General features: G+C 38.5%; 1 protein-coding gene across 1 annotated transcript; it reads right to left on the bottom strand.

Moving 5' to 3' along the window:
• Positions 1-7,787: 7,787 nt before the first annotated feature.
• On the bottom strand, positions 7,788-110,128 carry LOC139727122 (acetyl-CoA carboxylase-like). Its single transcript, XM_071638103.1, has 51 exons — positions 110,047-110,128; positions 86,261-86,602; positions 81,864-81,974; positions 74,143-74,305; positions 73,004-73,142; positions 72,326-72,517; positions 71,173-71,381; positions 69,812-69,975; positions 69,037-69,193; positions 68,453-68,626; positions 67,778-67,869; positions 66,400-66,469; positions 64,738-64,901; positions 64,049-64,203; positions 62,077-62,176; positions 61,281-61,508; positions 60,428-60,622; positions 59,300-59,390; positions 58,477-58,623; positions 57,470-57,658; positions 56,531-56,631; positions 55,784-55,997; positions 54,570-54,797; positions 53,533-53,622; positions 52,185-52,303; positions 49,407-49,481; positions 42,110-42,244; positions 40,778-40,973; positions 40,334-40,432; positions 39,251-39,388; positions 29,427-29,594; positions 28,965-29,125; positions 28,170-28,281; positions 27,125-27,283; positions 26,479-26,544; positions 26,085-26,159; positions 25,470-25,601; positions 22,763-22,900; positions 22,160-22,280; positions 21,447-21,544; positions 20,367-20,621; positions 19,450-19,570; positions 18,678-18,774; positions 17,853-17,949; positions 17,384-17,519; positions 16,772-16,949; positions 15,925-16,070; positions 14,514-14,635; positions 12,295-12,465; positions 11,175-11,314; positions 7,788-10,324 (listed from the first exon to the last, which is right to left on the bottom strand). Exons 2-51 carry the CDS (start codon positions 86,500-86,502, stop codon positions 10,201-10,203), a joined length of 7,194 nt encoding a protein of 2,397 aa, XP_071494204.1. The 5' UTR covers positions 86,503-86,602; positions 110,047-110,128; the 3' UTR covers positions 7,788-10,200.
• Between the last annotated feature and the right edge of the window lie 4,628 nt (positions 110,129-114,756).

Genomic DNA, 114,756 nt, shown 5'->3' on the forward strand with positions numbered 1-114,756 from the left:
GACTCTATAATATGATTCATTCCAATTTCCTTTGAGCTCATATACATGTAGTAGCTCCAATATCTGGTCATTGAGTTTTAATGGTTGAATTCTTGCATGAGCATTTAAAGTATGGTGCATACTTATAGAATATGTGACCTGACAAGTTGTCAGTTTATGTTAAATGTATAATAATGGAAGGATACCCTAAACTAGAAAGCAATCTTAAAATCAGTCAAACAAGTAAGTCAGTTGAGAAGTTTCATTAAAATTGGAATTATGACCAAACAAAAGTTATGGATGATGTTAGGAGCAACCATATATGTTTGTAAATCATAGGAGATCCCATATACCTTTACATAAATTTTCACTTTACTGTATTGTAATGGCATAGAATGAATAAGAACAAGTGGTATTCTCAGCATCAAATGATTGCAGTCTTGTAATAGCCTGCCAACAACAACTTGCATGTACTGTATTAAGAGCAGAAAGTTTTTGGATGCAAACCAGTTTTTGTGCTTGGCCAGGTGAGATGAGTTTTGTGTCATTTCAATTTTGTGGACCATCACAAACAGCTCATAGCTGTGACTTGGACAGCACAAAAAGGTAACTGGTCCGCATTACGACAGCATATTCACTCCCACTGTAGGACTAGTGAATGTGACGAAAACTACAAATAACACAACAGTTATACACTGTACCACTATAATATGCCTACCTTGGATTCCAAATTACACATTAACAAGCAGCAAATTTGCACGCACAGTCTTATTTTTGTGCTAGTCTCATCCTGCGTGTAATGTACAAAAATGTCAAACACTGAGAAAATTTCCACTCTTACAGTATTTTGAACAAGGGGTTGTATCATGTAGTTGCTAGAACTAATTGACCAAAGTCATGATTTTGATGCCTTTTATTTTCTTTCATTTAATTTTGGAAGAGTTTTGAGGTGATGACATTCATGATTTTACTCCGTACACAGTACATTCAAACAAAACATGAAGACAATCATACGAAACTGCTCCTAAGTTTCAAAATTTCTGTAGGAGACATTGAATTCTCATTCTTGCTCTGCGTATTAAAGACTGTGAAAAAGGGAACATTGTATTCCTCTGTGTATAAACATTGTATGTACCTTTTTAACTTTGAACTGTCTTAGATAATGATCTCGTGGTATTTTATGTACATGTTATATACAATATGTGCCAGCAATTTGTGCATTTTAGTTTGGTAAAGATGGATTGAATTCTTATGAATAAATGTTGTTGTGTGTATTTATCATTATGGTATTGCATAAAGTAATTTATATCAACATTACATGTCATAGTGCTATTCGAATAAAAGCCAGGGTGCACTTTCAGTGAAGAAGAAGCAAAGTGACTATATTTCACAAGAATCTATCTCTTGACTTTGTTATGCATACATGTACACTAGTTATAATTAATGTGTTGTGCAATTTTACATTCATTCTAAATATTGCAGAGTGGCAAGAATTCAACACAATCATATCATTATATGCTCAGTGAAGTTTGATACAAAATAGATGTTGCTATTCTTTGAGGTTACAAGTACAATGCTTGTCTCTTACTCCCCCCCCCCCATTTTTTTAAATGTAAAAACATATTTGAGACAATCTACAATTGTCTCAGTTTTGATTTTGCAAATGTTTCAAACACCTTTTTGTTGATACAAAAACTGTTATTTTTGCATATTGTCTTTCATGTCATTGGTGGGGGTGACAATACCTTGTATCTCAAATTTTGGTGAAAACCACTTTTTTGGTTTAATTGTCAGATAATCAGTTAAGTGATGTCCTGTCCAAATCCTATTTGTCTTACCCCAAAAATAAAGCCAACATGGCATGCAAAGAAAAGGCAATTCCATTTGTTAACATTTCCTTTGGCTGCAATGTTTTTTCACTCTCCTGAATTGAATATTTGACATTTTTGAGACACAAGGTATAGCGATAGGATTTTTTTTAATACACCAAGGTGAAATTTTATTAGTAAATCGTCCTACACTGTATTTCCAAAATCTGTTTAAAAACTTTAATGTAGCTGAATTACAAATCATTAATTGACATCAAAAAAGCGACATGAGAATCACTCTCGCATTGAGTAGAAAATATTCTTGATCGTCTTGGATATTATATTATACAATTTAACTGAAGATTTGTCAATATATTACATTAATTGTGGAGCAGTACATGTTGAGTAAACGAGAACTGCTGGAACCTACTGCCAAGTACAGATAGAGGACAGGAAGTAGAAAGCTTATTTACTTGCCTTTTATGCAGGCCTTCAAAATTGATGAATGATGTGTAAAGAGAATAGTGGCAAGGTTGTTGGAAATCCAACATCGGATCCAGACTGACTGACTGACTGGAAGGGAGATTATGTTTGAGAAGAAATAAAGCATACCTAGGGGTATCATCTGTCAGAACACTTTACTTGGTTTTTCCCATGAAGCACAGATGATTGATACTTGGAGGCTGTGGGGGCTAAAGTTGGGAAAAGACACTGTGAGAGGAATCTGGGTGATTTTTTTATTCATTTTATATTTTTGAAGTTATTCATGACATGTACTGTATAACCCCTTGTGGGCAACTCCAAACCTGTGCTTGTGCAGAATTTGAAAACTTGCATGTTGACATTCTGGTTTAATCTGTCAAACATGCATTTTTTAAAGATGCTTGATACAGTATGCACATTGCCAAACAAGCAGGAATTGTGGCTTCAAAATAGGTGATTTAACCCTAAAAAGACTGGGCTATTTTAAAGGGAAGGTAAACCCAAAGAGCAATGTGGATTGAGTGAAAGCAGCAACATTAGTAGAACACATCAGTGAAAGTTTGAGGAAAATCGGTCAATCGATGCAAAAGTTATGACTTTTTAAAGTTTTGGTGATGGAACCGCTGGATGAGGAGACTACTAGAGGAAATGATGTATGAGTGGACAACGATACAAAGAAAATATAAAGGAAATTCAACATAAAATCACTTTTCTAGAATTATGAAAGAGCAGTGGACCAACCGCTTTCAGAAAGCAGGGGGAATAATTGCTACCCTTAACATATGTCAATATCAAGTTGATGAAATTTGTAATTTTCATGAAAAATGGATTTTTGTAGTATTTTCTTTATATTTCCTTGGTATTGTTGTCTACTCATACGTCATAACCTCTAGTAGTCTCCTCATCCAGCGGTTCCAACACCAAAACTTTAAAAATTCATAACTTTTGCATCGATTGTCCGATTTTCTTCAAACTTTCACTGATGTGTTCTACTAATGTTGCTGCTTTCATTCAATCCACATTGTTCTTGGGGTTTATCTTCCCTTTAATGCCTCGTAGGACGGGGGGGGGGGGGGCTCATTGGGCCCCCCTAAGATCTTGGCCGTTGACCGCATGAACGCAAGGAAAATTGGCACACGCGTCACCCACACAGTAATCTACAAAACTGAATATGTCATTATTTCACAAATATTCAAATTTGTTCTTAATAAATTAATTATGCTAATTCATGCATGAATTAAAAAAAAATGGCAGTAAATCTGTAATTATGGGTCCAAAACTGCTAATTTTTGGTTTAGGTACTTTGTGTAGGATTCTTATTGAATGTACATAAAAAAAAACGGCGGTATCAAAATTTTTTCTTATGTATTTTATTGTTTTTAAAATTTCTTATGTATTTCTTGTTTTTTGACTTTTTGTTTTTTATTGTTTTTATGGAAATCATCGGCGACACTATTTCAATCACAAAGAACATGAAATTAATTGATTTTGATCAGTAAAAGTAAAAATAATTATACATTTATGAATTTTGGTCAGAAACAGAATTTGCATTGGATTTGTACATGAAATCATGTTTTTGAGCAATTTCGGGTCTGACATGCACTTACAAAATATTGCGTAACTTCAGAACCACGTACCCGGGCATCACGAATTTGGTCTCAAAAGTTGCGCAAGACTTAAAAGAAAAAAGTCATAAAACGTCGCGGCGCAAGATTTTTACGTTCCAGATTTATCGCAAAAAAGTGTTGAGGGGGGCCCAAAAAGCCCCCCCCCCCCAGTCTTTTTAGGGTTAAGCGAGCAATGTGCTGTAATTCATGAATTTTTAATAAGTTCTACATTCAGTCTCCATGATTATATTCAAATGTGCTAGTGGTATGTGTATGTATGTCATTAATCAGTTGATTAATCAATTACTGTATTTTTTTTTCAATGAACACAGAAAAGTGAGGACATTCATCATTACCACCGGTATGTGTTTTCTGTTTGTTTCTTAGCAAAGTCTATCAACGTATTGACAAACTTGTCAATTTTGTCTATCGTAAGTAAACATTGGTACATGTACTAAAATCAAGTGGATATTATGTGCATGTGTGTCACATATATTCTAGCCACATGTATATACTTATTTATGCATGATGAACTATTGTACACTCTTGTTTACATATATTTTAATCTAACTGTGTACTACATGCCAAATCTCTTGCAAGGTGAAATTCAGGTGTTTTTGCATTCTTACATTTCAAAAGTTATTCACAGATGTCTATATTCATAACTGAGTGAATTTTGTACCATATAGTGTGAAATATAACTTTGTACTGAGAGGGGCACGCAAAATGATGTACCATTGTAGTAATGCAAGCACTTTGCTATTAAACACTGGACACTAAAACTAGCTTGTGCCAGGGTCTGTTACGTACATCAGTAGCTGGAGTGCCTTTTCCTTCTCTAAATAGCAAAGAGCACACACTCATATATACACACACACACACACACACACACACACACACACACACACTTGTACTATTCCTCCTTCACAGAAGTTTCATCATTTAAGCAGTATTGCGGTTTGTACTTTCCACTCTATTCATTCATTTAGGATCATCATTTTCACCTCGGTTGGGGTTTTGATTTGTACAGAAATCTGTAATAAGTGAACGTTCAAGAAGTTGCAAATACTTTGTCAAAAACTATAATCCTCAACTTTGCTGTTGGTGCCATGCTGCTGCCACATGAATCGCAACTGATATGTGCGCTCCATTAATCTGGGCCTTGACGCGATGATCTTGAATATATCACACAATCTCAAGGGGTAATAGGATATTATACTTTGATTTCAAACAAGAGTAATCCAAGGTAGAAATTAACATTTGTGTGTAACAAACACTGAAATACAGTACCATGAAAATTACATTCTAGCAACTTGAGTGCAAAGAATGTCTAGACTAAAAGAAATTGCCAAACATTTTGGTGGTTACTTGTTAAAATTTGCTGTCCAAGTAGTTAGTGTTCAAATTGATTAATTAGATACTCGGTCAAACAACAGTTAATGGAAATACATGTAATGTCAAATAGGAAAAAAATATTTTATCAAGATGCAATCCATATCTATAGAATATGACCACGCAAGTAAACTGCTGTGGCTTATGGTTGATACCAACACTGTTCATGTTGTCTGTGGGGAAATTTGGTGCATTTGTGCTATTGTTAACCACTGTGAGGCATCTTGTGATCTATCAATTGTCAACCGCAATACCATACTAGCTTCGAAACTTCCATTTTCATGCAGTGTTAGAAATGTTAGCAGGTACACTTGTATTTTAAAGCCAAATACAAATCCTGCTGTGGCACTGAAAAACTAGAAGTGTGTACATTGTCAGAGGCCTCTGTATTCATGAACTACAGATGTATGTACTGCTGTAAATGCACAATTTATGTCGCAGGATAAAAAGTGGGAGGAATAAAAAGATATCTTATATGGTATACTGTGTTCGTGGTGGAGTGAGGCATGCACTGTCTTTTGTTGTTATAAGTCCTTTCAGTATGTAATCTATATGATGCTTGGATTTAAGCTGTTCATTTTTGTTTTTCCACTGAAAATTTAATGCATGAAAATATGTAGTGAAGAGGTGCATTTTGTGGAATTATAATGTGTTACAACTGATAGTGATGGCTCTGGGAAATTACTAAAAATCAATTGGATGATAGTGTTCAGCAAAAAAAAAAAAAAATGCAGAAGCTAGAGGGTTGTTAATAGAATACATCATCCTTCTAAAAATAATATATCTTGACAAGACTCATCTTGTAATAAATGTCCGACAAGTATTTTACATGTGTTCTGTGTCATCTGTTGTCGAGTGTTAATTGACCTTGTTCTGCCAGGAAAATTACTACCTGTATCTGTCACTTCTCTACTAATGTATCCAAAGTTTTTGCATACAGCTGTCTAGTGTACTTCCTCGACACATTGGTTATTTCAACAACTAGTGAGTGTCAAGGTTTCTGTAAACCTTGCCTTGGATGGAAACGCTTGTTACAGATGATATCTGTCCATATTTCTGTTTACTCATTAACATTCTTGAACATACATGTATGCACTACACATGGGTTTTAAAAAAAAGTTACAATACAAAATAACACAAACCAGAGAACTAGATTCTGACACGTACCACTGCCAATTTATTAGATGTAAAAAAATGCCAGGTCAATTTACTTGCAATGTCTGTCAATAATGCACATGAAGTGAAGCTCTGTGATAATAAGTGCATCTATTTGATGATTGTAGTCTTTGTTAGTAGTTTTTACTTACTCCTTTACTTCCCGTCATTGGCACTTACACACTATTAAAACATCAGTTCACATCACATTCTGACAGCGCAAAAGTTAAACTGGCCGGCTTTCTCGCTAGCGCAAGGCTGTTTTACGTAGATTGCATAATGTGCAAAACATACATGTAGTAAGGCTATTCAGGGAATATTACACACAGAGAATATGAGGTGCATAGTGCTACTTGAGTGATAACATAAAATAAGAGTTCAATCGACACGAGAAAGAATTAACCCATTCTAGACCTTGGATTTCAGACCACTGATGAGATGCTACCAGATTTCTGACTTTTAGTCCTCGCAGTGAATCTATTACAACAAGCTGTGCTCAAAGAGGACGAGTAACATTTGGGCATCGATATGTGCTGCAGTTGAGTTTCTGTTTTCCAATAAAAGGCTAAGTGAATCAAATATGGGTATGTGTTCTATGAATACCGCCCTCCCATCATTTGGTCTGAATCACAATAGGTGGCCTGGGTCTTGAATGGATTGAACACATTCAAATGAAATAAAAATGTAAACAATAAAAGTGACGAGATTCCTTCGACAAATGTGAAGGTTTAGACATTCACACTCACAAAAAGCCGTCACTCCGTACTTGGTGATTTGTTCAAAAGAGTACATAAGATCACTCCACCGAAGTTGGAATTCCACTGCGGTTTTTTCCCCACATATTTTATTCATAACTGGGTCATTTAAGGCAGATTTTTTTTTCTCTCTCCCTCAAATTAAAGTCTGTCACACTACATATGTTCTAGGAACTCGAGAACGAGAAGCCATCATTACCAGCATCCACTGTCATCTGTATCTTGTACAAAGACTGGTCACTGCTACTTGCTATCAAAATCTCACAGGTGCAACAATTTTAGTAAGCAACAACCTCTGCTATCTGTTGTGGAGCTTTAGCACCTTCATAAGGATCGTCATAATGAAAGGTCACTACCACTGCAGAGATGTCAGACTGTTGTGTCTGTAGATTTTGCTACGTGTGTGATCTTGTGGACAGACCCCTTTAATCCTGACTCTCTCTACCCTCCTATACCAGTGCACTGCCTTTTAATGCCCTTGTCGTCCATATGAATAAACCTGGGCCCTGCTGCACAAAAGTTGAGATCAAAATCCAGTAAAGGCCAGAAAATCAAACTAGGTCTCTGAATACTCAATTCTGATTGGCTGACACCTAGATTATGTTTGATTTTCTGACTTATGATTGATTTCATCTTCAGATGCAACAGGGCCCAGCAGCGGCTCCTGGTTCCCCCATCTTTATACCGGGAGTAGCACTCTTATCATCACGAGTGTGACGTTTCCGCCCTCACATCTTTGTTGCTCATGTAGTCTTCAAAGAAATACAAACACAAAGAGATATATCAATTACAAACTTTTTTCTCTCAGCTGATCAGAAAACTTGCACTTTACACCAGCTTTTATGCCAGTAAATGCTGATATGACTTTAAAAATAACATTGTCAAAAAAAAAAAAAAACAGAAAAAAGAAAAACCAAAAGGTTCTTGCTGGGTAAAAACAAAATGACTGGCTCCTTCAAAAAATCACAATTTTCACTTGGCAGTACCTCCCTATCGTCACAATGAATATAGAATTCCCTTTTACCTACGCATTAACTATCAGTACAGTGAATAGATAATAGCATTGCACATATCAGCACACCTTTGTGCACAAGACAATTCATTTTAAATTCTTTCTCCAAGGACTTATAGTCTGCAAAATATATATATCAATATGGAAATACAGACACTTATATCATAAATCTAGAATCCTCTGAAAACAATTAACTCCTTGGTCCACTATCCTCTAGCAGGTATTCATTCTGCAATTGATCTCATACACTAATCTAATGTCATTGCATATGTACAAAAAAGAACAACACACACTGAGAAATGAATTGACTTCCGACACCAGAAAACATGTTAGTACATGACAAATTGACGTTTCATCTTCAAAAAGAAGAAAAACGGACAAACTACCAGAAGATACATGTACATGCTTTTTAACTGAGTAGTGTTATTTAGGAACATTACAACATACATACACAGCGAGTTAAATAGACTCCAAAATCACCACAAGATTACAATCAAATTCGCTTCAATACTTCACTCGCTTGTTCTCTAGGGTAACAGGAATATAATCATGGCACATTTGATTTACTGGTAGGTAATTCTACATTAGTACAGTGCTGCAGTGCATGGATAAAATTCATATAGACTTTTTCCTTTGTGATTGTTTTTCTTTTTTTCAAAGCCCTGAGTACGAAGTACTCTCCCTAAGTACTGACAGTGTCATCCACATATTTGAGCAATACTTCACGTTATTAATGCAACAGCCATTCATCTATTTTTGCTCCATCTTTTGCCGTAAGAGTATTGCAAACAAAAAGATTGGCAGAATTCTCGCGGCTGTTCTGGAATTGAATGCAAACACAGTGATATGAAATGCACACCGTTCTTCCACATGATCACCTTATAGTAACACAAAAATTGTTTCTTCTTTCTTTCTTCTTTCGTGTACATTTATCATAGACACCAAAGTTGTCTACGAGATATTTTGGACTCGCATCCACAAAGTGAAAAAAAAACAACAACAAAATTCCCTCACATCACCCTGTGTCCAGTCATCTAGTACATAATACCTTCAATTATTATGTCAGCTTTTAAAGCAAGAAAGAGACTAAAATCTAGTTACATTAGCACATGAAAAAAATACAATGCTTTAGTTGTCCAAATTATGGACAATGCGATAAAGACAAATGCAACATTACAGGCTTGTGCATAGCTTTGCCTTGCATTCGAATATGAGAGAGTGATAATAGATGCATCGCGAAATCGACCATTTGCATACCGTGTTAAACTGCCAATGAGAGTTCTGCCTTCTACCTACACCACACACACAACACATTCACACAACATCCCTCATGCATGGAGCAAATTGCACCTGTCAAAGTCTCATCTCCTTCGTCACTTCTGAGTTTTGCAAAATACAAGAAGATGAAAATGAGTTGGAAGAGCATTCGGCTGTTTGGTTCTTCATCGCGTGACTACACGGTTCAACTACATGGTAGCACTCTTTGAGCCACTTATTATATTCTACTGGATAAAACTACATGATAGTACTCTTGGAATTGGTTCATGTACTGCACACATTGTGCTGTTGCATTATTTTTTTTTGTGTGTGTGAATTTTGCATGTTGCCCGATAGTCATGAAACAACACCACACCAAATCATTGCCTCCTCTAACACAATTGCGATACATATTATCGCAGAGGTTGGAAATCGCTAACTTTGCTTCTTGGGGACTTGAAGATACCTAATTTTTCACTCCATCACCATTTGTTTTCTATTTTGATCTATTGATCTGATCAACCTGCAAAAGAGTATCACAGGTCCCAATTCATGAAATATTATATGTGCAAAATATATGGCATACACAGTATCTCATAGAATGTTTTGATGCCTTTTGTTTGTTCCTTTGGTTGGTTGGTGAAATACTTGATGCGTGTTTCGATGTTTCAAGGTTGCTCACAAGCCGGTCTTTCAGCTATGGGGTGGGGCCAAACAGATTGCTCCGTGTTGTATAATAGGTGGATGGCATCTCATGTAGACTTGTGCTCGATGGTGGACAGTATCCTGGAGGCTTCGGTGCGCTGGCTGGGGGTGAGCTGCTGGCTGATGTGGATGATGGAGTCCAGGGCCACCTCTGGGTGCTTGGATGCCAGGCTGTAGGGGGGCAAGTAGGAGGGTGTGGTCAAGGCATAGTAGGTGGATGGGATGGGGGAGGGGGGTGGTGTAGAAATGGTGTCAGACACAAATTCATGCATTTACTCATGCATGTTTTCCTTGGCAAGGAGAGTTCATTTCACAATAAAATTACTTACTTTTTGCTATTAACAATTGTTCTGATTGAATGCAGTTACAGTTGTAGAGAAGAATGTTGGGTTGCATTGCATCTTCTTTTTGTCATCGTCAATATGTTCACTGTCATTCTTATCATTATCACAACTAAAATAATACTAGTTTTTATGTATATTTGTATTTATCTAATTTTTTTTTTTTTCTTGGCACAAAACGCTCACTGTCTGTGCAGGCCATGTTGGTCATGAGATTACGTTGCATCTACAATCATTTGTCAATGACTAATTTCAATCAAATCCCGGTTACTATGTGCCCTATTACTCTTCCTCAATATCAGTATTTGTTTTGTAACCATCTATCTAAGTTTCTTTTCATGCATTCATACTTTTTAATTTACAATGCAATTCTTTGTGCATTTCAGTCTTTTGACTGCGAGACATGAATACCTCCATAAAATACCATTCATCCATCTATCTATCTATCTATCTATCTATCTATCTATCTATCTATCTATCTATCTCTCTCTCTCTCTCTCTCTCTCTCTCTCTCTCTCTCTCTGTATGTATGTATGTATGTATGTATGTATGTATGTATGTATGTATGTATGTATGTATGTATGTATCTATCTATCTATCTATATACTTGTATATATCTTATTAGCAAGATCGGCGCATTTGGTCGATTTTATCGACAGGAGCGACTGATTATCTCTCACCTGCGGATGACCTGGATGATGCTATCCCTCTTCACAGCCTTGATGTTCTCAGCCAGGAAGGAGGTCTGAGTCTCCGCCTCCTTCTTCTCCTGCTCCACCAACCAGCTGGTCACTGCTTTGTTGTCTTCCCACAGATAGGACTACAGGCAGATACAGAAACAAGAGGAAAGTAAGCCACAGGCAGTGAAATAATCAAACCATCTGTCTATCTAAGTATCAATCCATCCATCCATCCATTCTTCTGTCCATTCATGCATCCATCAATTCATTCATGCATACATCTATCCATTCATCCTTCCATATATCCATCCATCCATCTATCCATCCGATCCATTCATGCATCTATCCATTCATCCATCTATTCATTCATTCATCCATTCGTCCATCCATCCATCTATTCATTGATCAATCCACTTTCTAATATCCATCATCTATTCATCCGATCATCTACCAATCCATCTATCCATCTATTCATCCTATCCATTCATGCTTCCATACATTCATTCTCCATCCTTCCATACATCCATTCATTCATTCTTTCATTCACCCATCCATCAATCACTTGAGCAATGACTCTGCTAACGTACTTGTGAGTGAGCTAAAAGAAGAAACTCATAAGAATGATGTACACAAAAAATGGAATTCCCAAAACTTCACTTTCAGACAAACAGTTTATCAATAATTCACTCACTTCATCAATCCATTATTCAGTCATTTCTGTAGGAATCAGTCAACATAAATGTGACTAACTGGACACTGTGCACCAAACAGGGACATTCCCAAACTCCAGTTTCATTTGCATCATACAACACTTCTCATGCAAATAAAGTGACTCTCTCCCGACCACGCCCATTTCTGAACAAATATGAAGCACAAATAGTTTTAGACAAAAAATGTATTCAGAATGACAATATTGAATTTTACTCTAATGAACGCAACATCGCTTAATCACACCACAACCAACTGCAATTACAATGCATGCCATGCAAAGTGGTTCAATAATTTACAACACATTGTTTGCTATACTTGAATAAGTATCTATACTGAGAACCATTTTACGCATATTGGCTTAACCACAGCACACTGCCATTCGTCTCAAAAGATATTTTTGTCTACTCACGTTGACCGTGCCCTGGTCCTCCACGAACCACCTGCGCAGCATGGAGCAGATCTCTCCGTGCGACAGCTTCTCGTTGCTGGCATAGATCCGCTTGATGACTGCGTCTTCCAGCAGCAGCCGCCTGAGCCTCCAGTAGAAGAACTGGCGCGACTTCTTCCACTGGAGAATCTCCTGCAAAACATCAAACAAACATGAATTATCAGATTAGATGTTTGACAAGAATTGATGAAACAGATTTCATACCATGGGAAGATGTCCCTCCTGAAACATAAGGTGAGAAAAAAAAAATACACAAACAGTATTGTCGGGTAAAGGTTGCCTTCGCTAGGTCCGTGCACACACAAAAATTACTACCGCTAACATTACTTGTTTTAAGTAAGGTCCATACTTCTCAAATCAGGAACCTTATTTTGCTATCAAAATGACAGAATATGTTCAGTATTTCACTCGACATACTTGTTAATTTACTTGATATAAATGTTTTTGCAATTTCTTTTGACAGGATTTTTGATTATCTTTTTTTTTTTTCTGGCAAATTCAAACATACGATTGAATTCAAACTTGAAGCCCATGATTTGAGGCCGAAGGTAATCAATAGATGGGATTTAATGGATACTGGAGGGGCTTGCAGAAGAGGACTGCTGTATGAAATATGGAATAATTTGTCATATGGATATGTTCAGGCACATCATACAAAGCATTAACAACATGAATATAAATACTTCCCCCCCCCAAAAAAAAAACAACAACAAACAAACATCAACAACAACACATTAGTAGCATTTCAACAGTCCGCAACATTGAGAACAAGCAAAGTTCATCTTATAGACCTGAGTTGAAAAAAAAGAAGGAACTAGAGAGGGGCCGTCAAAGGCGGCAGACCCACGCCTGAAGTACAAAGTCGGGGTAAACATAATGTGCATTCGGTCATCTACCAGAATTCGGTCACTTAATTGCCAGTGTGCTTTATCACCAGCCAGTGAGTTCTACCAAAGATCGTACACTGAGGTGTACGATCTTTGGTTCTACAGTCACATCACACGCAAAGTCACATCATTTCACATACGGTAACACTCATTCACAATAGGAAAGTCCTTTAGTCTCCTCCAAAAATCCATCGAATATCCCAAATTCCACCGTCAAAAGTGCAGAATCGGAACTTTTCCAAGCGCACGCGAATTAAGTCCAGTTTTAAGAGTATTGTCTACGCGACGGGTCGCCGAAAAAGCGCTAAAAATCGAGAAATACGCCGTTTTCTTGCGGGATATTTTGATTATAGCAAGCCGAGAGTGTGATGATATCAAAGGTTGTATGAGTGTACGATCTTTGATGGTATCCACAAAAGCGCAAAAGAAAAACAAAATTTACGTACCCCCCAGGCAATTACCCCTATGATGAGTGTCTATGGGAATTATTCAATGCAAGGGTTGAATGCAATGTCTACTGCACCAGCATTCGGTCACTAACGAGCGCCGCAACGTCCCCGATGCAATTTTGCACCAACAGTGTAGAGCGCGATGCATTGTCAGCGGCCTTGCACACGCATTGACATTGAGCGCGTATATCGTGCAGTGTGACTGCGACCGAGCAAATGCTCCTCCAACGAAAAAAACAATCAATGTTAATTTGAAAAACCATCAAAATACGGGCCAGTTTGTGACGACGGAGAACGAACTTTCATAAATCTAGAAGGACATAGTCCCTCAAATAGGCCTAAACGTAAATTTCGGAATTCTTACGAACGTTTGAGCAGCGAAGTCTGATCGTTTGGGAGTTTATGTGTTCCTATGGTAGCGGAAAATCGCAAAGTGAGAAACGGGAAATTTTCGGAGTGGTCACTATATCATGGGGTCAAAACTTCAAGGTCACACAGAATTTGCAAGGGTCAACCGATTATCACCAAAATCTAATCGATTCTTTCCTGCCATTATCCAAACATCCCCTGAACATTTCGTGCAAATCCTTTTACCCGTTCTCTTGTTATCTTGTACACAAACAAACAAACAAACAAACAAACAAACAAACAAACAAACAAACAAACAAACAAACAAAAAAACAAACAAACAAACAAACAAACAAACATACGGAACCCTTTACATAACCCCCTGCCGATTTTCATCGGCGTGGGTAATTACTTGAAAAAGTCCATTCTGATGATACTGATTTTGAGAGCATGCTTCATGAGACACCGTGTTCAATAGTACGCTCTATATACTCACAGAGATGACTCCCTTCTCCATCATGCGACCTGCCCTGTCGTGAAGGTCAGCAAAGGTCACGGCCACGGTGTGATAGATTGGTAGTAGAAGCTCCTCCCGCTCTGACAGCTGTTTGTTGAGAGCTGGTGAGATTGTCATGGAAATGCAAAAAATTTCAAATGAGAGGTACATGGCTGCTGTAGTATATCACTTTCACACAATTGTGGGTGTTCATATTCATGGAAAACTATTTCAAGATTTGAATGATAGATGAATTACTAGTATGCACACCCAAACTTTAGTAAGCACACACATCCTCTGTTTACCTACAACTCCCACCTGACCATATACGGGATTTGGAGCATAATGTTGTTAAAACACTCATAGTATCCTGAGATCATACTGCCTTTTAATGCATCAAAGTGGCATGATACAATATGAACATATGTAAGAAGGAAACCACTGTCCTCAATGAAGGGGGGGGGGGGGGGGTGAAACTACCACAGCACATGTCACCGTCCTCTAACTCACTTATACACACACACACACAAATCTCTCCTCCCCTTGAAACAAGAAATATACCCCCTCCCCCAAAGAAAAAAACCCTCCTTGTTCTGCTACACACAATATGCTTTAGTACAAAATATAATTACAAGAACCTTCATGGTTATATACTTATCTAATAGACAAGCTTGTTAGTTGGTTAATAAGCCATTAAAAATTATGTCCATTTATTGTCACTTTGCAATTTTCCGACATGACTGCAAAATACTTGGGGATGCTACAAGCATCATCTTCTTGTCATTCAGAATGCAATTGCCTCTTTGAAGGAAAATGCCTCTCTGGCACAAAAGGGCATCAAGGGGTAATACCAGGGCACCCTTGACAAGCAATCTGCCCCATATTCACCACGTGATCTCAATCTAACCCTTCACTATTGTTTAATCTTATCAGGAGCTCTTGCAGTGCAGAAGAATATATGTACATAGGTTCTGTGCTTTAAGTTGCTATCATCACCATCACCACCATAATCTCCATCATCACCATCACCAGCATCATCACTATCATCACCACCATCATCTCCATCATCACCATCATCATCTCCATCATCACCATCACCAGCATCATCTCCATCATCACCATCATCATCATCCCCATCATCCCCATCATTACCATCATCCCCATCATTACCATCATCACCATCATCAACACCATCACCTCCACCATCACCACTATCACCACCACCATCATCATCATCACCATCATCCCCATCATCACCATCATCACCATCATCATCGTCATCCCCATCATCACCATCATCACCATCATCAACACCATCACCCCCACCATGGCACCATCACCACTATCACCACCATCATCATCATCATCATCATCCTCATCATCATCATCATCATCTTCATCTTATCCATACCTGTCTTCTCCTCCTGAGAGAGTTTGGGGTGGGCCATCTTCTCCATGATGGACACACAGACAGGGTCGATGCGCCTCATCAGCTTCACCTGGTCCTTCCGCCGGAACTTGATCTCCACTGTACCCTCTGGCTCCAGGACGCCACCTCTGTTACGAGAATACAAGTTTCAAAGTTGAACGTTTGAAACAGTTCATAACTCTCAGGGTAGGAAACTGGAGTGCACAGTGTGCTCATGGATGAGCATTAAGTACTCCCTTTTATACACAGTCTTTGATCACAGCCAAAATCACTTTCCACTTCCTAGACCCTATTTTTGGTAAACATCCCATATCTTTCCAACAATGTAGTATATGCTGATATTTTAACATACAGTGTACAGATAATTTTGTGAATGGCAAGTGAATGGACATTTTCATGAGTTCTTACTTTTGCACTTCATAATGGTCTTGTACGATATCAAAATAATTGTCTAAAAAAATAACACAAACATTCAGAAGAAAGTGCGACCTCTCAAACAAACCCTTTTGTTAAAAACTTTGCTAGGAATTATCAAATCTAGTACTAGTAATCCACGAAGCTGAGCAGGGGGCTCAAAATAGCATGACAGCGGGGCTCTACTACCAGTAGTCACTCAATATTGTAAAGCTAGTGCGTTGGACTGACACAATGTGTGCGGTTCATATTTTTGTTTCTATTTTCTCAATACTTGTGTGGGTTGCTTAATCATAAACTTGTGAAAATAAAACTAATCCCAAAATTTCAGTGAATACAGAATACAGTACCCCAGGGGGCCCAACCTATGGTACACACACAAAGACAATGTGGCAAAGTGATTGATCAGGCTCACCTGCTGTCCTGGTCCGCATACATCTCCATGTAGCGGGGGTTAATGGTGGGATCAATGACCACCCAGGATCCACCCCTCAGTTCAGCACAGGGAGGGATGTAGACCATGACCGGCTGCTTGTACTCACACAGACCGTCCACGATGTAGGAGCCGTACTTCAGCACCTGTTCATACATGTCTGGGGAGCAACAACAAAAACAAAAACAAAACAAACAAACAATTATTCATCTGTGCGGCACTGTACAAAATATTTTTTTCTTTCAAGATAGAACTTATAAAAACTGATGCAAGTACCAGTCCTGCCAATCATGAAAGCATGTTATAGTACAGTTGCTATCTCTTCTCTTCATAGACATATATACCAGAAGATATTTTCACGTTCCACTAGCATTCACCATTAAGAAGGAAGATATGGAGAAGGGGGCTTGGGTGTGGTGGTACCTGTTATTAACCCACTTCTTCTGAGAACCCAATTTGTCTGGTGAAACTAGATTTAAAAAACTTGCTGCCTACAGGTCAAGGAAAATTATGGACCGGTTAAAACCTAGTATGACAAAAAAGAGTAACATTTTACAAGCATATGGTGAAAATTTGAGGAAAGAGAGTTTGCACCTTTCATCCCTCCGGAGAAGCCCCTCCAGTTGGCAAAGACGATGAGGGGTAACCCTTCTCGATTAAAGTCCTTGATAGCCTGTGCCGTCTTGAAAGCGGAGTCAGGGAACCACACCATGCCGGCCTGAGCGATGGACTGCAGTGTCAGGGGAAAGGGGGAAAAATGACAAGATGCAATGGGCGTGTGGAATAATTTGAGAGTGTTGCAAACAAACGAACAAGGGCAAGGCACATCATAAACTTTATAGCAATGTCAACATCATAAGCAATGTCAACATCATCAACAATGTTGAATGACTGAGTGAAATGCTGGTACCAGGTATCTGGACAAGATCACGCAGAGAAGGCACACAATAGAATGACAAGATATCACCTGCCACCTTCATTATATGCACTTACTAAATAGACAGCTGTTTTTTGTTTTTCTTCTTCTTCTTTTGCCACAGTCACAACATTTTTCGTAACTCACCTTAGCTTCGGAGTCTGGGTTGCCAGGATCAGCTGGAATCTCAATGTTTACTGTCCTGGTTTCCACGGCGATCACACCAACAGGGATGCCACCCAATCTATCAAAGATGATGACGAAAATGCTTTAGTATTGACATTTAACACAGTTCTTGCAAATTGTTACTTGACTTTGGGAAAAACAACACAGGAACACAGATCCTACCTCACATTAGAGATGCAATCATTCCTACCCTATCTGATATCATATCACTAATTCCAAGTATAAAGAAGAGTTCCCTATTTGAACATGGTCATTGAATCCAACTTAATTTGAGAACCAACGGATCAGAGTGTTTATCTCACTCTCAATTTATACATCGCTCACTTCACTGTTATTGTATGCCAGACTAAATTCTCAGACATCGGAAACAGTCTTCAACCTTTTCTGTGCTTTATTCACCGACTGGCAGGGAAGTCAGGTGGTTTTTACTTCATCTTGTCACAACATGAAAGGATAATCCAAATTTTGGGGAGCCTCCTGTAGAACAAAGTAGACTTTGCAGCTCTGGAAATGTAAGAGACAAATTGCTAACAAACTGAGCTCATCTAAACCCCATAATATCCTTATTGTGTCACTATGGCCTTCCTGTTAGACTGCGACATTGTTATGCCTGAGTGCATTGGTTATCTCACACTTAAGGGGTAGAGTTGTTTGTTTTGTTTGTTTTTTCTCTGTTTTTTTTTTGGGGGGGGTGGGGGAAGGGGGGATCAGTTACAAAATTACGATGTTACATTGTATATGTGCAGCAAAGTGCTTGGGAACGACAAGGGGTTAACAGTGACTTACTTGGCTCGGCCAGCGATGACAGTTTGGGCCCATGGTCTCATGATCTCCATGAAGGAATCCTTGTCGAAGAAGCCGGACTGCCACTCACTAGCCTTATCTGAAAACGAGGAAAGATGGGTGGAGCAGGTGTTACATTGTTGAAAAGTTTTTGGCATTACTCTCATTCTGCCAGTACCCTGACTCCAATGTATCAGATGTGGTGTGTCATCTGTTACACTTCACACACACACACACACACACACACACACACACACACACACACACACATACACACACACACACACACACACACACACACACACACACACACACACACACACACACACACACACACACACACACACACACACACACACATACACACAAATCTTTTTGGAAAACGTTTTGACAGTAACCTGAATCTGGCTAAACCTTGATGTCAACTCAGTGAAACCGTTCTAAGAAATCAAATGCAATAGTTTGCATGTTATACAGTGTACCTACAATGTATGGCAATTCTATACAGCAACAGGAACTTTCGAAAAGTTGCGACCAAATCAAACCATAATGTATGTATACCAAATGGCTCAACTGAAAGGTTCTTTTACTATACATGTGCCTTTTTTGTTCAATTGTAATTTTGACATAAAAATTGAATTTTAAGGGTTTTATTATTACTTGTGATTTCTGTGTCATTCCAGTATATAGTTAGTTACTGCCAACCACAATATAGTCTCTCACTTCCCCCACCCTCCCCCATCCCCACCCTCCCCCATCCCCAGGGTGAACTCACCAGGGTGGGGTCTGCCAGCCAGCATATGGCGAGGGTCGTAGGGCGTCTTCGAAGGCACAAAGTCAATCTCCCTCTCTACGGGATCCACGCTGGGAACGATGGGTACAAGGCAGTCCCGGGCCTGGGAGGAATAGAACGAGGGGAAAAAAGAATGGCAACTGTGTGTTATGCAGAGTCAGATCACCATTGATGGGTAAGCTGTGGTGTGAATTTAGTCTTTGGCGTAGAAGAAACGAAAATTATGTTAAGGATTTATGGGTACAGACTACTCAAAAACTCTTATCAGCGAAGGATGAATCCAACTTCAGAGCACTGCAACTTATGGCAGCCATAACTGGGGGGTTTCCAAAGAAGAGCAAAAGCACTTTCAATGGGTTATGCAATAAGCCATGTGCGTTGCTATGTCAGTGCATAAATTATCTTTGGTTAGGCATACTTGAAGCCCCCAGTTAGAAATTACCATTAAAAAAAAAGACAGCACCCAAACCGAATTGGTCTATAGAGTACGGTCTAGACTACGGTCAACTGTCTATGTTGATCCCCCCCCCCTCCAAACTGATATATCTGCTTTTATGTTTGTGTTTGTCTGTTGTAAAATTATTTTAAGTTGGACTTTTTTTCTCCTGTATTGTTCCAATGTTCGACTGTGTATGTATCGTTCCTGTATTTTTTGTAAATGCTTGTTATCAGGATGTGGAAAATAAATGAATGAATGAATGAATGAATGAGTACCAAACTGATGATGTCACAGTATTTTTGTTATAGCACTGGTTGGAACCAGGTGCGAACATGGCTAGCAACAATGGTATTCACAGATATTTGGGCCAGGTGGGTGAGGTTGTTTAGAACTAGTTTCCATGGTGATGAATGGCTATGGTGTCAGACTTTGATACTCTATACCGGTATCTCAATCCCACCTTTGGCATGTATGACAGCCACTGGAGGAGCGTGCCCACGCCGCGGAAGTCGTCCAGGGCTACGTCGTGGGTGACGCCGTTGTTGTGCATGATCTGGATGCCGCCCAGCTGGCTGTTGGAGGTGTAGACCTCGCGGCCCAGCACCTTGTTCAGCGCCGCCGCTCCCGTCAGGATGATGTGTGAGTTCTCGATCTGGACGATGCGCTGGCCGAGACGTACGACGTAGGATCCGATGCCGATGGCGCGGCACGTCACCTGTTCCACGACACAAATGAGGAAGACCACTTTCGAATCATCTTCAAATATGATTTACTGAAGCTGTTTTTAAAATGGTTACCATGGCAACGCTTGTCTGCATTGAAGTCACATAGAAATAAATTGTATCTAGCACATCTATACCTTGAGAATATGATATATACTATAACGTTTTTCAAATTACGCGAAAACTGTGGAAGTTGCAGCGCCAAGTGGCTTTGCAACAGGTCAACTTACCAAATGCCCAACTGATCTATCAGCTGAAACCATTCACTGCACTAGACTAATGAGTATTTCTAGCTGATGATGATAGTACAGCATGCAGATGCACAAGTAAGTATAATGTGAATTGTGCCATACAAATGTTAGTCTCCTGACAACCTGCCAATCATGCCTTGCACAAAATAAATGTAGATACTGAGCAGCTGGTCACATGCTAAGTAGATGTCAAATTCATAACACTTTTTTTTTTTTTTAATCCCAGGCAATTTGGTTCAATTTCTTGAAGGAAAACAGAAAATTAAGTAATTGATTATTCATGTATGTGACTGTTGATACTTTGACAAACAAGAAGATCTTCTATATAGTGTTAATTATCCCTAACATGAACCCAATGCACATGCAAATTAATGAATTGCACTGATACAAAATACAAGTTAACAACCTTAAAAAAATGATATAAAGATACAACTTGACTGGTTTCCATTCAAATCAAGAGTGTGTGAGGCACAGAATCAAACCCCACACAGAGCACTCAACTGCAGGATAGCGGAAGCTCTGGGGTAATGCATAAATTGCTACTCCAGTTACTACTACCGTTCTTACCATGTTGAGAGTGATGACCTGCTCGTAGGCCCTGGAAGACCCACCGGCTATCATGCCACTCCCCCTCAAGTTCTCCACGCCCAGACCTTCGTCCTTACCTGTCAATCACATGCAAATTGACACAGTCATTAGCATATTCGGGTCAAAGGTGAGCTTTCGATGTTCCAGTCAGCTTGAATATCAATGCTGACTTTGGAAATGTGTGTGCTACAACGTGTATCTTCACATTCATGTTCGGGTAGCAATACACTTTGGGTTGTGATACAAGGTCTAACAAGATATTGAGCAAGTGCAGCCAGTTGCATTTTTTCTTTTTCAAAATGCTACTGATGTACACTGCATCAATATTGGAGCACACAGAAATCACACTATCGATCTCAACTGATTCATATAGGACAGCTAAAAAACAACTTGAGAGTAGGTTAGTTTTGCAAGCAAGATACACTTGTGACATGAAATTTTCATGAATTAGTGCCAACAGCCTTTTTCGCGGCATGAAATTTCATGAATTGCCACTGGCATTCAATGAATAGAGTGTAGACAAGAACTTTAGCAAGCATTTTGATTTTTGCAAATCTTGGCTCTCTCAAACTTTGCAGAACTAAAATGCATGCAAACATTCCTCCTTTTTACAGCATACGAAATCTGAAAATTACATGAATTGACACTCTAAAAAAATCTCAACACCATCACTCCCATATCCCGTGACTCACCGATGATGTCCGTTATCTTGTACCGTGACTCGCCATCATCTGTGATGTGCTCTGCCCGGATGGAGTTGAGAGGCGTCAGCTTCTTGTAGTCGTTAGGCGTCAGGTACAGGTACTTGAAGCCCTGTCCCCAAGAAAAAATATATATATATCATTGACAACATCAAAAATAAATCAACTAATGTCTTGAGGATTTGCATCAATGGGATGGATAATTGGTGATCTGCACGATATAAGTCTAATTCCTGAATCAACAATTGTATGACTCATATTGTGTGAGACAAGACCGTGGAATTTATGTGTCTCTGGGCAAGACATCCTTTGATATACCGCTTCCGCTTCAGTCTTCATCATTCGCACTTAGGATTTTCAGAATGACTCGAAATCACATCTTTCGATACCAGAAGCCTGGCTTCATGAAGAGACAAATTGCAAGTTCCAGGACAGCACTGTTGTTACAGCAGATCAGTGTGAAAGAGACTGTGATAGGCTGCATAGCTCTTTGAAGGTTACAGAAGAATACACGGAAGAAGAAGATCACAAAAAAAAGATGAATGATAATAACAATGAAGAGTACAAAGAAGAAGAAGAAGAAGAATTTCTCACCTTCTCTGGCTCCTTGCCATCATCCCAGGCAACCTTGAAGAGGTACTTGACCTCTTCTGCCAGCCCGATTCTTGCTCCACTGTTGGCGGCAATGTATATTCGAGGGATACCCTTCTCTACTGCCAGGTCCGACGCTTTCTGTGTATTGAAATCAACCAATGAGGCATTTGCAGAATTATTCTGTGGTCTCCAATTTTTTTTTTCATAATAGAATAGTTGATTTATATCATTGAATCAGAAAACTCCTTTTCATAAAGTCAATTTTGATCTTTTTAAAGAAAAAAAAAAGTATTTTCATACTACTGTGAGACAGCAAAGCCTATTTCCTTCTTTCCAGTGTATGTTTGTTATGTACATGTATCTCAGTTTGGCAAGGTTTTCAGACAGTCCCACATCTCATTAACCTGTATTCTATTTCTGTCCCACCACTCTCATTCCTTTCCCATCCATGTTATTCCTTCCCCATTCATGTTTACAGTTATCACCCTTGCTTGTTGTCACATCTGATCCTTTTGTTTTTCATTCCATGTCTGCAGTTCTCACCCCAGCTTGTATCCACCGTCATCCGGTGTGTTTTCATTGGTTGTCTTCATGAATAGGGTTCTTTCACTTTAGTTGGTCCCTACCATTCCTGTTATTCCCATTGGTCCTCTTAGTTCATTTAAATATGTAAATATGTAAATACAGTTTATGCAGATCATGTTCATGATGTTGAGTTTTGCTGAGTGCAGGTCAGCCTGATAATAAAGCAGTGTGCTCCTCAGGACTTGAAGCGTGCAGGCCTCATGTTTACAGTCTGTGTCCCTAACCCTGTAGCTATCTTACACTACTAAAGAGTATGATGGAAATCATCGTACGATGGAAATCATAAGAATTAGTGCAGTATGGATTGGTGATGCACAAACATGGTTGTCTCTTTCATATCACGATATGAAATTAGGTATATAAGTCTTTTGCATTTCTATGAATACCTACATTCAGTCTATTTACTGTAAACGTGGAAATTTTCGCGGTACATTAATTTTCGCGGATTTCGCGCTACGCTCGGCTAGCGCGAATTCAAAAACGCGCGAATATATCTTCACAATTTTCTACGCACATTTTGAACGGGATGAATTGTGTGCGCTTCATCGATGATACTGCTACGTAGTACATCTTATGTACAGGCATGTTTACGCTACTAGTATGGTTGGGTGTCCATAATACCGGACACCTAACGTTTTTCTATCAACAGAAACGTGAAAAATCTCACAATTGGCCTGAAATTTTACTCACGTGTGGAGAAAATACTCCGGATTCACAAGCGCGCACTGAAAATGCGATCTGAGGTACGCGCTCTTAGATGGCGGCTTCGAACGCGTGGGGTGTCATTTTTTCCGCACTCAGTTGCCCTGCTCATTTCCACCGACCACCCTGACAATACGTATAAAGGGCACTTACATGCGTTTTTTCGACAGGCCGCTGTTTTTTTCTAGCCGTCATTTTTTTCCCAATAATATTTGAATATATTTTGAATCCTTCGATATTACTTTTGAAGGACTGTTTGATGAATTTGAATTGATTTTCATAAGGAAACTTTTCATCGTAATTGAAATAAATTAGATGAGTCGGTTTGTTTTTTCACATTCATTTCTCGTTTCTGCATCAACTCGTACGGTCGTAGCGGGCGACAAAATGTTTATGTCATGTGTATGTGTAACGTGTGTGCTCGATCGTACAAGCGGCGGTGACAATTTTGCGGTCAAAATCGTCAAATTTATTACGGAAGGATACTCTACATCTAACAACGAGTCAGCAAAGGTAGGCCTAGTTATAATATATGTAGTTACACGATAAACCTTATTCGATTTTGCTAAATTTCGGTAATTTAGAGGGAATACTTAGTTGTTTTCGCCACATTTTACTCGGTAGCGTAGCCAAGTGAATAATCGAACACCGTTGCGCGTAGTCCCATGCGTACATTTTCTTCCTGTACGCGCAATGCCATTATAATGCGCGGTCGGTCGTTATGGACCCGGTCGGTGGGTTGAACACCTACCATACTGTGCGAAGAGACGATACCCACGCTAGATTGCTGTGTACTGTAGCATGCATGTGTGCACCGCACGCATCGATGCTACAGCTACAGTCCCGCGTGACTACGGTACTAGAGTCACAGCTGTACCAGGGAGGTGGAAGCACCTCCCTGGCTGTACTACGTATTTGAGTGCTTGTACTCGCAGTCGAGCCGCTCGCTACGTCGCTTGTCGTACGCTGGCATAGCAAGCTATGTAACAGAGGCTTTGGATGAAAGCAGTGAATGTGTACTACAGTAAAGTAACCTGCTGCGGAGCGCGAATTTAAGAACCCGCGAATACGTTTTCGAGCCGCTCAGCGCGAAAAATTAATCGCGCGAAAATATTGACGTTTACAGTATCTAGTTTAAGAACAGCCGACATACATGGTACTCAATGGTCAAAACAGAAGGGTAATATCTGTGCACACAAATCTCTGTTACCTACAAGTGTCTGCTGAAAGCCATGTGACATTCAATTTCCCTACTGTTCTCTTGGGTAGGGACAGATTTTGACCCCCCCCCCCCCAAAAAAAAAAAAAAAAAAAATCAAACAGACAGGCAGACAAACTGACCAACACACAAAGATATCCCATACAAACAAACAAACAAACAAACAGTGAAGCATCAAAAGTCTGTCCACGCCACACCAACCTGGAAGAGACAGTCCTCCTCTGTGCCAAAGGAGCCGATCTTGAAGGTGATGTCGTTGGCGATGACGATGGCGTCCCGCCCCTCGGGGTACTCGGGAGTGTTGAAGGTGAACTTCCAAGCCACCATACCAACCTATAGAGGGAGACATACACAGAGCAAGAGAGAGAGACGGACAGGGAGAGAGAGAGAGAGAGAGAGAGAAAGAGACGGAGACACAGACAGACAGCCAAACAGATAACTTTAGATACGAATGTCCAAATTCAAAAAGCACAAAGACATATTTCACTTACACCACACACTCAACATGGCGACACTATGGTGCACATTACATTTGCCATCATATGCTGTCATCACAGCGTAAAATCTCTGACTTCCACAACTTGTGTGTAAAACACATTGAGAATATATTGATGATCATATTGCATCATTTAAATCACAATCACTATCACTATCATTAATCAGAATTCTTACTTGCTATGCACATGATAGCCTGACTATTCAAAATGCACGAGAACGTCACCCTACAATTTCCCTTTACCATGCTGCCCAATGAGCAGCTCTGAAAGCAGCACACAGTCACTTGCACCACGTCTTATTTATGTCCATCCAACTCACCGTGTTCTCTCCCGGCATGCGATTCATGTCCTGGATGTCATTGTTCACGTCCAGCACCAACTCGGTACCCGTCATCTGATGAAGAGACAATAATAAACAAGGCTCCCCTCCATTATCTGCACACAATAGAGTGTGGTAACAAACACAATGCCATTGCTAGATATTTTTTCAGCTTTTGAACGTTATACAACTGACATTAAGCCAACACTTTCAAAGAATCTAAACTTATAGATATCCGTTTTGCACCACTGCATGACAAATCGTATTGAAGACAAAACAAATACTCCTAGTCTGATGACTGGTTTTTAAAAAAAAAAAAGGACATCAATTAAGTCGCAAAGGAGATTACAATGAGCCTAGTTTAGAGAGAGAAAGATGGCGGTGTTGGTCTTACCAATTCCTCCGGGATCTTGGCGTCTGGATGGGCCTTCTTGTGTTTGTCCCACATCAGGGCGATGTTCTACGCAAGGAAAATAGAATGAGGATGCATACATTGTATCATTTAGAACTACATGAAATTTGCAGAGTAAATTACCACAATCATCATGTCCTTCCCCACTTATAATAACACTTCAGACTTTTTGTTTGTTTGTTCTTTCTATGTAGTGTTTGTTTGTTTTTTCTATGTCTATGCTTGTTTTTGTACATGCTGACAAATAAATTGCACTCTCCATGACCAAGCATCCACAAGCATCTTGGGCCAGGTCACGTACATCACCTGAACAGGTGGACAGGGCAACAATAATCATCTTTAATAGTAAGATATGATAATGACCACAATGCTATATTCATCATAAATTCCATAAATATCTCTCACATCATTTACATTCATATCGATATTGATTATTATTACTGTCACCTGCTTTCCTCCTCCTCCTCTTCCTCTCCCACATAATCATCACTGTTACCATCGCCATCATTTTGGTGTTTGTATCATTTTTAATTCTTACAGCCAAACTTTTCCAGCTAAGGCAAGTTCTGCTCACACCGTTCATCAACTGTACATGTACATTCAAAGACAATACCATGACTGTTTTTACCTGTCTGAACATCTCAGGGAAGTCATAGACATAGGTGGTGCCGAGAGTCTGGGCCTGGTATCTCTTCAGCTGCAGGTGGTCCTTGGTCATGTAGGGCGAGTTGATGAGGCGGCCGTGGAGGACTCCCTCCTTGCGCGGGCCGTACGACACAAACTTGACCTGCAGAGGGCACCATTCACAAATCATCATGAGTGCCATATAGGGTATATAAAGTCTGACCAATCGCAATTATAGGCGACATGTCGTTACTCAGCACAACCAAGTATCAAAAAGCTTTTTATATCAAAGACAGTGGTCATTTGCAAGTTTCTTTTTTTGTGTGTGTCAGTTAATAGAACATAACTATCACAATTTCTGTCTAAGATCAGGAAATGGTATATGTTTAAAACATGTATCAATGCAACATTTAGGTAGGATAACGCTTTGTATCACTTTTTTCCAAATTTTACGAACCAAAGCAAGGGTGATACTATGTTTGTTTGTTTTCAAAGAGAAAATGCTAGAATTTAGTAAATCAAATTGAATTGAATGAAACCATTGACAGGTACTAGAGTCTCTTCATTGGTTCTAGTGTACTGTAAAAGTGGGTATTCTTCAAGCAAGTAATATTTCATGCTCGGCTGGATAAGATGAATTTCATGCATTTCTAATTCCACAGAACAAAACTATAAAACAGTACTACAATTACATACAACAAACAAAAAATTTGTGTGCTTTGATTTTCTTGGTAGTTTGATGTTCCCCAAAATGCATAAATATTTCCACATCCCTAAGATTTCCACTTGTACAGCATTCAGTGAGAATGACTCTAATTTCTTGAATACCAATAAGAGGAGGAAACCTTCCAAATGTTTCACTTTTGTGTCATTTTTTGAAAACATGCACATATTCATTTGAAGCAACCTGTCACCTTCACCATTAGTATTCCCTTGCCGCATGGTTTGATTCAAGATACGACGTGCCCTATACATTGTACAAGGTCGTGCTACTAAAACTTCACCCAAATCTAAGGGGAGAGGATGAGCTAGGAGCCAGTAAAACTGACCAGGCCACTGGCTGGGTCTGTCTCCTCCCTGTACGTGCTGATGTCCAGTCTGTAGCCAGACTCGTTGGTCACAAAGATCCTCAGCGGGATGGGCTCGCTGTGTGAGCTCAGCCTGAAGTGAATTAAGAGTGCAGAGGGAGATTGAGTCAAACTACATACACAATCTGATGAGATACTACTAGGACATTGTACAAAATGCTGTAATAATGCAAGGCCAACAGAGAAAAAGATAAAGTGTAAGTATTACTAGCATAAAAGAATTAAATCATTTTCTAGTCATTAAGATTCTGCTGAATGTAAAGGCCATGACTTGCCATACCTTTAACTTATCTACAGTGTATTCTGCATAAGCATATTGCTATGAAAGATCAAATCCCTACATGGTGCAGTTGATTGTTTACTCACACACACATCTATTGTTATCAATGACTACACATAAATAACCCAATTTACTGTCATATCAACATTTTCTGCGTATTTTTAAACAGTTGCCCATGACAAACCTGGAAACTGGTCAGTGACCTTTTGGACATAACATTAGCTGATGTATACCAATACGGAAATGTATCCAACAGGCGTAGGTGACTTCAAAAACTCACTACATCATCCTTAAAGGAAGGTAATACTGTAACATTTACTAAACCATAGCACCAACAAATATGCTATGAAGCCGTGATTAATTCTTCTTCTTGGCATGTTGCATAGAGGCTTTCGTACTACAACACATTTCTTATCTATTCCCATATCATACACTTGTTCCTCCTCGCAGGAGGTCAGGGTGAGGAGGAAACTCACTTGACGTTGAGCTTCAGCTCTGCCTGCAGGATTCGCAGCTTCCAGAGGCGGGAACCATAGCGACTGACCATGCTGCGCAGACTGTCCTCCACTTTCACTGGATCCATGTACACAGTGGGCACAAAATTCAGGAAGATGTGGTTGCAGTCTGTACGCTTGGACTGAAGAAAAAAAAAGGAACAATAGGTAGGGGAAACAAAACAAAACGAGACAAAATGAAGCAATAGACTTGCTACTAACTTAAACATTCAAAATGAGCTATGCTTCACTTTAGGCTGACTCAGTAGTCAAGAAGAGGAAAAAGGCAATGATGGCAAAGGAGGAGGAAGAAAAAGAAGATGATGGCTATGATGAAGAAGAAAACAAGAAGAAGAGCAAGAAAATTAAGATGATGATGTAATAGTTGGCAAGTATCAAGCTCATTTTGCATGAATGGAAGAAAGAGTATCAAAAGTAGCTCACGTTTGGATGGGAGAATGCCAACTCCAGCTCATCCATAGCCTCCAGGATCATGCGCTCCCCTTCGTTCTGCAGGTACTCAAAGGAGGCCTCCTTGGTGACCAGGTCTGAGTGGCGGATGATGGCCCGCAGGAAGAACCGGTAGTCGGTCACCTCCTGACCCTTCTCCACCTGCTCAAAATAAAACATTATAGAGGATCACTCAGTTCTGCCATTATCATAATCACTGTCCAATGTCTATCATCATAATCATTATCATCATTGTCATAATGAAACATTCAAGGATGGGCTGGCATCATCATTATAATTGTCAATGTCCACTTATCGTCATCAACTTTGTTTGCAGCATTGTCGTTAAAATGCAATCCTGTGCGCTGAGATATAGACTGGATGCTATTCAAGCAAAGGCACCCTGGCTAGTCATTGATAAAGAATGCACCCACAGATTCAGAATGCACAAAAAATGCTGAACAAGAGCAATAAATCAGTGAAAATTTATGCAACATTCACAATTCACAAAGAAACTTTGATCAGTCAAATTTCAGGAGTTCACTCATTATCGGCATTGAAGGACAACTCATTGCTGAACTCCTTCATTATTTTCCATTATACTTGATCCATATTGAAAAAAAAAAAGGGGAAAGAGCACCCCAAAACAAAAATTTTTCACTTGCAAGTTTGATTTCATCAATTTCCATAAAAGGGAATCCATCTTCTTTAAAGCATCTTCACTTCAAAAAATGATACAGATGACAACTATCAACATGAAAATGATCAATTTCAATATACAGTATTATATGTTCATTGTCACAATTAATCTCATCTAGCACATACACAAATTTAATGTGTCTGAAATGTTGTCATAACAACAGACATGCTGTAAATACAGATTCTCATTCTATTCATAATTGTGAATTTAGACAAAAGGCCCGAGAGTAGAAAGGAGCGGACACTGATAGATTCAGGGGACATTTGTTGCAAAGAGTTGAAATAACTGGACGTCACATAAAAACATTCGCAACACAGACTTAACAGGCGGTATGTTTCTCCTCAAAGATCACTCACAAATCTGTGAATAAATCATGTTAAATTCCAAGCATTTTTTTTGCTTTTGTCACCAAGATTCTCTTACTAACAAGAATTTGGACAAATCTTGATCCCCTTCCCCGAGACAAAAATAAAAGAAAAAATTAGAAAGAAATTTCAAAGGGAAAAAAATTTCAGTGGAATTGGAAATGATCTGACATCTGTCTTTGCACACAGTCTAGCAGAACATCTATTTGTGCTTCATTATCAGAGAAGTTATTGGGGATCGGCAAAGGGAGATTCATGCAGTGCGCTTCAAGTATTCTATGTTTCAACGTGCCCGGCATTTGAAATCTAACGACAGCAAGTACACAACATCGCCAGCATTCTCCTAATCACAAAACAAACTTATGCCATGAGATAAACGTTGCCATATTTGGCTTCTAAACCAACTCCACGTTCCCTATATATGCATGCCACCTGGGCACGGCAAAATGTACGGGGTGGTAACTGCCCAATTTTTTTTTTCTTCAGGTAATTTTGGTGGCATAACATGAACAAACAGTAGCTGTTGTAGATAGAGGGAAAGAGAGATACCAAGATGCAAGAATTACAGAGTGCTATGACACATCAGTAGAGAAAACACACATGTTAGTAATCATTTCCCAACACCATTATCATTTGTCAAAGTTTGCATATATACATATAATAGAGAATAAAATGTCATGTTCAAATAATTGCAGATTGTGTTAATATATATATGACAGACTCCCATTCAATATATAAGTATATGTATGTATGTTCGACAGGGGTAGAGTAAATACCACGCCAGATATGAGTGACACAATGGAAGGATATAATAGAGAAAATTACTGCTGCTGTGAGGCATTCTTGTGGCGAAAGTTGAGAAGAGATCCCTGCACATAGAGGTTAGTACGCTGTTACAATGCTCGTGAATTTCATTGCATTCACTGCTATGAACAGAAAATGTCTTTGACTACCAACAGACCCAGCTCGAGAAATTACTCGCATGAAAATTTCAACTTTTCCAGTATTGCACATCTGCACTGGGACAATGCAATTCAACATTTTTTGAATAGTAAACTGCACAGTGTAAAAAGGAGACTATATGTACATACTAAGTACATGAATGACAATATCACTGCTACAAGAACAAAATGGTAATGCCTGGTATAGTAGCTGTGTGATAAAAATTCTAACATGTATACATTATCGTATCACCAACAAACCCATGCTTATTCAAATTCATGAAATTCTTCAGTCAAGATTTTTTTTTTTCATTGCAACTGATTGACAAACTGCCCTACATCGACGGAGAAAAAAAAAATGCTTATCTGACCAATCTTTCTACCTACAAACGTATGCATCCAGTATCTTGTAATGTAAACATGTTTATAAAGGATATTCATTCCAAGGAATTCACTTCAAAATATCAACTCAGTCGTAACGCAAGATGGTATTGCATGAAGTGCTTATGATACTGCGCACAATTCTATATGGATGGGAAACGGGAGACGTTAATCGGATTTCTTCGCTAGCTACACAGCAAAATGACGAAGACAGAAACAGGTGAACGACAGAGGTGTTTAGATTGAGGAGTGCTACAAGGATAGTGAAAAGGGATAAGAAAAAAACAACAAATTCAAGTCCTGTTCACATTCCCCATTGTCTGTGGATTTCCTTCTAAAATCAACTTTTGCAAGTCATTGCCAATTTGAATGTTTATGCCTGTCAGAAAACAAGAACTTTGGCCATTTAAAGGACAATTCCACCTTCATATACATGTGGATTGAGTGAATGCAGCAATGTTATTGGAACACGTCAGTGAAAGTTTGGGGAAAATCGGACAATCGTTCAGAAGTTGTGATTTTTAAAATTATCTGCACAGTCACTGCTGAATGAGAAGACTACTAGAGTGTATGATGTCACATGCGTACAACGATATAACGAAAATATAAAGAGAATTTCACAAAATTTTACTTTTTGAAAAAAGTGCTCATTTCCTTAACTCGTCATTGACGTATGTTAACCCTAACTAGGCCGGGGGGGGGGCCTCCGAGGCCCCCCCCCCTCGACGTTCCGCGCGATGTATCGCAATCGCAAAAAGCTATCGCCGCGAAGTTTCATGACTTTTTTCTTTCGAGTCTCGCGCATCTTTTGACACCAAATTTGCGACGCCCGGGCGCGCGGTTCCGAAGTTACGCATAAATATGTACATGCATGTCAGACCCAAAATTGCTCAAAAACGTGAATTCGTGTACAATTTCAATGCAAACTGTGCTTGCAGGCAAATTTCATAAAAGCATGATTATTTTGGCGTTTTATTGATTAAAATCAATGAATAACATATTTTCTTGTTTGGAGCGATGTCGCGAACAAATTTCATCGAAAAAACAATGAAAAATTTCATCGAAAAAACAATGAAAAACATAAAGTCGAAAAACAAAGAAATACATAAGAAATTCAAAAAACAATAAAATACTTAAGAATTTTTTCTGATATCACAATTTTTTTTCATTACATTAGCTAAGGACACTAAAAAGAATATTTACACAAAAAATTTGCCTGTTTTGAGCTTTATTTTGTGATTTATACCAAATAGTCTGATTTCATGCATCATTATGCATAAATTAGCATAATTTAGCATAAATGATAATTTTTTGAAATTTTAACTTCATGGTATTTTAGATTACATCATAGGCAATGTGTGTGCCAATTTTCGTCGCGATCGCGCGGTCGACGGCCGAGATCTGGAGGCTCTATCAACTACCTAAATAGCCCGGCCTAGTTAGGGTTAAGGGTATTATTCCCCTTGCCTTCTGAAAGAGGGAAGTCAAGTGTTCTTTTATTACGCGAGAAAAGTGAAAATATCTTGAATTGTCCTTATATTTTCTTTATATCGTTGTACTCATGTGACATCACAAGCTGTAGTAGTCTTCTCATCCAGCAGTGACTATTAAAGCAGAAACTTCAAAAATTCATAACTTTTAAACGGATTGTCTGATTTTCCTCAAACTCTTGCTGAAGTGTTCTATTAATATTGCTGCATTCACTCAATCCACATGTCTATGAAGGTGAACTTGTCCTTTAAGTGTGTATACGAATCACTCAGCATTAGATCGTCGCTTGCCCGGAAGAAGGGAACGAGCGCGCGAATACGCGTAAAAAATAGATTTCGAGAAAATCGCAATTTAAAGTTTCAATTGACTATATCTTTGATATTTGAATATCAATACTGCTGAAAATTCACAAGTGAACAGATAATATTCCAATTTGGTACTAGCTAAAGTGGCTATAATGAATAATCTACAAATCTTATGATATTGCTTATGATCTTACCTCATGCAGGTCTTTTCTCGAAATCTATTTTTACGCGTATTCGCGCGCTCGTTCCCTTCTTCCGGGCAAGCGACGAGATATTCCTTTATCACACACTTCCTTGGCACATTATTCTGGGTAAACTTCATTTTTAGCTCAAATAATTTTTGTGCAATTTTTCAGAAATGCAAAATTAAAAATAAAATAAAAATAACTCAGATACAAGTGGATCTGGAGTGTCAATCAAATGATTTCGGGTTTGCAGTCTGTATATTTCACGCTTACTTGTGATAATTTGGGGAATATACAATGGAAATGAACAAACCTGGAATTGAAACGCAAAACAATAATCATTCCACTGGGCAGAACATGATGTATCATTTGGGTATTAAAAAAAACAACGGGAAGGAATTTGTTTCAACTCTAAAATGACTTTTGAAAATTTTGCATTGTCATTCAAAGCTTAATAAGCTATTCATTTGACTATTCCACAGCAGCATGTCACTGTAATTGAGAATTTTGATCATGAACTACATCAACTTTGATGTGAACAGAACTTGCACACAGCGTTCTCTCGAGGATTCAGTTAACAGTACTGGCAGTGTGTCGCTAAATCTAAGGTTCAGCAAATGGTTAACATTGGTTAGGAGAATGAATTCGAGGGTGTCCAAACTTTACATGCAAATCAGTGGGGATTTGATCAGCGCTGCCAGCATGGTAGTCGCGATCTATAGGTGAGTAGACCAACTGCAAAACAAGAAATCGTCGTACGGTTCACATTAGAAAACTGGTTATCACAAACTTTGATATACATAATACATTAATGCAACTCTATATACTCTAGCTCATCAGTTTAACACTGACCAGAGTCGCAGAAAGGAGAACCACAAGCATTCTTCAACGAGCTGCCATCGTGCATATCATACAAAAAGACCCCTCTAAAAAGTGAGCCTGTCACCTTATTTGCCCATCCTTCCAATTGCCCGGATAATTCGTCTTTGGAGGACACGTGGTGCGCCTGCATTATCATACAAACGATCCACATTAAAAGGAACTATGTAATGTAAAATGTATGTTGACTTGTAATGATTCATGATAGCCTCAACATCACTTCTGTGGCCAAATGAATCTCTGAATACACGCTATACAATTTATAATACTGTACTTCTACTATTATTTTTCTTCAGATTACACGGATACGCCAGCAAAAAAAATTCTAAATCAAGACTCTGCCTGTGACATCACTGTCAATCATTGCTATTAAAAGTACTATAAATATGATTTCAAAAGACATTTAAATGCACCTTCCCCTGGAATGAGCGTAACTTGCACGTTTCCATGTTACTAATATGGTTAACAAAAGACACAGTAAGGAAACATACAAGTTATGCTCGGTTTAGGGAAAGGTGCATTCCAACATGTTTTGTTAATCACATCAGTACTTTACCAGTGATTGACAGATGATGTCTCAAGCTGAATTTAAGTTTAGAAGGTATTTTGTGGGTGTATCCAAGTAATCTGAAGAAAACTATAGTAGGAGTATTATTATAAAATATATGGCACATAATTAGATATTCTTCTGGGCACAAAGACCAAGGTATTATGAATTAAAACCAGTCAACATGCATTTGCACTGCATAGTCCCTTAAACCACAGTTTCATAGGGTTATAAAAACTGCTCAAGGCCAGCTTACATCCTGAAGTTGTTTGGGTACTGGTATTTCATAGGGTCTTGCCTGCCTTGTAAAGTCCAACAGAAGGCCTGGGGTAAGACCTCCCAACCTTCCTGACTGAAAATAGGGTGATTTGGCTCAAAAGTAGGAAAGAAAGAGCAGTTCCCATAAGAGTGTGTAGTAAAATTATCCAGAAAAATAGGAAATTCTTGTTAAAACAACAGCTAGGAATGGTCAAAATTCAGATTCTTTCCTCCAAATTCAGTATGGTTGGGAGGTCTGCTGGGGTTATCCACAGGCAGGGTTGATAGCTTGACTTGGTCAGAAGTGAACCGGCACTGCGATCCATTTACTGCAGTGCCGCATGAAGCAGTGAACCAGGCTACATTTCATGAGCCAGGGGCAATACCTACTGTCAATCCCGCAGTTGACCAGTGACCGCCAGAGAGTGGCGTGGGAAGTTTGTAGGTGAGGAGGTACAAATGCAATACCACTCATTGTTCACGGTCACTTTAATATATATATAAAATAAAATCAGATAAGAATCATACAAATTCAATCCTTGCTTTCATGACAGGAAATCAAACCAGAAAACTTTTGCAGACTTTACATCAACTTTAGAATTTGTTGTGATGAAATTGTAAGAGTCACTGTCATGAGGTTAAGGGGTTGCAGTTCATTTACTACTTCAAAAAAGAAAAACCCACATGATTTTCATTATTTGGGATGGGTACAAACTCATGAAAAGACTCATGAGTGATGGTATTGTCATCTTATCAAATTTGCATTTGCAACACATATTTCTATTTGACAAAAATATTCAGAATTTCATGATAACAAAACTCTATCTTGATTTGAAAGAAAATCTACCTTTCCTCATATTTGATTTTTCCTCAGCTTTGCACATTGAGGTCTGACATTTCTCTTATTGGAAAGAAAGGGTTTACATCTATTGACACAAACTGGGCACTCTGTTATCTCAGAAGCAAGGGTGCATCCATCATACTTTAAATCTACTTTCTAATACTTATTACCAGCAATGCCACATGAAATAAATGAACATACCGTGTACATGACAAATTATAGTAGGGGAAAAGAAGCCCAAGAAAAACTAACACCACCAAATACATTTCCAGCACAGTACAACATGTCCAGTAAAGTTCAAATCAATTGTGTCATCATGATGAAAAACAAAGAAATCCCAAGACTTAGTTGGACAGTGGTATGATCAACAGCTTTATCATGGCATCTATAGTGTATAACAATACAAATGCAGTATATGTCTGCAAAGCATGGGTACAATTCGTTTTCCAAAGGTTTAGGTCTCCCTCACCACACTGTTGATGTAAAATCACTCAACCATCTCCAAACACCAAACACTGATCCACATATACCAGTATGTACATGTATCAGTCTTTACTATCAGAACTGATTTTATACAGGTGCCCAAGTTCAACATCGGAAAGTGAGCCCCGTAATTATGTGCGAAAAAAAAAAATGCCTTCAAAGATTCCTTCAAAATAAAGAAGATAAAAGAAAGGCCCCTGAAGGTACATCATTTTACAGCTGTGGGACTGACATTCACAATGACAATGGTGGTGATAGATTTGTGTAGTTTGGCCGAGACAAGCCATTCACCTGTCTCAGGGCTGACAACTGCGCCATGACGCAAAAGCATTTGATCGCTAATTTCAGTTGCAGTGACATGGCGTCCGAACAAGTGACAACTGTCCTGAACAAAAAAAAAAATGATAATACCACTACTCATCGTGAGCCAAACTGTGCTTCCAATACAATGACATCGTCTTTGCAAGGGTTTGGAACAACATCTCTTTGGCTACTAGCAACCACAAACCCGTAGCTAATGCACATTTTTGAGTACTCATATATGTAGACAGTCCTCAAATGGAAGAAAAGGGCATCTGAACAACCACACTGGGGATACATACAAAATTTGTATGTGGTGTTTTTGTCGTAACATGTTATTGTTTTTGGGGGGGGGGTTTGGTGGGGGGGGAGGGGGCATATGAGCAAAATATCCCAACAAAATGTCAAGCATCAGCGACGGAAAGGAAGTCAGCCTCAATAAATGCTAAACACAATGTTGGAAAGAAATCTATACCTTGACCCTTTTTTTTTATTTCTATCTGATCTTTTCCCTTACCATCCTTTCTACTCTGATCCCATCTCTTTTCATCCCTACCTTTCTATCCGAACCGTCTCACTTCAACCAACCAAAACCAATCCATCCGATCCTGAAAATGTAACTTCCATTTCCACTAATTTATCCTTTGCAATCCTTAAGCTGTCCTTCCCCAGACGGTCCAATCTTATCTAATCCCGAACTACATGTATCAAGTGCTATCATAATCTGGATTATCCCTTCTTATACTGCTATTCTTTCCAGGATGTTCCAGTCCAATCTAATCCTACTCACAAAATCTTATCATATCCCTCAAGGACCGATCCAGGAATTCCGTAAAGGGGAGGTGTCTTTGCAAAATAAAAGGGGGGGGGGGGGGGCGCATGCACATCCCCATTTTTTTTCTTTTAATTTCTTTTGTTTTAACCAAAACTAAAGAGGGGGTGTGCGCCCGGTGCGCCCCCCCTCTGGATCCGGCACTCTCCCTTACTATTCCTTCCTATCTAAACTATCCGATCCCACACAATCTTGTCTTTCCCTACCTGATCTAGTTTGATCCTATGCTACGTCATCCTATCCACTCCTATGTGATCCTATGTTACGCTATCCACTCTATATCTACCTAATCAATCTGATCCTATTCCACTCTATTTTATGCATTCCTATCTGATCCTATTTCAGACTATCCACTCAATATCTACCTAACCCAATCTGATCTAATGCCACCCCATCCTATCCACTCCTATCTGATCCTATGTTACGCTATCCACTCTATATCTACCTAATCAATCTGATCCTATTCCACTCTATTTTATGCATTCCTATCTGATCCTATTTCAGACTATCCACTCTATATCTACCTAATCCAGTCTGATCCTATCTCACCCCATTCTATCCCATTCTACAATGCACAATGTATCTGATCCTATTTCAGGCTATCCACTCAATATCTACCTAACCCAATCTGATCTAATGCCACCCCATTCTATCCCACCCTATCTGATCCTATTCAAGGTTATCCACTCTATATCTACCGAATCCAATCTGATCGTGTTTCACCCAATTTTATGCAATCCTCTCTGATCCTACTTCAGACTATCCACTCTATATCTACCTAATCCAGTCTGATCCTCTGTCACCCCATTCTATCCCATTCTACAATGTACAATGTATCTTATCCTATTTCAGGCTATCCACTCAATATCTACCTAACCCAATCTGATCTAATGCCACCCCATTCTATCCCACCCTATCTGATCCTATTCAAGGTTATCCACTCTATATCTACCGAATCCAATCTGATCGTGTTTCACCCAATTTTATGCAATCCTCTCTGATCCTACTTCAGACTATCCACTCTATATCTACCTAATCCAGTCTGATCCTCTGTCACCCCATTCTATCCCATTCTACAATGTACAATGTATCTTATCCTATTTCAGGCTATCCACTCAATATCTACCTAACCCAATCTGATCTAATGCCACCCCATTCTATCCCACCCTATCTGATCCTATTCAAGGTTATCCACTCTATATCTACCGAATCCAATCTGATCGTGTTTCACCCAATTTTATGCAATCCTCTCTGATCCTACTACACGTCATCCAGCAATGCCCCGTCCAATTCTACTGTATGGACCGTACCTTCGCTGAGCCCAAGTAGAGGTGCATGCGGTAGTTGGCTCTGTCCATGAGATGCAGATCAAAGTTACTCATCCTGTTAATCTCCAGCTGGAACGCCAAGGCAGGCTCCAGATGGCGGTAGATCCTGTCCTCGTGGAACTGTAGTAGGGTTGGGACAAATAGTTTGGTCAGTCATCAAACATTGGTTCGGACAAAGCAGCTATCAAAATTCTACCAGTGGGTAAGGACTATCATACTACAGGTACAGGGAAGCAGTTCACAACATTTCCTTTACCTTCATTCATCATGACAGATTACAAATTTCTTAAACACTCTATTTCTCGCATGGAAGACAAATTCTTTAATGACACTTCTAAGGGGTATTTCACGAAGCATTTTGTCCGACAACTTTGTCAGACAAAGTTGCTCTCAGCCAATCAGATGAAAGGATTTCAGTAGCTTTTAACAGTTTGTCAGACAAAATATCTGACAAAACGCTTCATGAAATGGCCCCCTGGCCACAACACAATGAAACATACAAGCGCAAATTGACACATCTGAAGAATGTTTGCACAGGTATAAAAATCTGCATATATTGTTGACCAAATAGAATGGGTGTTTTTTTCCTATCTATCAATAGTGGAAGAACATTAACTAATAGTCTAATCTTCAATCTTCCCATCTCGGTTCTGCGATATTTTAAGACTTTCAATCATCTAGATCTAGTTTTGGACTACCATAAATGCTGGAGGAAGTAATAAATATGGATGTTGATGTCTATGGTTTGCTTGCTTTAAGAATCATCAATCGACTATATTTGGCAGATAAGCAGTAATCTTAACTTTTCAAAATTCAGTCAACTTTTAGAGCACATGAAAGTTCTCTCCAGCACAGCACTGAATTCAGTGTTACAAAACAAGGGATTTTGCAGCGTATATCTTTTATCCAATGTACTATTAAACACAAACCAAGCAAAACAAATGGACAAGTGAATCTCTGATAAAGAAACCATAGCATGCACCATTAAAAATTGTGTTCCAACCAAAAATCATCAAAGACTATCAGGTTTGAATTTCGACATGGATCTGGTCGGCTGTTACTCACATCCAACCTAGCCCGGTAGGTGAAATACTTGGGGAATTCCCTCCTCTGGAAAATGACGAAGGTGAGACGACGGATGTCTCGCTCAAACAGCTTCCTTTTCTGTAGAGAGAGAGAAACAGATTGGAGATTGAAATATCAAGGTCTATTCATCTCCTTGATCGATTAACAACTGTTAAAGTGTATAGAAACAGCACTTTAACCCTATTCTAACTGGGCTATTTGAGACCAAGTTTTTACTGGGGGGGTCAATTTGACCCCCCCTTCAGATCTCGGCCGCCGATCACACGATCGCCGCAAAATTTTGTGTTTTTGAATTCGCGAATGGCACCCGACTCGCAAAATTCGGGAATATAAAAACCTTAGAAAATATTCAGCGTAAACAGCAGTTGGATTTCTAGACACGCATTTGATTCTGGACCAGTATTAAAGTAGCATAAAGATTACCTTTTCCTGAACAAAGGCCAGGAACATCTCGGAGAGGTGGGCGTCGCTCTGAAGCTCTTTGTACTGGATGGCCACGTTAACGATGTGGATGGGCTCATCGATCTCGCAGTTGTTCTCCGGAATGTTGTCGGCATTGCAGCCGGCTGAGAAGTTGAGGTGCATGTCCCTGAAGCGGTCAATGACCTCATCAAATGACCTGAGGACAGATTTGATTTTTTTTTTTTTTTTTGCATCAGTATGTACAAGGCATATATTGTCACGATAGAACGAGTCTCTATGCATGTAATAAGATGCAGCATATGCGCAGAGCTCATCTCTTTTGGAACTGTATACTCCATTCACAAAATTTTGCAGGAGTATGGACAATTTGTGCCAGAATACATTGTACCTTCAGTAAAATCTTACACTAAACAATGCACAACCTAAACAAAACATGATCATACAGAATGAACAATACAAATCACTTCCTAAAATATAAAATGTACTCAAGTGCATGGGAAGGGGGGGGGGATTAAAACAGGGAATAGAAACGTATAGTGTGGGAAAAAGACTAGAAAAGACTAAAACAGTGAGACATAAAGTTAAAAGGAAGAAATATTTGACAGAGAAGCAAAATATATGCATCATAGGACTATAAATCTGATGGCAAATGAAAAAAACAAAACAAACTCCATCAAAATAAAAACATATAAATAAATGCAAGTAGAGAATTACTTCCCAAGAGGCTCGCTGGTGAGAAACAAGCCTTTATCAGTCCACAGCAATATGTGACAAAATATCCCAAATGCCCGTTTGTTGCTTGGCTCTAAAGGGCATCACCTACAACGCATGACCTGCTCCACTTTATAACCCTATGCTTAAAATTTACACGCATCACTCTCTTCTCAGATGATGTTAATTATTCCAAAGCTTTGTTTATCTGAAAATGAAACAAGGTTTATTATTCCAAAGGTTTTAAGTATTCTGAAACACATAAATTCCCTATACCCACATGTCCATTAATCTGAAAATAAAGAGGGTTCATTAATCCAAACACTTGTGGTGTTATTCCGAAGGTTTGTTACACCGAAAATGAAATAAGGTTTGTTATTCTGAAGGTTCATTAGTCCGATAAGGAAATAAGGTTCGTGAATGCTCAAATGACAAGAGGGTGCATACTAACAAACCTTCAGAATTACAAACCTTCAGAATAAGGAACCTTTTTTCATATTCAGATTTAACTTTCAGAATAATGAACTTTATTTCATTTTCGGATCAACGAACCATCAGAATAACAAACTGTAACCCTCTTCTCAAACATCGGCCACACGCGTAGAGCAGTGAATGACTTACTTCTCAAAGTCGGCCATACTGGCGAAGGCACACATGAGACCAGTGCGCTGGCAGGGGGGTAGGAAGGCTCCCGACAACTCCTCCCCGAGGCTAGCCACGCGGGGCATGCCGTCAGACCTGGGCGACTTCACGATCCTACCAATGTCAAGATGGAATTGAAACCAATTATAAAAGAGTTTTAAAAACGATGCAATATCCAGTGAACTTTACACATATTTACTTTTGTTTGTGCATAATAAATCACAACCAGATTATGCCATGCAGATGGTGCAAAAAAGCGGTCTTACCTGTTTGAAACATGCAATTGTAAGAAAAAGAAAAAGAAATTTGGGTCATTTGTCTGTGCAGAAATATTTGTGCTATTTGCAGTGTATGGGAGCAAACATACAAAGGTTCTAACTATGGCCACTATAAATAGCAGTACACATTACATCAACTAGCATGAGGATCTGAGAGATGTATGATTATACCTACAAGTATGCATTACTATTTATCACAGAAGCAAGCAAGCTCATTCATTTGAAAGCAGAAGTTTGACTCCACCTTGTCTTTTTTTTTTAACTCTCTTAATCCCCTTAACAGAGAATATGAACCAATCTGATCCATCACTTCAAGTTGTACATTCTTTTGAGAATTCCTTGCAGATAAAGTTGCTCCAGAAACAAGTAGATTCCCTTATAGCTGTCTGCACCCCCTTTCATTTTTTCATTTTTCCAGTGATAATTAACTTTAGCATTTGGCAAAAAGTTACCTAACCTCGGTTGACATTGTCACAGAAATTCAGTGCTAACCTCTTCTCTTTAATCTTAAAGCCTTTTTAAAGATACTGACTTTTAACAGCTACTGACATAGCAACTTTCAGTCAACCATGTACATGTACTTATACAGTCATGCATGTTGTTCAGATCTGCATTTTAATTGACAAGGTCATTGAACTTTTCAAAATGCCAGATGTACTAAACTCATGATGAAAAGATACAATATACACATGTATGACATCATATTTCATACATCCTGCTCACATGCAGACTAGGATAAATAAATCACAGAGAGTTAAATAGTTGGAATTATTTTCTTATCAGATAAAGTATTAAGTAAAATGAAGTGAAATGCTTAAAGAGATAATTCAAGAGTGAGGCAACATCAATGCATATATTTATGTCACTACATTGAATCAGAGGGAAGCTGCCAACATGCAAAAGCCAGATAAATAGATAAAACAAGGTGCAAAGACATGAAAAAGGTCCTATTTGAAGGTGAATTACTAATTCTCTACAGACCACAGTCTCCAAATATCATAGACACTGTAAAATCAGTTTGCCCATACACAGTGTAATAACATGAGAGTTAAAAGATCAGTGATGTTAAGACGTAGAACAGACTATACGGTTTTAAGTGAGCACATATGCTGATCATAGGTGATCCAGTGATGTGACAATATATTATATACGTAGTATAGAACACTTCTGATTCATTTTGGGGCTTGTTTTTCCACTCGAGATGGCTGTGTGAGGAACAATTTCTGCAGACACCCAGGTCAGTAGTTTGAGGAATGAGTGAAAAGTGAAGCATTTACACTTATTAGACGTACAAACACAATTGTATGAAGATGACTTGTAGGATATTCATGATTAAATACACGTAGTATCACCTCCATGTTATAGAATTACTGTTAGTATACTGACTGTTTGGCATTGATTAGTAAAATGTAAAAGGTAATAATAGAATACACATAAGGATATTATTATTCCAAGTAATGTGTAACAACAATTAACACTGCTCACACCACCTGTAATGGTTGGTGAAAGGAAAAAAAAAAGTGTGAAGTTCCCAAATGCAAATGATGGCTACGAACTCTTTTCCCCTGTTAATATGTTAATTTACTGCTAGAGCTTCATCACATATTTTGAGAAAAGTTAGAGCAGAAAAGACACCAAATTCTCTCCATTCCATACATGTAACTCATGAGACAAGTAAAGTGACACAGGGAGTTAAACAAGTAGAGCACAATCCTGGTATGTGCATCTTTTAAACATGGTTACCGGTAATCAATTTTCCCTTTGAAAAAAAAATTAAGAAGAAAGAAGATTTCTCATGTACAAATATTGATAATTATGTCAAATGTTATCACCTAAAACTTTCATATGTCTGCTAATGAAATTATAATATCTCTCTTTTCGATTCTGAATGGCTTCTGTAATGAAATCCATGTGAAGCAAAGTTCTACATAAAGTGCAGTAACTCATTTTAATCAAGCAAACTTTGTTATTGCAGAAAATTATCTCACTCTATGTTTAAGACAGAAAAAGACAAAGAAATGAATCATTACATGAGTTCAACAGTATTAAACTACACATACATGTGATAGCAGAGCAAGACCATATCACCACACCTCGTTACATGTGAACTATTCTGATGAACTGTTATAGGGAAAAAATCTATTTAATCTAAAACCAACAGCATGCCTGCCACTGAAAACAGAAGTGGCCATCAGATCTCCATTGAGGTCTTACTGTCAAAAGTAAAACATAGACACAGGTTGATGTAAATGAACATTACCATGCTTGACATATTTACATGGGAAGCATTGCCACATCATGCAAGGACGTTATCTTGAGACATCTTGTTATCAAAACTATCTACAGTAAAAAATTTGGTGACACGCAACAGAGAGGAAATATCAGTTTAGGAAACTAATCTTAACTAAATCAGAAAAACAAGACCAAACTGTTATAACACACTCATCTACTTGAGAAGAGCATTTGTTAATAATAATGTGTATTAAGAGTCGGGGGAAAAAAGGAAAAGAAATAAAAATATTTGCCAAAAAATTTGGTGATATGATACATCTTTGTAAATTACTGAAACAATCATGGAATGAAGTTAATCTGAAATGGTATTAAGAATATCTGCCAAAAATTGGGCATATGTTATGTCTTCAGAAATGATCAGGATACATGTACATGTTGTGTGAATGATGGTATCATGACTGATGACCAATGTTGACTATACATAAATCCTGGACTTTAATCACAGCCAATGTTTTCATGACCGAAAAAAAAAACCCTCACACATGTCTGGATTTTAGCTTGACTGTTTTACATATTGGTATTACAATGACCTAAAAATTGAAACAAAAAATGTAGTAGTACTATTGTAGTAGTAGTAGTATCATTACAAATGATAATATTATTATGATGATTGTTATTACTATCATTATTATTATTATTATTATTATTATTATGATGATTATTATTATTATTATTATTATTATCATTATTATTATAACTATCATTATTATTATTATCATCGTTGTTGTTGTTGTTGTTTATTTTTGATATCAATACCATCATTACTATTACTATTGCACAATTCCTCAGTCAAAAATAATACAGTGTTATTCTGTAAGACTTTAATGTGTGTTTGTGCTTTAGTCATGAGTTATAGGTCAAGTCATTTGGTGGTCACAGGGTAGATATAACTAAAAAACAGAAAAAAAAAGAAGAGAGGAATGAAAGATTGCCGAGTCGTGCCATGCCATGCTATACCATGCCATGACTTACACACTATGAGTCTTGCCCCTGTGGAAAGAAACAAGCGAGTTTGAAAGTTGTCAGTTAGAGGAGACACTCAATCACTGAGGAACACAGTCTCATGTCGCCTTTTAAATCAAGCAGAAGTTTCAAAGGGAAACCATGTAAAACTAGTTTGTAGAATTAATCTTTGTCGTTTTCATGTCTGATTTTAGACTGTAGTCTCTTCATGCAACAGACCTCTTACAAGAATGGGAAAATGTGAAAATAAACAGCAAATTTGACTACCGTAGCAAAGGATATTTAACAAATGTCTCAAGCAGCTCTTAACAGGATGAACATAAGAAATCTGTTCACATCTTTTTTAAAGTCTCTAGAGTAATCTCTATCATATCAGTATCTTGTACTTAAAGTAGGGCATGGATCAATGATTTGGATCAGCTGCAATTGTTCTCTTCTCTTTGGCTCTTTACAGGTAACCATCTAAGTTCCACTGAATCTTCACTGCTTAATTTTTAGAAGGCCACACAGGCCAAAGAATCAGCGAATATATAACCTATACATCCAATCATATGTTGTTGTTCCATAGCAGTGACATGAGAAGTTTAAGTCAGCATTTAAGACTGCATACTTTGCAGCTCTTCACTTTTGCCATCTCGGCAGAAATAGTCCCATCACGAGCCAAAAGCTTGTATCGTACAGATGAGAATCAGTGAGACATCTCTGCTGAACGTGATTGAAAGAATCTCCTTTCTATCTCTCTCCCTTTCAGCATATATTGTTCCTCATATCCATCTCTAGTGTTAAATTGTGAGATTGCATATTCTTTGTTTCCTCAAAATTGCTCAAAAATCATGCCATTCATGAACCAAATCTCTTTCTTGTAAGACATACTTTGTGTATTAAAGGCAAAGTGAGGGAAAAAAAAATCAAACGACTTGAAGATGAGCCTCGTGGGCTCAACAAGATCAGAGTATCTTCCTCAAATATGGCACAAAAGGAAAGTTTTGAAGTCGCGACAGCACTCAGTGCGACTCTATGTATGCAACACCAACATTGCTTTTGAAATCCACACATGAACATGTACTGGAGACTGCATGATCACAAATATGTGATCATTGTGGTGCAATTTGAATCACAATGCCTGAAGTTCTAATGTGCTGCCATGCCATGTTGCCTCATTACATTACCAATATCTTTCCGTTTTTCTAAAGATCCAGTGAAATTTGTGGTTATAATTGTCTAAAGAAAGACTGAAAAAAAAAATCATGCCACAAAAAATACCAGAATTACTCTTTTTTTTGTTGCCAGCGACTCTTTACTTTCACTTGGTGTCATTCTTATTCTATTTTAATACAAACAGCGAATATTCAATGTGAGATGGCAGCATCTGTATAGCCTCATGTACTTTTAGATTGATTCTACTGAAAGACACATAATCAATAACTTCTGAGTATATCAGGTGTAGAACTGAATTATATACAAACATTTTCCATTCAGGACATAATACATGATAACACCCAGATTACATTTGAAATGAAGGGAAAGTTGTAAACTGCCGTATGGCAGAGAATGTGAAATACTTGTAAATATAAATCAAAAAATAGAGTGCACAAGAAAATTTTAAGCATAGCAGAGATATTGAGCACATACACTGGGTGAGTGGGAAGACGAGGGTTAATGTCAGAAGTACAGAAAGACATCATTTCCTTTTGATGTCACATCACAGATAGAGGAATTGCCAGCTACTCCTTCATATTAACACACTGTGCCAAGGATGTCTAGTCTACAACACAATCAGTACAGATGGATGCAACTGAATGATTTTTTTTTTTTAAAGAAAAGACATCAAATACTCAGAAATACAAATTAAAACAACTTCTGTGAGGACAGGCAAGGAAAAAAAAAAGAAGAAATCAGAGGTCATTAAGTCATTACACATTAAAGACAGGAAATGCAAACATAGAAGACAAAACTGAGAAACAATGTCTGACAAAATGCTAAGTGAATTTCGTACAAATGCAACATGACAAAGACTGAAGTGGTGAGAATAGTGCAGTATAATCAAATGGTTTGCATAAATACTGGTTGGTGATTAGTCATATCAAAATCTTGTGTCTAGTATAGTGAGGATTTAAACAGTTGTATTGCGTGTAGTGATGTCACGTCAGGTAATATACTTCCAGAATTTGACCCACTGCCTACAGGGTGAGAATGACACGATGCGTATCTATGTAGACCATACAATAAAAATATTGCCTTGTCTATGTTTGTAATATAGCACTTGTCAGTGACTTGGGAGTTATATTTTGCTCTCAAGAAAATGTTTTTCCCTCAGCATTTCACACTTCACGAAAATATAATCTCTTGAGCAAAATACAACTTTCCACAGGGATGTCAAGTGTTGCATATATTACACCTCTAAAATGGCAATGATCTGTGTAATATCCAACCGCTGATAAAAATGATGGAATATATATGTACAGTGTATATATTAGGAAAAATCAAGAGGAATACACGATTTGTGGTTCTGCAATTGACAGGCCAATGTGGCTAAAATTGATCCTTCAGTTTGAAATATGAATCAATCATATTATTGATATGAAGAAAGTAACAATATCTTCAGTAACTGCGCCGAAAACGACATCCTCATTCTGAGGTATGGCATAAGGAACAGCAGAGCCAATTTTTTACAGGGTGAGATAGCCCACAAGGATTTCCACTCCAGAGACAAGGCACCTCATCAAGCAACCTTGTTTCAAGTGGTGGTACTACTGTATATCATTTGAATACAGATGTCAAAACTATGTATAAACAGGGAGCTGCAAAGTTGCTGAAAAATTCTAGAGATCTCGATGCAAATCATCAACTTTTGTGGGTTTTCCGACTACTACCAAAACTTCAAAAAAAACTTGATGAAAACTGAATGAGCATTTTATTGACAGCTATCTACTTAAAAAAGAAATGTGCTTTATAAAGACATAAATAGTAGAAAATGAAAAGGAAGAAGATGATCATTCAGTGTAGAGTGGGATGAATACCCTCATGAAATAGCTGAGGTTTAGCATAAAAAGTGGGGGTATTAGGCAAGCGTATCTTCTTCTTTTTTTTCAAAGTTGAGAGAAAATACAAGCAAAGATGTGTTGAGTGATTCAAAAGTTAAAATGCTTGTTATACAAAATAACTGATGTGCAAATGCACTAATGTCAGTAATAAATAGTATTAAGAGAATTAGCAAGAAAAGCAGATACATTTCTAAATAAAAGCAAACAAACAAACAAACAAACAAACAAACAAACAAACAAACAAACAGTCCTGATACTGGGAAAAAAGGTTTGTAGATGTATAGATCAAGTGTAGGGTAGGACCACAAGCCAACAAAGACAAATTGGGTATAACAGAGAACAGCTGAGGTTATGGTGATGTTGTGAAGAAACTACGTGGATAATCTTACAAAACTGTGAATCCACTACACTCAAAAACTTGTGAGGGGATTCGCAGGTTTGCAAAACTCTTTTTAGAAGTTGAATCAAACTGCAAGCAGACAAAAGCTTTTTTAGTAGTACTGCAATGTCTAATAGAGTGGTACTTGAAGAAGATATAAAGCAAGGATTACACGTGGACAAAAACTCATGCACTTTGAGGTTTTAGTACCGGTGTCACGAGAAGGAAGTGAGAAACAAGCGGGGGATAGGACCACAAACGGGGCTCGCTTGGGGACCAAACTTGTGCCCCGCCCCGTCCGTGGGCATCTCGTCTCTCACCTGGAGCTATTAGACTTTTTCTTTTTGACACTTTTAGTGCCTGGAACATTGTGCCCCCTGTCAGTTATAAGGAACCTTGGGATGCAAAACACAAGACAAAGGGGTACATTTGGTTATCAAATCCAATCCTTCCATCTTGATATCAAGACAGTTGTGACAGTACAAAACCCGTAATAAACCATTTGGTAAACATACATGTACCTTTTTACTGTTGAAGGTCTGGGGAAGTACAAAATTGTTCCACAACTATAATTTACATAATGATATTTTTTCTTTTCCTTTTTTTTTTTTTTTGGGGGGGGGACCCTGTCAGCTACTAGGAACCATAGGATGTACAAAACAATAAAAAGGGTACATCTGGTTATGAGAATCTTCCATCTTGACAAGAGAATTCAAGACAGTTGTGACAGCATAAAGTCATAATATCCCATTTGACAATTTTACCCATTCAACATGTCAGATCTCAAAGGTGTAAAAATTATTGAGAGACTATGCAATACATATTGATTTCTTTATTATTCAAGAGTTGATATTACATATGGATCCACCTCCATTAAGTGTTGACACGTTCTTTTAAAGTTGATTGATGTCGCCATATATTAGTAAAATATGTGGGTAGCAGCCGATGCAAAGTTGGTATTTTATAGATATGTGCTGAAATAGATATTTTACTGTACCACTGGTATCTGAGCATAGCTGAATTATAGATGGCGAGTAAATGAATTAGATGTTTACTCCACAGAGGCAAATACAGTACACATGAGTTCAAATTCATAGGGATATAAATCTTTATCTGTTGGAACAAAGTCTCTAATGGCAGTGAAAAATAAAATATATTGAGATGGAGGGATTAAGGAACGGGTTGAAATGGTAAAAATAAAATCCAGTTGAAGCGATGCTTATAGCAATTGTCCTGCACATCTGTTGCGACTTCAACGACATTCTAAAGCACAGTTATATCTTAACAATGCTCATTTGCCGGAATGGCTCACCAGACTATTCTTACGCTGCTTCCCTTTAAAATATCACACAGCGATAAATTTTGATATAGTTTGTTACCTATGGCGAGTACACCAGGTGGCCTGCCTGCAAGAAACATTGCAGGCATTCATTCTTTAATACTCTTTTAAACATTTTGTTGGTGTGTGCTCTCAATATCATTCCCACATGTAGCTTTCTCGCATTGTTATGAAGCCCATTCCCGCTATTTAAAGCGCATATCCCTTGAGGCGTAGACAACTAGGTGAGCATGTCTCAGTCATAGATGGGCATACATACATTTTGGCAGCAGAAAATTGACGCAGAATAAACTAGGCACAATGTGCAATTAAAGCACGGATGAAAGCATATGTACAATGTAGGCTAATTTGTAAATCACACGCATGCAACTGAAGAAGTATTGGCCATATGACTTCCGAGCATGTGTGTAGTAGACCCTGCCTCTGTATTTTGAGTATAAGAGTGCATTATTAGATCTCCCTGTGACTATCTGCTTTTAACAGTGTTCCTTCACATGCGACACATCACAACTTCCTTCACTAAATCAAAATAGAGAATTGATATAATTTTGTATGGCTCTACATGTCTAATCACTTATTTGTTTACATAGTAAGCTGTTTTACTGGTATTCAGTTAAAATCCTACAAACTCTTAAAGCTTTATTGACCCAACAACCCTACTTGAGTCTTATGATGTCAAAGCATCATCGGGAGGCATATGTGATACAATAACAGTCAGGAGGATTACATAACCATTTGCACTACGAGCCCATGCAGGATATTTGTGATGATTGGCATTAAATAAAGCTCTTACTCGAATATTTAATCAACTGAGTATTCCTTTTTAAACAAATACATGAGTACTGGACTTATAACACACCTCAATAACTGTCATGAGACAAACAGTTCAACTGTATGTCTCTGTAAAAAAAAAAAAATAGGGGGAAAAATGAGAATGAATAGAATTTGAAAATACTTGAATCACAAAACTTGCACATCAAATTAAGAGTATCTGAGCAGAAAAAAAAAGAAGAAGAAGAAAGGCCAATCTGCATACATTTCTTCAAAACTAATTTCTAGCTGCCTTGGAACATGGTTGAATAATGAGTTTTTTTTTGAGGGGGGCATATCATGAGTTCTCTTTTCATGCTATTAGCATCATGACTCTTTAAAAAAGGATGGTGGGGAGAAAAATGCACCTCAAACAATCAAATCAAATTGAATGAAACTGGACATCATGACAAAAAAAATCAAACTGAATGATTAAAGAAAATCTTGCGCACACACCAAAGAGGACAAAAAATTGTGAGACACTCCTTTTGTGTAGAGCTGTTCATTAATATGAAGCATTTGCCACAATCATTCAAAAGCAACTGAACCATCAAACGGTGTCAATTCATATCTTGAGTAAATGAGATTCCCTCCCCCCCCCCCCCCAATAAAATATGCAGTTACATGTACATGCTTCAGGGATTTATGGCTGCATTTCATTCACTCCTTGAGGATATCATATTCCTGGCTTAATTTCACAAAAATAGGAAAGTGCAATGACTGTACCCAAACTTAATTTGATGGCAGTATTTGCAATGGCTCTCTGATAAATAGGAAGTGCAATGACTATACCCTAACTTAATTCGATGGCAGTATTTTCATTTGCTATCTGACACCATGCCAGGCCTCCCCTACGCTCAAAATGGATGAACCCCTCTGACAGCATGCATCATGATTTCATTACACACACACAAAAAAAAAACCTCTGATGCTGGAGCGTTCCATTTACCTGTTCGGGTGAGATGATGGAAGCATGAACTGGAATTCCACCAGACAGAGTCCATTGGACAGCATGGCGTGGTGTAGGCAGTTCAGGTCGTAGGCAATGTACGCCCGCCTCACATACACCTGTTGGAAATAGCACGGGCATGATTAGATCAGAGGACTAATATCTTAATTTGGATGTCCCAGTATTTTGCTGATGAACTATGCACACATGTTTTGTATTACAAAGTATAAAGATAGAAAGACAGACAGATCACGGCTCTGTTTTATGAAGAGTTATAGTTGATTATATATAGTTGATTTCTGTGGTAAGTCTATAGCAGCCTGTGTGGTAAGGAAATGTATAATCGATTATGTCTTTTTATAAAACATGACCCACATCTTATTACTGTAAAAGTGGTTTCTTTCGCGGTGGTTTTATTTTCGCGCTTTGAGGTTGGACCGCGAATTTAACATCACGCGAAAATGTTTTGAACTCACGCTTGTTACAACGCTATTGCGCACATGCACACACGTAGATTCCGCGCATTGAGTGTATTGATGGTCAACATGCACACAGCGATACCACGCAATGTAGGTAGGTACAAGCATGTCATAAAGTACTCGAGAGACGGAATTTCAGATAAGCCCGCATCTAATTTGGATTTCTATTGAATGAATAAAAGAATAATTGGATTATAGTATGGGTTTTCGCGTGCAAAATAAAGCAGTTTTTGCCGACTGTGAATTCACAGATTTTGCCGGTCACGGATTTAAACACACGCGAAAAAGTCGGCACCGATGGAAACCGCGAAAGTATCTGTACACGAAAGAAACCACTTTTACAGTACAACATCTGGAAATAAGCTCCACTTGCATCTGTACGATAGCGAATTGGTATCACAGAACTGTGTGTTGGGGATAGATTCACTGAACAGTAATACCTGATACATGCATCATCAAAAGGTATTAATGATGATTATGGCTTTCAATAAAACTTCATTAACAGAGAGGATAAAAAAAGACAAAGAGAAAGCAAGTGACAGAAACAAACAGACAGACAAACATGGCAGAAAGACAAAGAAGACAGGGAAGGAAAGGAAGGAGGGGGAAAAATAAGCAGGAAAATTTAATCACTTTGAACTCTAGCTATGTTCATCAGTCAAACATGATGGTGCAGCTTTAGCTGAAGTCGACACACAGCTTGACGAGATTTCACCTGCACAGACAAGCAGTATGCACTGATGTAGAATCTGTGCAAGTATGAGGGCGACAACCCTCAAATATGTTCAGCAAGGAAGACTTTCATTGAATCATTATCTATAAATCACATCTTTATATCATATCATGATATAACATGTGGAGGAACGCACCTCGAGGGCAGCCTGCCTGACCACACTGTTCATGTGGAAGAAGAAGTCGGGCAACACGTCAAAGATTGTCGTCTCCGACATGATCAATTTCTGAAAGGGAAGCAAACGCAGAAACAAAATAACGTACAACATATCTCAATATTTTTTGCTTGTTACATGTGATATCTGAGAGTGAACCAACAGATCTTCTCCAAGCCTATCAAATAGTGCACCCTGGAACAAACTACTCCTCCGTAATGATGTATTCATTTGAGTCACACATTTTCATATTGTCTTCTATTTGTTGTTTTTTTCTATACAGGGGAAATCAGAAACAATCAGAAGTATAAGAAATTATTGATTAACAGGTGACATACTGTACCTGACAGAGAGAGGAAATCAAACATTTGCACATGTGAACAGAGGAGTAAAAGGTTGGAGTGTCTACTACGGGTCACCAACAGAAGAAATAATTAACACTGATTTATACAACACTGCCGTAACAATCAACAATACACTTGCAAGTGCTGCACCGGTAAGTACATGTGCTACTATCTATTTGTGCTGATACATACATACAGTGATACGATAATATATGATATGCTGATATGTAATCCATTAAGTTGTTTCCACGAGGTAGCAAGTCTTCCACAATGCCGGCGGCCATTATGAATATGCAGCAGAAATAATCGATATCATATGAATATTCACATTCAATAACTTCTAGCCTCTGTAGTGGCATTTGTGCATTGGCACACTTAAATGTGTATTGCGCCTTCCACTCTTCTAACAACTAAAGCAACCATTTCTCTCCGGTTACAGTAGAAAAGGAAGGGAGATGCTGTGTGACAGGCCCCCAGTCGACATACTTACTCATTGTGTGTAAATGCAAACAAGATTTTGGTATAAACTCTGATTAGATTTTGTTTTTGGTTTGTTTTTGGGTTTTTTTTAATTTGCTAACTAACTACCAAAGTCAGGGTGCATCTTAGATATGAGTGTACTATACACGAAGGTTCTTACAGAACTTAAACTTTTCTTGTATCAAAATCTTTTACCTTGAGGCTGTCTGGGCAGTACTGGTGGCCGTACATGTCGATGGCTGAGAGGAAGATGGACTCCACCTGGTTGTGCCTGAGCTCGTAGGAGGGCTGGTGGGCGGCGATCAGGGCCTGGCGGGACCGCAGGGCCACCTTGGAGTTGTCCGTCTTGTTGAGAGTTGTCAGCTTGCCTAGAATGGGCGTCAGCTCATCTGTCAGCCCGGACTCCCTGCTGCTCAGCCGGTCCTGGGTCAGACAGAAAAAGGGGGATGTTATCAGGTTTGTTTGGGTTTTTTTTCTACATACTTTGCCCCATTTTCTGACTATTTTTACCTTTCCCATGAGTGTTTGCTCATATTATAATGCCTTGTAAGGGTTTTAATTTGTTTGAAAATAATGAAAATCTGCAGACACAAAAAAAAAATCAAACATATTCCCATCTACAGCATCTGAATTACAGTTTTCAGATAAGGCAGAGGAGAAGTAAAATCACACGTAATATTCAAGAAGACAATCAATAACAAATTGTGAAAGTCCTCATTTTCACTATTCATCGTCATCTGAGTCCAAAGCCAGGAGAATGCACACTTCCTATGAACCCTAGCCTAAGCTGTAAAAAATAAAATTTAAAGAGCATCATCAAGTCATGAGAAATTAGGGTACTGAAGAATACGAGTACTGAAGATGTGCAGACAAAGCAAGAGACTGCTACAAGCAGTTCTTGAGTTAAAGATAATATAAAGTTTTGGTACCTCAAAAGTTTCCCTGGGTTTCCTTGTCTTAGTTTGTGTTTCAGGTTAAAGTGCCTTTCATATAACTAACACTGTGAGACTTACTCGCCCCAAAGTGCTCTCATGTCTTTGTAATCATGCAATAATGGTTTCGTACAATACGTGTATATTGATTGTCGTGGTGTTGCGTCGAGTCAAACTAACGGCTCGTTCGAATTTTTCAGAGCCCGCTCTGCTCTGGTACGAAACCATTATTGCATGATTACTAAGACATGAGAGCACTTTGGGGCGAGTAAATCTCACAGTGTTAGTTATATGAAAGGTACCTTAACCTGAAACACAAACTAAGACAAGGAAACTCAGGGAAACTTTTGAGGTACCAAAACTTTATATCATCTTTAAGATTTGGGAGAAGGGAAATTGAGACAACTGAAAATGAAGACACAACAAAAGGAGAGATAAAAAGGAGAGGCTGAGAATTGATTCAAGTGCTGCACTCACGATGAGTCCGACCACCAGCTTGTTCTTGCTCTGGACCTTGCAGTGCGAGAAGATGATGTTGAAGACGGAGGTCATGTCGCCCTTGAACTCGTCTCGCAGGGCCACGATGCACTTGTCGTAGGGGCCCTGCTGGAAGCGGCGTTCCACCTCCAGGTACCGCTGCAGCAGCTCCTGGATGATGGACTTCATGTGTCCCCGGATGCCGTTCCGATACCTGGCGGAATTTTTGGTTTTTTCAATTTACTGCTGTCAAAGTGGGAGTATTTGTGCATTTCGAAACTAGTGTGCAAATAAAAGTATGTGAATATTTTTGCTTGTTATTGTAACAGCTTTGGATGTTTTCATTCCAAGGAATTAAAAATGGGCAAAATCAACTTTACCCAGCTGAGCACGAAACGTTTCTTCAGCAAAAATTTCTGCTTTTACAGTATACCACACTTATTTATACAAACCAGGGTGATGAACTAATTGTGTGGTTCTGTGGACCAAACAAATCTGAATATCTTTTTTCCCCCTTGCTCTCTTTTAATTTGATACAAGAGCGATCACATGATACTTTCATGAAATACTATTCTAAACATGTAGAAATGGGAGTGGATTTGAAACCGTTTGAAATCCTCAAGAAGGGGGAAACCACATGGAACTTTACAGGCAGAGCTTGAGAAACCTCCGCTAGCATCATGCTGTCCCTGATTTTTCATTTCCCCTTTCAGAAGATTCCCCCATGGATGGAAGAGTTCTTCTCACCTCTGAACCAGCTGCACGATGCCCTGAGTGTGCATGAAGAACGTCTCTCTGTCCGCCTTCTTCTGGAGCGTGGCTGCATAGCGATCCAACACGTTAGCGATCTGAAACAGGATGCAGGCATCAGTTTCACAAAGCAGCTCAATAAGAATGAGTCAAGCCCAAACCACATAAACATGAATACATCTGTCACCTCTCCTGCAGTAATGGGTAGATCTCTACTCACTGTTGAAACTGCTCTACACTGCCATTACGCTAATGCACCCTATTCTATATATCTGAATTTTGCAGCTGAACTCAGATTTGCAATTTCTTGCTGTAGTCATATCTCAGTAAAAACATAACACCCACATGTAAACGGTATTGCCCAAAAAAAGAAAATAAGAAAAAAAAAAAGAGTTTGAGAGAGGCTACATTATATTAACCTTCCTTCGATAAGATCCAGACCAAAAATGCTCTGCATATATATACTGCATGAAGAGGGTTTCTACTGGATTACAATTCTATTACATTACTCATCATTAAACCTCAGTTCAACTCAATGTGACAGCCAGGACTGCACACACTATGGACAACCTACTTCCATCTACATAACCAACAGCAATTACAATATGACAAGAATATGTTGACCTTTGGACTGTGACATCCTGCGCAAAATCCCACAAATTGTGCCTATCAACATGGAGAGTATGTTCATCAGGTACGTTAGACAGTCTTGAGTCATGGCAAAGTGTAAATTAAACCTATTTTTGAATAAATTCAGCTGGTGGGATTAAACCAGGCTTTTTATTGTTTGTTGTTGTTCATGTTTATCTGAAGAGCTTTTTCTAAGACGACACAATAAAGAAAGAGAGAGAGAGCTGGGACTAAGCTAGAGTTGATCGACAAAAGTAGTGGATGTGGTGATGGAGGCATGGGTCATAATTTGAACTGAAGCCTGACCTGCTGGCTGGGGAACTGGCAGAGCACGGAGGTGATGTTGCTGCTGTAGTTGTTGAGGAGTCTGCGTATCTCCGACTCCACGCTGGAGGGCACCCGGCCGGAGATGCTGGCTACCATCGCCTGCATCTCCAGGAGGGGCAGGGCGGGGTCTCGCAGGGCGGACATCAGCTTGTCGGTGATATCGGTGCACTGGTGGGGTAATAATGGGAGGAGGAGGGGAGCAAAATCATTATTGGGGTTGGTGGCAAAGACAAATGAAAGAAAACCTTTCAATACAGCAGAAATTCTAACTCCTGTCTTTATATCTTAAATGTAGTTCACTTGGAATTGCACATATTGGTGGTGCAATCTGCCTGCTGACTGTCCAGTTCATCTTTGGCTTCATTTCCTCTTGCATGTAATCTCTCTTGTGTATTAGAGCAAAGACTAAAGTAAAGAATTCATGAGTGATGAATGTTTTACCTAAGTTGGTTTATACACAGCACAGTTTCCTCTCTCAGACACTCACCCAGTTTTATAGAGAAATCTTTCTTTAGTCTGTCATGTGCAAACTTCCTAAAACTTCTTTCAATACTTACAATCATTTTTCAACTGAAACGAGCAATTTCACTGACTTCATTTTCTTTCAGTGATATCACACTTTATAACCGGTATATTTCGTGGTGTTTTCATTTTCACAAATTTCATGAGTCAAATTATATGAACAAAATTAAGCAACTTAACTTCGGAAAATATTGCCTCCTGTAACACAAACGTACTGTATATTGTATTCCCAGGTGGAAAATCACAAATTTTCTCCTGAAAAGGCATAACGATTACTTCTCAATTTCTTATTTTGGTTCTCGACTGTGAATTCAATAATGTGTGAAAATGCCTCGCAAGTCACAATTCACAAAATATCAAACTCATGAAAATATATGGTGTGTACAGTATTATTCTGTGGCAAATTAAGTTATTTAATTCTCTTAAGATTTCATGAATTCTAGTATGCGGTGGCAGTTTCCTACCTTCTTGGTAAAGTGAGGATCAGAAAGACAGTAGCCATTCATGATGTTATCAGCAGCTTCCTTGATTTTGCGGAACTTCTGGTTGAGTTTGTAGCCCACGTTCTGAACGCCGGTGGGATCTGGGAATTTACCAGTGAAGACTTGCGCCTATGGGGAAGGAAAATAAGAAAAAAAAAGAATTGTTTTAACTTATACGCATTTCACTCAGTGATTTTTTTTTTCTGTATTGTTGTCTTTAATTCTATAGTACAATACAAGTTGCTCTTCCAAAGTTTCTCCAGAATAAATCAAGCAATTTAGGAAGAGCTTCCTCACACAACACACACACACTTATCCGAAACGAACATCTGCTCAGTGATAACGCAATGTCATAATATAGATGACATAATGAGAAATGATAAAAATCATTGTCAACGAGTATATCAGTCTCTTAATTGAAACTGATAACAGGAACAACTACACTGATGATGATAAAAAACAGCGTGGTTCGAAACTTTGACAATCATCCTAGAAAGTCAGAATAACATAAACTACCAATATTCAATCATAGTTTTATGGCCAAGCACATCTAATAAACTTGTTGCCATTCAAACTGCTTCTTAATATGATTTCTTGGCTGAAGATGTCCCATTCACAATCACAGCAACAAAGGTGCCAATAAATCTAATATCTTTGAAATCTGTTGATTATGGCGTAAATATGGAGAGACAAGAATAAAAATCTCCATATATGACGTCGTTAAGAATGCCCTATCAGCTGGATCAAGCACATGACTGACAGAAGGCAGTACATATCAGCCAGGAAAGCCCAAAGCTTTAATTACCTTCTGCACTCTGCTGGGGTCGTCCAGGTCCAGTTTGGCCACTACACTGCCTTGGTCAAGCACGGCTCCAGCCCTTTTCACATAGTGGATGCTGTAGGACAACAAAAGAAGCAGAAGAATGAAGCCAAAAGTCATGAAGAGCACACAACTATTGTGGACATCCTGACACTTGGACACCATAAAATCTCTAAATCTATGAGAAAAGGTGAAAGGAAAATCTCATAAAAGATGGCTACTCAATGTTTTTGATGCTCAGAAAATGAAAAGCACAAAAAGAACTATTTTCAAAATCTTTGAAGGCTTCCATGGTGGTAGAACGTTGGGTGGTAGAAGGCTTAACAGTGCACCACGTATTCTTTCTTGGGTACTGTAAAAGTGGAAATTTTCGCGGTGTTGAAATTTTCGCGCATTTCGCGCAACCAGAAACCAGCGCGAAAATAAAAGCACGTGAATATTTTTGCTTGCCATATGTTCCTGTGCGTGATGTCTTGATTCCGCGGAATTAAAAACATGCGAACCTCTTCTTACCCGGCCAATCGCGAAAAATTAGTCGCGCGAAAATATCCACTTTTACAGTATGTGTTTGGGTAGGCCTCTTTCAGGGCCAAACACATACCCTACAAAGAATACATGGTGCACCGTTAAGAACTATTTTTGTGTCTATTTGAGAAAGAGAGAGGGAAAAAAACATGGGGGGGGGGGAAGAGAGAGGGTTGGGAGTGAAGGGAAGGCATCAGTGTATGATGGAATTGTGAGCTGAATAGGCTGACATCTCTACATATACAAGTAGAAGTACTATCAAGATGCATTCAAACTTTAAGAAAATGGGAAAGCCAGCCTAGGAAAATTTTCACCACAGATATCACAATTTCTTCCGAAAACACACACACACACAACTGCACGATTCATCTTATCTATCTATATATGTATCTCTCTCTCTGTATCATGTAAATATGCACACACACATACACACTTCATCTTTCTACCCCTCCTCCCACCCCCCTTTCTCACATATACACACACACACACACACACACAAGTATACACACACGCATACTACATTTAACTCCCACTCCATTGCTCATTCTCCCTCGCGCTCGCCCATCCTCCCACTCCAGCATCACTCACCATCCCGACTCGTTGACCCTCAGGCTCATGACCATCTTCATGACTTCGATCTCCGCGTACGGCTGGCCGGCGTACACGTGTCCCCCGTCCTCCACCACGAAGTTGATGAGCTTGCCCGCCGATGGGGACCGGAGCACGGTCGGGTCGTTCTCCTTCTCAAAGATGCAGGTCTGGATGCCGATGGTGATGCGGTAACTGGTGAGAGAAATGAGAGAGGGAAGCATCGTGTGAACTAATTGCTGATGTAAGGAGCATTACTGGGTCAATATGTTGGTTGTTGTTTTTTTTTCTACTTTGGAAACCATAAGCAGTCTTCTTTTTACTTGTTTCTCACAAACAGTAAAATAAACATGGAGATGTAAATGTTTAAGTCTCATATCAGCTCTTTATTTCACTTATGTTCATTCCAAAATGTTGATTTGACTTCTTGGTCTAAAACCCTCTCTCTGCACCAGTCTAAAGACACAAACAAACATACAAGAAAAAAAAAAAAAACAGTTTCCGAACGAGCAAGAAAGACAACTTTTAAGAAACTGTCTGCTGCCAGCATCCATTCACTCTCAGTCCAAACAATGCATACCTTTAACAGAATTCTCAGTGAGTGTGCTCATGTTGCTACACACAACTGCTATCATGACCGACAACTGTTTTGCACATGTCTTGTGAATATCATACTTTTTGTCCCCTCTCGGCTCTGAAAATCATAATAAACGCAATGAAAGGAATATCGAGAATTACGCGTTGAGGGCTCATTTCAGTATTCAATTATAAGGGGAAGAGCGCCCTCTCAAATTAAAGATCACCCACTTCAGGGAACGAACGAACGACCGCGCCTGCATCTTTGCCCACGTACCTATCAACCTGCTCTTTCATGTAGGTGGCGTAGCTGCTGCCATCATAGGAGATGAGCAGCCCCCCATCGGCCATCCTGAAGATCTCCGCCTCCACGGTGGAGCCGTTCATGCACAGGAAGTAGCTGGTGGGGCCCTGGCGCGTCACCTCCGTCTCGTACTTGTTGCCCTCGTAGATCAGGTCCACGTCGCGGGCGTTGGTCAGGGTGGAGGCGGGTAGGACCTGACCCCTATCGCGGGGAATGTGACGAGGAGTTTAGAAATATGAGACAGGAAGCACTCGCGTGTCGCACTTCAAACTGTCTGCCACGGGCGCTATTTCTCTGTTACATAACCTACTAGACATGATGGTGAAACTTGCCCCTGGTTTCTCATGTTGGTGAATACTATCCCAATATCTGTGTTCTGCACCAGCTACTTTAAAGGTGACAATGAAATGTGAATCTAAATTTTACTTTCCTGCTGTCTACTTTTAATAGGTTTATTCGAATATCATGGCCAGTTCTCTGAACACAATATAAAATTGGCAACCACTGACGATACACAAGATTTTATTATCATCATCAATTCATTCATATCGAATCTCGTTCAGTATATATAACAACACTCTCTTGGTTGGCCAAATTGTGTTATATCATACCTCTCTTTCAGCATAAAATAATGATATATATTGCAGACAATGCCCAGGTAACCTGACAGAGCTTTTCTGCATGGTGGTATACAAGACTGGACCACTTTGAAATGAGGTCTGTAAGAGCAAGATGTCAATCTTCAGAGGCTACAAAATACACAGCTTACCTTTCCAGGTTACTGAGGTAGTTGGAGAAGTTCTCTTGGATGGAGGCATCGGCGATGTGAATAGAACCGATGATGACCCCAAGCAAGGGGTCAGGTTTCTCTGCCTGAAAACAGCAACACAAAAATCATGCAATTTGTCACATTTTTTCTCACAAACAAATTCTAACTAGAAATGTCGCTATGGCGACTGGTATGCCTCCGCCATAATGCATGATTCTCCTAATAGGTCTAGATAGTACATGTGGACAATGTGTGATTACATTTTCACAAAACTGGCAAAATACTGAAATGACAAGTTTGTCACAAATGTGTTGAATGTTCTCCTTCCTTGACCTTGGTTTAATTGGATGAATAGGAGAGCATGTATTTGGGGATTTAAGGACTTTAACTTGACTTTGACCCATTCATACATTTATGCATTGAGTAATTTTCATGGTACCGGTATGGAAAAAAAGTGCAATTTCTGTACTGAATAGTAAATTGTTACCATGTTCATCTGGCCTTTGACCCTAAAATTCATAAGATAATCACTTTCAGGTAGAACATGCATAAATATGCAGTAAGTTCCACGATAAATTGAGCCACTTCCGAGATATGGAGGAAAAAGTTAGTTCAGCACTTTCACTTGATCTTTGACCTTTTGACCTTTGAGGCAAAAAAAAAAGAAAAAAAAAAACTCTCCAGTAAATTTCTATTAGGTTACACATGCATACACCAAGTGTAAAAAAAAAAATAATAATCCTGCTGGCATTGCATGAACATGAGGGAAATAGTAAAATTTTGAAGTGTTGCACTTGACCTTTGACCCCTGACCTTTGACCCCATGAACCCTACATTCTCTAGATAATCACTGCCAGTCAGTACATGTATATACTATGTTCCATGAAGATACCTTGAACAATTTTCCAATTTACAGAAAAAAAAAGAAATTTTAATACTTTTACTCGACCTTTTGACCTTTGACCTTTGACCTCATGACCCAAACTTTCACCAGAGAATCTAAATTGGGTAATACATGTATGCACTAAGTTTCAAGAAAATATCTTCAGGCATTGCATAGATATGGTGGAAATAGTGAAATTTTATGTATTTGACCTTGACCTTTTGACCTTTGACCTTGAGCACGTGCACCCAAAAGTTGATAGGCACGACTTCACCCCCTAATACACATACATGCCAAGTTTCAATAGGATACCTCAACAGCTTTTGATAGTTACCTTGTCCACAAAATTCATTACGGACGGACGGAAAGACGGACGGACGGACGGACGGACGGAAGGACGGACGGACGGACAACCCGAAAACATAATGCCTCCGGCACCACTTCGTGGCGGAGGCATAAAAATAACACCATCAAATAACAAGGCACAAGTCTGAAGCATCCCCCTCCCCTCCTCCCCTCCTCCCCCCCCCCCCCCCCAAAAAAAAAAGAAGGGCTAATTATGACCAACTTTTAGAAACAAAATATCAAACATGTGCAAAATCAGTACACCATAAGTGGAAATGATAAAACAAATAGCAGGATTTTCAAGGAGGGGCAGAGAAAACAGACAGCCACAAGTGTTGTCACAAGGTTTTCTGTAAACATAAACATATAGTAGTAAGTTGCCATAATGACTTGAGAAGCTAACTTTTTATTTGGCTGCAATATTTACCAGAGAGAAGGGCTATCATCAGCTACTGAGATGGAAATCCCTGATAAAATGATTTTCTCTCAATGTCTTTCTTTTAAAGTGTGACAACCTATTCCTAGCTCCTATCAAAATTAAGGATATGCTTTTGGCTTTGCATTTTAAAAAAAAAAATCCTTGCAGAATGTAGCCATCAGACAGACTCTTTGAGTAGTAAAAACAAAATTCTGGACTACAATTTGTCTTGAGAGAGAGGATGCACTATCTGCCATGGAAATGGAATCGATTTGAGGAAAGTTTTTTTATCCTATACTCTTTCCACACACATGGAAATGCATGACCCACCTGAACTTTCTCTGCAATGAGGCGGTCCAGCCAGGCAGTGCTGAAGTCGTTAGTCTGAAAGGACTCGGTTCCCAGCAGCATGATGAGGTACTCTACTGTGGTCCGGAAGTCACCACGAATCGACAGCTCCTTCAGGGCTACTATCATGTTCCTGAGATGCAAGTTAGAAAAGAAAAAGAATAAACAAAAAGGATTACACTCTGTTAACCATTGCTTTTATCACTTTGAGGGTCAAAGTGCAGTTTCATGAGAGAGCACTGTTTTCCAGAGGAAATGTGCACAAAATCACAAAATTGTGCCTGTTTTTGGAGTAATATGCAGCTCTCAAAATGGGCGTGGCTTCATAACGATATGCATGGACATCACAAATTTCATCTCAAAAGTTGTGCAAGACTTTAAAAAATTGTCAAGAAGCCTCATGATCAGGATTCTAGCGTTGCAGAATCAATGCGTGAAATATTGACGGGGCGGATTGTAAATCAATGACAAAAATTTCAGTATGTTGTCTTTTAACATTGTAATTTTTTTTTTTTTTACTAACACTGTTAGTCTGTGGAATATTTCAGCAGTTCATGGAAATTTTTGAAGCTCCTCCCTCCACAATCAACCAATCAGAAGCCATCATTCTGAAAGAGGAGGTGCGTAAAATACAAGATGCGATGGCAAGACAGAGGACTACACTCACTCTCTGGCGTCCTCTCTGTCCTCCCCCCAGGCGAAGCAGTGACCAAACTGGGAGTCGGCAAACTCGTGCAGCCCGCCCGAGGCCGCCACACTGAAGTAGCCCCACACGTTCTTGTTGCTGCGGAAGTTGAGCTCCGACACCGTTCCGGCGCTTGGCTTGAAACCCTGGAAGCCAGTTTGAACAATCAAGCATAATGGCCGAGTTAAGCGATGTGTAAAGATATGTTTTTATTATTTTTTTTTTTTTAAGGCGAGTTAAAATCTTATATCTAGATAAATGTAATGATATGAATCAAGAGGATTCATATCATATATTAATGACACACCACATGAAATTCCAACCCGACATACAGAACTCATACTATTGAAACAGTACATAACTGCACATAGGCTAAGTTTTGGACTACACAATCACGCATGCAAACAAAATTGAAGAAAATTGAAGGCTACGATCAAAGACCTCTCTTGAGGCTTGAGAGAGGGTCTTAACGCAAGCTGCTTGTTGGAGTGTCAGTACAACACCCTGAAAATTATCCCTACATTGTTTAAACTATAAAAAAACAAAAAACACACAATAAACAAACACAATTTCAAAACTATTCTGCTTTCTTTTTGAGCTTTCTTTTCTATCTTCTTTTTGTCTCAGCAGAGATTACATCTAAATATACTCTATAAAGCAGGAAGATAATGGGTGAGTCTGGACACACAATTAGAAATATCTCAGGGAGAATTGGTGGCTTTGCACATAGTCCTTTGTTCATTCTAGTCTTCTTCTTTTTTCTTTTTTTCTTTTTTTTTGGGGGGGGGGATCAAATCTTGGCAATTTCTAGTATCAACAGAAGTATTTCCAAAGTCTGATGAATTCCAAAAACTTGAAACAGACTACAATGTAGCAATGCTGCTGAAGTTTTGTCTCAGTCAGAGAGAACAAAGATAACAGCTTCAATATTTCATGTCTTGTCCTTGTATACAAATGATGCACAAGATAGAGTGCATTAGTGGAGATGTAGCGCATTCGAGGGTATTTACAATTGTGAAACATGCATGAGGCGAAGCCGAGTGCATGTTGCACTACATTGTAAATACCCGATAGTGAGCTGCATCTCCACTAATGCCACGAAATAATCCTGTGCATCATTTGATTTATAAAATGGGTCGAAAACTAACAGCATTTTTCACGTACCTTTGTGGGTCAATACCAGTCAGCTACATGTAGCACTCGTCGATGTTCGTCCCAAACATTTACGCACGTTGCACTCGGAAATCCCGCACATAAAGTACTGTACGTATAAGAGTATACGTACGCCACACATGTTACGCACACAAGAAAGGCCGGCCGGCAGCCCGAACTAGAAGTTGTTTACAGGATTGACAGCGCGTATAGTAGTGCGCGACGCACTTGTAACAACTGATTGAGTGCGCACTGCTAGTGTACATATTGTGACGTCAGGCCGAGCATGTTAGTGAGAAATTGATGCACGCACACGTGACTCATTTCAGCGCTTCCAATTGGCTACATTCTTAAACCATTTTATAATTCATGATATTGCACGTGCAGTGACTTCACTACTGACTTCATCTCACAATGCCACCTCTCATTCTTTGTAAGGGGCAAGACCATACCTTTACAGACTACAAGTTGGCCAATAGGAGCTCATTTTACCTCGTCAGGGTTCTCACTGGTGATTCGACAGGCGATCACATGACCTTTGGGAGTTGGCGGCTTCGGAGGACTGAAATGCGAGGAGGGGGGACCGATTGTTACAATCAAAGTCATGAAGCAAGTCAAATAGAAGAAACGAGAACACTGTACCAACAGCTACCTTGCCAAAAATCTCTTAAAATATCTGCATATGACTGCAATCACTGTATGTTTATATGTAATATGTATATTCAGAATGGAAGCTTTCAAGCATTTAATGCCCTGTCTTGTGCACAGTGTCTGGAGTACACAGACAATAACTACAGACTGCTGTCTAAACAATTGTCCATGCCCTTGAACAATTACATATAAATGCCATTTTAAGAAAAAAAAAATGCACGACAAAAACAGAATCAGGATATTTACCGCATTCTACAGAAAAAGTAGCTGAAAAAGGATTCCCACTTTGTGCTCCACTTTTCAAAGACACATATCTGTATTATTGCTTCTTTTTTTCAAATTAATAAAGCATTTTTAACATAAATCATAAACTTGTTTTCTCAGTACAAAATTACTCCTAGAAAAAGATGGCATACTATGTTAGTGTAACAGGCAAAGGGCGAGATTGCTTATCAAAGAGCAATTCCACCACACAATGATCAGGTTGTTCTTTCATAATAAAGAGAGCCACGTCAAACAAAGAGAATGGTTATGGATTCATCCATATCGGATCTACAATATCGTAAAAGAGAGTAATGGGATGCTAAAGTTTTGCATGTTTTCACTAGACAGTGATATACAAAAGTAGCAACCAACTTGGAATATCACCTCACACAAGTCTCCCATTAATCTGTCCATACATCTTAATATCAAATATCCTTTTTCCATGAACTTAAAAAAGAAAACTGTATCCTTCCAATCAAATTATTGTAGTCTTGAAGCAATGATCACTTTAGGGGGCATGTGTCCTTGCAAGATTGTTGATAAAAACATGCTTTTATAATATCTATTTTGTACGAGCAAATAGGAGTGTTGTGATGAGAAGACATTATCACGTCTCCTCATTTGCATATTTGCACACGTGCAGAAGTGGCCAACAACACTACTCGCGTAAAACAATGTGGCATTTGGAATAATGCAACTATTACAAGTCCATAGATCCATGGTCTGAAATCCAGCTCGACGCTGTTCCGAAGAATTCGCAAGCTACTCGTCCTTGTCCAGGAAATAATTAATACCATGGGAGCAGCTGAAAGTACTCATCACAGATTGGTTTATATTCCCATGATTCATAGAATTATCTCAGAGCAGAACAGGAAGTGCATTTCTTTTTTCTTTTCTTTTGCTTTCACTGAAAAAGAGAAGGAAGGACAAAAAAAAAAAAGGGATCTCCACTCACTTGTCGAAGTCGATGGGAGTGTCTTCCCACGGACTCTCGCTGTACAGCACTCGGATGTCCTTAATTCGATGGAGAGGTATTCCCATGGCAACCTGGAACAATCAACGTAATGAAGGTGACCCTCTGGCAATCTATTCATCAGTAGCCTCTGATGAATTGGATCTCTCGACAAACACAAAAAAACAAAGACGCTAGAATCATGCACACCGTGGTGGTATATCTAGAGAAAGAACGGCCTCCTTGTGCATACGATGGCACATCTCATCAAATTTCCCCATCTGCAGTTTTTCTCATCTAGGGCATATACATGTATATGCCATGAAATTCATTATTTAATGCTACTCATATGAAAACATGAATTTCCAACCGAACCTATATATCTTTATCAAAAGAAGAGAAAAAAATTCCCATTAGCTCCATTAGCTGTCTGAAATCAACCATTACAGAATCAACATCATTAGTCTCTTAAAGTTGAAATATACCGAAAACACAACCACCATATACTATACACCTACCGTACCTTAAACAACCACACAACTTCTGACAAATGTATAAGACTGGAAACTGTATACACAAATGAATAAAAGCCAAGGTGCTTCGCAAAGAAACTATGCATCAATTTCTTTCTTCCTTTAAAAAAAAAGTATATTATTCTGATTAGTTTCTTTGGTTAACCTGAAGCTGCAGGGCGGGTAGATTGACGCCTGCGACCATCTCCGTGCACGGATGTTCCACTTGCAGTCGGGGGTTCAACTCCAGGAAGGAGAAAGTCCCATCCTCATCGTTGTAGAGATACTCCACTGTCCCGGCGCTGACGTAACCTACCATCTTGGCTAGCTTCACCGCAGCCTATATTACAAAGGAGGCAGACAATGAATCCAACAGAAAAGAAGTCACTAAAATGCAACTCTGTAGTCAAAATGTCTGAAACAGTATGAAAGTATAGCTTGACAACAGACTGATTTCTACAAAGCAAAACCCAGTGTCAAGGCACTTTGACCAATAAATATATGGTAACCATAGTTCAGCTCTTTCATTGTTACATGAGGGAACTTCATGTACGTTTCTAAAACTATAATGTGTCTCATCAAATTTACATCTTTGCTTGCAATAAACACACATTACTCTGCATTATCAGTTGTCTATTCACTTTAACTAAACATCCCATCAGTGTTTGTGTTGTTTGTTTCTTTAAGAGAGAATGAGAGAGAGAGAGTGACGGAGGAGTTCCGAAGGGGGTCGTTAAGTAATTAATCTACCATCTCCATCTGCCGGAAGACATCATCCCTGGCAATGGAGGTGGGTGCCTCCTCTATGATCTTCTGGTGGCGGCGCTGGATGGAACAGTCGCGGCCGAACAATGAGATGGCGTTGCCGTACTTGTCTCCTAGCAACTGAACCTCGAGGTGGCGAGCGCTGGGGGTGGGGAGGAAAGAAAGGAAAGAAAGCAAGGTGGAACACAGTCACTGGCTCCTGGCGGTATGTTCGCATCAAAGCGTCTTCTCATTGTTCGTGCAATTAGCATATCATCATCCTAACATGCCACTACATAATGTAATATGCACAGACAGCCTTGCTTGCATACAATACACTGTGCATTCAAAACGGTACACCCTTACGCCAAAGAGTCTGTGTTATCAAACAGACATTACGTCTCCCTTCTGCCTGAGACAGGGCTGTAAATCCCAAACGCTCAACAATATCAACAATATCAAAGGATAGAAATCATACTTAAATATTTGAAATATTGCAGTAAGCACTTTGAATGTTGCACTCATGACAAAAAGCATTTATCATTTCTGGACATGCTTCCCAATTCATCATCAGAACACTATGCCACACACACAATGGAGCATCATTCTCAAAACTTAACCACATGCTTCAGTCGCTGTTCAGTGTAGGTTTCTCTACTATCAAATATAAAGACAAAAAGTTTTCAATTTTGCTTGCCTAAAGATACACCACCACAAAGTGCACATCCTTCAGTATCTTGAAGAACAAAGCTGGGGGCTATCATCAAAAAGTTCAGCTCACCTCTTGGCCAGTTTCATGACAAAGATGGGCGAGCCGGGGACCTCGTTCTGCACCTGACGGAAAGCGCTGGCAAAGTCCTCCTTGTTCTCCACCTTCCTGATGCCTTTTCCTCCACCGCCCTCCGATGCCTTGATCATGACGGGAAATCCGATTCTCTCAGCCGCCTGCAAAACGTAAATTGATGATCAGTCAATCCTTTTTTAAAGTGCCCATACATGTAGCCATTATGTTGACAAAGTATTTTGTACTATTTGGTCAACGCCCCTTTCCACGAGATGCAGAAATGTAAAACAAACAAACAAACAAACAGACAAACATGACCACATCACAAGTTCTGGAAAATCCACACAGGAGCAAGTGGTGGAACAGTCATCCAGGAATTCTACATGATACCATAAAGTTTGACAGGGGTGATTTGATCTTTAGTCACCGATGGCCGTTTCCAGCAGTTGGGGCAAAGGAGTTTGCATTTGGATAAGACAAATCTAAAGAAACATGTGGGAGGATTACTTGTGACATGTGTGAGAAAGCTAATTTAATGAAAGCTCTTTGATAATTCTATTCAATTCTTTAAATATTCACGTGACCATGCAAACTTCTAATTTCTTTGGATGAATTGAAATAAAGGGCTAAAACTTTTTTGGGCGGTTTTTGTTCCATCAATACAACACACTCAGTATTTCCACTTTAAACAAATGGCATATACAAGTCTCTCAGAAAGAGTAAATACCTGATCCTTCCCAAAATAAGAAGGGCTCTCACAACCTCAATGTTACCATGTGACCTTCCTGTAAAGCCCTCGCATCAACACACGACACGTGAATATATGTTACCACCAAGCTCAAAACCCACAAAAAGTTAAGAGACCAAAATATGTCATTTGGGTCGACCAACTCAAATCTTTAACATTTGTCTAACCTTAGAGAATAGTCTTTTCTGTACCCACTGTCAAAATTTTGAAAAAAATTGGAAGCTTAAAGTAAAGCCGAAATCAAGATATTTGAATTTTTATGTAGACAATTTTTGTTCCTTTTTTTCTCCCTTCTGCATAGCACGCCTCAGGTACCCTAATCTTTAGATCCTCTTTTCTTCCCTTTCTATGAAACGGCAACTCCTATCTCTCTCAAATATTTAAATCACTTTTAAATGGGTTAGGATTGTCAAATCTAACAAGTTATATATCATTTTGAAGCTTAGAGCTTACTCTTTCAGACTATGCAGGAAAAGGAATATTCAGTTTGGGCTACTTTTTGTGGGTTTGTTTTTAACCCCTTGAAGACTAGTCACAAGTGTACTCGGGCAGTTGTCTATGGGAAGTGTGTGTGATGGTAAAATCAGCTCGTCCTCAATGGGTTAAATACCTGAACTCCCTCGTCGGCATCTGCCACGCATCCTTTCCGGTAGAGGTCGTCTGGGATGTTGATGACCTTTCCCGCCTTGGTGTCATCGTCGGACCACTCGATGGTCAGTCCGTCGCCACTCCACGGGAGAGTGGGCACTCCGGCACTCTGGGCCACGATGGACGACGCAATCTTGTCGCCGAGCGACCACATGGCATTTTCCGGAGGACCTAGTTATCAAATTATTCAAAAGAGAATGTCTGTCTGTGAGTAATCATAAAACTGTGCTAATGCATGGCCTATTCTTTTTTTTTACACGGCGTACTTTAGATTTTGTATCTTACATGTCCTGTATGTTTGTTATTTCTTTGCTTGTCAACTGGACTCGCTCTATTCTTCTCACTTTCTTTCATCTTCTTCTCTTCACGCTATGAGAATTTAGAAGAATGGATACCACTCCAACAGAGCTCTACCTGTAATCAACAGAACAATGTACTGCAATATCCAAATTTCCCAGAAGGTATGCATTGTGCAACACACATTACTCTTAAGTAATTCTAGCATGGAAACAGCTCAACACAGGACAGACACTGTAGCACAATCAACTGAACACACTCCTTAAAATCAAGATATGGGGGATGGTAACAGCTCTGATATCAAGTTTACACACACACACACACACACACACACACACAAACACACAAACACAAACACAACCGAAACAGCCACAGATTATCTGCTTGGGGTCCACAAGATTGCAGCATGATTGCTGTTGGACTGAAAACAAAAAACAATGCACTAAAAACACGCCGACCTTGAATAACCCTTACAGGGCATGTGCATGTGGACTGCAGTATCTTGCTATTAAAGGGATCCTTTGGGGTTTTTTTTATCATCAGGCTATATCTCCCTAAATATTGACAACCCACTGAAGTATAACAATACCATTGTCCCCATGAAATGTTCTGGTGATATCACAGGGCTTTAATAACAGAGTTGCGTAATCACTACTCATAGACAGTTTCAGAGCGTTTGTTCTGATCAGTTAAGAAAGCACAGAGGTGCAGTTGGAAGAGCCCATTGCTACACACACACACACACACACACACACACACACACATACACACACACAGCTTCCTGAGAGTCAGAGGGTTAAGGAGAAATGTTTCCTCACCGATGAAGGCGATGCCACTGGAGTGCAGCATCTCTGGCAGCTTGGGGTTCTCCGAGGCGTGGCCCCACCCCGCCCACACGGCTTCCACCTGCATCCTGATGGCAATGTCCAGGATGAGCTCCACATTAGCGTAGTTGTTGTTGTTGGGCCCACCGGGTACTGGGACATAGTGATCAGCCGTCTTGATATATTCTGCAGAGGAAATGTTGGGGAGTTGTATTATCACACACTGTACTATACATCAATTGCCTGTTTAACCCGCTGAGGATGTGTCCTGAGTACACTCGGGCAAGTGTCTACGAAATGATGCGTGTTGTAGCAAAATCAGCCCGTCCTCAAGGGGTATGACTTATACAACTTCATCGTGGGCTAGACCAGGTGAAAGCTTACATTAATTTTGCATTTTACAATTCACACCAGCTAATTCATTTGCAGTTCACACAAGCTTATTCATTTACAGCAACCTAATGATGGATGGAAATACTACATGCATGTAACAAGGCGACATCTTTCAACACAACTCAGGGGAACTAGTAGACACTTTCACAAATTTCCAGGAAACAGCTTACACAATCTAATGGTAAACCACTCATATTTCAGCATACCGGAAGCATTATACGTAACTCTTCGATGACTCTGTAAAAGTAAAGGGGAAGAGTATTCAAACACCATTCCCACCTGCGTTGGCATTGAGATCTTCCGGCGTCACCATGACGACGAACCTGATGGCCCGCTCGTTCCTGAAGACCTCAAAGGCCCACCTTCGGATGGACCTCATGCACTTGACTGCTGCGATGCCATTGTTGGCAATCAGCACCTTGCAGATGGCAGAGAATGAAAAAGTGCACACCACATCACAATACCTGTCAATTATAAACAACTTTCTTTCAACAGATTTGTCAGTTCATTCAAAAATGTATCTACTGTGTACCATAACCACTGGCATTCATTTTTGCATTGGCCAGAAGGAAATACTTTGACATTGTATTGAGACCATTACCCATTTTCAAGCTGTCATCTTAACAACTGACCTGCTAGTTACAACTTGTACTTTAAAATGCAGCAGATCCACGCAGGGAATAGAGGTCGGTCGATTCTATGAACCCTGACTGAAATCAAAATTCAATGCAAAGCCTACTCATTTCTTTGCTATTTTTTGTTCTTCTTTAATAGTGAAAAGAGTCATACAATGTAGGTCCAACAAACAGTACATGGTGGTTAACTCATCCAATTGTCAGTGAAGCTGATTCAAACTAAGTAAATAGTTACTGTATTCTCTACCTATTCTTTTTTGTTGTTGTTGTCCAATATTCATCATTTGTGCAGCAAACAATCTATATCCACAGCCATCAAGCTGTCAAAAGACAAATACATTCAACACTGACTAGAGAGTGTTAACATGTTATTGAGAATCTCTGTATAACGGAGAAGGCCAATGCAGCACTCAAATCATTTCTTTTTTTCTTTTCTTTTTTAAATATGGGGTTCATTTACCTTGGTAGGATGTAAAGGTAACAAAAATCTAAAACAACAACAGCATTTGACAGTAACCATGGGGCACATCATCAACCTCTTAATCAACACAAGTATCTCCCTTTAATGGCAGACTACATTGTACTCTGAAATGTGAAGTACTGTGCAAAGTGCTCTGTGAAGCTCTTGGCGTGCTTTCTGCGGCTTTTTATCCACCAAACAATCAGTGCATACCCACCTGGGGTACCACCATAAAAAGATAACTCCATCCCTTTTATCTGTATCTCTCCCTCTCCCTGTATCAGCATTGCCTTCCAGGAGGATAAGATGTCATTCCAGTTTACCTTATTGATCACAAAGTTGCCCCCAAACTTCTTGACGAACTCGGCGGACGTCGCCACGGTGAGGTCCTTGCTGTCGCGCCGACCCTGTCGCCACTCGCGGCTCGTCACGATGCGGCGGCTGTCCATCTCAACAAGGTTCATGCCCGACATGCTGTGTCGGAAGCTGCAAAGAAACACATGGAAGATAACATTACTCTTGATTCTCTCAACTAAGGGTGGAACAGCTAAGCAATAATTTTTTTTTTTCTTAAGTGACAGAGAACAAAAAAAGGAACTAACCTAACAATTCTGAACATAGCTGCCAGAAAGAAAAGAAATATTTGCCTCATATGGTGACATGTTTACTAAATACTTTTTAGAGGATTGTTTTTACTGAAATCCCTGGATGAATTAAGGATAATGCTGAGGCATCATAAGAAAAGCCAATCTCACAAAATCCATTGTAGTATTAATCTCTTGTTCCTCTGAGGTTTTTTAATCCATGCATTTTGCTTGTAGCTTCACAAAATGAATTTTGTTGATTAAAATCTGAGTCAAAGTCTGAAGAACTGCTCAAAGTGGGCATATTCGGATATCAGTATCGTACAAGAAATCAAATAGCCATGTAAATTTCATAGCTTGACCCTTACGACATGACTATTCCCATTCTGTAACAATGGTGAAGAAGCTTCAAGTGAGGAATTCCCAAACACGATCGTTTCACTTTTCTACAGTCAAGCCATATGACAGGAGTGTACAAAGTAAGGCACAAACTTATCACAGAATTTAATGGCAATACAAAATGAGTGCATCTCCGCTGGTGAAGAAAACAAACACAAATTTTAATGATATCAAATGCACATGCACGCACACATACACACACACACACACACACACATAATGGTTAATATTGCAACCATCTAATATCAAAATGAGCTGAAGCGTGAATTCACACCAGAATTTAACCATATCACCAAAGCAGATGATTCAGTAATAGAACAGTATCTACAAGTAGGAGTAAGAATAAACATGTCGGCAAAAGCATTGACTTCTATCCACCTTTGGCAAAGCTGGGGTTTCTCTGTAGAGAAGCAATTTAAGCATTATGATACTGTAAAGAACGGTGATGCAAACAACTTGTGCATCTTAGTTTTTTTTTTTTAATTTGAAAAGAAGAAAAAAAAAGTGTGGTATCTTCTCAGAAAGCATCTGCAGTCTAGATAATCTAAAAGGTCATAATAGTGATGAAATAGCATCGGATATCTTCTATTAAAACATTTTTCACAGAGTATTAGATTACATTAGTTAAACAAAGAAGCAAGTCGATGGATTCATGACGCGATGACGCTATATTTCCATGGAGCAAGCAAGACATGTCATTTTCTGTTGAACAAATCGTAACTTCATTTGTTGCCCAAAAAAGCAAAGCAAATGATCAGATTTCAAGATTCATTTGACAAATAGAATGTATTAAAATTGCTTTTATGACTTTTGTAAGCACGCACAATTTTGTATTACTCTGAATGAGAATCACAACATACATGTAGTACAAAAGAAATGAAGTATAGCCAGTCCAAATGGCTAGGATCATGGCTCTGTCCATATAAGATGGGTGGACAAAGAGACAAAAAAAAAAACAAAAAAAAAAACAAAACTGGAGGGTGCTCTAACACTAATACGATGACAAATTTGCATTGTTAGTGTACACATCACAAATTTAATGTAAAACAATCAAATTAACTTGCGGTTCATTTTGGACAATCAAAAAAAACTGCCTGCTTTTTGTAAATATACACATGAACAGATCAGACCAAATTCATCTTTAAATTGGTAATAAATTTTCATGCATGGTGACTGCAAAGAATCAACCTGGGTATGGTATCATTTAAATACAAAGTTTCTTTTATATACAACATAATCACATAGTATAATTTTAAAAAGCCAACATCTGATTAGACACACACACGAAACACATTCATGAACACAGCACAGTGTTAATGCTTCCCACACAATTAAAAAATCAAAGAACACTGAAGTTGTTCATAAATAAAATACACTTTTCCCCTTGCAACATATGCCATGTCTACAGCCACCTGTGAAAAAGTCCCAAACATTTAAACATGAAAAATCTTTAATAAAACCGCTCAGTTTGAGACAAGTCCAAACTATACTACATGATACAGCTCTGTAAAGAATGCATTGTGCATTGTAGTCCCATTAGTTTTTTTAGCATACAACTGTAAAAGCTAAAAAGTTAGTCCATTCCAAACATCACTGCATATCCAGTGTTTCAAATAGTTACAAAATATGTCCAAAGCAAAGGATGCACCTGACTGTATGTACATGACACTTTAACACAAAGGAAAGAAATGCACTTTCAAAGCCTGGTTAATTTTCATAAGCAATGTAAAGTTAATACTCAACAACTCTAAAAAGGCAAAAAAGCACGCAGAATTACCCAGGTCCAATGTCATTGCTGATGGAAGTGTGCGAGGAAAGCCAAAATACATGTACATAAAAGCAAATAGGTTCTACATTCATTCAAATGCCATTTGTTCCCCCATATCAATTTCAAGTATCCATTAATGTCAAGCATACATATGGTGCCTGATCAATTACAGAGGCTTGCAAATTTTACAAACCGCAACAACTGCAAGTACTGTCACATCAAATGCTCAAGTTGCTGAATGAATACTGTTTGGTAATTCATAGCAATTTTTGCAACCTGGCAACTTCAAGAAAAAAAAAGAGAAAAAACATTCAACACAAAAGGCCCCTGATCTACAAGATATTTCATTTAAATGTCATAATCTTTATGCATACAGGAAACAAGTAAGCCATTATCTATCAAGAGTCCAAAAATGCTGTGGTGTAGTCCAATGCAAGTGCACCAAAAAATTCATCTTAGAATCAAAGCAAGAACAGTAGTAAAAAGGCTTGCACAAAACCTTGCTACATTGCTTACAATCAATGTCTCATTGATCTACCTCAATTGGCAGCCATTAAAGAACATACACTTTGAACCTGCATAGTATTTGACTGTCATCATGTTACCCTGACAAAGCCAGATTTCGTGAAAGAAATTGAAACTGTAAGATGATATGACTTGGCCGAAAGAATGAAAAAAGTTTTAATACCAATCAAAGTTTTGTATCCCAACTACCTCATGCCTGAATTTAGAAATTTCAGAATGCTTGGAATTGTGAAACTTTCCAGATTTCTTGGGGCATGCGACTTATGGTGATTTAATCTGAGCAATGGTGCTCTAAATCCTCTTCTCCTGCTCAGTTAGCTGCATCTAAACATTTTATATTTTCTAAGACTTTATTCTATACCTACAATCTGACTTCTTTTGAAAGAAATTATGTGGTAGGACAGGCCATAAATCCTTGTCCAATGATTGAAGTCTGGAAAATTCGATGAAACTAAAATCATAAAATCAACATTTGTGTGAATTTATGAGGCATCAGTGTTGATGGGTCATTTTAATGACAATGTACACATTTGTGAACTACATTTTAATCATGGTGTCTTGTGGACCATTGACTTTGTAATTACACCTAATTCAACAAGTCACACTATCAAAAATATACTAGGCTATTTGTCCAAGTTGTTGGAACACAAATCAAACACAAGAATGGTGCTAGTTCAATAGAAATTAAATGACAATGCAGCTAAAATTAATAGTGGCCTCGTATGGACTACTGAACTTCAGACTTTGCTCATCTGCACTTGTATCAAAATACTCTAAACAACTTGATGAAATACTTTTAGATATTTCATGTTTACATGAAAATCTGAAGCACCATACATGTTTGGATGACTGAGCACACACACAAACACTCACACATTAACACACATGGACATACAGGCAAAGACATTCTGAGGTTTAATGAAAGGGTTTGGAATATATATTCTTTATATGCCTTCTGCTTTTTCTATTTATCTAATGACATGGCGATTAATATATTAAAGAACATGATGCACATCAAACAGAATTCTACGCATTACATAAAAACTTTTGAACAATTTTGAATCACCACATGCATAACTTAATCATTCACAATATCATTCAATAAAACTTGCGAGTCACGCATATTTTTTCGATGATGGCAAGGCATTTCTTTATTTCTTTTTTCTAGAAGAGAGCTTTAGTCACAGAATGCAGAAGAGATGAAAACATTTAACAGACACAATGCACTTTCATATGCAATGCAAATATCCCCTTTCACAAGGGATTGCACAGTTCAAAAATGTTAGTTACACACAAGACAAAACATTCCAAATACCCACTAGCAATTGGCACAAAGTGTGATTCGTGCAATTTTCTTTGTGTGTGTGTGTGTGTGTGTGTGTGAAAAAAGGGGGAAGATTTTGAAATGCTATTTCAATGGTTGACGTTATTCATACAGCAGACCTTAAAAACACAGACAGGCAATATTGCACTGATGGAAATAATTCATAAAGATTTTTTTTTTTTTTTTGGGGGGGGGGTTGTTTTCATAAATCCACATGGATCAAAATGTCAAAAATAACATATGTGCACAGTAGCACAGTGAAATAGAATCTTTAGAATATTGATTATTATCATCAAAAGAAACAGTTACCACAAGACTTGAATTCCACAATTAATAAAAGGAAATTGTTACTGCAGAAACCCTATAAATAGTTATATTCAATTTAAAGCTTTGATACATTGAATAGAAATTGGCAGTTAGACGACCACATGGTATGATTAACTACCAGTACCAGTAATGTCTTAATCGAGTATATGTGGGCTTGGTTCACAAAATGCAGGAATTTGGGGGAAGAAGATATAACCATGCAGTGGAAAATGTTAAGAAAAGGTGTGACTGGTGACACAAACTTACACAGCTCAAAGACATCAAGGACAAAACAGATGACAACACACAGGTATAGCAGATGCCAGGAATCATACGGAAGAAGAGCTGTGATTAAAGTTGGCACATTGTATGCAGCACCCTCCCCACAAATAGAGGCAGACGAGAATACAGATTCAATGCATCAGCTGCTACCCGTACGATTATTTCATCGTGTGTTACAAGTATCACCTGGAACAGTCTGTATCAGAAGCAGTTTCAATATCAAAATGGCTGATGAGCAGAACTACCAATGAATGAAAGTCTCTTTGAGTACAATCTAAAAAAGCTGGATTAATAAATTTACATCTCACTGAAAATGTCACAAATCTTAGGACAATGTGATTGAACTGTCTATCACTTTCGGAGTAAACAGGACTTCCTCTAAGGACAAAATTACTTTAATAATCAGTCATCATGTGGGTCCATGAACACTAACCCGGGAATTACCACAGACTTTAAACTCTATCAATGATGACCGTTATACAATGTACCTTGATCTAGTTGCACTTGCCTACTTACAAATGTATACATGTAGCAAGTTCATTTCAAGGTGTGCCACACATTCCCTCGCTGGATTTCCAATGCAGATGCCAAAAATTTTCAAAATGTTCATAGGTCCTCACTTAAATTGGGCACATCATAGTCCAGGACAAGAGCTCAATGTGGTTTTCCACGCCGAAATGATATTAGAATCATGAAATCAATGAAGAAACATACTGGAATATTTTGTTTTGTTTTTTCTCTCTCCTTTTTTTTACCACTAAATGACCTACTCTTCGTCTGAAAGGATAAAAAAGGGGAAAAAGGAGGGTAGTGGGAGGGGATTTCCCTGAAATAGAACATGAATATATAAAATCTACAGAACAATTGACTGCCTGATGACCCTACTGTATGGGAATTTCCCAACTCTTTTTCCACACTGACATTGGCTGTATGTTTGGTGATACTATCCTATTCTATATGTTCCTCCCCTCCCTTCCGCTATGCCTTTTCTCACCAAAATCCATCATCTTTCCCATAAAACATAAGGCCTGCATAACCCCCCCCCCCCCACACACACACACACACACACACACAAACACACACACAAACACACACACCTGCAAGTTGAACTTCATATATTTAAAAAAAAAACACCTTTGAATAAAGTATAAAGTGTCAGCACTACAATTTTTTATACTTAAGACATTTTCTGACATCACACAGTAAAGGTAGTTTTTTTCACTTTTTTACTTTGGCTGATGGAGACAAAACATTTAAGCTTTCATTTTCATTTTCCACAAGGTCCTTTCTGAAAATGGGAAGAGCTCATTAGACAGCTGTTGCACACAACGTTTTTAGTGGTATCACAAAAAATTCACCAAAATAGCATTGGAGGGCCTGAAAAGAGCTTGGCTCAGTTGTTTGCAAATTCTTAAAGGAGAGTGTGCCCCAAGACTGAGATCATGGTATTCATTATGTCTGATATATTTACATTTAAATTGTGAATATTTTACTTGCAGTATCATTCTTTGTATGGGAACACTGTAAACACTTATGGAGCCAGCGCACAAACTAGATACACAAGTTTGTGCGTGCCAACATTTTACCAAAGTGAAGTGGCAATGTGGCTATTCCTTATCACTTAAGACTTTAAAAGACCCCGACATAAAGTAAGAAAAATCAAAACATACACAAGTAAATGTATGATGATCTCTCTCTCTTTCTCTCTCATAACCGTGGGTTCCAGGCTTCTCTTTGTTATGTTGGGTTGTTTGGTTTTTTTTTCATTTTTTGTCTCTTACAGTTGTTACTGAGTCTAGACATAACACCAGATAAATCTAACTGCAGTCCTTGTATCATCGTTCTAATCAGCTACCTTCCTCCCATGTCAACTGATTCACCCACATAAGAGCTGGATATGGGGGGGGGGGGGGAGGTTGCTGCCCAACAAAGAAAGGTACGGTCAAACTGTCCCTGCTACAGTATAGTGGCCACTCAAGGGAGATGGAAAAAGTGGCTGTTTCAGACAGGTGGCCGCTATAGACAGGTGGTCACTAAGACAGGATGGACTGTGTAAACTTTTGTTATTGTGAAGCTGTGAACAGGACAAAGCAATACCACACAGAAGACGGCACACATTGTAAGGAAAAAAGACATACAAACACACATCACAAACACATTTAAATGGCATGTGTAGACAGAATAGAGTCCAGCACTAAGCAGTTTTTTTCCACTGAACATTGGGTATACATTTTCCCGTATCTACATGAGAAAAAAATGAGGGTGATGAGAAAAGTGGGGAGCAAGATTATTTGATAATTACAAATTAATAGCATCTACGCCTACAAGCGAAGCATTGTAAGGGTCTGAATGACTTCATGTGTGCTCTCTTTTTTTTAAACTTGCGCTTACATGACATTCTAATACCAAGTTGATCTTGATGAGTATAGCAACAACAAAGAGTCAGAATGGCGCAAAAGCATTATAAGATAGAACTTAGCACAATTTTAATCAAGACTTTAACCAATTTGTTTGATTTTACTCCAAATATTACAGGAAACTTGAACATAAAGAGGTGACTCACTTATATGTAAGCATTGCATAAACTCTACATCAGCATGATGCACAAAATGCAGCACAACCTCCACTTTTCCTCACTTCACCCTCTCAACTGAGAAGGCATTTAAAACTGGAAACAATGGACTAACAAAGCACAAAATTTAGTAACAGGCTGTGCAAGAGTGAAATACCATGATGCAGCTTTCACATAACAAAAGATTAAAAAGATAAACAAGCAAAAAAAAAAAAACACATTAAGAAGAAAAGGGAACAATAAATACAAGTGGCACAGACCCCTGTAAGGGTCGCGACCCTTACTCATCCAACACCATTGGCAAAACAGGGGGGCCCACAAGGTGGTTAAGATGAGGGGCAGCCAGGACGGAATATCTGCCGTTTACTGACGAACAACCTGCATCTCTCGAAGAGCTAAAACAGAGCAGAACAAGGGTGGGAAATATACAAAGACAGATAGAACGCAATTGGATGCACTATCTGGATTCAAGGTTTCAGTCATGCATTATCATTTTTTTTTTTTAATATCAAACGGTGAGTTCAAATCTGAGGTGTATTGGAACAGACAGTGAATAATATTGTATAGCCTCCTTAAGTACAGAGAAAAGATCTGCATAGCTGCACAGCAAACACACAGGTACTCCACATTCAAAACTTAAATGCATACAGCGCACTCCCATTATAATGAACACGACCATAGCAAAATTTTGTTACAACGAAGTAAAAATTAATGTCCCAAAATTATTATTTATTACACCCTGTATGTATTTGTTGGGCTATGACTATTAAAAATTGTATATTTCTAACACAACAAAATTGCTAATCCGGGGGGCTTCATTATGATAGGACTTGCCTGTACTTTTAACACTGACATATCAAATAAACCATGCAGGACTATTGCTATGCTGTCATTGTAAACTTGTTGATTAGTATCAAATATTACATAAACACTCAAATTACTGTCAAAGTGGACATTTTTGTGGTGTTGAAATTTTTGTGCATTTCTCACATAAAAATATCTGCTTTTACAGTGTGCAGTTTCAACAACAAAATAAGGACTAGTAAATTGCTAGTTAGGTGAATCTACTAAAATTTTGTAAACTTACAAAAGCATTGGTCAGATCACTAAAAAATGCCACACTGGCCACAACATGAAATAAAACACTTTACTACTGCTGTTGTTGTTTTTTATATCTTTCTTAGATATCTTCTTAGAAACTGTGGGTATTCAACTCACTGCAGCTTTGAAATTACGAATTTAGGGATGGAAATGATTTGCTTTCAATAGACAATTTCCTATGAAACCGGTAATACCAGTTATCATAATTATCCAGGCATACGACAAACTGACTGAACTTAACAATAATTCTACGCTTGTGAAGGTTAGATGGCTGTAGCGCATTACATATGAAGATCAAAGGTCAATGTTGGGGCAAACAATAAAGGGTATTGGCCATTTAAATGTGTCACACTTACATGTATTTGTTTACACATGCAGGTTTAAGAGGGAAAATAATAACTGGTGTCTCTCTTGAGCTATGATCTACTCTACAAGAGGTTTACTCAAACAGGATTGCAGTGCCATTTTACAGTGAGCTACAAGTAGGTAATTATACACGCATTATGCCGCAAATACAGTCACACTACAAGTAGAATGCTACCATTGAGAAACAAACAAAACAACAGCAAAACAAAAACTCAGAAGGTTAAAGGAAAAGGTTTAGAACAGACTGACAGCATGGTACCATATGTGACCCTGCATCACAAAACCAACAAAAAGTCGCCAGACAGGGATTTTTAGTTAAGGGCAGATTCTGAAAGAGCAGACTCTAAGCTTTAAAATGATGTCTAGCTCAATTGAAATGGACTCTCCTATTCAACCTATCTAAATATTGGAAAGAAAGCACACAGTATGGAAAAGTGTGAACCGAGGAAAAAGGCTCTGAAGTACTTCGTACAGGGTTTATCTGTCTATTCAAGCTCTACCAAACCGTGCTAGCTGAGCAATGAATGGGACAAAAATCAGGATGTAAACCACTGGAGCAACAACAATCAAGGGATGATCAGATTACGCTAAAATTGTCCATACGCTATTGACTTATTCTGTCCATGATTAATGCCAACTTTCAAAGCAGTAGCATTATCCCTTCAAAAGTTATCAGACTTGAAAGTGAAGAGTGTGCAAAGGATTATCAAGAAATGAAAAGGGGCCTCTAAAGATATAATTGATCTCACTACTCTACAAAAAAGGGTTGTAGAAAAACTGCTGAAAAAGCACTTTCCCACTCATTTCATGATCCCAAACTTTACAAATAATGTAGAAGAAGGATAGCTCTTTCAGAAAATATGAAAAACGTAATATTGACTTGGTTGACCCGTTTTACCTTTTTTTGAGTCCTCACGTAAAATCAAGGGGTGCGACTTTTTGTTCGTTTTCTGGTGCACGGTCACATATATATTTTAAGATGTAATATAAATCTGGTATATTCCTTGGATGGACTGTTGAGAAACTTTCTGCTAATAAGTGCAGGGGGTGGTGGAGAGACAAGTACTGGAACATAGAGTTTATAGAAATTGAATGTGTAAAGGCCTTTTTCTGCTCTGGTTACTTTACCATCTATATTCAATAATAACTGCAGTATTCTCATCATCAAATTCCTACGCAAAGTTGAAGCTACAAGCTAATTGGTGCCGAGTCAGTTTGATATCTTCTAAAGCTGAATCTATCTCTTTCTCTCTCTTTCAGCAAGTTTATAATTTAAGCAAATGTATGCAAAAGTTGTATGAACTTCTCAGTTTTCAGGGTATTTTCACCTTCACAAACGAACCACAAAACTTAGTTTCTTAGAACAATGATGCAAATATCAAATAGTTCACGTCTACCTTTGACCCGCTTGTTCCAATATGAGTACAAAGTTCTGCACTGGTATGGCCTGCCTAGCATACAGCCATGTATTGCTACTAAGGCAAAACATACAAAATTAGCCTGGAATTGTGGTTTAGAACTACAAATACAGATATAAATAATGCCATATATACATTTTACTTGGCTTGTAGACAAAGCAGTATACTTCTAAATGCACAAAGCAACCATGTGCAGAACTGGTAATTAATATACAGTGTAGATGATGTTTTAAATTATTGCACTTGCTCATACAATGGCTTGTCAGATATGACCTTGTTCAGAAACGAACAAAAATGAAAATACAGATTCATAAGAAAATGTAAAAAGAAATAAATAAAAATTCAATTATGCTTTGAATAATTTTGAGATGTGCAGACACAATATTAGTAAAGTACATACTATGTAAAATGATAGACAGAACTGAACGTAACAACATTAATGTTACGACTTATTAGCCAAAGTGAGAAAAATGTGAAATTTCAAAAAAGAGAGAACTTTAAGCGGAATTATTCAAAACTCATGAAGTTTGTTCGCTTACCACATTCATCACACACCAGCAGATGTACACATACAAATCTTATGCATTGCAAAGTTTAATTAATTGTTCACACATATTATATGTGCAACACTTAATAGACAAAACAGCAACAAAGGAACATCTGATTAGTTTTGGTGAGTATACATGTACATGTTGTGGTCAACTAGAAACCTATGAAACATACAATGTACATGCACCTAATTGTACGGTACCACTGTAAAGTCTTGAACACAAGATAAACTCTCTGGAAATAGGGTGAATAATCAGTTGAGGTTCTATCATGTATTCCACTGTTCACATACAAATCCCTTGAGATTTCCTGGAAGCTAATACCAATCCAGCACTCACTTCACTAGTTACATCTCTGTGCATACCAGAAAGGTTTACACCTGACATACATACTGTAAATTGCTCTTCAGCCATGATCAAAGAAACAAATTAACAAACCAACCAACCAACTAACAAACAAACAAACAAACAAACAAACAAACAGAAAACCTTCCAAACTCGACAATAATTCAAAATGAGTTCTAGTGTGTCAAGACATACAACACGATTATTGATTCTACATACAGTAAATTCACCATGGCTAGGGTCAGTAATATGTCACTGGCATCCATGGTCTCATAAAGGCAGTTAAAGGATACTAGCTCCATTCCTGTAAAACCACGTACAAACTTGTGGGTGAAGTATTATAATGTCAAATGTTCATTCGGGCTAAAAACAGCAATATCTTCATAGTGAATGTGAGAATTTCACGATTATGTATTTCCAAACCTAAGTTCACAAAATTCTACATAATGTACTATCTTGCACATGCTCATGCTTGCCCGTATTAATTAGTTTAATACTCATGTTGACACTAGTCATTAGGTACACCTCTAACATGAACTGTTTTTGATTGAACTCAGAAGGTTAATGTTTAAAATGCATCATATGCAAAAACAGAATCTATTTAATACCCACATGCACTTCATACTTAGAAAGAATAAACAGAAACCGGTTGATTCTTAAACTAATATTAATTCACCAAAATTTAAATACCAACACCTACGGTAAACAGACAAAAATACACACACACACACACATTAGGTTGTTGTTGTTTTTTTAATAGACCTTAAAAAGATGTGTGCATTGTGCAAGTTCATTTCAACACAAAAAGCGAAAACTTCCGTTCACTGTAAAAAGCATTACACAAACAAGTGTATGTATCCCCAATTAAACAGAGAAGGCACAGTATCACCGATTCATAAATACCTTGTAAATTTCTTCTGCTTGGCATCATTGTTTGAATTTGGTCCGTCATTGAAGACGCCGTCTGAGTCTCCCGTGTTGTTGGGTGTCTGCGGCGGAGACTCGTCCATTGTCGAGTCCTCCGAGATCTGGAACAGCACGCGGCGCTTGCCACCGTCCACCGACCCCGTCCTGGAGTGACCGCTCCCATTGGTCACAGCTGGGCTTGGGGGTGGCCCAGAGTCGCTCTTCTCTTTGCTGGACATCTCGGGTGCCTCTTCACTGCTGGCCGGCTCGTACGCAAGGTAGTGGTGGTAGGTAGAGGCCACTAGGTTACCAATCTTGGGCGATTAGAAAGTATAGGCCCTGATGCAAACAGGGAGAGAGAAAAAAAAGGAAAAATTGCAATCATAAGTTTGTCACTTTTGTTAAAGTTGCTATGCTAAATATAGGACAATCCTGCAAAAAATTCAGGTTTTTTTTTCCTTTGATTTAAGGTACTTCGATTTTACACAACGGTGCCACAAAAGATCTCCACAATTCTTAACAAAAATATTTTGATAATGCATCCCATCATAAACAGTATTGTGAACTGAATGACCATCTTCATGTGACTTCACGTAAATCACACACGAACAAATACACACATGCACACACATACAAACATCAGAACAAGAATCAAATCTACACAGAGGAAAAACAACTTCTCCTGCAACTGCTAACGTAACACTCCTCACCTTCCATATCAACAGACATTAAATGATAGCACCATACGGTGTACACATTAATCGGAAGGCAGGACTACACTGCTGTGAAAGTCAGAATACCAGTATGTATATGAAATGGAAACAAAGTGCTCTACCAATGCCTATTAGGATACTCCCCCCCCCCCCCATGTGTCTAAATCAATTGTATCCAATGCATCTGCACATTATTGTTTCCTATTACACTGGCAAATATAGGGATCACCTGTTGCCACATGCGCTCCAATGAAAACTTTGCACCCTGCTCCTGATCACTTACACCAACAGCACCCCTAAGCCAATGAAAACACAGACTTGGGGTACGAACATGCACCCCGTCATGCGATGAGCAGTGCTTGCTGACACTGTTTACCTACAAATCACTCTGTGTACATACAGCTCTTCGCATGACAGTTTATCTCATTGTTCTCAAGTAGCACAACATTAAAAGTGTAAGAAAAAAAAAATGTATGTAAAATTTGATCTCAAGGGTGACGACAGATTGTGGGTGCCATTATAGTGACAAAACTAAGGTTTGAGAGTTTTGAGACATACCACCGAAACTGTAACACCAGCATACACCGCACACACGCACAATAAGACAAAAACAATTGGTTAATAAGTCATACCGTGTGAAGTGATATTAAGTTTCATGTACAGAACTCAGCCACAGCTGCTGAAGTTTGCTTGTTCGTCTGAGTTTTTGATTTTTTAGTGTTCACGGCACTTTACACAATGGGCAGAAATCTAATTTATCAAGTACACCATTAGCCACCTGGATTCTTGCTCAAAATGTGACCTGCATACAATTTTTTCCACTTCAAACAATGTAGTGCAGACTCCTGGATCATGATTATTGATTATTCAAAAAAAAAAAAAAGTGTTACAAAAATGACTGCCCAAATTTCTATTTTTACTGGGAGATGATATTGCCTAAAATTTACCCTAGCTTACATACATGTACATTACAGGACATCATACACCCTTACTGTTTTTTTACTTGTCAGTACTGATATCTCAAGTCTGTATTCAGGCTTTCAAAGATAAATGGAGGAAAACATATTTGCTAACCCTGATCTAACCCATCCCCATAAGATCCATATACTATACCATATATGTTATATCACTATGTCCCTATAGGCAGTACTTAGGTTTATATTTTCACAGTACAAATCTACAGCGAAGCTAAACCCTTACCTCTTTGTCATTTCATGGAACCACAAATAGAGGAAAGCGTCACGGGGGCATATCACTGTGGCTGCATCACTTCACTTGGTGGTGTTTGGACAAACTATCGATTGATCCATGAACTCTCTCTCTCTCTCGAACTCTCTCTACAGGATATTGCTCACACGTACTTGATTCCAGAGATGGTTCAAAAGATAAATCCCATTTCTTATCAAATCAATTCAAGGCAAACTGCTCCCAAATACAAATGTATGAAACTCTCTTCTTGACTTAAAGATGTACAAGTTACTTAAGCTATTTTCCTCCCCCCCCCCCCACCCCCACCCCCACCCCTCATTTTTTTTTTTTTTTTTCAGAGGAGTTACAGGCCTGTACTGGAATTCAAGCATCACTACCAGGAGAAAGGGAGAAATGGTATTAAATGTGCTGGTATTTTCTGGCATTGGCTGGCCCTCTCACGCTGCATATTACAGAGGGTGTGTACCACTCTTTTTCATCATACAGGAAGAGCTCTTTCCTATTTTAAAGGCACTAAACCCAGCAAAGTGTAATGATGTGGGTATACTTGTAAGTATGTACAAGAGCTGGGTACCTTTCTGTCACATTCGAGCCTTTTGTCACAGCGGGAAAGTGGGGTGGGGGAATGGATTCCAACTTTTGGCAGTTGTTCTGACATAATTTACTTGTCACATTGAACCAGCTAGGAGTATGTTTCTAAAATTTGAAAGTCTGGTTCTTGATTTTTGCTCTTTATGACTGACTACATTGTACATGGCAATGTATTCAAGTTTTATTTCAAGTCAACCTCCCCCCCCCCCCCCACACACACACAGCAGTTATTAAATTAACATTAAACACAAAAAAAAACCAGACATACATGTACGTTGAATGATCAAATAATGAAGATATCAAATAGCAATGATTTCAAAACAATAATACCAGCTCCTGACATGATAAAACCATATCTTGTATTTTTGTAACCTCATTTGCACACTTTCGCAAAACCATGCCTTGTTCAAGAATGTTTTGACTAGTCATTTTCCAAATTATGTTATTGAAAGTTGTACACAACTTTGATATCGAATCCATTTTGAGAAAATTGAACAGATTTCATTTCAGGGTGGTTGATCATGGAGAAAATCCTTTCCATAAATTCTGAAAATTGAAGGAAAGCACAAAATTAACACGGAATTTCACAATTTTCAAAACAGAGTCTACTATATCATGGATATGGGTCTCTGTGGGACTAGTGTGATTTTGCCTGACACATACAGTATGGAAGTACAATGTATAAAACAAATTAAAAAAAAGACAGGTCATAAATCTGAATAATTCAAGGGTTTGGGTTATTCTTTTTCCCTGGTGATTTCCTATAATCTTTGTATGGCCTTAAATATTTTCATTTGATACTATCAAACCCTTCATTTCATCTAGTATAAATTACAGTTCAACTAGTTTGTCACAAACTGCCCTTCAAAGTTTCCATTGGTCATTTCTTGTTGGGTATGATATGCCCATGCATCTTCTGCCTATAAGCTACTGTAATCCACTTCCACTTCAAAGTCATATACAGTTGAACCTCTCTTATCCGGCCTCCCTTTATCCGGATCTCTCTATTATACGGACGCAATCTTGCAGTGATTTTTTAAAAAAATAATTACGGGAGGAAAGGGGGATTCCCAACTCCTTGAGAACTCCTACACAAACACACATGAATTACATATTACATGTACTTCCAACATGATTAACATACATTACATCAAATTTCCTTCCAAATTGCTTTTCTTCAGACATTTTAACATCCCCAAACATCCCCAAATGTAACAATGAAAAGGTTGCAGCTCGACACATTACTACATGTGGTACTACAATGGGCTACATCAGTACATGTGTATGTATATGTACATGTATTCAGCATTGAGTCTCCCGTAGCCGGCCAAATCCCTTATCCGGATGAGCCCCGGTCCCGACTTGTCCGGATACAAGAGGTTCAACTGTAGTTTGGCTGAACGTTAGAAGTACTGTACCACCAGTGTCCCAACAAAGCACTTTCCCTGTGATAAGTGCACTCACATGATCACATGTTTCTAACCACACATCTTCTCTCTTTTCACTTTCGTTTACTATGTTGCGGTTGCTGGGGAGCAACCAAATAGCGACCATTGTCCGTAGACAATGTTGTCACTTCCATCTATCAAACCCTCTACTTCCTCTCTGGTCAGGATTCCAGCAGCCACACACACACACACACACACACACACACACACACACACACACATACACAACTTCTTCAAGTTTTCTCCCACCCAGGCAAATGGTGAAAGTACAACAATCACACACAAGAAGTACTGTGTCCCCTAAAACCATAAATGAAGTGGACTACGTTTGTACCTCCCTAAACAGAGGTTTTAAGCCTCACAGCTACTATCTATTGGACTTTTTTTGGTTGCCTATTTTGTTGGGGGGGGGGGGGGGGGGGGGGGGGCTATGGGAGGGGGAAGTATCAATAATACTGTACAAGTGGATATTTTCACATATATTTTTTTTTTTGCACTCAGCTGGGTAGGATTAGTTTCGCATGTTTTTCATTTCGCGGAATCGAGACATTAACTACTGGAACATGTAGCAAGCAAAAATACTCACCTGCTTTGATTTTCGTGCTAGTTTCTGGTTGAGTGAAATGTGCAAAAATTTCAACACCGTGAAAATTTCCACTTTTACATTACCCCTTTACATGCTAGTCATTTGGGGGATCATCTGGAAGATTTAGCGGGGAATCAAACATGAACACCTGCGAAAAATTTCTTTCATATTAGTGAATGAGATCCCAGTTTCGTTCTCTCTCCTGCAGTGCAAGCACACATTATGGCCCATGCACGAAAAAGCCCACAAGACACTGTTCGTATGATGCTTTGCTTTTAACCTGGGAGTTTACCGCGTATCCATGGTGCCTTTCATACCACAGCGTCACACATGAGTTTGCGATGACACTAACTAAAATTTGCTAAGTACAAAAGGGGCATCAGTCAGACAGTGTCTGAATTCGCTAAAACTCCTTTAAATCAACCTCTATTAAATGCAGAATAATTGCCTTTTGTTGACACTTGCTAGAACTTACGTGGGAAATCTCTATCAAGGGAAACCTCCTACAAATGCATGTCGACACCGTTGACAAGACTGCCGATTTTACCTCATTTCTCAAAATGTTCCCTTGTTGTAAATGTACAAAAACAAAAGAGACCAGCTACAATTGTAAATAGATTTAATGGGAAATTGGGACCTCCAAATTAATCTTGTAAAAAGTAATATATCATTGTATTTAAAGCCAGCTCAGTATTCATAATAACCAGCGGGGTTTCCCTATACCACATTTCTGTAGGCCTACATCCTTTACTTCCCCTCGAGAAAAAAACAAAACAAACAGAATATGTACTGTACAATCATACACGATTCAAGCACTTCCAGTACTAAAACCTTGCCATACACAAAGGGGCAAACAGAGCAGAAATAATTGGTAGAATCATCTTTCATTATCGATTAATCAGCTATTCACCATGCACTCATGAATGAATCAGGCTGTACGTCTGCTATACGGATTACGACCAAAAATTAAAAAAGAATTATGAAAATTATCACATAGAAAAAAAAGACAATCATTTCATCCAATAAAAATATGATAAACTCTGCACTGGAAGCCATGGAGAGATATTCAAACCATACAGCAAGACGTCACACCACAAAACTTCACTTAGAGCCACTTTTTGGAACTCCTTAACACACTAGCACCAATACTCAATCATATTATATCTACATCATTCCCTTCAGAGTAATTTTTAAAGAAAAAGAAAAAAAACTGGGTGTGTATATTTGTACAGTACTATCATAGCACAAGATGAGAATGAGGACGAACATGACTGAAAAAGAGCGAGAGAAAAAAAACAACAACTTACTTGTAGCAATTGAGGGCAGAAGAGGAAAAAATGGTTCCACCTGTCTGAATGCGTCCTAGGACCACGACTTACTGCAATTGAAGAACAGAATGCACCTGGGTTTACCCCTACCCCCCGCCCCTGCACAGTTGCCAACACATGTGTGTTTAGTGATGTAAATGTACCTGCAAGTTTTAACCTTCTGCTGTCCATAAAACATGTGCTGGTACAAACTCGCTGCATCAGCAGGGTCTCTGTACCCAGAGAGTCGTCTAATTTATACACAAGACTATTTAAAGTGCTCACTGGAACTGCAGTATGCAATACTTAGTTTTAATCTTTTACACACACACACGCACACACACACACACACACATTATATGTACACACATACACACAGACAAACACTGATATCATCCAGGTATCTATTCTATTCGTAGATTTGACCATGGGGAGATAAACATCTATTGCTAATCTTGGATGTCTTTGGAAAGACTCATATGTACACTGGCATGAAACCAAACAATTTACAGGATAGAACCTACTGATAGTTTGAAGAACTGAGAGAAAAGAATACTGTAAAAGTGAAAGTTTTTCACGGTGTGGAAGTTTTTTTTTTGCACATTTCCCATGACCAGAAACTAGAGCAAAAATAAAAGCACTTCTGCATATTTTTGCATGTGGCTACACTATCTAATGATTTGGTTAATATGTAAAATTATAACACAAAAAATATATTATACACCTGTGAGCACAGAAAATTACTCTTGCGAAAATATCCACTTTTACAGTACACAAACAGCTACAGTGTACCTCTCCTGAATCACAGAAACTACTGGCTACATTGTATTGAACATCCATTAGTGCAGTAAACATTGACTAATACATTGCAGTGATCGATCAGGACGATTCAGGAGTTTAAGACCTTTGTCCCCCAATAAAAGATGTTCAAACTTGAGTCATGCACACAATACACAGGCCTTCATACACGTATCATACCATTGGGGTATATCACACCACAATACACTTGAATATCACAGAAAAGCTCAAACTAAATACTGTAACTGTATGCATTCATCAAAGACAATATCTCTGCATGACTCACATACTGTAATATATTGATTTAATAAACTTGCAAAATACAGATTAAACTGCACAAGTGTCCCCACGAACTACAACATTGTAGGCTTGGCTCCACGTGCGCACTATGTGATTCAGCGTCTAGTAAGATTTGCTGTTGAATACCCCTTTCTACACATAGATTCCACAACTGCTGTCAAAAAGGTTAATCAATATTCACGTCATTTTTGTTACAAAATAAATCTACTGGGATTTGTCAAGGAGGAAAGCTGTCCTAGAACCTGCCCTAGATGTGTTGGGGTATATGTCACTGAGACTGTGAGCGAGATCACTGTATAGTCCGTTATCATGCATCTCCCTTGATATGAAAGGAGAGTATTAGATGGTCATACTCAAAGAACAAACGCTTTTATTTAAAAAGTCTTTAAAAAATTGTAAAATGTACGTAAAATGAGTTGGGCATTTCTTTGAAAGTATTCCTCAAAGTTCAATTATGTTTGAAGTGATTTGCTGATATTTAACGATCATGACTTTCTGTGTGCTAATAATATTTCAGTAAGATTTGTATTTATCTGCAGTTGATTATGTTCATTAAACTGAAATAGGAAAAAAAAAAATTCAAAATCACGCTTCCTTTCCACTGGCCCTGTCACCAATACATTTGAGACATCACCTTCCTTAACATAAATGTGACTCCATGTGAAAAGCAGTGCTTTTGAACGGCCAGTTGGGAGAGTTCTTCAAGACAACGGTTAGCATGAGGCAGGGTTGTTTACTCTCTCCTGTCTTATTCAATCTGTTCCTGGAGAAGATCATGCAGGAAACTCTACAGAACCACTGTACTTCAATCTCAATTGGTGGTAGACCCGTCAGTAATCTTTGATTCGCAGATGACATCGACCTCATGGGGGGCACCAACAGAGAATTACAGGACCTCACCAACAGACTGGTGGACAGAGCAGAGGCCTATGGCATGGAAGTGAGTACAGCAAAGTCCAAAGTGATGATCCAGTCAATAGCACAGACAACATCAGTGCAAACATCACCGACTATGAATGGAGAGACCTTAGACGAGGTAACAAGCTTCAAATACCTGGGATCAACTATCTACAAAGACGGCACCTGTACGGGGGAAATTCAAACCAGGATAGCCACAGCAACAGCAGCGATGGCTAGACTCAACAGAATATGGAAGAGCAACATATGCTTCAAAACTAAGTACATGCTATTCAGGTCTCTCATCACCTCCATTCTCCTCTATGGTTGCGAGACTTGGACAATACTGGCCGAGTCAGAAAAGCGAATCCAAGCTTTTGAGTGCAAATGCCCGAGGAGACTGCTTGGCATACACCACTGGGAACGCAAAACCAACGAGTTTGTCAGAAACAAGATCACCAGCCTTGTGGGGCCTCAAGTGACTCTCCTACAAATGGTCAAGAGACGCAAGCTGGCCTGGTTTGGTCGTGTTACTCGACATGACTGCCATTCAAAGACTGTGATGCAGGGCACTGTAGAAGGTGGACGCTCCCGTGGCCGACAGAGAAAGAGCTGGTTGGACAATGTGAAGGAATGGACAGCTCTACCCTTGTCAGACCTCCTCCCAACAGCCCAAGATAGAGCCGGATGGAAACGGTCGACCGCTTACTATTCCTCATGCCTCCCCAACGATCACAGAGGTCGAGGGATAAGTAAGTAAGTAAGTTTCATTTCTGCCAGATTTTCAAAGAGATGTTTTAATGTCAGATACTGTACTATTTCTATTTTTCCACTAAGCTTATTTTGTATTATCCAGTTGTCGCTGCCAGTCAATTAAAAAGTGCTCATCTACATCAATTTTTGCAATAAGACAGCTAATATGAACTAGGTTCGAATAACTTTCATCACTGATCAGGCAAGAGATAACAACTTGAGTCAGATTAGAACTTTGTTTTTCTTTTTAATAGAGAGATGTAATGACAATTCTTTCATAATGATGCTTTCACTATGCAAATTTGCATTGTACAAAGACTTTAAATGATACACAGTTTTTGGTCTGCCAGAATTATATTTAATCAGGTTGTAGGAATTACTTTGATTTGCTTCCTTGAACCACAAGCTAAAGACCCAGTAGTGTGGGGATCCATTGGTGGCCCGATTCATTCGCTGCCCACAGGGGTACATTCGAAAACCATGATTCGCACTGGTCAGCAAACAAAAATGTGCTTCGAAGTGTACGCTCATCAGTAACGGTCGACTACAGTTGAGATTCTTCGGCTGTGTGTGTTACCCTGTACATCTGGAGGTCAGTGAGAAGGCTATTTAACACAATTTGTATACAAGGACGGTAAGGATTCTTGAATATATCCAAGGAGCTTGAATCTCCCTGATATATCGAAGCTGGGCCAGCCTTCTCACTCCGTGGCATACCAACGCCACCAGGAACTCTCATAAGCTATGCTCAAACGTACCGTCATGGTTACGAAACTTAAAGTTTGGGATCGTCGAAGTTTCGAAACCACGACCCTCAAACAACGATGCGGGTTCACACATATTTATACTACATCGCTAACTTCGAGTGAATCATGTTGTCGTGGTTAATACCGTAAGTAGTACATGTATACCCTTGGCGCGCGCTTCAGATGAAACTCGCACAGGGACGTCTTCCAGCTCAAACGTACAGCTGCTAGCCATGGCCACGCCTTGACCTGGGGCCTGGGTACGTGTGCTGCAAGTAGCTGTTGCAGCTGGCTACTGTACTACTACAGCTGATAAAGAACTCGGAGCTGACCAGGAAACGCACGGCGGAGGGAGAGGTCACGCTAAACTTTAAGTTTCGAAACTTTGAGGTTTGTTGTTTCCAAACGTCCACTAACTTCGATGGAGATCCCCCGCGGCTCGTAGTTTATCGCGCTAACCTTAAGATTTTGTCGTGGTTTTGTAACTTGAAGTTAACTTGAAGTTACGAAACCACAAGTCGTTCACACGCACTCTAAACTTAAAGTTAACTTAAAGTTTCGAAACCACAAGTGATACTTAAAGTTCAGAGCTATGTGTGTGAACCCCACTATAGTCTGTATTCAAGCATGTAACCAACTTCTCATTCATGAGCATAATTTATGCTGTGCACTGGGGACGGACTGGTTTCGCTACAACACGCATTTCCCATAGACCCCTGCCCGAGTGTACTCGGAACTCGTCCTCAATGGGTTAATGTGCTCCTTATTCTATTTAACGTAGCCTCCACATACTCACTCACACAGATTATTAGTCCAGATCAGATAGTCGAATGTTCTGCTTGTACTATAAATCCCTTGCAATTGACTGTAAAGATTTAGGCCCAGGAGTAGGCTTTAAGTCTCTTGGCACAGAGAGAACAATTCACTTTATGCACTAGTGACATGTACATGTATCATTACATAAGTAAGCCTCCTTGTTGACTGTACAGTAAAATAGGGTGTCCTTACTCAAATATTGTAGTTTCATTCCGCTCTAAAGTTAACACCTGTAGTCTCTAATGAGCTTTTTTAACCAATCAGAATAGATGTCCTCAAACCAATTGTCAATCAACAGGGGTGGGATCTAGTCTACTCTAATTCCTATAGGCCTTTAATAATGGCTGTATCCTTTCATCTTTAACTCTTTATGTGCCATGGTGGAAACCCCCTATGTGCCACATTATTCTGAGACACCAACGTGTCATGCTTTGAGAAAGCATGATTCTGTTTTTAAAATCAGTGTTTCTTCCATAGAATTCTGTTAAGCTGGGCATATAGTGAGTAAAGTTGACGAGAAAATGACAAGCTTTGCTTTGATGTAAACCGTATGATAAATCTCTGATTGCTTTTCTTTGAAATGACTAGTAGCTAAATTAATGTCAAGGCATGACTTTTGCACACAAAATAGTGACAGAATCTTAGAATTTACAAGTAAATCCAGTACGGAACACCTCTTGTTAATCAATCGCACCATATATAAAATGCAAGCTATAATATGTGAGAGAAACGAAAGCGCGAGAAACACTTTCATTGTACTGCGGCATTTGGCGATTTATCGATCCGTTTGGGCAGCGTTGTGCGTTTGAGCAGAATATGCCAAGTTGGCACGCCGTCGACTGAGTCGGACGTGCCAACGTGGCACATAAAGAGTTAAAGATCCAGTAGCATGGGGATTCAAGGGTGGTCCAATTCATTGGCTGCCCACTGGGGAATGGCACTATACAAAATCCACAAATAACACTTGTCATGATCAGCGAGTACATATGTATTCAAAGCGAATGCTTATCAGTGATGGTCAACTCCAGTCCAGATTCAGCAGCTGTATGTGTGATATGTGATAAAGCTGTACAAAATTTTTTAATACGGGAATTCTCTAATTTATGTAAACCTTCCCACTCCATGAATCCACATGCATCAGGGTCTAAAGAGCAGGTTGGTCTGCGCTCATAGAAATGCAAAATCAAGATCGAGTTGGGAGGAAATTATATCAAAGGCCAACTGAAAATCAGAAAAATTATTATTGGCATATTAAACAGCTTTATAGAGCACGGGCATAAAGGGTTTCATGTTAGTTTATCAACTTTCCAGGTACCCCAGACACACACACTACTACAGTACATTTTACTTGTCTACACTTGTACTATATAAGTATTAAACAATTTAGAAAGAACTCGATTATCTGGCCATGTCGGGACTGGCGGGCCTCCAGCTAATCAATTTGACCGGATAAAAGAGATATATATGCTCAAGTACAACACTTTCTAGCATAATCTCGTGCTAGGGGTATACATCATGTTATTACCAATTTACTCATATTACGATTATCTGCATGGCATTGTCATCTTTTATATACTTCCATTAGGAAGTATGAAACAAAATATAAGGAAAACATCCCTTCATGTCCCTACATGTTTGTTCGATTGACATTGACTGACAATGAGGTGGATATTGTGCATCGTCGAATACTGCCGCTGCATTGTACTGTAACCATTGCTATGCACTCAGTTCCAGTATAAAGCGCGGCATCAGTCTCATGAACTTCAAAAGCTACAACAGTTCACTGTGATGATTAGAATATGCCCCGTCGTGTATTCGCACAATAATGGTTAAACGTGTGTTTGTTTCAAGTGAGATCTAGCTGTAGAAATACAAGAAAACTTTTTTCTTTAAATGTCAGTCAGTCAGTCAACGTCAGTTATCTTCAAATAATAATTACGAACGATGACATATTTATAGTGCAAGCTCAGTGAGTAGTGAGTTTTATACAGCTACAATTGTAAGTTACAGATGTAAGACGGAACTCACTATTATCCCTGAACTTGAGGTAGACTTGTTAAAAGAAATAGAATCCATATACTGTTTCCCCCCCCCCCAAAAAAAATAAATCATAATAATAATAAATAAATAAATAAATAGATAAATAAATAGATTAATACTAATAAATAAATAAATAAATAAATAGATAAATAAATAGATTAAAAATAAAAAAATAAAAAATAAAAAATAAAGTCACTCAAATTTTGAAAGACTGATACCATCTTCAAAGTCATGTGAGGAGATCACAGAACTCAGTGGAAATTCTGTCCACCAACCTAAACCAAACCTACTAGGATGCACTATACAACACTGTGGTTTATCATGGCCCTGATCACACTGAAAAATATATATCCAGCTCTTGGAAAGGACAGAGTGCGTAAACATTTAAAACTAGCGATGCATGATCCTATTCAAATGCACTGTAAACTGTTGACAGTAAATTCAAAAGCAATGGGTAGGGTTATGGTGGCACTGTTCAACTGTTCACTATACAAGCTGCCTGCACTTGAAATGAACAGCTCGCCTGGTGGGGATAAACTCAATTTACGTACTGATGTTCGAGTCTGTTGCTTGTTCCGTTGGCATTGAGTAATCACATTGTACAGCAGTAAAATTACTGTAGTACAGCAGTGTAACTTAAACTGTTCAAAAACAACAAAAACAACAAAAAAAAGAGCTCTGGTGGGCAATATGATTTCATGCTCACAACAATATTGGAACAGAAGGCATAATGTCACAATATGGCATTTTCAGCAGAATGGTTTAAATTGCCTGGACATGTTTCCTGGGTGTGAGGGGCTATGAGGGGCTACATCACAGTTCAGGTAAATTGCCTACAAATGTATAAATTGTCACACAGTGCCTTTAGAATCACAGGATAAAAAGATACACAAAGATTAACCAAATAGAAAAAACAGGCACTGGTTACTGGTACAGTTTTTACATCGTTGCCCTAGGTAAGTACTGCTGCATCACAAATTGCTGAACCATGGTTGGTACAGTAGTCTTAAATCCAGCGATGACGGCATAACAATGGATTTAACCAAGACTTTTTAATAGATCAGTCAGACAGATCAAGGAGGTTCGAGAGATGGATTACAACTGACTATAATTATTCAATCATCTGTCAGTTTTCTATGGATGGACAAAAGAATTCCACAGGTGCATTTGTGCCTTTGATGTTCGATGCTTGAAGCCGCCATCTTTCTGAGCAATCGGAAAGTTCATTTTTAACGCTAACATAATATCGGGTATATGCTGCTTGTTTATATATCAAATGCAATGAAATTTCACCTAATGATAGAGCATATAAAACAAAGTCAATTCCGTTCAAAAATATGTGCAAAAGTGTAAATCTGAGCTGTATTTTGAGAAAGTGTTTGGAATTTTACCCTCATGGAAAGCCAGTTTTATCACTTCTCCGATTCCGCCAAATGAAACTAATATGGTATCATCTTCAAGTATAGTTCTTTATACATTAATATGTCTGATTAGCGTACAGAAAAGGACAGTCGAGTAATTTTTATATCTATTTCAGCAATATTTGAGCAATTTCTATTCGCGCAACCCCATGCCTTTACCATTGTCTACCACCCATCGTTTGTAAGTAGGGATAGCGAAAAGTAATTACCATCATAAAGACATATCTTATCTTCCACTAGCCATGTTCAGACGTATTTCTAGTCAGAGTAAGAATTTATGAATCGGCAATTAAAATTCAAATTAATGCATATCTTACCACGACCCTTGTGTCCACACGACGGTCGTAAGAAGAAACTCCGACCAATTTATGTACGAAGGTCAGTGTAACTTCCGGAAGTAGCAGCGCCGCGCATGCCGACCATGCAATTGTTTTTTACCAGTGGCATTTGTCTTCTCCATTCTTGTTGATGGAAATTTTGGCAAGAGCGGCAGCTTCTTCGTCGTGATTGATTAGGTTAGAATTGCACTACACGCGCACGTGTACTCGCAAAATGTCAACATTGCGATTTGACCCAGGAAGTTTTACCTAGGTCGTAAGGTATGTAAGTTCATAGATACTCCGAAGGCTTGTACGCACGGGCAATTTACTCCGACCAGCTAGTCGTGGTAGCGAGATACTCCTGAGAAAACTCAGGAGTATCTCGTTCGGAGGAAGAGGTCGTGGTAAGTTCCTCCAATCGGAGGAAGTTACCACGACCTTGTTCAAACGGGCACTACTCCGACCTATCCTCCGAAGTTACTCCGACCAAGCTTCCTCTGACCCTTCCTCCGAAGTTACTCTGACCAAAACTGCCTCCGTCTGAACACAGCTTTAGACAGTGGCTGGTCATTATGCAATGAGACATGAATTCATTTTCTTCCTATCGGGGGGGGGGGGGGCAGATCCAGTTTGACACATACTTAAAATATTTTTGAGTGGCTGCTTCGAGCATGGGATCAAAGCGAATAAGACTGTTGTGACTCCATTTCTCGAACCTCCTTGGACAGATGATCTATGGTGATAAGCACAATCAGGGTATGCAATCATGACTTTCTCACTTTAAAAAATTGTAACTTCTAAAAGAATGCACCAACTGACTTAAAAATTCACATGCAGCATGCTAAGACATCAGTAATCACATGTGGTAAGACAATAGCTAATTTCTTCTCATTTACTGTTAATTATTAAAGATTAATTACCAAAAAGTCCCCCAAAACCCACGTAATGCGTCAAAAAAAGCGTTTTACAACTTACGTAAAATCAAGATTTGAGGTCCATATTTTAAGTCTACCCCTATGTGTTTGGTATCAAATTAATGGATTTTTTCCTGGCATTTAGTGGTTCTTTCAGCTGGAGAAAGTTATAAGGTCTGAAGTCCCATCCTGGTAGGAGTGTAATGCTGGCTTATTTTTGTGACATTGTGACCTTTTAACCCATGCTGTACAGCTATACATGGAGAAACAGCTTATTTTTCTGCTTTTCCTGAAAGTACTGAAGACACACTACAATATGGTGGGCTGTTTGCCAATAAATGTTCAGCCAGTTTTGAGTTTAGAGCCATTTTCAAATGCTGAGTAAAATAAGTGCAGCCGTTTTTCAGTATTTTCAGTGAGGTATATCCTAATTTGACTACTTTAAAGAATTTTTTCCCCTTATTCAATATCCTTGTTTTTTTAACCATGAATTGTACATATGTAGAATTCTATTGTGTGAAAATTTAGCAAATTTGAGCAATAGGAACTTATTTTTTTATATTTTTACAAATTGCTGAGCATAAAAAATGTTATACTGCATGAAGGTCATATGATAAGTGTTCAGTGTTCATATTTCAATGCTCGTTCAATTTCTAAAGATAACATAAGCAAAAACATAGTATTTTGGCTTAATATGTCATTGTTTGATTGTCACAGCTTGGATATCAACTCAAGTCATCATAAATCTCACATTCATTCTTCTATCTGTGTTTACAAATATGAGAATTGATCCAAACACTGTGCGCACATTCAAGGTCAAACTGTACAGATAATTTTTTGATGGAAAATATAATATCTTCCAAAGTACCAGCCCTAATTTCATAAAAATTTGTAATAATGGCCACTATATGTCTGTTACCTATTCCTGAAAGTTTCGCCTCTTCACTCTTTGGCAAAAGTGAAATATGATAAAATATGTAAAAGTGGTTTTATTTGAATTCAAAATAATGCCTACAAAATTGATCATCCATTTCGAGAAGTGAAAATATGAAATTAATTCATATTTTGTGATATGTCATGGCTATGTGCTGGTGGTGAATGAAAGGGATATTTATCAGGAATATCTAACAGCAATATCAGATGAAAAAAACATTCTCCTTTTTTTTAATGAATTTTTCCAATATATTAGTCATTTCAATGTAATTCGACATCCCTAATTTAAATGCTAATTTATGCGCAGTTTAATGCAAAATTTTGACTCTTTCTTTACATGAAATGAAAATTTGAACACTCAGCTACAACAAACAACAAAAAAAGCATTTTCACCAAGTTTTTTCATTTTTGCCCTATGACTAAGACTATTGTGTGTGCCACATTTCATAAGCTTTTGTCAAAAACTGAGGAAGTAGTTCAATCCACAAGATCTTTCCTTGATCTTCCGCCATTAATATGCCGTTACCATGGCAACGCAGCTTCCGACACGTCCAAAAAATGTCTTGCACATCTTCCCACCAAGACCAATGTGTGTGCCACATTTCATGAGCTTCAGTCGAATACAGAGGAAGTAGTTCAATCCGCAAGATCTTTCCTTGATCTTCTGCCATTTATATGCCGTTACCATGGCAACGCAGCTTCCGACACGTCCGAAAAATATGTCTTCCACATCTTCCCACCAAGATCAAGGTGTGTGCCACATTTCATAAGCTTTGGTCAAAAAACTGAGGAAGTAGTTAAATCCACAAGATCTTTCGTTGATCTTCTGCCATTAATATGCCGTTACCATGGCAACGTACTTTCGGGTACTGTCGAAAAATGCGTCTTGCACATCTACAACCAAAGGCACACATCTGTACCAAGTTTCATGGAAATTGGGCAAAAACTGAGGAAGTAGTTTGCAACACAAAATTTTCCATCATTTTGGCTCATAATATGTGAGCTGTTACCATGGCAACATACTTTTTGTCACTGTCAAGAAATGTGTCATGCTGACCTATATCCTAAGACAAACATTCAATATGAATTCCATGAGAATTGGAAGAACACTGATGAAGCAGTTTTGCCATGAAGCATTTTGCCCTATATTTTACCAATAACATGCCGTTACCATGGCAACGCACTTTTTGCCACTGCGGAAATATGTGTCTTGCACATTAACATATTCAGATGAACATCTGTACCTAATTTCATAAAAATTGATCAAAAACTGTGGGAGGAGTTCGCGACGCAAGATTTGTACCCATTTTTGCCCATAATATGCCGTTACCATGGCAACGTACTTTTGGGTACTGTCAAAAAATACGTCTTGCACATCTACAACCCAAGGCACACATCTGTGCCAAGTTTTATGGGAATCGGTTGAAAACTGAGGAAGTAGTTCGCGACGCAAGATTTGCAACGGACCAACCGCCCGACCGCCCGACCGCCCGACCGCCCGACCGCCCGACCGCCCGACCGCCCGACCGCCCGACCGTCCGCTGATTCCTATATACCCCCTTCAAACTTCGTTCGGCGGGGGTATAATAAACTCTAGAATCATCACTGAACATTGACTTGATTGGAACAGACCAATTTATAATCCTGAAATTGACTAATATGTGCACCTTTGAACAAAAAGAAATAATCAGAAAATACAAAACAAGAGCAATCTCTGCATCTTCCAAGCTTCCTGAAGGCTACTTGGGATGAGAACTCCACTGCTATGGTGCTACTTTTTTCATTTTATAAGCTCAATTTTCATACGTTTCAGATTTAACATGCACTCGAACCAATAACTCCCTACAATTCAAACCAAGGTTCCTACTTGGTCAATAACGGTGAATTTTGAGATATCATGCCATCAAAAGGAATGTTCTTTATCATATAATACTGCCATGCTCTGAGCTGTGTTACCAACTGTTTTAACTTGTTTTACCCTCAATGTGCTTTCATTTGCAATGAGTTCAAGTTGTGTTTCTATACACTCATTCAAAGGCACAAACGTTAAAAATCACATTTTGACTGATCTTTCCGTCAAGGCAGAGGCATAAAAAAAGTTCAGAAGCAATGTCACACCAAGGAGGTATCACACACTCATGCCAATGAACACACATGCTCTTGTTTCGTTTAGTACTCGGTATCTAGTCTCACTTCTTGAAAGGTGCGTTTTACTCAAAGTATGAAAAATATCTTTTTATAGTTTTTTTTTAAAGCATTTTATATTTGAAACAATCAATTTATAACAGTTCTAATTGTATCAGGTGTAACTGATAGCTTCCTTCAGTTTCCTGTGCTGCAGTGTATTGCTTAATTCAAACTAACTTCAAGCATACAAAATGGTGACCAGTATTCACTAAAATGTCCATGTCTACCATGGTAGAATTACAATGTAGTAGCAATATCGGGTAAGGATAAAACCTGCTAAAACTCTTAAAGCCTCATTCATTTACACATTCTCTTCGATATTCGTGGGTGCAAACTAGGCACACCAAATGCCACTTAAAGTAGACAGAAAAAATTTATCTGTTTGGAGTTTTATAAAATCTAAAAAAGAATTACTTTACAGGCCCCTTTACACCGACCATGGTACAGGCAACAGGCAAGGTTTTTTTGCTATGGTGCACCAAAAGGAACCATGTCTGGTTCTCTTACAATATAACTTCCCCGCTAATAATTTTGTTACAAAATTAATCTTCCACTGTTGATTTTGTTGCTCTTGATTTTGACAAAAGAATAACATTTTGGGTGATTTTGTACCAAATTACTTACTGGTATTCTTTTTGAACAGAACCAGACATGATCACGTGGTTTCTTTTGGCGCACTATAGCAAAACCCGTCCCGTTGCCAGTACTGTGCTCGGTGTAAACACACCCTAATAATGGTTCTCTTTTTTATAAAGCTGAGGGATTTCATGACTTCAGCCAGACATAGTCTCCACAGAACATATCCCCAAAAGTTATACAGCTCAGATTATATAACGCCTGAAGAGATCCTTGTCAATTGATTGGTTGTTTTGACATTGATCATTCGGCCCATTTCACTATGATGTCATCACCCATGCAATTGTGGCTCCAATAACCGTGCAATTTTGGATCCATACGATTTGCTCCATTGCACGCTTGCTGAGAGCCCGGCACACTACGCGTGTTAAACGCTTGCGTTTGCAGTGTGTATGCGACAGCGCACTAGCGTAACAAGCGCTCAGTGAGCACTCTCGCGATCTCAGATTTTCTCTTGTTTCTAGATTAATAAAACATCAAATGAGAAGGATCTATTTTAGGCATTATATAAAACAAATAATAGATGTTTTTCATTCGTGCTATGGATAGAATATTTCATTCAGTGAAAGATGAAGTGTAGATCCATTCAACTCGGCTGCGCCTCGTTGAATGGATCATTCATCTTTCACCTCATTAAATATTCTGTCCATTGCACTCATAAACATTCATTATTTGTATACTGATCTCTTGGTCTACTACTTTAAAGATAGACCATTCTACTTTTACTTTTTAGAAGAGGAAATGTACTTCAAACGTTTAACATGTGTACAGCACAGATACACACTAACAACTAGACTTTGTCAAGACAGACAAATTAGGTGATCTGATGTACAAATGATTTCTGAGATTCTCATTGAAGAAAAGGGAATCAAACCTTTCATGCCTACAGATTTAAAATGGAAAGGGCATGTTATGTTAACAAAGAGACAAAATGAACCTTATTTTGATATACAAGATGGCGTCTTAGGAAAAAGCCATAATCTTATGAAATGATCCTCTTGACAAGGTCCATATCTGTTCAAAATATGGTGCAATATGCTATGTATTTACCAAAATTTAGACAGCCGAGATGGCATCTGATTAGAACGTTGTTATTTCACGAAACGATCCATATGCCATTGGGCTAAATGGTTGCAAAATATTGGAGTGATAGGGCATGTAATTACCAAGATATCGTAGGACAAAATATCTTGACCCTAAACCCTACAGTGTATATACCTCGCACAGCCTAGATGGCGTCCGAGTCAAACGTCGTTGTTATATGAAATGATCTAGGTAACATGGTCCATACATGTACAAAATCTGGTCCCGATTTCTAAAGAGCATTTAGTAAGCAAGATACAAAATGAAGAATATTTGACCTTTGAACCTCATTTGCACAGCCAAAATGGTGCCCGACCAAAGCATTGTTATTTTACAAAATGATCCATCTATCGAGGCCCATGTGTGTGTAAAACATGGCGGTGAAACCATACGAGGTTACAGAATGAAGTATATTTGACCTTAGATCCCACTTAACACAGCCAAGATGGCATCTGAGCAAAAAAGTTGTTATTTTGTGAAATTATTCTTGCAACATGGTCCTTACGTGTGCAAAATGTCGGAAAGATGGGACGTGTATTCATGGAGATACAGGATTAAATACTTTTGACCTTTGACCATAATTTACCTACTCAAGATGATGTCGGAGGAAGTAGTTGTTATTTTATGAAATGATGTTCGTGACATGAACTAAACATGTGCAAAATATGGGGTTGATAGGACTTGTTGTTCTTGATCTATTGCACAGAAAGTGGAATAAAGAAAGAAAAATAAAGAAAAAATTAAGGTATTGTATAGAAATTTGAAGGAGAAGTACAAAGATCAGAAAAAGATAAAGTTAGGAAGGGAGAATAAGACTTACTGAAGAAAAAGAAAAATATAAGGGTTTTACAAAAAGCAAAAGAATTGGCAGGGACGAGCCTTGAACACAGGACCTTTAGATTAAAAGTCCGATGCGCTATCCACCGACCTATTTCATCCCCCATAGGCTCTATGTAAAAGTGGATATTTTCGTGCGACTAATTTTTCGCGCTTGTCCGGGTGAGAAGAGTTTCGCCTGTTTTCAATTCTGCGGAATCAAGACGCCAAGTACAGGAACATACGGCAGCAAAAATATTCGAGTGCTTTTATTTTCGTGCTAGTTTCTGGTCGCGCGAAATGCGCGAAAATTTCAACACCGCGAAGATTTCCACTTTTACAGTATATATTAAGCAAAATGACCCTACATTCAAGCCAAGTGCCAATTTCAACCAAGTTTTTCGACGTGATCCCGACGTCCAATGAAAAAATGAAGGGCACACTCACGATAGCCCAAAGTCTCAGCTACAACATATTAAAATCTGGGAGAAATTCACCAGAGGGTAAGTGAGCTACATTGTAGTGCTCGATAAAGACAGTCATCTCAATTTTCATTTCCAGAAAAACTGCACTCCCATCTGGAGCTGATAACACATAAACTGGTCAAATTTGACAAGGTTACTTTCAATCCATTTTTACGAGGTGATGACGTCGTCCAATCAAAATTTTGATATCACGTTACTGAAGGAACATTCAATAAGCTACAACATACTGAAATCTGGGTGAAAATTGACCAAGGATAAGTGAGATACGCTTGAGTGAACGTGAAATTTGATGACGTCATTTTGAAAATTTGCTTTTTTTTATTTCATTGAGAAATTTGATATCTTTCAATCATTTTTCCAGCATCGCCAACCCAAGAAATGACATGTAAAACTCATCAGCATTCAGAATAATGTAAAGAAAATGGGGGGTCACCGTCCATCCTGACGAGTAAAATGGGATTTAAAATTGGCATTTTTTTTGCATAGTTACACTGTATATCGCCATTGACGCGCGTGCAGAAATTCAACTTTGACTGGCCCGTATGACGTCATATTGAGTCAGATTGACTTGAAACTTGGCAGAATTATTCCTAATTTACATTTTAGACATCCGATCCATGTAAAAAAACAAGGGAATTTCCATTGCATACAATCTGCGCATGGGTATATGCGCGCGCGCGTACGTCCATTTTTGTTTAATTTTTAAAAAAATGCTCCAAATGATCTGAAATGTGTGCAAAAAAAATTTTGAACTCCATTGGAGCATGTCAACATTTCATCATGCGCGTACGTTTTAAGTGTAAACATGAATTTTGAGAATATGAATAGAAAGAGCTTGACTTGAGAACTAATAAGACGTAAATTTCATTGAGAAATTCTATTCCATTCATGAGATATGAATGACAATATGATTTCAGATAATGATGTCATAGTGACGTGACGGTCGACTGATCACAATGATTTATTAGATCTGTCGTCTTTGCCTTTATGGGACATGATACATCTATTGGATGGTATAAGTTTGAAATTGATACTAATGATAGTCGAAGAACTTTTTGTGTTAACCTCTGGCTCTGCACAACTTTTGGGGAGAAATAAAGAAAGAAAGAAGAAGAAAGAATCCGTTCAGATACAGAAGGTGATCCGCGATCCGAGAGGATACTCGGATCACCTAATAAACATGTACACTGTAGCATTGCAGAATTGACACTACTACGACGGCTACAGTAAGCTGATACTGATAGTGCTGGGCTGAGCTGAGCCACACATGCACAACACAACAGTCCCACATACCCACATATAGATAGCGGTGAACAGTGCAGTGCAGTGGGAAGGAAATACCATACTGTTCCAATGTTCACCATGTGTTCAAGGTCACAAGTAGTGAAGTAGTCAAGGTGCTCTCATCAGTGCTTAGAAACACCCTTTATATGCAAACTGTCCTACCCCTGGCTCACCGTACAATTGCATGGCTAGCTGGGTATAAACGTTCGATTCGTAAAACTGAAAACAAGGCCCGAGCTGTGCCTGTGAGGCTGTGTTAACTGTCTAAACCCACCCATGGCATTAATTTCGTGAAAGTTATGTGAACGGGCCTTGCGTGCTTAGCTACTAGATAGACCTATGAGTGACCATGTAGCTTTATGATGGCGCAGATACGGCATACCACGAACACTGACTGTCATAGAAAAATATAGACATTACAAAAAAAAAATAGTGAAAGATTTCCGAGGATTTCTGGGATGTGCTTTGACTTTTCTGGTCAGGCAGGCAGCGCATTGCTTAGACAGAAAGATCCGTCTGTCCGGAGGACTCTTTTATATTTTGCCATTAACGCTGTCCTCCGTAGACAGACGGAAGGTTGCAGTACCCATTGCTGTGTGGATGTTCTTAACCACTGTCTCTATGGAAAATTGGGTGAGGTACCTCACCCTTCTCGATTGCGTCTAATTCACGGCCCTAGGTCGGCAAATTTAAGCTTGTATGGTGAAATTATTTTTTTAAGAATACGTTACACTCACCAGATTAATGAATAATCCAACATTCTAGGAGAATTTTCAACGTAAAACACAGCCTGTCGCGTCGTCACATTCAAACTGCAGAAACATACACTATGAATCTATTAGCCAATCACATGCGAGGTAGTTTCTACGTGTTTGTTTTACTAAAACACGTACCTCGCATGTGATTGGCTTAGCAATTGTTACAGATTCAAAATGGCGACTTACTGCTCGCGAACGGCGATGTTGCGATATCGATAAAATTTCTGCATTATAACCGAGGTTATGTGAGTATTTCGATTGCACAATGTGAGAAATTTATCCCAAATATTGCTGCATAATGTGTCATGTCATGTCATACTTGTTTGAATGTAAAAAAGCTGTCTGAAATTTGGTTTATCGTAACGTTTGATCTGTGCGCGACTGCTCCACACAGGAGCCGCAATCATTGACTTCGGTCTGTATACGAAGGGGATCCGTGAAGCCAGACGCAGTCTCCGCGGAACATTCCCCGACGGACAGATACAGACCGATCTTTCGGTCAACGCATTGCTTTACCGTCCGACAGCCGACGGCCGACGCGCGACGGAGCAGATGCAGAATGAGCAGATGTATTGAGATGAGTAGAAAGGTACCGTAAAACAAAAGACGGCAAATTTCAGGTTTTAAGGTAACAATATCGCAAGGGAAACTGTGAGTTATACGCGCTTGATGTAAACCTTACATGCATTTGGTACTGTATGGGGACTTTGGACAATAAGAAGTAATTTGGCCGCAAACTTACTCGTCACGGAGTTTCCACCCATCACACATTCTTCTTCAACTTATCGAATTGTTTACATCCGAAGAGCGCGAGGTTCCTGTGCATGTGTTCAGTCTGTGGGTGTGTGGTGCGATTATGCTGCGGTGCTGAAGTCAAGATCAAAAAAGTTCGTAAGTCGAATTAATTTGTAAAATTATTTTGTTATATTTTGTCATTGCAAATACCATTACATAATATACATTATACATAAATATTATTTACAATTATAAAATTAAAACAAAAAATATTTTATATCTCTCAAATAATATATTTACTTGCGCTCTCGATTGTAAAATTGGCATTGCTGAATGGTTCGATATCAGTGATGCCATAGAATTGGATTATTAATACAGCTCTATGGTTGATGCCTCCATGACTTCACAGAAACGGTCCAAATTTTGTATGAACGCTATTGTGATCATATCGAGCCGAATGTTATCGCACTATACACGGTCATGAATTTGGAAAATCACAACAGTGAAACAGGGAGGGGGCACTTTTGGTAAATAGGGTAAGGTGGTTATCCAGGGGCGGATCCAGGAATTCCAGAAAAAAAAGGGCGTAAAATGATGACATAAAAGGGGGGGGGGGGGGAGGCGCACGCGCCCCCTTTCATTTTTTTTTTGTTTTACTTATTTTTTTTTTACACAGCAACAACAACAAAAAAAAAAAAGAAAAAAGGAAAAAAAAGGAAGTAAACACTTTTTCAAGTTTATGTTTCTCATAGAATATTTGGCTGAAAGTTAATGTATTATAACCTATTGAAGGTAATGGAATTGGCTATCGGCCTGGTAGGTCAATAAAAAGGGAAACTTTACGCATGAGTAAACACTTGTTTTTCTCTTCCCAGTAAAAATTGCAAAAATGAACAAATTGTCATTCATGCGTAAGTGTTCTTCAATATAACAATAAGAACAAAAGACAAATCTAACACATTTAGAATTATGAATTAAGTTGCAAAATAAACCTTTGTTCTCTAAAATATCTTTGAAGCCCAAAATATCAATAAAGGCCAAAAGTAAGGGAGAAAAATTAAGAATCGTGGGTCAAATCCAAATTCATATGAAGTAAAAGAAGAAGCAATATTAACAAAAATGGAAGAAATTTCAATTTGCTTTCAAGTTAGGAAAATTGTGAATAATATTTGGTTCTTAAACAATTTGTCTCATGAATCTTTTAATTACTTAATAAAAAGACCCTTTTCTCCCTAGAATGTCGTTTGAAGAAACAAAGCTGACAGAAAATTCTTAGTTTCCCCCTTTAGTTTCCCGCCTTGTTTTTGTTTAAGGTTATAAGGAGATAAAGAGAACAAAAACTTGTTTTTGCTATTTCATTCATGTCTCTCAATGTGTCAAACTGATTTTTTTTTTCTTGGTCATTGTTATCTTGAAGAGCATTGCCAAATGAAAGACAACATGTCAAATTTTGCAATTTTTACTTTTGTGCCTTGGAGGGCAAAAATGAATGTATTCACTCATGGGTAAAGTTTCACTTTGTATTAACCTACTAGCTTAATATCCAATTAAATTACCTTTGATATGGTATATGATACATTGATTTTTAACAAATCTTCAATGAAAAATACGGACTCGAAAAAGTGTTTACTTTCTTTCTTTTTTTTTCTTCTGAGTGTATGTCTCTTATTTGAAACAAACACACACACACACACACACACACACACACACACACACACGAATAAATAAAATAAAGGGAGGCGCCCCTCGGCGCCCCTCCTGGATCCGCCACTGGAATGAAAGTCGATAAGAGCAATCTATATCATTAGTGCTGGGATTGTTATCCACAGCGCGAAATGGATAAAAATAGCAACATTTTCTACACATACGTGAAGAAAGTGATTAATTTTTTATTCTGCGCGTTTCTATTGAATATATTTTCATATTCTGGGATTGATTCTCTATTTCTGTCGTTTATATCTGATCATTTTCAGGTGATTCAACACGATGATTCTCTTCACCCCCCCCCCCCCGCTTCCTCTATCTCTATCCTTCTCTTTCTTACTGTAGACATCTCACATCCAAAATACAAATAGCCTTTGTTTCCAGATTAAATGCTATATATGTAAGTACATGTTTTATGTGTATTGCAGTAATATTTTGCAAATCAACATTAAGCCTATTATACCCTTTCATCACTTGCATATTTGCGTCTGAAGAATGAATAAGATAACCAATTTTATTTGAAGGCATCACACCACGTTCTTATATACCTTTAATACGTATTCGGTATACACCATTTCATCTAATACATAATAGTTTACTTATATTGATTGATAACTATATGAGCTGGCATGTTTTAGTTTTCAAAGTGATTAAGGAGAAAGTAGAAAACGAGTGAAAAAGAGCTATATTTGAATGTCGTATTAGGACAATAGTCTTACACATTTTGCTGATATCATCTTTTGTCATATTATTATACGTATAAAATATTTTGGCTTTTAAATTGAGTATATAATATAATTTACTAAAAATAATTGGAACAAAATCAAGATTCCAGGCGAGAACAAATCAGTTTCTTTAGTAGGCTTATACTGTATTCTCCCCTCCCCCTTTTTTTCACATACCAATTAGCTAAGAAAATATCAACTCAACTCCTATATTCGGATGCTATATGGGAATCAGTTCCGAAATTAATTGGCCTACTATAAAGTGACAATTATAAGAATCATGAAATAAATTACTACTCATTATAATAGTCATATAATAAAGTTTTTGAATGAAGCATTTAGAAGGTGATTTCCACCGAAACGTTCGATAACAATGAATGTTAGCAGAATCAAATGAAATAGACAATGAGAATCAATATGTATGAAATCAGAGATTTTAGAAAAAAGGTGAATCTACGGACGGAGGTAAATGGAATATGAAAGTTTCACTTTTAAAGAAAATCAGTGATATTGGTCACAATCATAAATGCAAAGATGAAGCAATTCTATTTCTTTTCTTCTTCTTCTTTTTAGACAAGTTAGAGTTACGGGGGTTTGATTGAAATTGTATTCGAATTCCATATTCAGAAAAAAAGGGGAGATGACGTCATCATGCTATATGATTTACATAGGCAAATGTGACCGACAATTTTGGATGGGAGGGTGGGGGGCTTGGGCAAAGAACCAAGGGCCCTAGACCGATATTACCACTCCATGGAACCATGAAATTTGACAATGCTATAATATATACGTTATATTTTTTTCTCTCATCCGATTCTAAAAGTGAAACTTTCTCTTTCCACATTATTCTGTTTGTGTGATGAATGTAACTCTGTCAATCCAAGTTGACTTTAATGTGTGTGAAGTGGAGATCTCTGTTCATTTATAAAATCGATAGGGCAAGATGGACACAATATGTTTTGACATCATTCAGTGGGATTGTCTTGCAAAAAAAAAAATTAAAAAAAAAATAAAATGGGTGAATCTTGTGCGATGAAACAGCAAAAGCGACTTATTTATTTGTTTGTTTGTTTCAGTTATATCACACTGCAGGTTTGGCCTGTTCGTGTAAAACTGCTTTCCAAAGGCGCCCTGCAATAATAACAAACATCATTCCACATGAAAATACAAAATACAAAAGTTATAAGTATGTAGAATGTAAAATGCATCACTTCGTAATGACTACTGACAAATACATTGTTATTCTTTGCTATCTTACCTTCAAATGCATGTCGAATTTATACTTTTTGTACATTCTGTTGAAAGAAGTGAAAATAAAACCTTTGAATTGAATTGAATTGCATAAGATACTGTAATATTGTGAACTACAAACATCGTGAATAGATTAATGATAAATAAGTGTACGTAAATATATGATTATAGGTTCCTATATTATGTGTACAACACTGCACGTTGCAAATCAGTTGAATCACATACGCATGTATGCTTTGCGTCGGGTTTTTTTTAATAATCCATAGAGGGATGTGTACTATGTTTCAATATTTACAGGGATTGCATTTAACAAACTGGCTCCAACATACAGTGTATATGCAACATCAACAAAAACGACCAAAAAAAAAGACATATCTTGTCCTTGGGCGGGGAAGTTGAAGTGGGCAATTCAAAGAATATTGTGTCCTATAATTTGCAGTTCGTTTACATAATTATCAATGCTTCTATAATTATAGTAATTAAAGTATTAAATTATTTCGTAGGGTCGATGTGATTTTAAAACAACACAACATCGATATACAACGTACCTTCAACTCATTGCCATTTCAGGGTTAGTAACAATAGCATGGTAGTTTGAGATATATGATTTTTCAGTATTCAATATCATTCTGGCATATATATTTCGGATTTTGTATACCTTATTCAAGATTTCAAAGCACTTTGTTCTCAGCCACTGAAATCAACAAACAAGATCATTTCCATTATATTTAGACTGAATCAACATAGTAATACACTGTATATAGGCCTACTTGTTTTTTGTTTTATTTTTTTACATCATTCCATATTTTTGCCTAACGGAAATAACAACTAAGCGATTAGTAAAACTGTATATACACAGCTGACCTTGATCAAGAATATCACTTCCGACCACTCGCGAAGGGATATCGGTTGAAATCGGTATACAGTATTGGTTATAATGGGTGATTTTCGATGTCTGATTCCACTCGATTGTTAATCGATATGCTGTTTCGAATACAATGTGTCAACAAAAGTTTTTATTCCATCTTCACCAAAAT

This window comes from Diadema antillarum, unplaced genomic scaffold, assembly GCF_040938485.1.
Source record: "Diadema antillarum isolate AM-2024a unplaced genomic scaffold, OU_Dant_1.0 seq00000119_RagTag, whole genome shotgun sequence".
Lineage (NCBI taxonomy): Eukaryota > Metazoa > Echinodermata > Echinoidea > Diadematoida > Diadematidae > Diadema > Diadema antillarum.

What these genes read in the sequence shown, in the direction of transcription:
- LOC139727122 (XM_071638103.1), bottom strand. Translation starts at nt 86,502, where the DNA reads ATGTCCAGCAAAGAGAAGAGCGACTCTGGGCCACCCCCAAGCCCAGCT. An exon ending in ATGAAAGAGCAGGTTGATAG is followed by an intron (nt 60,623 to 61,280) that starts GTACGTGGGCAA and finishes TTCTCTCACCAG; the next exon opens with TTACCGCATCACCATCGGCA. An exon ending in CCATCATCTCACCCGAACAG is followed by an intron (nt 49,482 to 52,184) that starts GTAAATGGAACG and finishes TTGCATCCCAAG; the next exon opens with GTTCCTTATAACTGACAGGG.